At 45.9% G+C, this 117,962-nt stretch overlaps 1 protein-coding gene and 1 long non-coding RNA gene across 6 annotated transcripts; one reads left to right on the forward strand and one right to left on the reverse strand.

The window, feature by feature from the left end:
- The first annotated feature begins 14,475 nt into the window (after window positions 1–14,475).
- Window positions 14,476–90,043, forward strand: ANAPC1 (anaphase promoting complex subunit 1). Of its 3 annotated transcripts, XM_045010641.1 has the most exons (49): window positions 14,476–14,604; window positions 16,330–16,566; window positions 19,970–20,131; window positions 20,323–20,374; window positions 21,475–21,578; window positions 22,773–22,855; window positions 27,413–27,486; window positions 30,643–30,791; window positions 31,775–31,807; window positions 31,904–31,995; window positions 34,968–35,177; window positions 37,944–38,039; window positions 38,551–38,641; window positions 38,746–38,811; window positions 39,773–39,910; window positions 41,855–41,995; window positions 42,353–42,413; window positions 43,025–43,212; window positions 44,126–44,200; window positions 48,140–48,405; window positions 49,733–49,824; window positions 50,325–50,473; window positions 51,680–51,758; window positions 51,870–51,906; window positions 51,997–52,067; window positions 52,206–52,384; window positions 56,372–56,598; window positions 59,233–59,351; window positions 62,177–62,448; window positions 65,452–65,686; window positions 69,184–69,275; window positions 70,353–70,487; window positions 70,668–70,750; window positions 71,281–71,359; window positions 72,021–72,095; window positions 74,516–74,592; window positions 74,712–74,802; window positions 74,900–74,953; window positions 75,480–75,673; window positions 77,654–77,740; window positions 78,289–78,406; window positions 80,088–80,165; window positions 80,685–80,752; window positions 83,863–84,001; window positions 84,823–84,909; window positions 85,562–85,657; window positions 85,996–86,194; window positions 87,123–87,257; window positions 89,656–90,043. In XM_045010641.1, exons 2-49 carry the CDS (start codon window positions 16,354–16,356, stop codon window positions 89,769–89,771), a joined length of 5,757 nt encoding a protein of 1,918 aa, XP_044866576.1. In that variant the 5' UTR covers window positions 14,476–14,604; window positions 16,330–16,353; the 3' UTR covers window positions 89,772–90,043. The 3 variants fall into 3 exon arrangements, with proteins under 3 accessions (XP_044866576.1, XP_044866574.1, XP_044866575.1); XM_045010639.1 differs by having other exon boundaries at window positions 31,775–31,995; XM_045010640.1 differs by having other exon boundaries at window positions 30,646–30,791; window positions 31,775–31,995.
- LOC123366838 lies at window positions 36,504–48,399 on the reverse strand. Of its 3 annotated transcripts, none has more exons than XR_006578201.1 (5): window positions 48,191–48,399; window positions 44,047–44,177; window positions 41,814–42,020; window positions 37,987–38,067; window positions 36,504–36,620 (listed from the first exon to the last, which is right to left on the reverse strand). It is a non-coding gene; the product is annotated as an uncharacterized LOC123366838 (long non-coding RNA). The 3 variants fall into 3 exon arrangements; XR_006578203.1 differs by having other exon boundaries at window positions 41,810–42,020; XR_006578202.1 differs by having other exon boundaries at window positions 44,047–44,223.
- Window positions 90,044–117,962: the final 27,919 nt, after the last annotated feature.

Here is a 117,962-nt window from a genome sequence, read left to right on the forward strand (position 1 = left end):
CGGGGCTGTGCGGGGCAGGGGCTCCGGGTGTGGGGCTGAGTGGGGCAGGGGCTCCGAGCATGGGGCTGTGTCGGATGGGGGCGCGGGGCTGTGCGGGGCAGGGGCTCCGGGTGTGAGGCTGAGTGGGGCAGGGGCTCCGGGCGCGGGGCTGTGCGGGATGGGGGCGTGGGGCTGTGCGGGGCAGGGGCTCCGGGTGTGGGGCTGAGTGGGGCAGGGGCTCCGAGCATGGGGCTGTGCGGGATGGGGGCGCGGGGCTGAGCGGGGCAGGGGCTCCGGGTGTGGGGCTGAGTGGGGCAGGGGCTCCGAGCATGGGGCTGTGCGGGATGGGGGCGCGGGGCTGAGCGGGGCAGGGGCTTCTGGGTTTCCTGGTGCCCAGCCGCTGCCAGGTGGAAGCGGTACCTACAGGGCAGCTCGGGGGCACCTGGTGCCCAGAAGCTGGGACAGCCATGGGATGTAGGGGAGAGCAGAGCCCTCCCGGGACTATGGCATCATCCAGCCCCAGCAACGCTTCGGGGATGATAAATACCGTGGAGCTAGGGAATAGACTTTATTCCCAGCTCTCGGCTGTGCCCACTTGAGCGAGGGGCAGATAGCTTTCCCCACAGGAAGGGAGTGTGACAGTAAATATGTCTGTGCCCAGCCATGCCATCCAGCGCCAGTGTGCGCTGCTGGCCTATCCCATTCCCGGTCGCCAGCGGTGTAAACATGGCAAGCCACCCTAGCAATGTGTGTCCTTGAACTGTGGCCTCCAGAACTGGACACAGAATTCCAGTAGCGGTTGCACTAGTTCCAAATTAAGAGGTATAATAACCTCTCTGCTCCTACTTGAGATTCCCCTGTCCATGCAGCCAACCATCGCATTAGCTCCTTTGGCCACGGCATTTCATGGGGAGCTCATGCTCAGCTGATTACCCTCCCCAGCACCTAAAATCTTTTTCAGAGTCCCTGCTTTCCAGGATAGAGTCCCCCAACCTGTAAGTGTGGCACATTTACTTTTAGCCATATTAAAACACATATTGTCTGCTTGCATCCCGTTTGCCAAGTGATCGGTGTCAGTGACCTGTCTTCTTCATTATTTACCCACTCCTCCAATGTTTGTGTCATCTGCACAGTGTTATCAATGATGATTTTATATTAATATAAATGTTAAATCCATTCCTGTGGGATCCCTCTAGAAACATACCTGCTCAATGATGATTCCCCATTTACAATTACATTTTGAGACCTATCAGTTAGCCAGTTTTTAATCTTTTTTAATGTGTGCCATGGCAATTTTATATCATCCTAGTTCTTTATAAAAATGTCATGCGGTACCAAATCAAATGCCTTATAGAAAATTATTACATCAACAGTATTCTCTTCACTAAACTGGTAATCTCATAAAAAAACCACCAAGTTAGTTTGACAGGACCTATTTTCCTTAGACCCATGTGATTGGCATTAAATATATTACCATCTTTTAATTTTTTATTAATTCAGTCCCATATCAGCCATTCCATTATCTTGCCCATGATTAATGTCAGACTGATGGGCCTATAATGACCTGTGTCATCCGTTTATCCTTTTCACATATTGGCACAACATTAGCTTTCTTCCAGTCATTTGGAACTTCTCTGATAGAAGTACAGAATATCAGGGTTGGAAGGGACCTCAGGAGGTCATCTAGTCCAACCCCCTGCTCAAAGCAGGCCTAATCTCCAGATTTTTGCCCCAGATCCCTAAGTGTCCCCCTCAAGGATTGAGCTTATAACCCTGGGTTTAGCAGGTCAATGCTCAAACCCCTGAGCTATGAAAATCAACATTAATGGGTTAGTGAGCTCCTCAGCCAACTCCTTCAAAACTCTTGGATTCATAGTTTCCCAGTGGTTTACCAATATTTTGAAGAAGAATCAAGTCACCGAAAGAGAGGTTATTAATTATATTGAAACAATCAAGGATCAGGGCTCTTTTGAGCTAGGCAGGTAAGAGTCACACAGTAAGGCATGTCTACACGACAGGGAAAGTCGATCTAAGCTACGCAATGTGAGTTATGTGAATAGTGTAACTCAAGTCGATGTAGCTTAGAGCTACTTACTGCGAGATCCATACTACGCGATGTCGACAGGAGACGCTCTCCCGTCGACTCCCCTTGTGCTTCTCGAGCCGGTGGCGTACAGGAGTTGACGGGAGAGTGATCTGCAGTTGATTTAGCAGGTCTAGTGAAGGCCTGCTAAATTGACCGCCGATGCATCGATCGCTGCACATCGAACCCCTGGTAAGTGTAGACAAGCCCTAAAAAGCCAGTCCTATTGTCTTGTATAACTGACCATTTATAAAGGTGCCTGTAACAACAGCAAATTACCTAATCCACTACCAAGGCAAGAACGACATGTAATCAAGTCTGAACTGTTTTCCAAGTAGAAAGTTTAAAAAATAACCAAGAGAAAATTCAAAAGTTCAACAAAAAAGTGAACAAATCAATTTCAGACGCCTTTGATTTTGGGACTGCTTGTTCAGTGTAGCTTCTCATCCATTAGTGGCAGAGATCCAATTTCAATCTCTCTCGCTTGTAGTCCAATTCAACCTCTAGCATCTTGAAATAATCAACAGCTAAGAAAGGGCACGTGTCCCCCCACAGCCCAGAGTAAAGAAAATGAGAAAAATGTAACACAGCTGTTGCAAGACAGCTGATAATCTTTTATCTGCTCCACAGGACCAGCTTCCCTCCCTGCCCCCCCCGCAGCACTCCAGCTTCCCGGAGATTTTGGGGGTGTTTCTCCCACTGTATCTCAAGCCACTGAATAACCAAGACAGAGAGCCCCGCTCCCTCCAGTCATCTTAGGGCTGCTATTGGAAGCTACAGTCAGAGCCTGTGGTCTTCAGTTAGGCTTTACTGCAGGGTTGCAGCTTCGGCTAACTTCACTTCCTGCTGCTGCTGCTGCTGCTGCTTTATGAGTTCTGATTTGTATGAGGAGAGAGGCAGGGCCAATTTCTGCCAAAGGGAAGAAAATTAACTGGGCGCCTAAAGGTGGTCTCGATAACTATTGGTTTTAAGTTGGCGAATTTGGGTCATTTACTCACGATAGGTTGAATTTTAATCTCAGCCACACTGGTGTAACTGTGGCCCTCTGAAGTTTGTCACTGACTGCACTGGAGTCGCTCTGGATTTACCTGGATGTAAATGGAGAGCAGAATCCGCCACTGTGACCTTTACTGTCTATACGGTGAATCTGAGGGGCCCAGCTGCACTTTTCAGTCTTGCAGCTCCCATAGTCACTGTTGCTGTCCTGGGCATTTCCTGTGCATGTTTGGAATATCTGTGCTAACCAGCCATCGGCCATTGCCACAGGAAACATGAAAAGATCTCTCACTTCACCAGCCAAAGGAGGCAGAGCTGTAAAATTACGGCCTCTCTCCCACATCCCAAACAACTGCCCATATGTAACATTACACATAAATATGCTCATGCACATGCTGATTTTATCCTCATCTTTTGCGCTGCTGTCATGATTTTCTCATCTCAGCATTATTTATTTATGAGGTGCATACGTGAGCATGGCAATCTAGAAACGAAAGACACGCTCAGTATAGATGGGGCTGATCCCGTCCCTTCCAGTGAAGGATGCCTGACGCTTCCCATTGTAGGGCCCTATTTCAGTTGCTTAGAAGTTTGCCAAACATTAACTGCCTGGGCTCAAATTTTCCATTCTGGGTGTCTGCTTCAGGCTAATTAAAATAAAACAACCCATAAATTCCAGGCAAAATGGGTTAGGTGTTTCCAGGAGGGAATTCAGGGAAAAATACATTATGTTACCCATGTTCAAAAACTCTGGTGCCCCCCCCAAGCTTTGGGGCAGGGTCTGGACATGTTGCGAAGGGCTAGCCTTTGTATCGAGGATGCTTCTTTTGCTGTCCCCAGAAACTCTGACCAAATTTGCCCAGATTATAAACCTCCAAGGAAAAAAATCAGTTTGCACATACTTGGGAGAGACTTACCAGAGCGTCACAGCTTAATTCCATCAACACTGAGCATGCTCCATGCGGGACTTTACCTGGGTTTGCAGCTCTAGGCTGCTCCAGGACAGGGTGGGGCATACGCGGAACTGACAGCAGGGAGCCTGTTTCTCCTGTACTCTCAGTGACCACTCCCGCCCCCCCCCACACCCCCCGGGACTCAAGCAAAGTGGAGGAGGAAGCCATCTGGCCGGAATGCAGAGAAGGAAAGAACAAGACCTGGGAATAGGGTGGGGTTGAGGGGGGGGGTCATGGAACCTGGAGGATGGGGGAAGACTGGGACCAGTTGGACAAAGAGACTGGGAGCCAGGGGTGGGGGATGGGCAGAGGAGGCTGGGACTGATTGGGCAAGGACTGGGAGCCATACAGGCAAATGGGGAGGATTCAGAGCCAGGGTTTGGGGGGGAGAGACTGAGCCTGGATGAGGGGTCAGGTGCAGGGGGGCTAGGACTGGCTGGGAAGGAAGGTTGGGGGGGAGCATTGAGAGTAGACAAGGAGCCGGGGGAGGAAGACGGGGACTCGGAGGTGGGGGGATGGGGAACATGGGTGTGCAGTGAGAGGAGGCCATGGGAGGGAAAGCAGTGAAAGATCAGATGGGGAATTGTGAGGTGGGAACTGGGGCTGACTGGGACTGGGATGAGAAGCCCAAGGAATAGACTGGGACTGGCTAGCTGAGGAGGATGAGACTGAGACATGGAGCCGGGGTGGGGAAAAGTCAGGACGCGGATGGGGCAGAAGATTCCACGGTCCGCTTCAGAGTCTGGAATGGAAGGAACCCTGAACAGCAAGTGCCATAAACAACTGAACACGTGACAGATGTTAGTTACATTCCTTAATGCACTACGGAAAGGGAACCCAAGATCCCTGAGTCTCACCCCTCCTCTGCTGTCAGCAAATATTTGTGATACCCACTGGCAAAGTGTGTGTCTCATCCCCCTCCAGTGCTGGCTCGTAGAGAGGATGACAAGCTACTGTTGCTATTAGTTATTCTGTTAGCTCAAGTGGCAGAGGCTAAAGGTTCCAGCCCTCCTGCTGCCCTAGGTGGGTCTCAGTATGATGACACATCATGGAATTTCTATTTTTTTCAGTTTGCTTTTTTAAATTCTAGGAAATTACACACAAAAAGCTAAGTTAAAAGAACGTTATTAAGGTTGCAAATTCAGGCACCCAAGAGTTAGGAAATGCCACAATAAGATTGCCCGTGCAACCTCAGTTTTGCCCCCTTGTCTGTATGTTATGAGATGATCATGGACTATTTTTGCCACAATACTCCTGCTTCATTTGGTGCACAGGATGCTCCTTCTTTGGGGATGAATCAGGCCTTTGTAGTGAAGACAGAGTCTATAGGACCTCTCTCTACCTTATTTGTTGCAGAAGTTGGAAGATGTATAGTGAATGGGACAGGGGACTGCAGGAAAAGAAAGGGTGGTCTTGTGTTTACGTAATTTGAATGCTACCCTGGAAATTTGGATTCTATCCCTGCATCTGTCATACAGTTCCTATGCGATGTTGGGCAGGTCACCTAAACCAGACTTTTCACAGGTGATCACTAATTCCTCGTTTTCTGGGCACCTGACAAGTGCCCCATGCCTCATGCTGCTGAGGAAGGTGAAAAACCCTCAGGGTCTCTGTCAGTCTGACTTGGGGGAAAATTCCTTCCCAACCTCAAATATGGTGATCAGTTAGACCCTGAGCATGTGGGCAAGACCCACCAGCCAGACACCCGGGAAAGAATTCACCATAGAAACTCTGAGTGTCTATGTAGTGTCTATGTAGTGTCATCTAGTGTCTCATTCCTGGCCATTGGGGATACTTGCTACTACCTGTCACAGATGGGCCACATGCCATTGTAGGCAATCTGATCATATGATGGCCTCCATAAACTTATTAATTTAGGGGTTTTGTCCCCACTGCTCCCCTTGGAAGGCTGTTCCACAACTTCATTCCTCTGCTGGTTAGAAACCTTCATCTAATTTCAAACCTAAACTTGTTGATGGCCAGTTTATATCCATGTGTTCTTGTGCCAATGTTAGCTGCTAATTTACATAATTCCTCTCTATCCCTGGTGTTTGTCTCTCTGATGTATTTAGAGAGAGCAATCATCTCTCCCTCAGCCTTCGTTTGGTTAGGCTGAACAAGCCAAGTTCCTTGAATCATCTGTAAGGTAGGTTTTCCATTGCTCTGATCATCCCAGTAGCTCTTCTCTACATCTGTTCCAATTTGAATTCATCTTTCTCAAACATGGGAGACCAGAACTGTACACAATATTCCACCTGTGCCCCCTTGTATGATGGTGGTAACACTTTCCTGTCCCTACTGGAAATATCTCGCCTGATGCACCCGAGGATTGCATTAACCGTTTTTTCATGGCCGCATCACATTAGCAGCTCATAGTCTTGTGTGGTCAGCCAATATAGGCTTCCACCTGACACATCCCCAGCTTATAGCAAAACTCCTTCATGTTAGTCCCTAAGTGCATGACCTTGGACTTTGCACTATTAAATTTCATCCCATTTCTACTACTTCAGTTTCAAGGTCAGCCAGATCTTCTTGTCCTCCTCCGTACTGGCCATACCTCCCACCTTTGCGCCATCTACAAATTTTATTCGCACACTCCCACTTTTTGTGCCAAGGTCAACAGGACTAAGGTTCCTCGGGGTCAGATTTTAAAAGGTCTTGAGCAGCCTTAGGGTGCAGAGAGGCCCATTGTGAGATTTTCAAAAGCACCTAGGCATCTCATTCCCATTGAAATCCACCAGAGCTGGGTGCCTGGGCGTTTTGGAAATCCCACTAGATGCTTATTGTTGTTAAGTGCTGAAGGCTGGAATGTTGCTGTCATGGTAACGCAGTCCAGGGGCTGCTTTGAGTTTTTCCAGCTGCTCCGCGCTTGTGTCCCTGAGACGCCAATGTTGTTAACACAAGCATAGAATGCAGCTTGCTAATTCAACAGACCTCAATATTATTCATAAAGAACAACCACTGGCACGGTTGAGTGACAAAGGCACTCGGCCAGGTTTATTGCCCTCAAGACAGTCCTAGCACCCCATAGGAGTTACAGGCCCAGTGGCAAGGAGAGGCTCAGCCAGAAATGGAAATTTCTGCTGTCCCCTCAGGCATACAAAGGGTTAAAGTGAGGAACCCCAATAATTATAGACTGAGACAAACAACTTACACATGTGTTTCAGGACACCTGCTTGTTACCTCCCTTTGTATTATGCTCGAGGTGTCCTGGGCAAAACATCCTCTTATCTGGTGTTAGCTCAGAATGTCCCTGGGCTAATCTTCTGGAGTTCTCACATATACCCAGTGTCTGCTGATGCTTAGAAGTGCCTGTGTTTTAGGCACGTTAGCAATACTTTTGCCTAGGTCACATATTGGACAGTGAACTTATAAACATCTGCTTTAATCCATGGACTGATTTTGGTTCACAGCCTCTGGTTCAGGCCTCAGATCTTGCACCAGGCCCTGTGCTCCAGGCTCTCTCTCGTACACTTCTCTGATCTTTAGGCACCTAAATATTTTACTAATCTGCCCCTAAGGGCCTAAATCATTTTTGAAAATGGGACTTAGACTCCTAAGTGACTTGGATACTTTTATCAGAGGGGTAGCCGTGTTAGTCTGGTTCTGTAGAAGCAGCAAAGAATCCTGTGGCACCTTATAGACTAACAGACGTTTTGCAGCAGGAGCTTTCGTGGGTGAATACCCACTTCTTCGGATGCAAGTGGTGGAAATTTCCTGGGGCAGGTATATATAAGCAAGCAAGAAGCAAGCTAGAGATAACGAGGTTAGATCAATCAGGGTGGATGAGGCCCTGTTCTAGCAGTTGAGGTGTGAAAACCAAGGGAGGAGAAACTGGTTCTGTAATTGGCATGCCATTCACAGTCTTTGTTTAGTCCTGAGCTGATGGTGTCAAATTTGCAGATGAACTGGAGCTCAGCAGTTTCTCTTTGAAGTCTGGTCCTAAAGTTTTTTTGCTGTAGGATGGCCACCTTAAGATCTGCTATTGTGTGGCCAGGGAGGTTGAAGTGTTCTCCTACAGGTTTTTGTATATTGCCATTCCTAATGTCTGATTTGTGTCCATTTATCCTTTTCCTTAGAGACTGTCCAGTTTGGCCGATGTACATAGCAGAGGGGCATTGCTGGCATATGATGGCATATATTACATTGGTGGAAGTGCAGGTGAATGAACCGGTGATGTTGTGGCTGATCTGGTTTGGTCCTGTGATGGTGTTGCTGGTGTAGATATGTGGGCAGAGTTGGCATCGAGGTTTGTTGCATGGATTGGTTCCTGAGCTAGAGTTACTATGGTGCGGTGTGCAGTTGCTGGTGAGAATATGCTTCAGGTTGGCAGGTTGTCTGTGGGCGAGAACTGGTCTGCCACCCAAGGCCTGTGAAAGTGTGGGATCATTGTCCAGGATGGGTTGTAGATCCCTGATGATGCGTTGTAGGGGTTTTAGCTGGGGACTGTATGTGATGGCCAGTGGAGTCCTGTTGGTTTCTTTCTTGGGTTTGTCTTCCAGTAGGAGGCTTCTGGGTACACGTCTGGCTCTGTTGATCTGTTTCCTTATTTCCTCGTGTGGGTACTGTAGTCTTGAGAATGCTTGGTGGAGATTTTCTAGGTGTTGGTCTCTGTCTGCGGGGTTAGAGCAGATACGGTTGTACCTCAGTGCTTGGCTGTAGACAATGGATCTTGTGGTGTGTCCGGGATGGAAGCTGGAGGCATGAAGGTAGGCATAGCGGTCGGTAGGTTTTCAGTATAGGGTGGTGTTGATGTGACCATCACTTATTTGCACTGTGGTGTCTAGGAAGTGGACCTCCCGTGTAGATTGGTCCAGGCTGAGGTTGATGGAGGGGTGGAAGCTGTTGAAATCGTGGTGGAATTTTTCCAGAGTCTCCTTCCCATGGGTCCAGATGATGAAGATGTCATTGATGTAGCGTAGGTAGAGAAGGGGCGTGAGTGGACGGGAGCTGAGGAAGCGTTGTTCCAGGTCGGCCATAAAAATATTGGCATATTGTGGGGCCATACGGGTGCCCATAGCGGTGCCACTGATCTGGAGATATATATTGTCAGTAAATTTGAAATAGTTGTGTGTGAGGATAAAGCCACAGAGCTCAGCAACCAGGTGTGCTGTGGCATCATCAGGGATACTGTTCCTGACAGCTTGTATTCCATCAGTATGTGGGATGTTTGTGTAGAGAGCCTCTACATCCATGGTGGCCAGGATGGTGTTTTCTGGAAGGTCACCAATGCATTGTAGTTTCCTCAGGAAATCAGTGGTGTCACGGATACTTGGATACTTTTGAAACTTTTACCCTTAGTGCATAATCAGTTCCCCTGTATAAGCCATGGGACTGCTCTCGTGTGTAAGTGTTTGCCGGGTCAGGGTCACAGGCCCAAATCCTGCTCGCTTTATGTCCTGTGACAGACCCCCGAAGATAGTAACATTTGTAAATGACATAGATGGAAAAAATATCACTGCATCATTAAATGTGGACTTCTAGTTAGATGCAGGTGTGTGCACGCATAGGTCTGGAAGTTCAGACGTTAAAAATTGGTTTAGAAGCAACCCTTGGGCTTTGTCTCACTGCTGAAATGCACATGTGTTTCATAGTGCAGCTGGCATAGTGCTCACAAGAATCACTGCAAGGGATGTAGTAAGAACATCGCAGACAATTCTTTCCTGCCGTACCAAAACGTAATGCAGTGTAGTTAGTTCCAGCTCAGTTTCCCTCCTCCCTTTGCACAGGTGCTGAGATGATGGATTTTAAGGGTTGCTACTTTGGGGGAGACAGAGGAAAAAGACTATATTTGGGGAAGGGATGGTGCTACATGCAGGTGTTTGTGACATTTAATTGCACGTCCTCATTGTATCATTCTCAAAGAGCTCGCTGGAACAATGACTAGTTTCATCAGAACAGCGGCTGATGTGAGCTGCCTGACATCTAGTGCTGGGAGTTGGAGATGCAATCGGGTTGTCACTATTCCGAGCATTATTCTTCAGAAAGGTCACGGGAGACCTCTGTGCTCAGCCAGAAGAACTTTCAGTAAGCCATACAACCCCCACTGCCCCCACCAAAAACAAGAGACTAGCCATCATAGTTTGCTGCATTCTCAACTGGTGTAAATTGAGGTAGCTCAGACATCAATGGAATTTTGCTAATTTACAGCACCTGAGACTCTCGCCATGTATTGTGCTTCCTCTACGGAATATCATTAAAATGTTTTGAAAACGCCACCTTTCTTCCCTGCCCAGCAGAGGAGTCTGATGGGTGCACGCATTGTTTGGGAAGTCTCCTGCAGCCCTGTGACATCTTGCCCCAGTGGTACTCCGAGGAGATGGGAGTGGGGAAAAGTCCCACGAAGCCAGATAGTGGTGTGGAGGTTTGAAGGGCTTCAAGTCTAGTCAGATTAAAAACAACAAAAAAAAAGTGGTAAGAGTAGTTTTGGTCCTAGACCTGCCTCTGAATTCCCCTGCCAATTTGCAAGCACGTTTTCCTGTTTGGAAAATGTTTTTCCGCTCTCCATTGCAGGGGGAAAGACCCACACAATTGGGAGAACCTGACTGTGGCCCTGATCCAGCCCTGAGCTTCTCATGGGTAGAATTCTGCATATGGTTGGAGCCATGCTCAATTAATGGAGCTCTGTGCTGCCACTGGGCTTCCCCTCACAAAGCTTGTTGTAGAAGTGTGGAAATATACTCAGGTGACTTAGTCCCATAGGGTCTGTCTACACTGCAATGTAAGCCCAGGGTTAGTAGGACTCCAGCTAGCAAACCTTGAGTTTGTTAACCTAAGACTTGAGCGTCTACACTCATTTGTAACCCCAGGTTAGGCATTGTTGAACCCTGGGTCCCAACCTGGGGCTTCTGCATCTGCACTGCATTATGCAGGCCCGGGGGCAACCACCCATCTCCCAGAGTTCCTAGCGCCCCCGCAAAATGTGGCTGCTTTAGCCCTTTGTTCATGGGGCAGTGTGGGAAAACTGGACTGTCCACCACACTTGACTGTCCAGAGGACAAAGAAGGTCGGCCCGTGGGATTATGGGATATGTTGGCAGACACCCAGAGCAGAGGCCAGCGAGGCTGCGTCCACACTGCAAAGCAATAGGGCTGGAATCAGGGTCCTGGCCTGACTCAGGCTTAGACCCTCCACCCTTGTGGGTCCTGGAACACTGGGTCCATGTGCTTAGTGTGTAGATGGAAGGGGGGTTAGGCCTGATCCTGTGTTCAAACCCTGGGCTTACATAAGAGTTCAGTAATGCTGTTTGCAGTTCTGGTGCTTAGCTGACTGCACAGGGGAGACAATGAAATTGACTACACACAAAGTGCTGTCAAATGCTAAAAGTAAACCAATGGGAAAAATAAAGAAAATCCATTTATCTAACCATAGTAATTTAGGGGTCAGTTTTAACAATGAGAGGTAAAAAAATGTAGAAAGAAGTATGATTTGTAAGTTAACTATGTCCTTTCAAATCCCACTGTTGTATGCAGTGTTGTTGTAGCCATGTGAAGATCTCTGTGTAAGCTCGAAAGCTTGTCTCTCTTGTTAGCAGAAGTTGGTCCAAATAAAGCTATTACTTCACCCACCTTGTCTCTCTCTTTGAAATCCCAGCAGACATTTCAGAGCTCCAGCTGGCAGTGCCTCTTTGAGGTGCAGTAACCACGTATAGCTGAGTCCAGCTGGGCTCAGCACCTTAAAAAGGGATCAGGTTACACTCAGGACAAGGAAAGGCATGAGTTTATTGTGTGGAAAGTACAGGAGACACAAGAACGGCCTTGTTTATATTGTATTTTTGGTTGGCTATTGCTTATTTGAGTTTAATTATAAAGCTGCCTGCCAGGAATATGGATGAAAACGTTGCTGGCTTGGTTGAAAGAAAACTGGAAAACCTAGACAAGGATCTTTGCTTAACCGGGATTTCTTATAAATTTTCTCTTCGGATGCTCCGCCTCCGCTTCTGCTGCTAGGGAACAGCATTTGAGACACTCCTTGTAGTGGATATTTCTTGGCATATGAACGTATTGGCTGCACATTGTATGATTGTTGTCATGCAGGGCGCTATTACACGGTGAAGCCAACAAACAGTTCAGAATGCACAAACATGACTCTGTGGATCAGTCACTTGATGAAAACAACTTGTCCTGTTGAATGAAATCCTAAAAGGCATGGCAGAGGAGTAGTTCAATAGGGCTGTGGATGAGGGATCGTGACACTCAGGAGACTTTCAGTGATTTGAACATTAGAGAGGAACTGAGACTGGGGACACTAACTTAGCAGACTGGAATTGAGACTGTAGGAAACAGAGGAGAAATCTTCACTATATGAAACCTTGAAGGAAATGAAAATGCATTTATCTAAAGGAGAGCTCTGAAACAACCTCTGGTCCCATCAAAGACCAGACACTGCACTAGACAGACCCCTGTTATGATATGGTCTGACCATTTTTATCTGCTTAAAAAACAAAGCTCAAAGCAAGAAGCTTCAAAGATGCATGAAGGGCAGAGAGAGTTGATGCCCTGCGGCAATGAACTGAAACAAAGGGATGCAGAAATGCCAAAGCAAAAGGAATAAAGCCCTGGCCACAGGACCACATTTCACCGGAGGCCTCCAGAGTTCAGAGAACAGCACCTCAGCAGTGCTCCCAGGGCAGTGGCAATGGAAAGGCAGAGAACAGCAACTAAACAGTAAGAACAGGAGCTCTGTAGAAGGCAGGGAAGGAAACAAATGGAGAAGGATTCTCAAAGCAGGTGAAACATTGAGCAAGGGCTAGTGAGGTATAGCTCCTATGGGGAGTTCCTTTAGCTGATAGCGGTCAGGAAGGAGTTGATTTGAAGGATCCACGGGCAGCAGACACAGTCCTGGGTGGCACACAGTGACCAGTGGGGCATAACTCTTATCCCGACCTGCTGCTGCTGTCCTTGTGGCAGTGGTTTGGACTCCTCTTTGAGAAGTGCTAATGCACGTGAGGGGAAAAAGCCTCTCTGTGGTTCTTCAGAGCCTCCTGCTTTCAATTAAAAAAGAAGTGAGTGTCTCAGTATTACTGACCGCAAGGGTTAAAAAATCATGAGATTTAAAAACAACAACAACAAAACTTTGCATTCCTTTTATTTGCCTCCTGCTGTCAACCAGGAGGGCAAGAAACTTCTGTATTTATTTTCAATTGACAGATGAGTTTCTCTGTAATCACAGAACTCCAGGGGCTGGGGCTTTAAGAAAACCACAAAACATGATGAGACTCCCAATAAAATGGAGACTTGGCAGCACTGGCGCTAGCTATTGTGGCTCCAGAAAAAACCTGGAAAATGTGACTCAAGTGTAACAGATGCGTATTTGGAGAGCGCCTGAGAGGACAGCTCTTGGTGTGAACTGCCCTGTACATTGTAATGAGTGCTAAATCAAATGGCAGTGAGGATACTCTAAATGTCAGCATAATGAGTTATTTCACTGCCCATCAAAACATATTAAGAAGGAGAGGCAGAGTCCCATGGAGATGGACACTTACTGTGAGTATCTGCTCATTTTGGGTAACCCTTTCACAACACCTAGTGGGTTAGAGCGTGTGTGTGATGGATTTCACTTTTCTGAGGATGGGGATCAGCTTTAAAAAACTGGGGAAACACTGGTTTAAAGACCAACAAGTGAAAGCTAGGGAAATCTTACTAAAGGAGTGCAAGCCCCATCTGTGAGAATCCTGCCAACACAGTCTGGGGGCATGACTCTGGTGCACTGTGCCAAATTTTCTCTGCTCCAGAATCCTGTTCCGTAGTAAAGTAGATATGGCCAATGGGGTTGGTGGTGGTGGTGGTGATGGTGATGGTGCTCCTTCTGCTTTGGAACATCTCCAGATACTGCTTCAGCAACTCCCACATAATCCCCGCATAGCTGCTGGTGGAGGTGCAGGCCCAGATTCCTTTGTGTCCTGGAGATCTCCACCTCCCATCCAGGTCTCTCATCCTTTACAGCATGCGTCACTTCTCCTAGCCCTATATCCCATCGGGGCAGGCAAGCTCCAGCCCCCGCCAGCTCCCTGCTGCCATGGTGACACCACCAGAATTCTAACCCCTGGCGTCTGCCAGGTCCCTGCTGCCATGGTGACAGCAGAATCCCCGTTCCCATGGTGACACCACCAGAATTCTAACCCCTGGCGTCTGCCAGGTCCCTGCTGCCATGGTGACAGCAGAATCCCCGCTCCCATGGTGACACCAAAGGATTCCACCCTCCCTTCCCCAAACTTCCCGCTGCCATGGTGACACCACCAGAATTCTACCCCCCTCTCCCCGCGCCAGCTCCCTGCTGCCATGGTGACAGCAGCATTCCCGCTGCCATGGTGACACCAAAGGATTCTACCCCCCGCCCTCCGGCCAGTTCCTAGCTGCCATGATGACAGCAGCATCCCCGCTGCCATGGTAACAGCACCAGCTCAGTTCTACCCCCGCCCCCCCGCGCCGCGAGACAGGCCGCCGGTCCGCCCGAGCGCCGCGGGGGGTGATGGGAGTTCCAAAATGGCCGCGCCCGTGTGAGGAGTTGCTGGGAGTCGCGCTGCCGGAGACACCCGGGGAAGAGCCACAGGAGCCGGACTCGCCGCCGACCGCCCTTTCCCGTGTCACGCAGGTTCGTGCCCCCCGCCCCCCCCGCCCGGACCTCGCAGCCGGACGGGACAGACACACACCGACCCCCCGCCCCGACGGTTGACTCATATTTAGCTCTCCGGTGCGTCTGCCCATCCCCCCACCTAGAGAGCACATCCCGCCCACCCCCTACACAGAGACTGCGCCTCTCCGGGGCCCTGCTCCCCCCCCCTCAGAGAGATAGAGAGACCAGCCCCCCCAGCCCCCTGCACAGCATCCATCCCCCAGCTCCCCTCCCCCATCCCTCCCACACTCACGCGGTGCAGCCCCTCCAGGGCCTGCTTCTCCCCATACACACACACACACACACACCCCTCAGAAGTCAGGCCTTGACAGTGAGAAGGGAAGTAAAGGGATACAAGGAGAACTCTACGGCCAGCAGTGTTACGGACAATACACAAGGTTTTTAAAAATATATTAGCGACAAGAAGAATTTTGACGCTGGTATTGGTCTATTATTGAATGAAAATGGTAGAGTTATCCATAGTAATGTGAAAAAGACAGACGGGGGGGGAAAAACAGATTATATTTTTCACTCTTTTTATTCCACTAGTATCTCAGAACGATGTTACACAGAAGCTACTAAAGTTAGGCATTTTGTAATCTGCAGGTCCAGGTAACTTGCGTCCAATAATTTAAAAAGAGATGGCCGAGGAACTTGCTGAACCATTAATGCTGATTTTTCAATAAGTCTTGCAGCACTAGGGAATTTCCAGAGTGTTGAAAGAGACCTAATGCTGTGCCAGTTTTTAAAAAGTGTAAACTGATTGAGCCACGTAATTATAGTCCTGTCAGCTTTACATCCATCCTGTGCAAGATAACGGAGCAGCTGATACGGGACTCAATTAATATAGAATTAAAGGAGGGTAATTAATGCAAATCAACGGGGGATTTGGAAAGCAGATTCTGTCAACATCCAATCTTGACTTTAAAATGGTCATTGATGGAGAATCTTAATATTTAGGGCTTGTCTTCACTTAAAATGCTGCAGGACTTCAGTGAAGACACTACCTATGCCTACCCCTCTGCATAGGTACTCCACTTCCCCAAGAGGTGGTAGCTTTCTCCCGTTGACCGAACGTTGTCTACACCAGGGGGTTGGTCAGTTCACTGTTCTTCAGGGGTGTGGATTTGTCACATCCTCAGCCATATAGTTCTACTGACCTAATTTCCTAGTGTAGACCAGTCCTTAGAAAAGTAGCAAGCACTAGAATTAAAATCAGCTGAAATAATTGTAATTGTTTTCCTTCTCTTGTCCTCACCTCTTAATATTAGTACACTGAGTTTTTTCATTACAAAGGATAATAATAATAGGAGATATACTGATCTCCTAGAACTGGAAGGGACCTTGAAAGGTCATCGAGTCCAGCCCCCTGCCTTCACTAGCAGGACCAATTTTTTCCCCAGATCCCTAAGTGGCCTCCTCAAAGATTGAACTCACAACCCTGGGTTTAGCAGGCCAATGCTCAAACCACTGAGCTATCCCTCCCCCCTGCAAGTTAAAATAGAAATAACTGAAACATAACCTATTAGAATTACACACTACCAGCAATAAAAGATTTTGAACCATTATTGTTATTTATTTGTTTTTAATGAAAATTAAGTTTCATATAGAAAAGTTTGATTGCAATATGAAATAAGGTAAGTTGCATGCTTTACAGCTTAGATATGACCATTGAGACAGACCAGTGTTCTGTTTTTGTTTCAGAAATAATGTTGATATTTGGAACCCATGTCGAACAACTATGAAGAGAGGGTAACGATGATAGCAGCAGGGGATTTGCAGGAGTTTGTTCCTTTTGGCCGTGACCACTGCAAGCACCACCCTAATGCCCTAAACCTTCAACTTCGGCAGCTGCAGCCAGCCTCTGAATTATGGTCTTCTGATGGAGCAGCTGGCTTGGTGGGATCCCTTCAGGAGGTTACAATCCATGAAAAACAGAAGGTAAAATTGTGTGTCCTGATTCAGTGTTTATTTTAGTCATTAAACCAGACACTTGAATATTTGAAAAAGAGCTGCAGTGAAATGTCTTCAGTAAACTATGTGCACAACATGTCCTGAAATAAGACAATGCTAGACTTATGCAATCCTCTGCAAGAGAAACATGGAATAGTGGCTTGTATTCTTCAGGCAGTTTATGAATTAAAAAGAAAGCGAGAGAGAGCACACTTTAATGCACTATTTCCCATTCTGTGGGTATAAAAAGGTATTGACGTTTTGACTTGCTATTATATGCCCTACATCAGCAAAATGCTTAAATGCCTGGCTAACTATAAGCATGTGTGTAGTCCCATTGCAGTATTGCCAGCCTCGAGATCAAGAATTGTGAGTCAGACCCCAAAAATCATGGATTGGCCAAAAAAAAAAAAAAATTAAAAAAACCCTTAGTGCCACATCTGCCCATCCCCTACCCAGAAATTAATTCTGCTCCTCAACCTCCAAATCAATTCTGTCCCGCAGTCTCCACCTCGGTTCAGTCCCTCCTTCAGCCCTCCAGGTTCACGTTTACTCCTCCTGAGGCTCCTCACCCAGGCCTGGTGAGGGGTCCCTGTTCAGCCTTCCAGTTTGGGGAGGAGCATCTTTAGGGGCTCTTCACCCCACCCTACCCCTAGGCCGGGTGTTGCAGGGAGGAGCAGAGGATCCTTCCTTGTTTGTCACAAGAGGCAGAGCTTTATGGGCTTTTTCTGCTCCCTCATGCCCTCCTGTGTAAATGGCTTCAGGTTGCTGGGGAGGGGGGGGGGGGGGAGAGCTCTTCAATCAGCAGCTCTGGTGATTGTGCCCCAGGGTGTGGGGAAGGGCAGCCAGTCAGAGGGGTGCCCCCCCCCTTACCCCTGCGGGCTCTAAATCGCTAATTCACATGAGGACTGGAGCATCTCATATCATTGCCAGACTGGTTCCAGCCCCAGCTCAAATCCTGTCACAGCAAAAAAAAACCAAAAAAAACCAAAAAAAACCCCAACCCACCATGAGTTGGCTAAACTGCCATTGACTTCTGTGAGCTAGCTTCCACAAACGAACTGTTGCAATAACTACACCTGCACTGTGAGTGGAAGCATTAAAGGGAAATCTGTACACACAAAGTGTACCACTTTCGCTGTGCTAGTATAGGCCATCTCCTTGCTAAATATATGTTGAGATGGATTCACTTTTTCAAATCAGATTTTTTGCAGTTTAAAGAAAGCAAAGCTTTTGCCAGTGAAAAGCTGGCCAGATATTGCCTGGGTGCTGAAGAGAAGCATTGTAATTATTTTTTTTTAAACTCTTGGAGGTCTGTAATGAACCAGCCAAGACGATTTCCAGAACAGATCCCAAAAGTACAGGAGAATGTGTAATGTCTATTCTGAATAATAGAGATGTACATGCACGTGTCTGTATACATCAGGGTAACAGTATACCCCAGTACATTGACTACTTAGGTATAAGGTTGAAAGGGCTCTCAGTACTCTTTAACCTCAGAAACATAGTGGCATAACTGCGTGTTGTTTTTCTTGTTGGAAACACTGTGAGGTTGTAAAACAGTAACAGGCACAGAGCAATTGTGGGGCTGGAACTCTCGTCATCAGTCTCTGCAGATAAGTCAAAGAGCAAATGAGCATGGAGTGAAGGCTACCCTCTCATTCATAGGTTGCTTTCACCAGGACTGGATTGAGATGAGTTGGGAAGGGAAGTCTGCGCTACAGTTGTTCATGCTGCATGTACTTGGGGAATAAACAGAAAGTTGTAGCTTGTGGGGCTATCAGTCCGACACCTTTTAGATTGTGGGGGAACAAGCTTTCGTAAAATTTAAGGCCAGCAGAAATGTTTCCTTTGTTTTTTTTTGTTTTTTTCAAATGTCAGTGGAAAAACAGTAGTTTTTAAATAAACAAACATCCCCTGTATTGTTTGCAAGCCCAACTCTACACAAATGAGAAGAACCTGAACACAAAACTGATTTTTGTCCAAGCTGAGAAATGCAAAACTAAACAGTATAAATAGTGGAAAAACAAATCGACTGAATCATCCAAGATATTATAGTAGTGTTAGGTAAAGAAATTAAGTAGCAATTTTAAAGTTATCACTTTGAATATCTAGGCCTAGACTTTTTATCTAACAACTGTGCATGTGTGTATGGGTCCATGACCTGTGTGCATACCTTCCTGAAAACTTGAAGCTTGGCTTATTTTTAAAATAAGTGAATCTAGGAACTGGGAGAGGCCCTCTAACCTAGCTCCAAGTGTTTGCTTTTTTCCTCTACTCGCTTAAACTCCAATTTTTTTGACTACCATAAGAAAAGATTTTCGGGAGCCAGTAGAATGCAGAATTGGTTTCAGCTTCCTTATGCAGTAGAACTCCTATTTTATGAACTAATTGGGAATTAAGTATCAGAGGGGTAGCCGTGTTAGTCTGGATCTGTAAAAAGCGACAAAGAGTCCTGTGGCACCTTATAGACTAACAGACGTATTGGAGCATAAGTTTTTGTGGGTGAATACCCACTTCGTCAGACGCACGCGGGTATTCACCCACAAAAGCTTATGCTCCAATACGTCTGTTAGTCTATAAGGTGCCACAGGACTCTTTGTCGCTTAATTGGGAATTGAGTTCCTAAAATTGAACATCTTGAAATTACAGTAGGTGCGGTGCATAAGTTGCAGTATGGAGCACTGCATTTCTTTCTTCTTGTCCTTCAAACCACTGCAAAGGAATTTCCAGTGCATTGAAGGCACCAGGATGTGAAGGGATGCCAACTTATTCTTCATCAACATCACTTTCATTATGTGATTTCTCCCTTACTCCCATACACACACAAATCAGGAAAAATTGTTTGTGTGACAGGTTTGTGATGTGATTGATGTTCTGCTGTGATCAGGATTCAGGCAAATGCACTGAGGACTACAGACTTCCCTCCTGCTCACTTTAAAAAAAAAAAAAAAAAAAGGCCATATAAAGACAGCCCAAGCACACCATGAACAAAGCAGGAAAATCGAGTGGGTTTCCTGACGCAAGGCAGCAGAAAGTTCCTGATGTGTCTTCCTGGTTGGATTTTCTGTTGGTACGGAGCAAGGATAGTAGACACAGCACTTCCTGATAAGCAGAAGGTTGTCTGTGTTCTCCGTCTGGCACACTATATATGATCTTGTATCCGATTGTGAGTTCAGATTTTTCTGTGTGTGGAATATTTTTTTTAAAATAGGGAAAACTAGAAGTTGAAACAAAAATCCAGTCTCCTCTGCAATGTCGCCCCAGATCTCGATTTGATTAATTTATAAAACATAAAGTTATGCCACCCTTTCAGATCAGACTAGCTGTGAGTCTATCAGCCTACCATTGAGAGGAAGTTGTGACTTTTTTTAATCCTCTTGGTTTTCAGGAAAGTTGGCTTTTAAGGAGAGGTGTCAGTGATGTTGGGGAAGAAGTGGAATATGATGAAGAACTGTATGTGGCTGGCAATATGGTCATTTGGAGCAAAGGAAGTAAAAGCCAAGCATCTGCTGTTTATAAGGCTTTCACTGTTGACAGCCCTGTTCTGCAGGTATGAACTCGGAAATTATAGCCGTTGAATGGCTGCATATTAGCTAATCAATACTAGTTAATTGAAACGTGGCTTAAAACCTCTCTTGGAGCAGAGGGACATTCCGTTACAAAATACTATTAAAAAAGAGAATTTGGTATTAATACCAGCTTGTCTTTCATAAGTTACTGCATATTATTTTTGTTTTTTAGGCTTTATGGTGTGATTTCACTGTACCACAGGAAAAATCTGAGAAAGTCGACAGTAAGTTTCATTCATATTTTACTTTACTGCCAAACTACTATTTTATCTGAGTTTAATTTTCTTGATTTGGGAAGTGGTGTAGTAATTGAGATGGGATATATGGGCCAAAGGTGTTAACATAACCCAGTCACTGTCCAGCACTTAACAGTGGTAAACAAGGTCTGAGGTTTGATATGGAGACTTCAGGCTGCTTGACACCATGGCAAACACACCTTTAACATTCTTTTATTAAAGATACAGAAAAGAGGGAAAATCAGTTAAAGCATTTGAAATGTAAAGCATTAAGTAAGGCTTTCATTGTACCAAAGTCCCTTGTTCCCTTTGGCTGTAGACAGGTTTTAGAAGGAAAAGCCCCCTTGTCTGACAGTCTCTTAGACGGTATCAGAGATGGTTATAACTATCATCCCAATTAGCATTTGGGATTCAGCTGGAGCTGGTAGAGGTGACAATGTCATCTGGGTCCCTCTCTTGCTGGCTCGTTCTGGTCAGGTGACCAGTCAGGATCAGGATGATGAAGGCCTGGGGTTCCAGAAAATCGTAGGGGGTGACAGCTATGATGGTGTACCTCATTCCAGTAGCCTCTATCTGTTCTTTCTGTCCTTCTTTTCATTTTTGTTTTTTGTTTTTTTTTCATACTTCCTCACAAAATTTCTTTCACTTAAGGACCCAAAAGAGAGTGATGGTGAACAAAATAATGAGGATGGACTATTCCACCCAATTAAGCCTGATATCTGATATACCAATTTTGACTCATTAACGTCTGGCTCCACATCTCCTGTTTTTAAAAAGCATTAGTTCAGCACAGTCCTTGAATCGTATTAACTTGGCCTTTCTGTTTAGACTAATTCAGTTATTCTGTCTCTCTTCTTACTTTTTCCCATCAACATTTATTGTTATAGGTTATTGTAATGTCTTATGAACTGTTACATACTTTTTACAGTTACACTCTCAATTTGGGTAAATTTGTAGGCCCAGTTGTCACAACAGAAACTAACCAACCATTTTAGATTGCACAGCTAATAACAAAAGTCCCTACTTTGTGTACAGAGAAACTTCATGGCAGGACTAAAAATTATTTTTGTGTTCTTACCCAATTTCAGATAGTGATGAAGTAGTAGAAAAATGTATCTGCATATTGCAGAGCTCTTGCATAAATGTTCATAGCATAGAAGGAAAGGATTACATTGCTTCCTTACCTTTTCAGGTAAGTATTTTTTTTTTAAACGCTCTCATTTATTTTAATGTGCATGTTGTTGTTGTTGTTGTTGTTCCTCATTTGTCTTTTGATGTGAATGGTGCTTGAAATGTAGCTATAATCTAGTAATCCTTGGTGTGAATTTTTAATAATTGTACTAACAAGTGAGGGTGTGACAAAGCGGAAGTGGGTATGGCTTAGTGCAGGGATTGGCAACCTTTGGCATGCGGCTCGCCAGGGTAAGCACCCTGGTGGGCTGGACCGGTTTGGTTACCTGCCACGTCCACAGGTTCGGCCGATCACGGCTCCTACTGGCCGTGGTTCACCGCTCCAGGCCAATGGGGGCTGCGGGAAGTGGCACGGGCCGAGGGATGTGCTGGCCGCCACTTCCCACCGCCCCCATTGTCCTGGAGCAGTGAACCGTGGCCAGTGGGAGCTGCGATCTGCTAAACCTGCAGACGCAGCAGGTAAACAAACCGGCCTGGCCCGCCAGACTCGGAAGACTTGGTTCTATTCCATGTTCTAACCTGAAAAATAAAGAAGAGCCAGAGATTCTGAAGCCCACTATGAACATTGTTATTGCCAGTTTATTTTAAATGGAAGGTACTCGGATACTACAATTCATAGATTCTAGGACTGGAAAGGACCTCGAGAGGTCATTGAGTCCAGTCCCCTGCCCTCATGGCAGGACCAAATACTGTCTAGACCATTCCTGATAGACATTTATCTAACCTACTCTTAAATATCTCCAGAGATGGAGATTCCACAACCTCCCTTGGCCATTTTTTTCCAGTGTTTGATCACCCTGACAGTTAGGAACTTTTTCCTAACCTAAAAGATGGGTCACAGTACAAAATCTTTAGATAGATAGATGCCAAAACTTTCATATAGGTCAGAAAACATGGCTTCTTTTTGCATAGTTCTCTTGAGAAGCTGTCAGTCTAACACTAATCAAATGACCTATTCTCTTGTTCTTGGTATGTTTTCACATTTGTATATAGGTTGTGTTCAGAAATAGGATATGGTAAAGCACAGATACATTGTCATCCTATTTTGAGAAGGTGTTTTGTGTTACATATATAACATTGCATTCTGCCCTAAACAATGGTTAAATGTTTTGGTTTTACCATAGCTGGATGCTCAAGTGCAGGAGCATTTTAAATTTGAGCCATTCAGTTTTTAAAATATTTCTCTCTCTTGTAGGTAGCAAATGTCTGGCCAACAAAATATGGCTTGTTGTTTGAACGCAGCAGCACTTCACATGAAGTCCCTCTGAGTCCACCCAGGTATGTAGTGAGGGTGGTTACTGAGTGTCTTTGTTGTGTTGTGGAAGAAGTTGTCTAATCTAAAGCAGTGAGATGAAATTTTAACTGTCCTTTTAGTACAAGTGTCGCTCTCTACCAAAGTGGTGATGAAATGCATCAGGACATTGGGACGTGTTGTTATGTTCCCATTCCATGCACAAATAAGATTTAGAGTGTAAGTGTGGAAAGAGTAAAGACATTCTCGGCTACAGTGCCCACACTGGTCTGAACACTGCCATCAAGCTCCTGTGCACATGTCAAACCCGGTATTAGACTTTCAGCTTCTGGAGGCAATGTCCCTCCTGCATGATTCTCTTACACCAGCTGGAGATTGCTTTGCTCTTGGTCCCAGGTGCAAGACCCTCCTTGGTGACATGTCAGTGTGGCTCCATTATGAAATTAAAGCCTGCATTATAATGCACACACCCACAAGGGAAGAGTTGAGGTGTATTTGGCAATGGGAAGGTGTCTGGCCTGTGTGTGGAGAGAGAGCAGCCAGTGGGAGCGTAGGGTTATGGTGGTTTTGTTGAGGTAAGGTTGAGCACTTCTTGCCTCTTTATATTTAAATCTCCACTTTAATTGTTCATTAAAAATGTTAGTGTATAAAGTAGGTGTTTGTAAATGGATTATTTCATCCACCTTGTGTCTGCAAGGAAAACTCCCACAGATAACTTGCGGCATGGCTTAGTCTGGTGGCTAGGGCTGCACTGCTGCGTACCTGGCTACATGTTAAGGCTTGGGGGACGGGGGAATAAAAATGTTTATAAAGCTGTTTTGTACAACGCTAATCACTGTAGCATTGTTTTTAGCAAATGCAGGTGAAGGTGTTAGGGCTGTCTTGGGTTACATCTACATTTACAGCGATGTGCAGGGTGCAGACAATGGACACACAGCTGGCATGGGTATAAATAGCATGTAGACGGTAGGGCACTGCTTAGACGAGTAGAGTACAGACATGCCAGAGCCCCAGGGTATATGCCCTCCATGGCTCTCTGCACACCCAAGCAGTGCCTCCCATGTCTACACAGCGACTTTTAGCAGTCTAGTGTCCTGCTGCCTCCCCCAGCAGGAGCCTTACACTGTACTGCCAGGTTTAGCTGCACATCTCAGGGAGTGTGGATGCAGCTGGCCCTTCACTGCAGCGTGTAGCTACGTGTACCCTACATGCCATGGGACGTGTCAGCACAGTCTTACATTTATCTATCTTGGATACATACATGTAAACTGGACACATCTGCCTGGCAACTCTCCATTCCAAGTTGTGCACCATTTCTGGGCTCTCACCACTACTTAACCCTCTGCACCCGATTTATTAGGACACTTGGCAGTACAGGAGGTGGGGTTTAAGCATCTAAAAGGGGTCAGGGCTTTTGGGGAACTGGTCAGAAGGGCTTGGAAGCTGGGTGGAATATCAAGAATTTGAAGGGAGAGGCTTGTAGAGACTGGGGTTGATCCTGAGGGCTGACAAAGGTCAGAGCCTCTTTTCGCATAGCTTCAGGGGGAGGCAGGGTAATATTCTACCAGACTTTATTACTACGGGGTTCTGGGATCTTTTGCCCTGGGGCTGGAGTCACAGTAATGGTGGTGGGTTGGGAAATTCAGTCAGGGATAGACGAAGAAAGAGCGACTGGCTCCTTCCCTAACTCCAAGACACTGAGGATCAGCTTGAGAACCCCTTCTCTGACCTCAGTGTGTGCTTTCCTTCATCAACACAGCCAGGGATGGATTAGGGTTCTGCCCCCAATCAATAGGTGTAAAGCAGGGTGGATAATTATCAGAGATTAAAAAAATGGATTTTAAAATTTTAATTAAATACATTTTTTATTTTAAAAATAAGCCTATTTAAAACTAAGTTTTAAATTGACACACTGTGTTCAGGCCTAGGCTTACTACAGTCTATTAAAGTCATTTACATTCAATTAAAAATCCATATTCAAGTACTGTAGTGCATGTTTGCTGCTTAAGTTTAAAAGAAAGTCAAACCTCTGAACTGGTGGAAGTCACTGCCTAAGCACCTAGAACCAGAGTTTGTTGAAGTGCTAAACCGCTTTTGGCAGTAGTTGCCTCTGCAGGTGCAGAGAAAATATTTTCTTCATTTCACTTTGTTCAACTAGTTCATTCAAAGTTGAGAAACCAATTAGGAGCTTAAAAAAACCCCAAGGAAGCTTGTTTTCCTTTTCCCATCTCTGAATACAAATGAGAGAGTGAGATCGTCCGGTTCTAAAATCTTGAAAAACATGGTGACCAGAACAATCAGTTCAATTCACTAACTACAGGTAATACTACTTTGTTTGAAGAACCAGTTAGTTTTAAATGCAAAATGTGTTTGGATGGTAAGAAAACAAGTTGGTATCTAGCACTTTTAGGGTAGGTTTATTTAACAAAAATAATTGTAAAATGCAATTTTTGTGACATTTTAATTGAATTCCGATTTCCATCCAAATGCAGCTTGGTTCAAATCATGAATAAAAAAATTAATTGTCTTGTAAAGAAGCGTGATGGGGAGGCATTCATCTCAAGTGCCTTCTAATGGCTAGGCGTGGTACTACGATCTTTCCCACTCCTATATGTCCCTTGTAGATTGCTGATTTCGCTAGGCAGGTCTTCAGTGGCTCAGCCCTCTGGCCAAGTCACACAGTCAAATGGATGAACCCCTTCTGGGGTAACACAGGTCCAACAAGGACTCTTGGCGTGCCCTTGTTAGAGTCTTCAGCCTTGTCTCTGGGCCCTTTAAATCCTTCACTTAGGCTTTCCGACAGGGCCTTGTCCTCTTCTCAGGGCTCAGGCCGCTTTCCCAGTGGCTGGTGGGGTAACCTGGGCCTGCCCATTGCTCCAGGTCCAAACCCAGGGACCCAATAAACACCATACACATACTGCTGCCTTTAATTAGTTCCTGCTGTTCCCTGGGCCTTCTCCCATGTAGCCCTCTTCTCTTCCCCTTTACCTCAGGGCAGAACTTCTCAGATCCTCTTCCTCCTCACTGCCACCTGGTTCTCTCTCCAGCTTCTGTGACCAGCAAGGAGCACCCTTCCTCGCTCCTCTAGTCCCAGCCAGGAACTGACCTGTTCAGGCCCAGCAGCTCCTTTTATCTGATCCTTTTATTGAATTGTACCTACCTTCGCTGCTCCTTTTGTGGGGTGGAGTGGGGTGAGGTGTGGTAGTACCATGGGTCCTCCAGCAGGGGGCCTTGCAGGGCCATGTGCACCCTGTCACAATAAGAAACATGTTCACCATTTCCCAACATAGTAAAAAAAGTAAAAATTAAGACTCTGAATAAATGTATGTTAAACTGTATAATTGCTTAAATAAATGTGTATCATCCTGCTTAGCAAAAAATACCAAACGTCCTGTAAAGGCTATAATTATAGTTGCCAATCAACATATTTTAGTGATTACCAATTAATGAGAATTAACCTTTTCTTTAGGAAAAATAAGTTCAAATGCAAAGCAGGATTTAAATAAATTATTTAAATCAGGGTTTCCTGCACGCCAGTTTAAATCATGATTGACACTGATGATTTAAGTTGGTACATGCTGGCATAAAGCCAGGATGTGGCGTTGGTTGGATTTAGGGAGTGGCTTGCATAGCTGCCTTGGAACTATGTGCATCCATCCCAGGGTATGTGGTTCTTATTTTTAACCATGCTGAGATACCACAGTGAGAAGTGTGCTCTAAATAGCTAGGGAGTGACCCATTATTTAGCAGTCTGCATTTCGAAAGTTTTACATTAAGAACTTCCACTTTTTTCAGACTTGTGAAAATCATGTGTTCTCCATAAGGACTACATGTCTAATCCAGTTTGAACATACAAAACTGAGCTGCTTTTTGGTTACTGGCTGTCAAAGTCCATGAGAACAGAAAAGTGGTTTCTCTAATCCTATTGATGTTTTTCAGAAAACTTCTCCAGTGGCATGTGCTAAGTGTAAGAGGAGTCTTTCAGGTGAAAAAGCTCAAAAATAGAGATTAGAACGTCACTTTTGAGCATGCACACCAGCACTTGGAGCCTAGTCCTACCTTACACTGTGGAGTAACAAGGCAATCATACACACAATGTTTCAGCTTTCCAACGAGATCTCAAACTGACATTCAAGTTAGTGGTGGTCAGTCGAGATCTCTTGGCTCTTCAATCTTTGTGTGCTGCCACGTTTTTATCTGGTAACTCCATGTCTGTTTACATTTCCCTTACAATTTCAGTTGGATTCCTCATTTCCTATTCTGAACTGTTAAGCATTGCTCTGTGCTGTTAAATAGCTGTATCCTTTCAGTCGTGGGTGAAGTGTTCCAAGTTTATATAGTAATATCAGTGTAAGTTTTCTCAGCTGGTCTGAGATAAAGTGTACTAGAGAAACAAAGCTTGGGGTTTTTTATTGATGTGTTAGATGAGCCACACAAACTATTCTTAATGGAACATATATGTCACTTGTTTATTTTTGAGGAGTTGACTGTTAAAATTGCAGTGGGTGTTTGTGATCCATCTGTTAGATTTTACAGCTTGTTAATGCTTGATTTTTAAATATATTTTTCCATTTCCTTTCCAGAGAACCTTTGCCCACTATGTTTAGTATGCTACATCCTTTAGATGAGATTACACCTCTTGTCTGTAAGTCTGGAGGTAGGTTGTTTTCTTAATAAAAAAAAAAAAAAGAAAATCCATAAATAGAAATGAGTCATTCAGCAGCAATATTACTGAATACAGCATTGAAAGTTTACCTTCCCTGTTTTATAGTCTGTATAGTACAATCTAATGAATTATCAAATATCTCTTTTAAGAATTTAGAAATGGATTATTTTAGCTGCTTATCTGTTGTTAGGATTTCATGTATGCAGTATTGTTGTAGCCATGTTAATTAAATTAATTTATATTAAGTTAATTAAATTAGGATTTCATGTCACTTAGGACCTGTCAATATGAATACTTAGTTCGTGGAAGCTGTGGTGTAAATCTACAATGCACTCGTCTGCCAGGTGCTAACTGTCCGCATGGACCCTGCTGCTGTGCAGTAAAAGATTCCCTGTGTGCATTGGTGTAGATTTACAACCTGGCTTGCTGCACAGTGTGCATATGTGTAGATCAGCGGCTCTCACCCTTTCTAGATTACTGTCCCCCTTTCCAGAGTCTGATCTGTCTTGCGTATCCTCAAGTTTCACCTCACTTAAAAACTACTTGCTTACAAAATCAGACATGAAAATACAAAAAATTATTACTGAAAATTGCTGACTTCCTCATTTTTAGCATATAATTATAAAATCAATTGGAATATAAATATTGTACTTACATTTCAGTGGATAGTATCTAGAGCAGTATAAACAAGTCAGAGTCTGTATGAAATTTCAGTTTTTACTGACTTTGCTAGTGCTTTTTGTGTAGCCTGTTGTAAAATTATCTACATAAGTTGATGTACCCCCAGGGGTATATGTACCTCTGGTTGAGAACCACTGGTGTAGACAAACCCCGTAATTGGTATTGTAGCTTTAGGATATTTAAGGTATTTAAAAAGACCTCTTTGAATGGCTGGCCACCGAGGAGGGAATCTACAAAGGAAAGAGAGAGTGGCTATCTTGCTTGGTTACATTTGAAACCTTGCTGTCATTGAGCTGTGGTGATTGACCTGCATGTTACTGGGTCTGGAGTCATGATATTCACATTGCAGCTGACTCCCCACACTAACTACATCCTTCTTGAAATTGTAGCAGAGTTGTAGCTATAGTTAAGATTGAGTGTTGCTTGCTGTTCAAAGGTTGATTATTCTAAGTGCTCTAAAATCCACATGCTTACTTGGATTGCCTTGAAATAGGCAAGTCCTCTTGGGGGTGTGGAGTGGGGTTAGTGGTCTAAATTTGGGGTGATTTGAGCACCCATGGGGCCATCTTAATGATGGAGTTCCCTGGGCACAGTGTAAATTGGGGCCTCTACCATATTACAGTAGGAAATAAATAGGAAGTCTTGCCTTAAAAAAACACAACATAGTGGTAATAGAAAAAGTTTTACATGTATTCAGCTGCTTTAAAAACATCACTGTCTGGATTTGTGGGCTGCAAAGTCATGAATGACACCTGAAAATTCAGTTTCCTGAAGCACATGGGGTTCAATGTGTCAAAGACTGTGGATAATCTTATCTTTAAACACATCACTGCTGGGGTTCCCTGTCTGCAGGGGGCTCTGGGCAGGTGCCCAGTTTGTCCATGCCTTAGACGTCGCTGAGCAGCCATGCACTGTGAGCTTGGGCCTTCCCTGGGCAGCTTTCCAGGAATGTGCGTTGTTCATGCTTTGCCTGCGTTCTACAGAGGCTCCTTTTGGAAGTTTTGCCCTCTGATCAAAATTTCTGGTTTAAATGTGATATTTTAAAGTGCTCTAAAATCCACAGTCAGGCTTTGATTATACACTAGCGGTATTATTAGCGGGAAGATGGAAGACTCTAGTAAGTGGTTAGGATGATGTGTTCATCCTGAACATGGAACTGAGGGTGATCAAAAGCAAGCAAATCATAGGGCTGCTTGGTCAGGGGATGCCTCATATGAGCTGCTCTTAATGTTTCCAGAGTTTTTTTGATGCAGAGCTAGAGAATATAGGGCGTTGTAGCAGTGAGGAGAAATGTGTGTGTGTGTGTGTTGGAGTGGAGAAGAAGGGGAATTGGGGGATGGAAGAGTGAATGAGTAAAAGGAGAGGAGTGTGGGGTTGCAGCAAGAGAGGGGGCATGGATTGTTGGTAGGGAGGGGAAAAGGGTTGGGGAGGTCAGGCCAGGAGGGTGGGGGATATGGGAGGTTGGTGGTAGGGAGAATGGGGAGAAATGTGGGGCAGGGAGTGCCTGTCATCCCAACATTCAACTCCCATTTGAAGTTGCAGCCCCAGCCTATTCCCTCTTCTCTATTCCAGACTGGACAGTGAGGGAGTAGGAGGAGATACCTCCCATTCACTTGGTAACAGCTAGGGGGCAGAGCGAGCTGTGCCCCCCACCAAGGGAGGGGGGCAGGGAAGGGATGAGCTAGTAGCGAAACCCCAACACTGGGGAGGGCCAGGAACCCCGTGCAGGTATAGTGATGTGCTTTTCAGCTGTAGAGCTCAAAGCAGTCTACAAAGGAAGTCAGCATCATTATCGCTGTTCTACAGAAGGGGAAACTGAGGAAGAGAGAGGGGACACGTCCAAGGTCACCCAGCAAACCATTGACATAGCTGGGAATAGATGGATAGATTCCAAGGCCAGAAGGGACCATTGTCGTCATCATCTGGTCTGACCTCCTGTATAACACAGGCCAGAGAACTGCCCCAGAGCAATTGCTAGAGCAGAGCTTTTAGAAAAACATCCAATCTTGATTTTAAAATTCAGAGTTGGAGAATGCACCACTGCCCACGGTAAAGCTGTTCCAATGGCTAATTGTTACATTTTCAAAGTGATGCCTTATTTCCAATCTAAATTTGTCTAGCTTCAACTTCCAGCCTTTGGATTGTGTTAGATTGTGTTCCCGGCTGGATAGAACCCAGGTCTCCTGAGTCCCAGGCCAGTGCCTTAGCCATTAGGTAATGCTGCCTCTTATTTACACTACTTTGAAATGGCTTGGATACAACAAACCGTGACCTTTTCCCTTGGGTCTGAATGCTTAGCTATATACTCTTAACTGCCAAACACTCCCAGAGAGGGAATCTATACGGGAAGAACCAAAGTTGCAACAGAAATGGGACATGAAATGGTAGCGTTGTGTAATTAATAACACTATTACAGAAACTGTCCTTCTGATTTAGATGGGGTTAACCTGAGCGCTACTTCTCTAGCAGGTGTGTTTGGCTCGGCTAGAGTACAGTACGTTGCTGATTACACACTGCGCATTGTGTTCCTCAATGAGGAGCCTTCCATTGTGATGACCTATGACACCGTTCAGAGTTTGCATGCAGTCTGGGCCCTTCGTAGAGTAAAACCAGAGGTAAGAAATAATTGCTGACTTAAAGATGGAAGGTGTATGTGTGTGCGCGTGTGTGTCTGAGATAGAGAAAACGCATAATATTTACAATCCAGTCCATATAATGGATAGATCAAAACAATGGAACTTCCGAGGAGCAGTCCCTCTTTCAAGTCTCTCTCCATTCCAGATTTAAGGATGCCGGGTTTCCCAAACACTCGTTGATGTTTAAATGCCTTAAGCAATGGTGGCTGTTTCTGGGGGTGAGTGGGGTGTCTGGGTGGGCATAGATATATCTGCCACATAAATGATGGGTGAGAAACGACGTTTGTCGTCATGCCCCTTTGGCTGTAGTCCTGGCAATCTGCTGACTAAAGATCTGCCAAATCTCAAAGCAACAAACAACTGGCTGCCATTAAGAGCCAGGTGGAAAACTTGTGGGAAAGAGACAAACAACAGATGAAGGGAGTCAGGGAGTGCTGACCCCCACCCTTCCTTCCTTTAACCCCACCTGCTTCTCTCCAGGCCACGGGCAGGAGTTCCAGGGGGTTACCCCATGGCCCTTCTGCTGCTTCCAGTGTGGGTCTAGTGGCCCTGTTGCACTTTTCCTGCCTTCTTTTCTTCACTTTTTTGAAAAGCCAACATAGGGAGAATCTACCTAGCCCTGCTGCTTGCTGTCTGCCTCCCCCTGCTCCGTGCAGGAGTCCTAGGGGAAAAGCAGATGCTCTCCCCACCATTCTGTGGGGCTACTGCATGAGAGCTACCTCACTTAGGGCTTGATTGAAATGACTGTGTCCCTGGAGAACAATAGTATCTTCAGAATCTGCTGCAGCGTTACTAACTAGACCCCAGGGTTGAGAAGTCTAGCAGCAAATGAGTCTGAGTGTGTGACATCTAACTTGAGTTGTGCTGGGGAAGTAAACAGCTGGTCAGTGACCCCAGGGCACTCGGGCTGCTGTGACCCACTCATGTTCCTTATGACGTACGGCTTCTTTTGTCTCTTCCAGGAGCAGAACACAGTCCTAAAGTTCTCTGAGCAGGTGGGGACGCCGCAACACGTGGCCACCAGCAGCTCTTTGACCGCCCACCTCAGGAGTCTCTCCAAAGGAGACTCACCCATGGCTTCCCCTTTCCAGAACTATTCCTCTCTTCACAGCCAGAGTAGGTCGGTGTCGTCGCCCAGCGTGCACTCCCGCTCGCCTTCCATATCCAACATGGCAGCTCTTAGGTGGGTGCTAAATGGATTGTGTGTTACCTAGTCGCATAAAAGATGAGCACATCTGATGCAGGGTTAGCAATAGACTCTATACAACATCTAAAACGGTACCGATCTATCTAACTTGCTTGGTCTCCGTTATCATAGTGTCCTAGTGCCTCTCAGTCTTCAGTGTATTTTTTCTCACAGTGTCCTTGTGAGTTAGGGCAGTGCTGGGGGACTGGGGCAGAGAGAGACCAAGTGACTTGTCCCAGGTCAGAAAGATAATCTGTGGTGTAGCTGGGAACAGAGTGCAGGTCTCCTGAGTCCCAGTGCCACTGAGCTATCCACCCTCTCACCTGTGCTGCCTCGGCGTCTGTATTGACATTCATATGCAGGGCAGTACTAAGGCAGGGGAGACAGTCTTCTCCACTCCTGAACACTCCTTTTTCTGTTGATTTTTACAGCTGATCATTGCAGTGGTGCCTGATTAACTCAGTGAGAAAGCTGGCTACATCACTGGGCTGTAGACAGAGCAGAGTGGCAGCCTGGCAGCTCTTCCAGTCAAAGTTTAGATGTCCGCTGCTTTTGCCTTGTTTTCTGACGATTGTCAAGAATTATAAAATAAGACTTGACATGTTTTTATCTTTACCACTGGGATAAAATTGTCCCAAATTGTCAACCATTGCACATAAAGGTTCTGGCTTCAAGGGATAATTAAATAACTGAGTTTACTTTATGGAACAAGCTGAAAGGATGTTAAGTGTAAATTGACAATACTGAGCCATGTAAGAAACATAAATGTATCTATTTTGGGTAGTTTCTGGCATCAGTAGCATTGTCCCTTGCCTTCTGCATTATGCTGCGTAGGCCTCTGGTATTTGTGATGTCACATGCTAGAATATCTCCAGTTAACAGGGAGGGTTTCACAAAGGATAAAAACAAATTTCAAAATTAGGGTAGTTAGAATTTTATTCTCTGGGTATCAAGTATCAGAGGGGTAGCCGTGTTAGTCTGGATCTGTAAAAAGCAGCAAAGAGTCCTGTGGCACCTTATAGACTAACAGACGTATTGGAGCATGAGCTTTCGTGGGTGAATACCCGCTTTGTCAGACGCATGCACATATTCACCCACGAAAGCTCATGCTCCAATACATCTGTTATTCTATAAGGTACCACAGGACTCTTTGTCGCTATTCTCTGGGTAGTGTCTCCCTCAGCCAGATTACTGGTGGTATTTGCATATAAATACGGTATTTTGCTATTCTCACCTTTAAAAGGACCAGAGAGCAGCCCACCCTATTTAAAAAAACAAGCAAAAAAAAACTCTTGATGTTGAACTGCTGGCCAGCCCTCAAGCTCAGTCTATGCTCTTTGAGTCAGGCGGGGTTCTTTCCATTATGTGCATCATCCCCAGTAATAAGTGTTTGCAGACCAAATTTGGTCCTTCCTTACAACCCCCTTGCCTTCAAGGGGCTACACAGGTGTAACTGATCAGCGCTGAGTAAACAACTCTGGCAGGGACGGCTCTAGGAATTGTGCCGCCCCAAGCAGGGCAGCACGCTGCGGGGAGCGCTCTGGCGGTCGCTGGTCCCGCAGCTCCGGTGGACCTCCCGCAGGCATGCCTGCAGATGCTCCACCGAAGCCGCGGGACCAGCGGACCCTCCGCAGGCACGCCTGCGGGAGCTCCACCGGAGCCGCCTGCCGCCCTCCCGCGGCACACTGCCCCAAGCACGCGCTTGGCGTGCTGGGGTCTGGAGCCTGCCCTGAACTCTGGGGTGCAAATTGGAATCAAATGTAACTCACTCTTAGTTGTGTTGGCTCTATAGGATTTTCAGGAGTAAAAAGCACCAAAGCCATATTTTTTGTCCCTAAGTCAGCAGACCTGACACATGTAGATAGCTGAATATGAAGGTGCCATTTAAACATAGTTGCTTTTTTTAGAGTAGAACTGCACTGTAAAAGTGTAGACCCCCTCTACAATTGCAACCTTCTCCTATGCTGCAAATACCTGTGAGCACAAAGCTTCCACGCTGCCCTCCACTTTGAGATCCAGCTGTTGCTGTTCAGCTTGGCACCTTTGCTGAAGTTAGTCCAAGGGTGTGGAATTTGCTTCCCCAATATCATTGGTCCATTTCTCTCTCTCTCTCTTTCTTTCTTTTTTTTTTTTTTTTGGTAACTGTCTCAACTTTTTTCATATGTTTTTTTTATCTTGCCCGTCAGTGGTTCCCATCTCTAACTTCCCTGCAGTCTCTTTTTTTAACCCTCTTCATGTGGTTGATTTCCTTCCGTTCCCCTTAATCAGTTGTATTCATATTGAGTTTATGCTGACTTCTTAAAACTAGTTGTATTGTGTTTAAATATCTCGCACAGGGCCCTGTTGGCCTTGGTAGGGATAGTGAGGTATTTTAGAAACATAGAATGATGCACCATAGGTCATTCTGTCCTCTCCATGCTCACCAGTGGCCTTCAGCAGACATTCTGTGGCATCTTTCTAGAGTGAAAGCTCAACATCCTCTGTGCACTTTACTATCTTGTTACCCGCTTTCCTATGTCTCCCTCGGGAAGCCCGAGAGAGCTTTATTTCCTTCAAGAATCAGCCACTTGCACTTTAGATAAGTCCTGTGCATGGAGGAAGGGCTCTCCACTTGCAGCACAGCTCAAGGCAGAGCTTTTAGCATAAACACAGAACTGCCCTTAAAATCAATAATATTTATACTGGGCAGGCTGGGGATAGGTTTCACAAACCAGATTGCACGTTACGGAGTGTTTTCTATTTTTCCCCTCCTTTTGAAGCCTCTTCCAGAAGTATTTAGCAAACTACTTGGAGGGTTGGTGTGTTCCTGTGAGCAAATGGGCAGGTATTGAATTAGCAACTGTGAGAAAATTCAGTGCTAGCATGTGAGCTCCCTGGCTCCTTTTGTGGAGAAGGATTCTGCTGCACACACCTGAGCTTGTCTGACTTTACGATCTGTTTTCAGTAATGGCCCTTGTCTTTCTTTGCAGCCGTTCTCACTCTCCTGCCTTAGGGGTGCAGTCTTTCTCAGGAGTGCAGAGATTCAACTTCTCCAGTAACACCCAGTCACCACGGAGGCACAGTGTGAGCCATTCTCCAAACAGTGCTTCCAGCGACTCCTTCCTTGCTCCAGAAACGGAGCCAATCGTTCCAGAGCTGTGCATAGACCATCTGTGGACAGAGACCATCATGACCATGAGGTTTGGAAGCTTATGTTTGGGTTTAACTAGACCTGCGGTTCCACTGACACAGACTAAAGTGAAATTGTTGCCTCTTAAAGCAGGTGTCTGTACTACTGAGTACACCGTAATGCTTCATAACGAAGGATTGGTTAGTATTGTTGGGTAACATTTACAAAAGTGCCTAAGTCCATTTGTCAAAAACTACTTAGGAGACTAAGACTCAGTGAAAGTCAGGCTCCTAAAGTATGTCTACACTGCAGTAAAAAACCCAGGACTTGCCTGTGTCAGCTGACTCCGCCTGAGTCCCGTCAGCTGAAGGAGCTGTTTAATTGCGGTATAGACATTTGGGCTCGGGCAATGTCTACGCCAAAGCTAAACAGCCCCTTAGCCCGAGCCCTGCACACCAGAGTCAGCTGACGCCGGCCAGCCGCAGGTGTGTAACTGCAAGTATAGACATACCCCAAGTGTCCAGCTCACTTTTGAAAATGGGACGTGGGCACTTTTAAATGTTAACCTCTGTGTCCTGTAGCCTCCTAAACTGGATTGTTATCACACTGGATCTCATGAGCTAAGCGGGGTTGTGTCTGATTGCTACTTTATTGTGAGACCTCCAAGTGTCAGTGTGTTGCAGAAGTGCTGTGGGTGGTTCAGTAGGTATCACTCTTCCCAGGAGGTCAGTGTTTGAACCCAATGCATTGGCATGGGATATGGGGCACTCTGGTTTTGAAGATGCTGTCTTTTTGATGAGCTATCAAACTGTATCTTCACCATCTGAAGACATTAAAGATCCTGTGCCTCTTTTAAACAAATTATCATATTAGCCACAATGTCTTAGCAAAACTCCTATTTGGGTAATTACATTTCTTCCTTTTGCAAGGGGATGAAATATTCTTCACTTCTCTCCCAAGCAGTTGTGTGCTGTTAAATAGCCGCTGCATTCCATCCCAATGATGAGTAAATTCCTCTGTGCATGGGAATGGCACAGTAGATCTTGAGTATGTGGTAATGGCAGTGGAATGTCAATTTCTACAGATACTGTCCGCTAGGATTCTTACTCTTGAGTCTCGCTCCATCCGATGTGTTAGATGGACTGTCTCAAGCTTAGTTTTTTGGTCCTTAAGGGTAATGGTAGTTGTATAATGCAAATGCTCCTGGATGGGTCGTCAGCCAAAGGGCTGTAAAAGCATGAGCCTCTGCTGTTTTTCAGCTCAGAGTCAGATCTGTTAGCTCAAAAGCTGTAGCTGGATTATTGATCATTATCTGATCCAGCCACTAGACTGGGGACAGAGAACCAAGCTGTGTAAATGTGAGTTACACTTCCGGCTGGGAAGCTCATCCCAAGTGCCCAGGATGTGCTGCAGCTGAAATCTCTCTAGGCGGCACCACTGGTAACAGGACACCTGGCTGGGTTATCAGCAGTAGAACAGGAGCTCTGGATCTGAAGGCATGACTGTCTCCTGCCTGGGAAAATAGAGACCTGGTTTCAAATCCCTACTGCTCGCAACCCATCCAAAAGAGTTATGTTACAATTGAGTCGAGTGCGAGCTAGCCCTTCCTATTGGCAGGAATGCCTCAATTGTAAACTGACGTCATTTTGTTAGTACCTGGCCATAATTGTAAGTCTCTTGGCACCTTCTTATTATTTTGCTGTCTCTGGTGTTTCCAGCACCTCTCAGTATCATCTGTGGATTTAATTAGCATGCTCTTTTTCTCCTAGATCATTAGTGAAGATGCTAAATAAAGAAAGTAGCTAAAATCACAGGAGTATCACGAGCGGCGTACAGTGCTGCTGCCGTTGTACTTGGCAGAATACCGAATGAGCTGCCCAAAGTGGAGATACTACTAATGTTGGTATCATTGCAGCCAATGCCAAGCCATGAGCTGAAGCTTTCTGCCTTTCTGTGTGAGGCGATCATGTGGTTCTAGAGAGCTGGAGCACAGCTAGTGCAAGAGAGGCAGTGCAGAGACAATTCCTGCTTGAGCAAAATCAGTGTATGAATCTTATTTCCTTTGCCATCAGCACCAGTTAGGGGGGATTATGTTCATTGACAGTTTTTGGTGGTGAACATGTGCCCAGCTGGTGGCTGGGAGCTTGTTCCAGCCCTTATGAGAAGTGATCAGTGCTGGTATCACCGGGGACTCAGCTGGGCATTTGCAAGGATACCATGGCAGCAGCGCTCACATTATAATAGGTGCAAACTGTACCCAAAAGCAAGCCTGACCAGGCAACTCCCCTCCCTTCTAAATCAGCACTGTCACTCATTATGATTGTATACTAAAGTCCTTTAGCCAGCTTTACTCCAAACGCCAATGCTACTGTTGAGATCACTATACAAATTCGAATGCTATTAAGGGGTTGAAATTGGTGCTGTTCACTTCAAAGAGGGCTTCATGCAGATACTGCAGGCTTTTGGTGGGGGGCAGCTGCCTTTGAGCAAATATGACCCAAAGGTAGAAACCAAAGTAGAGCAGTAACATTTGGAATCAAACAGAAAAGTAAGGATAAAATAAATCTGACACTAGGGTTGTCTGGTAAAGCCTGTGCCCTGAGTGCCCAAAACTAGGGAGCATGCAGGTTGGGATCTGGGAATCCTAATTTCTAGAATAGTGACACACATTGGGGTGGGCAAACTCTGGCCGTCCAGTCCACTGTTTGGCTGATGTCCAGCCATGTCTTACAGCTTGCTGTGCTTAATATTCTCTTCAGTAACACTCTTCCACTGACCCTAGAACAGTGAGCCAAAGCACTATGCTGATCACTGCCTCTTGTTTCAATATTGACAGAGAGAAGAATTCCCAAGCCTCAAAAGTGTTTATTACAACTGACCTTTGTGGACAAAAGTTCTTGTGCTTTTTAGTGGAATCCCAGCTCCAGTTGCGGTAAGCATGTGTGGGTTTTTCTGGGTACCTGTGAATTGTTGAATAAATGTTAGAGCTATAAAAATAACTAGCTAGATATGGGATAGTGAAATCTGTTACATTAATGTGATGCATGTCTCGCTCTGTCACATGAATGTGTGCAACTATAGCATACACAAGTTTGGGCATTTAAATAAAACTAAGATTAAAAAAAAATTCATTGTCCTTCCAGTGGCATGCTTGCTTTTCCCACCCTAGACCCTTAGTAGTAGTCTGGGTAATTTAACAAAGATTATTACTTTGAATGATGTTAATTAGCAGCGGAAAAAGCCAGCATTCCTCATATTAGAGATTCTGTAGAAACAGTGTTATCTTGTGTTTAAAAAGGAGGGGAGGATACCACTGAGAAAATTGATTCCCATACATCACTGTTTTAATATCCTCTCCCTCTTTCATAACACCACATAGGAGAGAGTTTCTGGTATATAACCTTTTTGGTTGAATCTTTTTCTTTCCCCTCCCAAATATTTAGCTGTGTAAAGTTTCAAGAGAGTAACGATAAGTCACAGCTGATCTTTGGTTCTGTTACCAATATACAGGCAAAGGACGCAGCCCCTGTGGAGGTAAGCGTGTGTGTTTAAATATAGAACCTCGGTGTACTTTCAGTGTCTAAATGTAGTGCTTACTCTAATACAAGATGTTTTAACGCACTGTTTGGTATTTATAGAGCATTGACACGTTGCTGGTTCTGGAAGGCAATGGGAACTTGGTGCTGTACTCCGGAGTGGTTCGGGTACGTACCATCATGTAATCAAGTTAAAATTCTTAGTACCCCAAGGGAAAGACGGTTGAAATTTCCTGTGTCACAACGGGGCTATTGTAACTTCTGTTACCAGTGTCATGTCAAGTGTATTTGATATGTAGTAAGCTGCTACAGCAGTTAGTGCTTTAGGCCATTTTAGGAGACTTCTGACGTCAACTTCCTGGGGAGGTGAGCAGGTCCTCGGATCAAATCTAATCAAAAGCAGGAGTTGCTGTCTGATTTGCCTTGTGCAGTGCTGGAAATGTTGCTCTTGGGTCATTGACACCTCAGAACAATTCGAAAAGCATTAGGTCTGGAGATAATGTTGCTTGATGCGAGGTTTTCATGTCCAGCTTTTGAGTTATTAAGAACAAAGAGAATCCTATAAATATGAGAAGTGAGCAGAAGTTCTCCAAAGCTAAAAGCTTTCAGTCTCTCATGAGGTGTCAATGGGTTTTAAATGTCAAAACTTGTTACTTTGCATAAGACTATTGTTATGTTGTACTTTATTTTTTACACTTTTATAGTTAAAATAGGGTTAGCTATTTTTAAATTGTGTAGAAAGAAACAATATGCTTTTTGCTTTATGTTTGGAAACTGTGTAAGACAGATTTTTCTAGACATTTTTATACCGTTTAAAAGTAGTTTTTTTTAAAATTGAAACTGTCATAACTTTAAGTTGACTTAAATGTGCAGCAGTGATGCAAGCATGTGGAAATGTATAGCAGTAGTACTGGAAAATACTGTAATGTGTCAAAGCTTGGGGGAGAAAGGAGTTAAAATGGGACAACTTTGGATTTGTCTATCGATGTTTGAATTTCACCATATACCCAATTTTCTTAACCTTTTTCTTTGAAGTATTAATAATTGCTGCCGCGGCTGCCATTGACTTGCACATGTGTGCGTTAGGGGAGTTCGCATGTTAAAACTAACCATTTCTTTTTATAAAAAGGTAGGGAAGGTTTTTATTCCTGGATTGCCAGCACCGTCGCTAACAATGTCGAACCAAATGCCTCGGCCGAGCACTCCTCTGGATAGCCTGAATACTCCTTCCAAGCCTTTGAATAAGCACCTAGGGCCCTTAGAGGAGGTGAGAGAAGTGAACTGTTTCACTGAAAAAGTTTGTTATGTACTTGCAAAAGCCATGATGTCGTTGAGCGCCTGAAACTGTTTTCTGTTGGACTAGGCATTATACATTATACATTTCTGGGTATAGCTCATTCCCTGCATCTCCCTGCCCCCTCCAGTGAAACAAACCGTACCCGTAACTGCAGTTCTGCTGGCATAACTGCGTCTGCACTAGGGCTTCTGCCATCCTAGCTCTGTCGGTCAGGGATCAGATCTCTCCACACCCCTGACCGACAGAGCTATGCTGGCAGAACTCTGGAGTATGGACGGGGCCATGGGTTGGGTATGAGGGCGTGCTGTGAGTGCTGCTGGGGAGTGAATGGGGATGTTGTGAGAACAGTGAGATTGAGCCTGCGATTGTGCTTCTCCCACTCAGTCTCCTGAGCTCATACTCCACTTACTCCCCCAGCCCCTCGCCACAATCTATAGCAGCAACCCACCAAAGCCCCCTGTCGAACCACCTGCCCCCTGAGAGCATGGGGAGGAAATGGGTTTTATGCTCGTGGGGAAGAGAGGAGAGCTGCTGGGTGATCCCCTCGTGGAGTGTCAGAGAAGATCTCTGTTCTGACGAGCCTGTGACGGCTCATCACAGAGGGACTTCTTGCTGCTCAGCTTCTCCCATCCATCTCCTGCAGCTCAAACCCCACTTCCTTCCTTTGCTCTTGACACCTAACTTGGCTAGCCCTCGCTTCTCAATGTGCTCACCTCACTCATGTGGTTCCTTACTCCTCTGCCACATTCAGCTTGTAACTGTTGATGTGTGTCCGTGTAAATCAGTCAAAATGGAGATGCGTATTGTGTGGTAGTTGTGTAGGAGACTAGGGATGTGGCATGACTCTCTTGTCACTGTGCTGTCAAGAATGTTTAAGTAGCTGACAATGTCATTTAAAACTCATGTCTCTCTCAATACCTAGTGTAACGCTGCCTGCAGTGATTCAAGAGCATGAGTACCCACTCTTAGGAAGCAGGGCACAACCCCCAAACTGGCTGTGAGTTCTATTCTTAGATTTCATCAATCAGTTCACAAGCATAGACTCCTCAGGCACTATAATAGCCTTAATTTGGAGTCACACATGGTCCCCTTGGGTACTTTGATCTGGCTTGTCACCCAGGCGAGCCTACCTGTGTGTGAGATGGTCCCTTATGCCAAGGGTCACAGCATTCAGGTTACTCCCAATCCCAAAGGACCAGTCACCAACCCCAGGTCAATTGCACTGTAGATCTCACACTGAAGTCAATGCTTATAGCAAATCCTATAGTAAACTATATAAAGATTTATTAAATAGGAAAAGGACTTTAGAGCGTTATTTACAGGGTAAAGATAGATACACAAATGAATTAAAATCCTAAGCTTCAAAAGGTAATAGAAGCCTCTATAGTCCACAACACATATATTTTGCTCTCTTTAACATCCCACAGTAGTCCATCTAGTGTCACTGGATCTTTCCTGTTGGGAAGTGTATAACACCTTCTTTTGAAGATCAGCCCTTCACACTAATTAATGTCTCTCTTCTGCCTGGTCATTTACACAGTCAGAGAGGCTCACTTAAATATTACCTTACAATATGGGATACAGATGTTATAAGTGAGGTTAATGCTGGCAGCAACTCACAAGCATTCAATAAAATCTGAACACTGCACACACTCTTATAATTCTAATGTCTGTTTTTAACAATTCTAACACACAAGTGAGCCAGATGGATTCCAGCTGTGTGTTTGTCTGTATACAAGAGACTTTGGCATGAGCTGGCGCTTTGTTCTGCCACCGTCACACCTAGTCATTAGTGTCTTACTGGAAATCCTAAAATGGAAGGATGAGGATTGGTTTCAGAATATGCAGAGCTCAGACTTGTTAACTTACCTACCCACAATTTCAGCTTTTAATTATTGTTTTGTTCCTTTGCAGGGAGTGCTGTTGTCTCCAGTTCCAGAGTTGAGGGATTCTTCCAAACTTCATGACTCCTCTTACATTGATGATTGTACTTTCCAACAACTTGGAACTTTCATTCACGCTGTGCGAGACCCTGTTCACAACAGAGTAACTCTGGTAGGTGTTTTCCTGTGGATTGTTTCTGAAACAGGGTGAGCAAAGTATAATGAGCCCTGGTTTCTCCCGTGTAATAAGCTTTTCAAAGAGCTTCTGTCTCACAGACAAATGTTGTACTTCCACGTGCTCACCCTATAGAATGTCCTTTTTAGGAAAACTACCTCTTATCACTTACAGGAATTCGAGTACCTATAAGTCCAACAGCTCTCCCATGACTTTGAAAGTCTCAAGCTTAGTAAAAAAATCTGTTATGGATAAGTTTAATGTATAAAGCTTCCTGTATAGATGGACTGTAATCTTGGTTTTATCTGAAGATGCCCCTCGTGATTTGACTTCAATTTTTTTTTCCCCCCACAGGAACTCAGCAATAGCTCGATGGTTAGGATTACCATTCCTGAAATCGCCACCTCAGAGCTAGGTAAGGAACAGAATCCAATCCATAAAACACAACTGCACACTTCATTATACAGCTGTGAAGTGTAGTGTTTGGGCCATGATGATGCAGAACCTAATGCTGTAAGTTCATGTGATTAGCTACAGGCTTGCTGACATATATCTAGCTATGCTCTTGTACGTTCACTGATTCATAGCCAGTAGTATTCTCTGGTAACTTGGGAACAAAGTGTCCTAAAATAAGTGTGTACACTGTTATTTAAGGAGTACGAGCATGAGAGATTTGATCTGTTAACACAGTTTTAGGAGTGAGCAAAAAAGGAACACATTGCAAAAAATTTTTTAGAAATACATTTCCAGTGTCCTAAAACTGAACAGTGGCTGATTGCTTTGGAAGCAAGTTTCTCTTTGGCTTGAGATATGCATGGGAATTTCCAGGCCAATAGATGGGTGGGGCTGAACTGTGGGGTTTTTTTGTGTTGGGTTTTTTTTTTTTTTTTGACACTTATCAGAGGGCCAAAAGTAGGGCTTGAAATGGGTTTTACAACAGTAATTGTGGAGTCATTGGCATGGCTCCATTATACAAGCGTGGATGTGAGAAAATAGTATAAACATTTTCTTTTCCCCCCAAAACAGTGAAAAGATGTTTACAAGGAATTAAGTCTATCCTGCCCAAAGAGATCGCGGTACAAATGCTTGTCAAGTGGTATAATGCTTACAATGCTCCCGGAGGGCCAAGTTATCACTCTGAGTGGAGTTTATTTGTAACCTGCCTCATGAACATGATGGGTTACAATACTGACAGATTGGCATGGACACGTAATGTAAGTAAACTCACAACTTTGTCGTTTGTTTTCTAGGCTTATATTATTATTAGTTAATTGTTTGCATAATCAATAATTTCACAAAGTTCAAGATGATTATCCAAATACATTCAGTTCAGCAGCAGGCATGCCTTAACCTGTTTTAAACAAGGCATCTCTGAATTAAAAAATGAACTTTTCCAATTGTATCTTTTTTTAAAAACAGATACACATTCTTACTGTATTTAGTGTGTCTGACTTTTATTATGTGCCCATCATGCTAATAAACAATTGTCTATGAGGATCATACGCTCCCTTTCACCACTGATATTGCTGCTTTCAAAGTGTGATCATTCTCAGCTGTGAATAGTTAATATTCATGCTGTTTTGATAGAACACACAGGTGACAGTTCATAGTGCCGTTCTCCAAGTGGATGCATATACCTTTCAGAACAGGATTTGCAGTGCAGATACTTGTAATACTTTGGAGCATTCATTTAGCTTTCTGTGTCAGTGGACCTTCCTGCCAGAACATTCGTTTGCTAGCATGTTTGCAGAAAAGCAAACTCCAGGGGCATGCACCACTGAAATGAAGTCCATTGAAATGCATTTGCAGAATTAGCCCAGCACTAATATCAGCATTTCTCTTCTCTCTCTCACTCTCCTCCCCCCCCCCCCCCCCCCGCCGCCAAACACTAAATATTAGCAAGTTAGAAAAATTCACAAACCAAATGCACTTGTGGTAATTGGCTTCCCTTCTTTGTTGTATGTGATTTTATGGGAAAGTAAAGGGTGTAATTTTTAATGCTATGCCAAGAAACAGTACTTAACTTTGGTGAAGACATTACATTTTACCTTTAGTTCTTGTTGGTGATTCATGTATGTAATTTCAGGGGTTTTACAATAGTTAATTTTGCCTTTTTATTTCTTGCAGCTTGATTTTGAAGGATCCCTTTCTCCTGTCATTGCTCCCAAGAAAGCTAGACCTTCGGAGACAGGATCAGACGAAGTAAGAGATGGAGTCAGCATTTACTAAAAATAAAAGCAGGTTACCAATTGAATAAAAGATCAGACCTTTACAATGCAGGCAGATCAGAGGAAGCAAACTCTGACTGGCTACTTTAAAGGGGGTTTCCATGGGATTGTAAGTTTTTGGAGGAAGCCGTGCCATTAGCTGTCTGTGCAGTGTCTAACACAGCGTGTCCCTCACTAGGGTGAATTATCTCAGACGTACCAACATATAAGTAGTAGTTCATATTTGATTCATACTTCATTCCATTAGCGTGCCCAAATATTGCTCCCAAGAACATGTGAAATCTTCCCAGGATGCTCTGTTCCTTTACTAATAGTCTATCCCATCCCTGTCTGCTCAGTACATTTTAACAAGCCAGCAGTATAAAATTCCCCAGCTCGTTAATTGCACGTATTATTATGGATTTTAGTAAAGAGTTCAGGCTGAAGCAGTTAGTTTCTGCAGAAACAGAAGCAAAAGTTCTTTACAGCGTAACGCCTCAGCTGCTTTATTATTATTTAATCGTCACCCAAAGGTTCCAGCACAGAAGGAAAACAGGTAGGTAGCAGTTTTAGACCGAGCTGGATGAGCAAGTGTCTCAGAGGGGTGATTAAGAAAAAACAGAAAGCGTACAGGGAGTGGAAGATGGGAGGGATCAGCAAAGAAACCTACCTTATTGAGGTCAGAGGGTGTAGGGATGCAGTGAGAAAAGCCAAAAGCCGGGTAGAGATGGACCTTGCGAAGGGAATTAAAACCAATAGTAAAAGTTTTTTTAGCCATATAAATAGGAAGAAAACCAAGAAAGAAGTGGGACCGCTTAAAACTGTAAACAGAGTGGAGATCAAGGATAAGCTAGGCATGGCACAATATCTAAACGAATATTTTGCCTCAGTCTTTAATAAGGATAATGAAGGGCTTAGGAATAGTGGCAGAGTGACTGATGGGAATGAAGGTGCGGGGTTGGAAATTACAGTATCCGAGGTAGAAGCCAAACTTGAACAGCTTAACGGTAGTAAATCAGGCGGCCCAGACAATCTTCATCCTAGAATATTAAAGGAATTGGCGAGTGAAATTGCAACCCCATTAGCGATAATTTTTAATGAATCTCTGAACTCGGGGGTTGTACCGTTTGACTGGAGATTAGCTAATATAGTTCCTATTTTCAAGAAGGGGAAAAAAAGTGACCCGGGTAACTACAGGCCTGTTAGTTTAACATCTGTAGTATGCAAAGTCATGGAAAAAATATTAAAGGAGAGAGTAGTTACGGACCTTGAGGTCAATGGCAATTGGGACAAATTACAACATGGTTTTACGAAAGGTAGATCGTGCCAAACCAACCTGATCTCCTTCTTTGAGAAAGTAACAGATTTTTTAGACAAGGGAAATGCGGTGGATCTAATATATCTTGATTTCAGTAAGGCGTTTGATACGGTACCGCATGAAGAATTACTGGTTAAATTGGAAAAGATGGGGATCGAAATGAAAATCCAGAGGTGGATAAGGAACTGGTTAAAGGGGAGACTGCAGCGGGTCGTATTGAAAGGTGATCTGTCGGGTTGGAGGGAGGTTACCAGTGGAGTTCCTCAAGGTTCGGTTTTGGGTCCGATCTTATTCAATCTATTTATCACTGACCTCGGAACCAAAAGTAGGAGTGGGCTGATAAAGTTTGCAGATGACACGAAGTTGGGAGGTATTGCCAATTCGGAGAAGGATCGGGATATCCTCCAGGGAGATTTGGATGACCTTGTAAACTGGAGTATTAGTAATAGGATGAAATTCAATAGTGAGAAGTGTAAGGTTATGCATTTAGGGATGACTAACAGGAATTTTAGTTATAAGCTGGGGATGCACCAGTTGGAAGTAACGGAGGAGGAGAAGGACCTCGGAGTCCTGGTTGATTGCAGGATGACTATGAGTCGGCAATGTGATGTGGCCGTTAAAAAAGCTAATGCGGTCTTGGGATGCATTAGGCGAGGTATTTCTAGTAGAGATAAGGAGGTGCTAGTCCCGTTATACAAGGTGTTGGTGAGACCTCATTTGGAGTACTGTGTGCAGTTTTGGTCTCCCATGTTTAAGAAGGATGAATTCAAACTGGAACGGGTACAAAGAAGGGCCACTAGAATGATCCGAGGAATGGAAAGCCTGTCGTATGAAAAGAGACTTGAGGAGCTCGGTTTGTTTTCCTTAACCAAAAGAAGGTTGAGAGGAGATATGATTGCTCTCTTTAAATATATCAGAGGGATAAATACCAGGGAGGGAGAGGAATTATTTCAGCTCAGTACTAATGTGGACACGAGAACAAATGGATATAAATTGGCAGTCGGGAAGTTTAGGCTTGAAATTAGACGAAGGTTTCTAACCATCAGGGGAGTGAAATTCTGGAACAGCCTACCGAGGGAAACAGTGGGGGCGAAGGACCTCTCTGGCTTTAAGATTAAGCTCGATAAGTCTATGGAGGGAATGGTTTGATAGGATAACGCGATTTAGTCAATAGGTCAATAACGTGCCGCCACTGGTAATTAGTACCGAGGGTCAATGTTGGGATATTGAAAGTCTTTTTCCCGAGTGTCTGGCTGGAGAGTCTTGCCCGCATGCTCGGGGTTCAGCTGATCGCCATATTTGGGGTCGGGAAGGAATTTTCCTCCAGGATAGATTGGCAGTGGCCCTGGAGGTTTTTCGCCTTCCTCCGCAGCATGGGGCAGGGGTCGCTTGCTGGAGGATTATCTGCTACTTGAAGTCTTTAAATCAGGATTTGGGGACTTCAACAGCTGAGTCAAAGGAGAGAATTATTTCAGGAGTGGGTGGGTCAGCTTTTGTGGCCTGCATTTTGTGGGAGGTCAGACTAGATGATCATAATGGTCCCTTCTGATCTTAAGTTCTATGATTCTATGAAAACATGCCAAGGAGCGTACAAACTAAGGCTTTAATCCTGTAACATGTTCTGTGCAGTTGGACAAAGTACTAATTATTTCAGTGAGGGTCCCCATGGGTACAGTGTTCTGCCTGCATAGCACAAACTGCAGGGCCAGGGACCTAAATGAGTGACCTTTGACACCATGGGTGATGTAATAAAGCAGCTGAGGTATGCGAAGTATGATGTCATGTCAGTAAGAGATGCAGTTAGCAAAGGCTTGTGCAGCATGTGGTGGAGCGAAGACGCTGCATTTTATTTTTTATTCTATTTTATTGGCAGAAGGCATAATTTGCAAGTTTCTCGTATGTGCTACAGGAGAAGTGGACCTTCAAGAGGGGTTTAAAATAGAAGGGAGTAGTTTTGTGGACCAGCTGAGGAAGCATGGTCCATATATAGGGACAGTGCAGAAGAAAGTGGGACAAATGAGACATCGAGGCTGGCACTGTTGGTGGGCAGAATGGTGGATTGGGGGTCGGGGGGCAATCTGGTTACTCTAGATCTGATCATTAAAATAACAAAATGTTGGGAAGAGGAAGAAGCCAAACTATGAGATCTGGGTTTTTCCGATTATTGTCTTTGGACAGACTTTTCAGCATGGATAGTGGTGCCTTGCACGCTGTTATACATTTTGTAGCTTTACATCATGATGTACTATATGGAGCAGAGAATGTAGGAGTTAATGGATTTTTGATAGTAGAGCCTGAGAACTGTTAGCACCATTTGTAATTAATAGCAGAAATGTCTGAGGGCTGGGTGGTCCCTAGGTCCCAGCTTACTGGGAGAATTGCCAGCCTCTTCAACAATTAGAAATTACATGTGTGTCTCTCTGCCAAGTAGCTTGGAGTGTTAATGATGTTCATTCATGTTTGCTATAGATCATGTCACTTTGAACATTTTGTTGTAAATTTTACATGAGTTCTCCCGCACCAATATCCAATGAAAGACATCACAGTTCAGGACTCTCTTGGAGAGGGAGGATATGTTTAGGGACCTATACATCATTCTCTCTTTGTTTGCCTAAGGACTGGGAGTATCTGCTCAATTCGGACTACCACAGAAACCTTGAGTCTCACCCTCAGTCCAGAGCCTTGCGGTTGGATCCACTGGAAACTTCATTTCCAAAAGATGACTTTTCACCCAGCCTCAGCTTGGATTCCTCAACTCTTCTCTTCACCCACATTCCAGCTATTTTCTTTGTGCTTCATCTGATCTATGAGGAGCTTAAATTGAACAGCCTGATGGGAGAAGGCATTCGTTCGCTTGTTGTATTGCTTGTTCAGCTGGCAAGGTACCTCCAGTAATAAGTCACAGAAATTAACTCAATCTGTCATATACTGCGCAGTGTCTCTTTATGACACGCATACATTATTTTTGAGAGTGAATTTGGGAATAAGCTTTAAAGTGGAGCATAGATTGTTAAATTCCAAGGCCAGAAGGGACTATCGTGACCATCTAGCCTGACCTCCTGTCTAACACGGGCCAGAGAACTGCTCCCGAGCAATTCCTAGAGCAGAGCTTTTAGAAAAACATCCAATCTTGATGTAAAACTTGTCAGTGATGCAGAGTCTACCACGACCCTTGATAAATTGTGCCAATGGTTAAACACTTTCACTGTTAAAATTTTTTGCCTTACTTCCAGTGTGTGTTTGTCTAGCTTGAACTTCCAGCCATTGGAGTGTGTTATATCTTTGTCTGCTCAGTAGAAGAGCCCATTATTAATAATTCCCCTTGTAGGTACTTATGGACTGTGATCAAGTCACCCCTAAACCGTCTCTTTATTATGCAAACTTTACAAATGTCAGCAAGCAGAGAAAGTGTGTCGGTGTCCAAGAACTTCCTAGGTCAAAAAATGTTGAGCTGTAGTGAATGCCCCTTACACCGCTCTAACTCCCATTTTACAGACGGGGGGGAACTGAGGAAGAGTTCTTAATGACTTGTCCAAAGCCACAGAAGGGAGGTCCATGTCACAACCAGGATGGAACTCAGAGGTTCTTGGATTCCAGTTCTGTGTTTAGACCATTCTTCTCTCTAGGTTAATGGTTCTCAAAAGTGTTTGGTCTGCAACCCAAAAAATAATCCGAGCTCATCCCACAACCCACCAAATCCCACAGGGGGAAAACTGTCTGTATTTTACGTCTTGTACAGAGAGCCAAGCCCAGTGTGTTTGGCCTTACCAACTAATTGCCAGTAATATTTAGCATAAGCTGCCGGGACAGAGGCGTTAGACCACTGAGATTAGTATTAGTGGTGAAGGTTGTGGGGAAAAGCAGCCCATGGCCACCGAATCTCATTCAGAAAAGCCTAAAATCACAAGTTAGTGTGGGGGGAGGGGGGAAGGGGAGATGTGTGTCAGGGGAATGGTTAGCTAGGAAAGGAAAGACAGCGCATTGCTCCTCATGCCCAGCCTACTCATCCCAGACATGTTAAATAAGCAGCAAAGAATCCTGTGGCACCTTATAGACTAACAGACGTTTTGCAGCATGAGCTTTCGTGGGTGAATACCCACTTCTTCGGATGTTAAATAAGAATACACTCAATAGTTGAAGTTCATAAATCAGAGGCACAAGCAATGTTTTTCATCTTCTAGCTGCCTTTTCTCATCTCTTTCACTTCAGGGACTTAAAATTGGAAGCGTATATAGATTATTACTACAGAGAGTATCCTGCACTTGTAAAGACCTCCAGGCAGACATGCATAATCGATCAAGGTGAGTTTCAGGGTGATTACTCAGGATTCACATGAAATGACTCGATGAACGAAGTGACTCTGTACACTGTACAATTACTTCTGGTAACTGTTCTTACCACAACTGAAAGTGACATTACTTATCTAATGCAAAAACAGAGCATTTCAGTTTTTCTGTGCTTGTCAAGTGCATTGCTGTTGTATTTTGTTCTGATTTGTTAGCGGGACTGGAGATAGATATGATGTAAATATCAATCCAAATATTCTGATTTTTTTTTTACCTTGTTGAAAGGCTTATTGTCGTCTCATACTTGAAATGTTAAGGTTCTTTAGTGGACTTCCATCTGTCTGGAGGTTATAGAAATGGAATTGTTTGGGGAAATGTTGAACATACTACACCTGCTTACTTAAAAAATAATGGCAATATACTGTAGGGTTTGGTCTGTACTTTAGGGACAGTGGAGCAATCTCGGTGTCTTTGTTTACCATGTGCTCAGTACAATGACTGTTAATCTGATTAAGCCCAAACAGGTTTCATGCACCATCCCTCGTTTTTTTCTGCTGAGCCTCCCAGTATCTTTCAGTGGCTGAGTTCCTGTTTGAAGGGAGAAGGAGCCCAGCCTTATCCTTACTTACCAGGAGTCTGTGAAAGGAGCAAACTAGTAGTGCTGGTATGTATTGTAGGAAGAAAGCGCATGTAGTGCCTACAGATTTTATACTGGCATATCAACAGTAAAGTGCTGATGCTGCAAATGCTTACCTCCAAGTGCTTAGTTGTATGCATGTGTGAATAGTTCCACTGACTAATGGGACTACTCAGGTGTGGAAAGCTAAGCACGTGCATAAATGTTTTGAGGACTGGGCCCCAAATACATAACCAAGAATACAACTTGAGCTGGTTATGGAGGACAAGTGCAGGGAACAGGGACTCTGCTCAGGCAATCTGCCTGTGGTTAATTGGAAAGAAGCCATGGTCTCACCAACCCCTGGTAGCTTGTCAGAGTTGACTTCTCTCCTTGGCTTCAGTGTGGAGAAGCTGAGGCAGCAGCACCCTGGGAGCCCCTCAAGTGCTGCTGCGCTGGTGCAAAGAGCTCCCTGCCTGCAAGCATCCTTGTGTCTAGTAATCCTTGTGTACATAAGCCCTACTCTCTGCCTGCCTGCCCCTCACATCCCTGTTCGTATCCCAGTGTCTCTGCAGAGCCCAGCTCCGTGTTCCCTTCTGCCTAGCCTGACTCCCTGCCACACCAGGAGCATGTGCAGAACCTCATGGATGAGTCAGGCACACAGCTGCTCAGAAACTTTCGATGAAAAACAGAAATTCAAATATTCTTTTTGGATGAAATTTTTCCTCCTGTGAGTGAGCTAGACTGGCAGTGTCTGAAAGAGGAAGTGGCTGCTAGGTTAGGGAAGTTCCACTGGCTAACCGTGGTGAAACTCAGTGAGGTTCGTGCGAACCGAGAAATAGCTTTGTTCCTTTAGAGCATTTACAAAGTGGCCTGCGACTGACATGCTGTCAGGGGTGTATGTTTGTATGAGAGAGAAGTTTGGTGTTTGTGGAAAATGTGATTTAGCTAGAGGAACCCAATGAAATGTGGGAAACGCAAAATAAGTATTTCTTTTGAAAAAATTGTATGGAAAATTTAGTTTGTCTTTTTAAGAAATATTATGCCAAATTTGGAGACTAAAACCAGTCTTTAAAATGTAAAACAAAAGTTTGGTCCTCTAAGTGCAAATTTCAATATACTCTCAACTGATGTCTTCATAATGAGCTGAGAATCTGTTTAAGTTATCATTAACAATATATTTCTTTCTGCTGGCTTAAATGGATAGCTGTTAGCAATTTATATAGTAACGTAACATTTCTTCCTCATATGCAGAGTGTTGCACTGTACATACTTGGTGATGAGAGTGCCGTTTCAAATGAAGCATCACATTATTTGTTTAGGATAACTTCAGGTAAGTGAACTGTAATAGGCATTCTGGTGGTATGAGAATATTCTTGTAGACACTAGTTCACATTGTTCCTGAATTCACCTGGTGAAAAGATATCTTATTTTTCCATTTTAGGGCAACGAAAACAGCAAACAGAACAAGATGATAATCGGTACATTTACTGTTGATACGTTATGAATTTGCACTCTGATACTGCTATGTTTCTGATTCACTTGGGGTCTGCTTTCCCATTGTTTTGTAGATATAGTTTCAGACACGGCACATCTGTTTCCAACCTAGCTGAAAAGCTGGTTATCTGGATGACTAGTGTAGGTAAGGAAAGCTTTTACTATTTTGCACATTTACGATAACCTTACGTAATGGTCTTACGTTTGCGCAGTCACTTTGGCTGGGCTTAGAAATATTCATGTTTTTAAAACCCTGGTAAGGTTTTTTCTCTCTAATTTTAAGGTTTCACCTTAAGAGATTTGGAGTCTCTCCCCTTTGGGGTTGCGCTTCCTATCAGAGATGCTGTATATCACTGCCGAGAGCAGCCTGCCTCTGATTGGCCGGAAGCTGTCTGTCTCTTGATTGGGCGTCAAGATCTTTCCAAACAGGCATGTGAAGGGAACCTGGCAAAGGGTAAATCTGTGAGTATCAACATAAAAGGGGGGTTTCAGAAAGGCAGATGTCAGTATCCTATTGAGTGCTCGGCTGGGAGTGCTTAAATGCTTCAAAAGTTGGACTAGTATCTCTTGACTTCATAGCTGGCCAAAACAGCTCATTATGTGTAGGAGATATGGTATGTAGGACTCCAGACCGGTGAGCCAGAGCAGCATATGGTTTACAAACATTCAAGGTTTTTAACAGAAAAAACACTGTCTGGTGCCAGAAGAGTAAATGTGTTTAAATATGCAGACTAAATTGAATTGTTAGAGTGTAAAACAGATGGGTTTTAATCTTTTAAGTACAAATTTCAACATGATGTCCTCTATAACTATCTGCATTCCAAAAAAGATACGACTTTCAGAGATGAGTGAGAAGTTTGAGTTCTGCCCTCAGCATGTGGCAGCAAACAGTTACACCAGAGCAAAGGAAAGCAGGTATTTCCTAGTATGACACTCGTTTGGCTTGACGTGAGTGTGTCCTTCCTGTCCATTGTGGGAAATGTGACGACTTTCAAAAGCACACTGTTTTGTTTTTCTTTCTACATATTTTTCTTCTTTCCCCCTTAAGGATGTTTCTATTCTGTGAGTCCCAGAGGATTTTTGTGTAATTCCTTTTTTTAAAAAAACCCACACTCATCTGATAGCTGGAATCACCAGCGCCTCGCATGTTGACAGTCCCTTTGTGCATTCTTCAAGGCCTTTGTACCAAGCCAAAACACTACTTGATAGGTTGAGAGTTTGTGGCCTCCATGAAACTGCTTAATGGCAGTATGCACTGTTCCAAGAGGCCAGGAAGAAAGAGCGCCTGCTCTCTGCACATCCTGGCAAAGATCCTTCCTCACTAAGTATTTAGTGCTGTCTTGGGTTTTTAGAATGTTATTAAGCAGCGTTGGGTTTTACCCAGGTGTCTCATAACAGCATATCAAAAAAAAATCTATATTACAATATTTTCTTCTGAATGAAAATAAGCAAAGTAACAAACCTAAATCACCTTAGCCACCATTCATTAAAGATTCATTTGAGCTCTTACCAGTGACCTTTTCACCCCAAGTGAGATTTTGTAACTGTGCCCCAAGTGCTATGAAAACGGACTTATCTGAGGCATTGTTACAAATGTTACCTTAAAAGGATAAAGTATTCTACAAAAGCCAAATTGTTTCCCCTCTTTCAGAGGGGCAGGGTGGAGTTTCCTGTTTCTAAGCAGGCACTGGCTAGATGGGTGGTGCTGGGAGGTATTAACATTTTTTGATCAAAATAAATTGTTTTTCATTCATCAACTGCATTTTTACTCATATTGTCATATGCTGGGAATTGAGAGAGATCCTGCGATGGATAAAGTTCCTTTCTGATATTTAATGTATCATACAAAATTTTAGTCAACTTGGGTAGGAAGAAGCACCGCATTAGAGGCTCTCTTGTTTTGTTTGCCCCTAGATTATATCATACTGCATTAGTTATCTTTTCAGTTACCTCTTTATTTATTAAACCAGACTCTATACAGCAGAAGCTAGAGGAGAAAGGGAAGTATGTTTTCCAAATCATTTCTTCAGGCTGTGTCAGAATTTCTAGTCTGCAAAGAGCCTCTGCAGAACGTTTTTTTACAATTTAAGTTAATTTAGAGCTCATGAAAGTGAGAGGTTGGTTTGAACCACGCATGGTGTAGGCAAGTGCTGGGCAAGCTGAACTACAGTGCTCTGTCAGCACATTCCCATCCTGTGCTACATGGGCCAAGCAATTCCTGTGCTTGGGTTTTGTTTTGGAATTGAGCCTGCCCATTCTGCTAAACTGTGGTGTGCTTTGGTGATGTGATCACCTAGAGACTAACAGGAGACAGCTAGACTCAAACAAGAATTTGATAAAGTTTTCAAGAAAACGATTGACCTTGAATGTCTGGAATGTCCGTATTTCTGAGGCATATGGTGGTACTGGTGGGTGAGCTCTGAAGGCACTTTGATACCACGGTGAGGAGAAACCTAGATGAGGAGCTTGGAAAAACCTAACCAGCTACCTAGATGCTAATGAATAATGAACAATGGAATTAAATACCATGGGAGTGAACATTTAAAATATGGGTACCTAAAGTTCGGCTCCTGAATAAATGGCCTGATTTTCAGAAGTGCTGTGCTCCTGCTCCCGATGAAGGCCCTGCTTCAGGAAAACATCCCTTTACAGGGTAGATCTTAAGCATGTTCTTGAATAGGAATACACTTAAGCATAGTACACCGCTACCTCTATTTATTTATTTATTTTTGTTTTATTTACCCCGATATAACGCGGGTTCGCATACAATGCGGTAAAGCTCTGACACGCTGCTCTGAGCAGCGTGTTAAGGGTGCCAGGCTGGGGCTCAGGGGTTCGATAAGGGGCAGAGGATCTCGGGCACAGTCAGGGGCTCCCCCCACCTCAGGAGGAGGTAGGAGCTGTGGGGGGCACTTTTGGGGGGCCCGCAGTCCCAGAGTGGCCCGGGGGATTAGCGGGGGCCAGGAGCTGCCTGCCCCACTTCCCTCACCCTGGTCCCAGCTGTGTCGCTCGGGGGAGGGTGCTTGGGGGAGGGGATCCTCCCTGCACTCACTGGCAGTGGCAAAAGTGGAGCAGCCCGGCCCCAGCCCACTCTGCCAGCTCCTAGCCGCAGTGCTGTCCTTCCCGCCGCAGGTGAGTTCAGGACCCCCAGTGACACATTTGTGGCTGGGGCAAGGAAAGCGGAGCAGGCTGGGGCTGCGTCGCTCCACTTTCTGCTGCCGGTGAGTGCGGAGGGCATCCTTTCCCCAACCTCCCTGCACTCACCGGCGGCGGGAACTGGAGCATCCCGGCCCCAGCCAACTCTACTCCGCCAGCTTCCAGCCGTGGCGCTCCACTTCCCGCCACAGGTGAGTGTGGGGGGCGTCCTTTCCCCAGCCTCCCCGCGCTCACCGGCGGCAGGAAGCGGAGTGCCGCAGCTGGAAGGTGGCAGAGTGGAGCAGGCTGGGGCCGCATTGCTCCGCTTTCCGCCGCTGCCGGTGAGTGCCTGTCGGGGGGTGTGCATAGGGGTCGGAGCAGTCAGGGGACAGGGAGCAGGGGGGCTGGATAGAGGGTGGGGTCCTTGGGGGCGGTTAAGGACGGTGGTCTCTGGAGGGAACAAGGAACAGGGGGGCCAAAACAAGTTTGATATAACGCGGTCTCACCTATAACACGGTGAGATTTTTTTTTTGGTCTCCTGAGGACCGCGTTATATCGGGGTAGTGGTGTATAGGTATACTTGGTCCTGCCTCAGCATGGGGTGGGGTGGACTAGATGACCTCTTGAGGTCCCTCCCAGCCCTACAATTCTGTGATTCCATGGGCCCAAAGTCAGTGTGTGCACAGCACTTCTGAAAGACTTTCCCCTTGTTGAGGAACCTAACTATAGATTTGGGCACCTAACTTTGTTTTGTTTGTTTTGTTTGTTAAATTGGTCCAGGTCTCTGTTTTCTATTTCTGAACTTGGGGAATAAACAACTTGCAGGACAATTACATGTGCTTCGTTAATAGCTCTGTGTGTGGAAATTGGTTGGGGATGGATTGAGGGAAAGATCTAAAGGATCTACCACATCTGCAGTAAGAACTCATTTGGGAAGACAGATCGCAGTGCTTCAGCAGTCAGCTACTCTCACTTTTCTCCCCGCCATACTCCCTTACTTGTCAGTTTGCTCTAGGAATTAGTCATTAAACTTCCTTTGCTTTAGCTTGGAAGCCAAAGAAACCATTTTCTCTTATCTTTGAGATTTGTTTATCCTGCCGGTGTGGATGACTGTAGTTGATTCCCAGTTGAGAAGTCCCAGGTATCTTTGTGAACTCTATTCTCAGAGCACCCTCGCTGCGAGTGACAGCAACACCTCAAACATTCATGTTACAGTGCTAGTGTCTTCTTGGCTTAATAAAGCTAGATGTTCGAAATCTGCTTTTTTAGAAATTATTCCCTCCCTCTTTCTGTGTTTCCCCCCCTCTCAATTAGTCTGTTGCCCAGGTGCTATCATCTGATGTGCCTTCAGGAGCTGAGGCAGAAGAAGACGACGATGGTATGAATGATATGAACCAGGAAGTGATGTCACTAATATGGAGTGAGGATTTGAGAGTGCAGGAAGTGCGCAGACTCCTTCAAAGTGCCCATCCTGTGCGTGTCAGTGTAGTACAGATGCCGGAAGTCAGTGACCATGAATACATAGAAGAAAAAGAAAACCGGTAAATGCTCCATGTTTCTAGCAGCTGTTCATTAACATCTCATTTAGGTGGGAATTTTTGTAAACCTCTACATTTGAAATGCCTCCAGGGAGTGTTTCTGTAATAAAATGTATCTTGTAAAATATAAATGGGAATTTTCATGTTGGGCTTCTGAACTCTATGGTGCATTTGAAAAAAAAAATCATTGTAGATTGGAAGAAATATTCCTTGAAATTACATTTTCCTCCATTTTACTTCTCTGAATAGACATGGTATCCTACAAGGGCATTTTGGGACAGATTCTAGAATGCTGCGGCTTCTGTTGTGAGAATGAAGCACTTCTACGGAGCAAGAAGGGCTGGACGGGAGAGAGTGCGTGCCCTATTAGCATGGTGACTCTGTGATCGGGTAGTACAGTAGTACACACCATGCAAATGCTTTTAGTGGCTGAGATTTAAATGAGTGTAATCACATACAACAGTATATCTTACTGTCTGTAATAACTAACCAGCAGCAAATCCAGTACAACGGCAGAGGTCCCTTTGTGTGAATAGTTCACACAAGAAGTTTTGGATTTCAGAATCAAGGACTCTGAGCTTTAATGTGCATAAGCACTGCAGAAAGTCCATCTGGCATGCTCCAGAGACTCAAGCACAGAGTGTAGGAAAGGTTGTGGGAGTACATCACGTTGAAATTGGAGAGTTCCATTCTCAAAGCAGTTTATAGCATCCTGTCCGTGTCAGGAAGTAAATGTTGAAAGTGCCCATGCTGGAAAGACCTGTTAAGAAACATGGTCAATCAGGCTCAGAGGTTAAATAGAGACTATTTGTCAGGTAGCCTTGAGCTTCTCCGACATGGCATGTACGGACCTGACACACTGCAAGGCACCCTTTATAAGTATGTGGATGGTATGGCAGTGTCTTAGGAGCTCAGGACTGTCTGAAGCATGAACTGGCAAGAGAGACCACACCAAATTCTCTTCTCTGAGTGCTTTCTGCAGAGAGGGCAGGCATCTGATCTTTGGCCTGTGGATCTTCCTGCTCTGTTCCCATGGAGGGGAAGCTTGTGCCCCTTATGGATCAGGCAGGCGATTCACCTCTCAAAGCCCGCAGAGGATGATAGATTTGGCATGGATCTAGGGCTCTACATAGGCACCATACTTCTTGCACACAGTCAGTCTGCTTGCCCACTATTTGCCTTGCTGCCATTGGCTGACTTTTTCCCCTCCCTCAAACCCAGGCCAATATGAGCCTTAAAGTGCCTCAGAGTGGGAGCACCACATGGTAATGGTGCTTGAAGCAGCAGTAACATCCGCAGATAGGAGCAGGTTTACAGGGGGAGCAGCTGCTCCTCGGCTCCATCCCTCCGAAGCCATCCCCTATGAAACTGGAGAGCTGCCTTTCCAGAGAATCATCTGGGGGACCCTGGGGAATGGGGAGCAGAAGCAGAACTTCCTACCTGCTGCATCCCTCCCGTCAGGATCCACTTGCTCTCAGAAGTAATGTGGGGTGGGGGGAATATTGTCCTGTAGGGTATAGCGTATGGACCTAGATTTGGTTCAGATGTGTACTGTGGATTTAATTGGATCTTAGGCTGCTGCTGGTTCACCAATTAATCCTCTTCTGCATATCGTGAACTCCAAAAAGCCATGGAGCTCTGATTTGCTGAGTCAGCTAGTGTCTGAAATGTGGCAAATTGAATCTTTCCTCTGACCCATGCTGTGGGATTGCTACATGGTTGTCAAACCTTCCAACAGGTTTTTCACCTCAGTTTTCATAGTTGTCTGTCTACTGATCTTATTTTTGGAGAGTAATTTATTTGCTGCTCAGAGGACATTTATCTTCAGAACATCAACAACTGCTAAAATTCAGCAAAAATAGGAAGTTAAAGGAACATAGTGAAATATTGTCTGACTTAAAAAGCTGAGTGATCTAATGAGCCTCGAGCGTTGTCTTCTGAGTAAATCAGAACTTTGCTTCTGTAGAAGAGAAATATGGTCAGCAGTCTTTGAATGTTATGATTCATGTTGCATAAGAGCTGGAACGTGGTGCTATTGCTAGTCATAGCAGGATGGTACGTGACAATCTTTCGTTTGCCTCCTTCTATAGTGTTACTTTATCTGCGTTTTCTGCAATGGCTGATGATTTGTAGATAGCATAGAATTTTCCTTATAAAGCTGTGTGCTCGTTAATGTACGTTAGGTACGTCCCAACGTGATTTCAACTGAAGTATTTATTAGATGGGAAGTTCTTTGGGAACAAGGACAGTCTCTGTTCTCTTTCTGTGCAGTGCCTGGGCCATGGTGGGGACTGCTAGGCACTATGGTAATACTTAAATAATAAGTAATTATTAATTATTAAATAAGAAAAAGAATAATTAAAGCTAATTCTTTAAGGACTCTCTGGGGACATCCCAACCCTTGAACAGCCACTTAGCAAGGCAATATCCTTTTGTAGGTTTCTTAAGTTTGCCACCTTCTTCTGGTGAGGTTTGCGTTTATAATATTGGCTTGGCAAAAGAGCTCTTTACTCTCATTCTGAGAGGGGATTGTCCCATCATACCATTTCTGACTGGGATCTGCCTATATCCTATGTTGGGAACATGGTTGTGGTAAGCATTTATTTTTTTGTTTTCTGTCTTTGATTTCCATTACAGGTTATTACAGTTGTGTCAACGGACTATGGCGCTCCCCTTAGGCCGAGGAATGTTTACTCTCTTCTCATATCATCCAGTGCCAACAGAACCGTTGCCTATTCCTAAACTGAATCTAACTGGTATGTTGTTAAGCATTTTCCCCATGGTTTGATTTCCTTGAGTTAAAAATGATAAAAGCCAAAATAACCTAGACTTGCTAGCTACATAATGCCTTCAGCCTGCGGGACACGTGCTTCGGTAGTGCCCTTGCAGTCAGTGGGACTCTGCACACTGTGTGCAGTGAAGTATGGGCTTAAGTCTCTGCACAGTTGGGACTTGATGTCTTTAAAAGCTACTGGTACTTAACCGAAATTGGAGCTCGCAGGGAAAATCGTTTTTAGTCCTTTACTCTCACTTCGGTGTTCCCAATTGTCTTCATTATGTGCAGTGTCCACTTTAAGCAGGGCTGGTGTGTGTACTAAACCAGGGTTAATGTACAGGATGAACGTGTAGAACACAAATTCAAATTTATGATGAGTAGTGGTTGCTATGACTGCTCCAGGAAGCATTTTATGTGCCTTGTACGGTATGTTTCTAATAGACTTCGGCAATTACTGAACAATATTCTGTGCTGTGGGGGGAATTCCTGAGCCTACTATACTTCCTCTGTACGCTCTTGAGTTCTCCTCACCAGACTTTTAACACACTGGTGTTTCCAGACAGGCCAGGCAGTTTCAGTTAGTGGTGTTCTTGATTAAGTGGCAGACACGAAACTATCATTAGAAAAACAAAATAAAGTTACAATTAAAAATATAGATTATGAGCAAAATAGTTACTTGTAAAGATTCTTGAAATGGATCATAAGTAACAATTCTACATACAGTAGTTCTCACCAGTTACAAATAGATTGAAATGCTAGATAAGATGGTAATTTACCAACTACAAAGTAAAAGGTGTCACCGTGCACTGGATATATATTTCACTTTGCATTGTAACATTTATTCAAACCAGAAGCACAAACCAGCCCTTGCGGGGTTAATTTTGTTTGGCTTTGTCTTTTTCATCTTTGCCAGATGATGCAGTGTCTCAGCTTTCCCAGGGTCCAATATGAAGTCGGTAGAACTGCTCATGGTAGTAATCCCTATGCTTAGCAATGTTGGCAGGATTGGACCTTAAAGCAGATTGTGTTTTGTTAACTGCAGCTATGCATTATTGTTAATAAAGCAAAAGATATATAGTGTTCCAAAATCCCCAGCTGATCAATAAAATAAGGGAACTGCCGCCAGATGGAGAATTATTCTACCTTCTAATCCAAGAATCCTAAAACCAATTCATTGAGTTTGGAGACCTCTGAATATGGTTTGTGCTTTAATGTTTGGAGGGTGAGATCCTGGCCCCTGTGAAGTCAATGGGAGTTTTGCCACTGGCAGCAGAAGGGTCAAAATTTCATCCTGATGCTACATATCATTAATTTAAATATCCTACAACAGTGACCAAATACAGTCTCTTCCCACTAAGGTCGTTTATCCTGCAAATGACTGCAGGTGGGTGCAGGGGTCTGCCCATGCAGTCACCGATTGGAAAGGAGCCTAACTGTGGTAAAACTTTCAGAAGTGTCTCAGTAACTTGGGAGCTGAAGTCCTATTGATTCTCTCCCTACCCCTCTCCCCGCCCCCATGGTATTTAGGTTCCTACATCACCTAGGCACTCTTTAACCTTTGACCTATTGGGGAAACAAAACTCTAAACTTTTGGTTTAATATCTAATTGAATTTGAGGAATTTTTGCACCTTCTAATCAGCATTATGGAAAAAAGACAGGGAAGAGCGAACGTTAAGTATCTATCTGCAAATAATCAGATATTTTTAACTCTGCATTATCATTAATGATGCAGGCATTGTACCTGCAGAATTTTGTGACTGATCTTTTTAAAAAATTGTTCTAACTGAGGTTTAGTTCTTCTAGCTCTTTATACATTAGATCCAGCCACTGACAATATTCACTCATTCCCACTGAATGTTCAGATTTCTTTTCCAGATTGAAATATTGGGCTTATAACAACTTTTAGTTGTGTTGTGATCACATTTTTTGCAAGTCTCAGAGGTAACAGCTGTCTTTAGTTTTCTTGCCTCTATATCATGAAGGACCTTTTAATTTAATTGAAATAAAATAACAGTGAGATCTGTGTGTACATGCACACTTACCAAAAGGATACTATGCTTTTTTGGAAGTTTGGTACAGTAAATACTTTTACAGAAGCAGATTTTATTGTTTTGAGTAGGAAAGGTAGTGTTCCCAGGCTGACTAGTTTCTTCTAGATGAAGCCTAGGTTTTTTAGTTGATCACTTATTCTCTGGCTACAATTATGTTTTTATGATTCCTAAATGACTGACAGTTGTGATATTTTCTGTCAAGGATGAAACTGTCACAATACTTAGCTTTTATAGCACTTTTCATCCTTAGATCTCAAAGTGCTTTGCAAAGGAAGGTAAATATCATTAATCCCCCTATTACTGATGGGGAACGGAAGCATAGAGATGCCATTATGCATTGACAGGCATATTGCGAGAACTAGGAGAGAACAAGAAGTGAAATGACTTGCCCAGTGTCACAGAGCAGGGCAGTGTCAAAGCCAGGATTAGATCTTAGGCACTCTGACTCCCAGTTCATTGCTCTGTCTGCTCTACCATGCTGCTGTCACCTAACAAATCTGTTGACATGCAATAGCCTTGTCTTCACAATGAGCATTTTTTACTGTGTTGCTATCACAGTTTTTCAGGTACAGTAACTCTTAAATGTGAGGTGCTCAATTTGAGAGCAATTTCTGATATAAATTAATTGGTGACACATCGCTTAGCATCAATTTTTTTTCTCTGGCAGCGGATGAAGACTGCTAAACAAAGCCATTTTAAATGTGAGCTAACTTTCGTCATTGTACATTTTTTTAATGATTCTCTTCTGGGCAGGCCGTGCTCCGCCTAGAAACACTACTGTGGACCTTAATAGTGGGAACATTGATGTCCCTCCAAATATGGCATGCTGGGCCAGTTTTCACAATGGAGTGGCTGCTGGACTGAAGATAGCACCTGCTTCCCAGATAGACTCAGCTTGGATTGTCTATAACAAACCCAAAAATGCAGAACTAGCCAATGAATATGCAGGCTTCCTCATGGCACTGGGTCTGAACGGACACCTCACAAAGCTTGCCACACTCAACATACATGACTACTTGACCAAGGTGAGACCTGCATTCAAAAGCAAGAGGGGGAAGTGACTTTCTTGGTTTGTTTGTTTTCTTTTAAAATATTTGAGTTTCTTAGTGTGAGGGAATGGCCAGTGCTTTCGTCACTCATCCTGCTAATTGCTGGCACAGTTGTTGGGCTGTCTCAGACCTTCACCACTGTTCAGAACTGTTATCCCTTTATCTCCTGTGATAAATGCACATCATTTTAATAATGAATTATCTGGAGCACTGGGTTGTCTCCACAGGCTTCCTTTGTATGAGGAAACTCTTGTCAGCCATATACTTTAAGAGCTTGCTTTTCCCCAGCCTAGTTCCAACAGTTTTGTCCTGAAATACAAATGACAAAAGCTGCCTCTGTTCTCTGTATAGGAACAAATAGGTCCAATTTCAGTTCACTGTATGGGATATACATATTTCTTTGTGCACTTGGAACATCCTGGCTGTACTGTCTAGCCATGGAAAGGGGCCTAGCTTTTTCTCTTTGGCTTAGGTGACAGTGAGACAGCTGTAGGAACAGTGAAACAACAATGTTTGGTATCTACTTTAATCTTCTTTCAAGGTGGGCATAGTACAGAGAGAGCTGTTTAGTCATAATGATTGGCTTAATGACTAGTGGAAGCCTATGCTGCCTCATGGGGTACAGTTATGGGCAGCATTAAATGCTGTTGATTGATGGATTCTTCTGCATTGCCTAGACCAGGGGTCGGCAGCCTTTCAGAAGTGCTGTGCCGAGTCTTCATTTATTCACTCTTATTTAAGGTTTCGCGTGCCAGTCATACATTTTAACGTTTTTAGAAGGTCTCTTTCTATAAGTCTATAATATATAACTAAACTATTGTTGTATGTAAAGTAGATAAGGTTTTAAAAATGTTTAAGAAGTTTCATTTAAAATTAAATTAAAATGCAGAGCCCCCCCGGACCAGTGGCCAGGACCCGGGCAGTGTGAGTGCCACTGAAAATCAGCTCACATGCCGCCTTTGGCACGTGTGCCATAGGTTGCCTACCCCTGGCCTAGATGATCAGATGGGTACGACATGGGATTGTCTTGAACTGGTTCTGGCCATTCCTAAAGGAGTAGATCCCGTTGCTGATCTTTGCTTTTGCATTGTTAGGTACAGAATAACGTTCCTCTTGGATTTAAGACCACAAAAATTAGGAAAAGCAGCGAGGAGTCTTTGTAGCACCTTAGAGACTAACAAATGTATGTGTTAGTCTCTAAGGTGCCACAAGGACTCCTTGTTGTTTTTGCTGATACAGACTAACATGGCTACCCCTCTGAAACCCATAAAATTAGTGCCTGTTAAGATTATTTTTATTATTTTTATTTCAGAAAGCCTTCAGAATGACACATTGTGGTTTTATGCTTCGCTTTTATGCAACTCACCAAGAGCATGTCTGATGGCTAAGTGCCCAATGTTTTCTTGAGTAACTATTAAAAGGTATCAAGTATCAGAGGGGTAGCCGTGTTAGTCTGGATCTGTAAAAGCAGCAAAGAATCCTGTGGCACCTTATAGACTAACAGATGTTTTGGAGCATGAGCTTTCGTGGGTGAATACCCACTTTGTCGGATCCAAGAAATGCATTAAAAGGTAGAGAATCAAATGTACTCCTTAAATCCAGCCTTAGATTAAAAAACTAATAAAAATGTGATTAGACTAACCTAGATCAAAATAATAATGATGATAATAAATGGAAGGGTTGGTTCTTTGTCAGAAACCTTTAGAGCAGTGGTTTTCATTTGTGAACACTTTAATAATTTTGAGTGGAGGTACGGACCCCTTTGGAAATCTTAGACATAGCCTGCAGACCCCAGGTCGAAAACCACTGCTTTAGAGTAATATGTTTTCCAGCGTAGGGCTGCTCTGATTTGTATTATAAATATCCAGTCAGCTAACCTGGGAACCTAGGATTTTTATTTTAAAAACAATGCCGTGATAGAAGTTGGAGCCAAAAATCTCACTCTAACAATGTTTAATATTTGATTTACGAAAGAATGTTACTTTGACATATTGAAGGAGATTTCAATCTGTAATGTGATTGTAAACTCAGAAAAGAAGTTTACTCATTTAGCTGTCAGTGAGAGGCAACCCAGAAGAGTGAGTACAGTGAAACCCCGCTATAGCGTGATAATTGGGGTCCAAAAAATTCAATCGCGATAAATGCGGGGTCACGTTATAGCGGGGTTACAAAAATTTACTGTTTCAAGCAGGTCATTTTCTCTTGGGCAGAAAACGACTTGCATTTGTGAACTGCCCATAACGGTAACTGGGTGTAGCAATAATTAGTGACAGCACAAGCTAATCAACCTATTAAATGAGCCAGAACCAGCCTGATAATAGCTGGGTTTGGACTTTGAAAACCAGAGTTTTGGGACCTGGCAGACTGGGGCTGGAGTGGCTCTCGAGAGATCTGTGCATAGTCGCTCAGCCGACTCCCCTCCACCCAGAGAGCTGATTGCAGCGTTTGACACTGAGGAGTTGCTGATACTCAGAGCAGAGTTCGTGCCACTGTTGCTGTAGCATCCCTCCCAGCAGTCAGCCTGCTCCAGCAGCGGGGGCTCTCAGCCATGCAGTGAGAGAGGAAAACACTTGGGGAGAGCAGGGGAGACATGCAAAGGGCAGAGGAAGAGCGAGGAGCAGCTGGGGAGGAGAACGGCTCTTCTCACCAAAAGGGGAAGCGGTGGCAGTGGGGAAGGCACATTTCTTTTTTTTTTTTTTTTTTCCCCTCCGGCCGCTTTTTTTCTTTTTTTGCTTGGGGCAGATGGAGCCACCTTATGATTGTGTTATATCCGAATTCGCATTATCGCGGGGTGCGTTATAGCGCGGTTTCACTGTATAACCACAGCTCATCAAAGCTACATAGAAATTATCTTCTCCTTGCACCTTCATATATTACTGCAAGTGTGTGACCTTAAGACTTTGATTTCAGCTGAGATAAATGCACTTATGTTTAAGGTTCTCAATGCTCTTTGATCACTGTCTTTGTTCCCCATTTCAGGGCCATGAGATGACAAGTATTGGGCTGCTGCTTGGTGTTTCTGCTGCCAAGCTAGGCACCATGGATATGGCTATTACTCGGCTCCTTAGCATCCACATACCTGCTCTCTTACCACCAACTTCAACGGAGCTGGATGTCCCTCATAACGTACAGGTGGCGGCTGTGATAGGAATAGGCCTGGTATATCAAGGAACAGCTCACAGGCACACGGCAGAGGTTCTGCTGGCTGAAATAGGTAAACCACTACAATTGGAGGTTGTGTGGGGCCTGTGTATGTTTACATGATATTTGCATGACTTGAAAAATTTACCTGTGACACCCAACTAGTTCACATGAAAAATACCTATGCACCCATGCTCCGCTCCCAAGCCATGGCCCTTGCAGTTTAAAGAAACAAAACAGCTGTAAGCTGTCTGTTCTGTACTGTATTCAATTGTAACATTGTCATTGTCTCTTTCAAAGTAACTTACTATTGGGGCGATTGAATAGCAGAAAAAATTATTTATTAAATATATTTGGTGAATTCCACCATTATTAATCTATTAGTAGTAGTAGATGGTGAAACACATTATAAAATGTCTCATTCAAGCTTAAAGATGATCTTTCAAGTACAAATCCATTTGGAGTTAAACACAGAAACGTGTGGTGCATGTCTCCTTGCTTGCCAGTTTGTGCAGTAATCATTTAATCTTATGTTTTGAAAAAAAAATTTAGTTCCCACAAGAGCTGTTTGTGCTGGCTCATTGGAGGCCCTCTGGTTAGTGATCATGTAGCAATTGCTTTTTCTGGTGTTTCTTATAGCCCCCAATGCATCATTTGAGGCCTTTTATGGCAGCAGACTTTGTGGGAAGCTCACTCTTTTTTTAATGGTAAATTATTAGATTTCTGTGTTGAATGTCACTTTCTTTCCGTTTCTGTGCATAAGTGGTTCTGCTTTTTGTTTTACAGGTAAGCTTTAAACAATGTTACATGTGTATATATAGTTTAAAAGAGACAACACAGGTTTATTTCAAATCTAGAAATGGGTACTTTTAAGAACAACACTTTCATCTTCAAACTATGACCTGGTCTACACTACGCGTTTAAACCGAATTTAGGAGCGTTAAACCGATTTAACCTTGCACCCGTCCACACAACGAAGCCCTTTATATCGATATAAAGGGCTCTTTAAACCGATTTCTGTACTCCTCCCCGATGAGGGGAGTAGCACTGAAATCGGTATTGCCATGTCGGATTAGGGTTAGTGTGGCTGCAAATCGAGGGTATTGGCCTCCGGGCGGTATCCCACAGTGCACCATTGTGACTGCTCTGGAAAGCAATCTGAACTCGCATGCACTGGCCAGGTAGACAGGAAAAGCCCTGCGAACTTTTGAATTTCATTTCCTGTTTGCCCAGCATGAAGCTCTGATCAGCACGGGTGGCGATGCAGTCCCAAATCCAAAAAAAGCTCCAGCATGGACCGTACGGGAGATACTGGATCTGATCGCTGTATGGGGAGACAAATCTATTCTATCTGAGCTCCGTTACAGAAGACGAAATGACAAAGCATTTGAAAAAATCTCCAGGCTATGATAGAGTCCACAGCAGGGACTCAGCACAGTGCTGCGTGACAAGCGTAACGGAAAGCCAAAGAATCAAATGGACGCTCAGGGAGGGAGGGAGGGGGAACTGAGGACTCCAGCTTTCCCACAGTCCCCGCAGTCTCCGAAAAGCATTTGCGTTCTTGGCTGGGCTCCAAGTGCCTGAAGGGTCAAAAACATTTTCCCGGGTGTTTCAGGATGTATGTTGTCAATTTACACCCTTCCCCCTCCCCCCCGAAAGAAAAGGGAAAAAAATCGTTTCTCGCCTTTTTTCAATGTCACCCTATGTCTACTGCATGCTGCTGGTAGACGGGGTGCTGCAGCGCTGAACACCAGCATCTCCTTCCTGGTGGCAGATGGTGCAATATGACTGATATCCGTCTTCATCGTCAGCCCGTGAGTGCTCCTGGCTGGCCTCGGTGAGGTCGGCCGGGGGCGCCTGGGTAAAAATGGGAATGACTCCCGGTCATTCCCGGCAGATGGTACAGAACGGCTGGTAACCGTCCTCATCGTAGCAACTGGAGGCTGAGCTCCATCAGCCCCCCCCCCCCTTTCATGTCTAAAGAAAAGATTCTGTACTGCCTGGACTATCATAGCAGCGGGAGGCTGCGCTCCTCTCCCCCCCCTCCCCCCTTTTAATGTCCTGCCTGGACTATCATAGCAGCTGGAGGCTTCCTCCCGCTCATTTTATCTCACTAAAAAGTCAGTGTTTCTTATTCCTGCATTCTTTATTACTTCATCACACAAATGGGGGGACACTGCCACGGTCGCCCAGGAAGGTTGGGGGAGGAGGGAAGCAACGGGTGGGGTTGTTGCAGGGGCACCCCCTAGAATGGCATGCAGCTCATCATTTCTGCAGGATCCCTGGGGCTCTGACACAGAGTGGCTGTGCTCTCTGGTTCTCTAGTACACTTGCCCCATATTCTAGGCAGGACTGACTCTATTTTTAGACAAAACATAAAGAAAGGAATGACCTGGGGAGTCAGTCCCATTTTTGTCCATGCGCCCCCAGCCGACCTCAGCGAGGCCAGCCAGGAGCACCCATGACAGCAGCAGACGGTACAAAATGACTGATAACCGTCATCTCATCGCCAATTTAAAATGGCAGACGGTGCAATAGGGATGGTAACCGTCTCTGCTACCTTGCAAAGGCAAATGAATGCTGCTGTGTAGCACTGCAGTACTGCGTCTGTCAGCAGCATCCAGTACACATACGGTGACAGTGACAAGGCAAAACGGGCTCCATGGTTGCCATGCTATGGCATCTGCCAGGGCAATCCAGGGAAAAAGGGCGCGAAATGATTGTCTGCCGTTGATTTCATGGAGGAAGGATTGAGTGATGACATTTACCCAGAATCACCCGCGACACTGTTTTTGCATTGGGATCTCAACCCAGAATTCCAATGGGCAGGGGAGACTGCGGGAACTATGGGATAGCTACGGGATAGCTACCCACAGTGCAACGCTCCGGAAATCGACACTAGCCTCAGTACATGGACGCACACCGCCGAATTAATGTGCTTAGTGTGGCCGCGTGCACTCGACTGTATACAATCTGTTTTACAAAACCAGTTTATGTAAAATCGGAATAATCCTGTAGTGTAGACATACTCTCTATCTCTGGCTATTTAATACCCTCAGTATCCATCAGTTGATTCAAACACATTTTCTGTTGTGAAGGGGTGTTATTTTATGCAGAATGTGCTACTACGATATATATAAAATATTGGCTTATTAGAGTTGTGAGCCACCTTGGGGTGTGAGGTGTCTTAACACTTCACAAACCGGAGTAGAGAAATATGCACAATCTTTTCTGAGAGCACATCTTTGAAATGTGCTTCCCACGTGTGGTTAGGTCCAGACCTTGCCAATGTGTGCTTCTGTACTGTACTTTGCATATAAACTCAGATCTCCTCCATGTTATTTAACATATGTGCTGCATTTGGAGAGTCCTTTCAGCTGGCTGTAGACAATCCAAGAGGTTAAGAAGTTATTGCCTCTAATTCCATTGATAGAATTTTCCTGATATTCTTGAGTAAAATATACAGGTCTGAATTTTGCTATCGCTTTACTAGAAATGTTATATCCCAGAATGGTTAGTTTGGTTAGAATTGCAGAAGGTTAATTTGGTGCTGTTTCCTTTTTTACAAAGGACGTCCCCCAGGTCCTGAAATGGAATACTGCACTGACAGAGAATCCTATTCTCTAGCAGCTGGTCTAGCATTAGGCATGGTCTGCTTGGGGGTAAGTTCAGTCTTCCTCCTGTTGTAAAACTGCAGGTAGTAGAAATAAAATGGTAAAACTGATTTAATCGCCAAGCTATGAAGCAAAGGTAAAAGAAATAGAATAACGTTATCAGTGTAATTGATGAAAGAGTCTGACACCATTCAAATTCACTGGGTAATTGTTGGGCCAATACCTCACAAATATTTGATCAAATAAAAAAGAAAATGAAATGAGGCTTGGCTGTGCTCCCGCCCCCTTAGTGTTCACTTTATGCAGATATTTTAGGCAATGGGTTTATCGTCAGAATGTTGAGAGTCTTGCCCCCATGCTCAGGGTTTAGCTGATTGCCATATTTGAGGTCGGGAAGGAATTTTCCTCCAGGGCAGATTGGCAGAGGCCCTGGGTTTTTTTTGCCTTCCTCTGCAGTGTGGGGCACTAGTCACTTGGTGGAAGATTCTCTGCACTTTGAAGTTTTTAAACCATGATTTGAGGACTTCAATGGCTCAGACATAGGTTTGATACAGGAGTGGGTGGGTGAGATTCTGTGGCCTGTGTTGTGCAGGAGATCAGACTAGATGATCATAATGGTCCCTTCTGACCTTAAAGTCTATGATTCTAATTAATTGAAAATAAATATTAGAGAATATTCCTCAACAGCAAACATTGAACTTGTAAATGTGTTTGAATTGAAATCCTAATTCTATTGTACTCCTCTACGCAAGACCCACACGACCTTTGTGTCCAATAATAACTAACCACACAGTTCACATTTTGGATCTCTCAAACTACTGTGTCTGCAGCTAAGAATTGTTAGTAGAAATCTGAGACAATTTGCAAACAAACTAAATTTGTCTATATGCAGTGGTGATACAGATTGTCAGGGCCCACAATTAGATGAATAGTTAACATTGTCTGTTTATCTGTTTGTTAATATTTGAGGCAAGGACGAATCATTTTTTGTGTGAAGCTAGACTGCTGTATTCGTGAATTTTTTCACCCTTCTCTTCCAATTGCTTCAGAATTAATTCATTTTTTTTCATTAGTAGTCATGTATGAAGGGACTGATTCATCTTTCGTTTGTTCCTCTTTTCTCAGCATGGCAGTAACTTGATAGGCATGTCTGACCTCAATGTCCCTGAGCAGCTTTATCAGTACATGGTTGGAGGTCACAAGCGTTTCCAAGCAGGAATGCACCGAGAGAAACACAAGTCTCCGAGTTATCAGATAAAGGTAGTTGTTACATTAGAGAACTTCTGCTAATTTAAGCAGAAATAGCGGTAGCATGGGGGATCTCTTATACATTACCGTGGGTTTGCATTCAAATGCACAAAGTGAATTCTGAATTTTTATAACTAGTAAAACAGAACTTTGTCGTGAACAGGACTGAAAGTACATGTTATATCTTGACAGGAAGGAGATACCATAAATGTGGATGTTACTTGTCCAGGGGCAACTCTGGCATTAGCTATGATCTACTTAAAGACTAATAACAGGTATTGACTTTGGCATGGCTTTAATGTTTGTTATAACTTGTAATCAGCTTTTAAACTTCTGCATAATTTTAACTTTACCTTGGGTCTTCTTCATTTTATTTCAAATAAACCTACCATCTGTGATCATCTCATCCATGCCCTTATGTTCTTCAGGGCTAATTATTTTAGAAGAAGAATCCATTTCCCCATCTTCTCTGATACCAATTTTTTTTTATAACACTTTGCACTTCTGTGGCCTCTTCACTCAGCAATCTCAGAGCATATAAACACTAACACGTATCTCTCAGCACCCTTTTGCAAGTAGCATCCCCATTTTATGTTAACATGCTGGCCGTGTTGCCTTCGACTGGTTGGGGGAGTTGAAAGTAGATCTCTTGTGCCTTAACTACTAGACATGCTTCTCCTGTCAACTAATGATAGCATTAATGAAGTAGTTAATTATTGACTCAATATGTGGCTCAGTAAGTTCTGTACGTTGCTGAAGTATATTACGTAACACAAACTTAACTTACCTTATTGTGCTTAAATAGGTCCATTGCTGACTGGCTTCGAGCTCCGGACACAATGTATTTGCTGGACTTTGTAAAACCAGAATTTCTTTTGTTGAGGGTAGGATTATATTTTGTTTCATTTTGACATTTATTGTAATGGTATTGAAATGCACTTTGAAAATCTATATGCGACCCTGTACTGAGAAACATCTCGGTCTCGAATATCTTGGGTGATGATAATCTGTTATGGATAGGCCAGTCTTACACCCCGAAACAAATCTGACTACTTCCAGACAATCATTTTGTTTGCAACTTCCACATCATGTGACTTTTGTTTTTAGTAAGGGAATTTATTCAAGTGTTATATTTTCTGTATAGCTTTAAATAAAATGGAAACTGTTAAGCAAACTTCTGTACTTTTCCCAGATTAATTCAGTTGATTTTAAAAACCAGTATATGATTTGTAAGACATTGGCATCTACTTCATATTTGCAATGCAATTTCAGCTAAATTTACATGTGAAAGATATGCTAACTGGTATATTGAAATAGTATATACCACTGTCCCTGTGTATCCAAATGGAATTTGAATTTTCTCAGCCTGCTCAAGAAAAGAGCTTATCTGCTGATTAAAAGAAGAGGAGGTAAGAGGCCTCTATGCAACACTGTGATTTTTCTGTCCTGTCACCCCGATGTATTTAGTGGGTTAAAAAGACCATTGCTGATGCTATTTACTAATACTATGCTTATTTTTTCCTCTATCCCATTTTGACTTTTTAGACGCTTGCTCGATGCCTGATTTTGTGGGATGACATTTTGCCCAATTCAAAGTGGGTTGATAGTAACGTACCACAAGTAAGTCCCTATGCTAAATGTGTTTGCCACTCTAATTAACATCTCCCTGGAAAACAAAAGTTAGAGTTTTGATGTCTATTTGTTTCCCTCTTCACAAAATCTTATATGTCCAGTAAGCAGTAATGTTTTCTTGAGGTGTAAGAGTTCTTGTTTTTGGTACAGAAGAACCTCAGTTATGAACACCATAGTGTGTACATCTGAACATTGACTTAATACAGCTTTCAAACTTTACTATGCTGAAGAAAAATGCCGATTTCCTTTTATTTTTAAGTAGTTTATGTTTAATACTGCACTGTATATTTGCCTTTTTATGGTCTCTGCTGCTGCCTGATTGTGTACTTCCGGTTCCAAATGAGGTGTGTGGTTAATTGGTCAGTTCGTAACTCTGGTGTTTGTAAACTCTGAGGTTCTACTGTATACAGCTAAAACTGAAATATGTGTGTGTGTGTGTATATGCTAAACCCAGGGTTGTGAGTTCAATCCTTGAGGGGGGCCACTTAGGGATCTGGGGCAAAAATTGGTCCTGCTAGTGAGGGCAGGGGGCTGGACTCGATGACCTTTCAAGGTCCCTTCCGGTTCTAGGACATTGGTATATCTCCAATTATTACCTTTTTATGGATATAGATACACTTTTATACACATCTTAATGTGTAGAATATCATCAGATAAAACTTCATTAAAGTGAAGTTCATGTCGAGAGTGCATATTTATGACTTAAGGGTACTTCAAAAAACCTGGACACTTGACAGTATGAAAAACAAGAGCCAGACTTCCCCCTTACATGTCCAGCCTCCCTTCTTTGAACGTGTGGTATTTAAAAATATGAGAGGTGCAGGGGATTGGGGGAGAAGCTAGAAGCGGAGCAGGGCTAACAGCCATGTTCTTGGAACGATTTATACTGATGTTCACACTCAACATTGGCATCACCTTAAAGTTTTTTTTCTTTTGGAATTTCCATAGTTTTTAAAAATAGTCGGAATGTGGGAGTAGACAAAGCAGGAAGCTCGTGCTGACCACAGATGAACCCATGAATGCTTGGTTGGGGAGTATTTTGTGGTGGATCCTGACAAGCCTAATAAAGTTTTACAGAGGGACCCCAACAAGCCTTTTAAGGTCTCCAAGAGGCATGGAATGTTTCATGCTCCACTGCTCCCTGACACTCCTTTTCCACTGTCCTTACAGTCTACTGGCAACCTTCATCCCTTCTCTTCTGCCCCATTCTGCTGTGCTCCCATACCTCTTTCCACAGCTTCTTCCCCCAGTTCCCTTCTACCCTACACACACACCTCCTGTGAACCTCACCTGAAGCGAACGACTGAGACCTAGGTTACTTGGGGCACCCCTCAACTAATGAATTAAATAATCTTAATTATCTCTGTCTTCATGATCTCGAGCTACCATTTGGCCAAAAAGTGTGAATGAGACATGTTTAAAGTGTGATCGTCACAAGATACAAACCTTTGACAGACTACTTGTGGTATTAACTTAACCCCTTCCCCCTCCCCCCCCCCCCAAAATTGCCTTTTTCCATTGACAAGTCTCCCAAGCTCTGCCTGCTGCAAGAAAGGGCTTTGCCCAAATGGCACAAGCAAGCCCCAAGCTGGGGAGCGATCAATAATAATACTTTGTGTCCATTCAACCAGTCAGCAGTGGTTTTGACAGCTTTAATCAGAGGCTAAAATCATTAGCTATTCATCAGTAATTTGTAATTACCCAGTAGCTCAGAATGTACAGAATTACTGTAAAGGATTTTAAAAAATAAATCTGACTGGCCAATAAAAATGTGGTAAGATTAGATTGTAATTACTATGTATGGATAAGCCTAGTATGATGTGATCCCAATCTTAACGTAGTGTTAGTAATGCAAACAAGCATTTACCAAAAAAAACCAACCTCAAACCCAACAACTTTACCTCAGTGTCCCTTTTAGATAAAAAAAAGGCAGATAAAGGGATGCTCAGTTTAAAATCCTGCTTTGACTAAACACATTTCCTTACCGTGTGTTTGTAAAAAGAGGTACCAAACCTTTCTTGAGACCAGGGATCAAACATAGCCCTTACCACAATAACTTGAAACCATCTTGATCAAACAGATAAAAGGCTCTGAATCGGTCAGGTACTCCGCTTCCTAATGGATTAGATTGTTTACGTGATAATAGCATGCTTTTGACACACTAGCGATTTGCAGGATTCACTGTCATTCCAAACTGAACTAGAAGATTAGGATGTTTCACTAAAAAATATTGGCCTTTCTGGGTCAAAGTTGAAGCACTATAATGTAGTAGTAGTAGAGGAAAAGCTTAGTGCATAATCCTATAAAACAAACTTCATATCTTGTATCACTTGTGAAATCCTAGAAACCTGGGAAGGTTCAAGAATGAACAGATATGTCAAGATATTTATCTGCCATGCTTTTTATAGATTATAAGAGAGAACAGTATATCCCTTCATGCAACAGAATTGCCTTCATCAGAAGATCTGAATTTGGAGACACTGGCGTAAGTAATGTGATGACAAAGTGCTGACAGAATCACTGGGAGACATTGTACAAAAATAGATTTTAGATCTGAGGAATGTCACTGAACAATCAGCTGTTTCCCGTTTGTTGTTTTTTTAGGCAAGCTCACGTCTACATCATTGCTGGTGCCTGCTTGTCACTGGGTTTTCGATTTGCTGGTTCAGAAAACCTAGCTGCATTTAACTGCTTGGTAAGAGTCTGGGTGGTTTTCTAAGATTTGTTGAAGATAACAACTGTGTCCTCTATATCTGTATTTAGCATGTATTTCTCTTTGTTCTTCTTTACAGTTTAAATTTGCAAAAGATTTCATGAAATGTTTGTCAGCACCTACAGCTTCAATAGTAAGTTCTTTTAGATTCTCTCAACAAAAAGGAACCCCTGGTCTGTAATGCACTTTGATTAAACTCAGTGGAGCTTCAATGCAAACAAAATGTCACTTTTAGTTCCCATATTACTGACTATATCTACCGACCTGTCAGTTCAATAACCCAGAATCATTAATGATGCTAGTGACCCTTTGTATTTTTCCCTACAACAGTATTGTCTGATTTTTCTAACACTGGGAAATAGACCAAATAGTCATGAAGAAAATGGTCCCTTCTTTGTGGGCTGGGTAGAAGAATGTAAACTAATGGGGAGTGTCAGGTGGGAAGCTGATGTACCTCCATATGCTGATGTGTTGGTGGCCACTAAAGTGTGAGTTTTCTAGTATGTTAGTAAGGTTGTAAGAATGAGGTTCCTAATGAGGCCTCTTTGATAAGAATCTGCAATTTTCTTTTGTGAGTTGTACATTATGTCTGATGAGAAGCACAAGGAAGAGTGTAGAAGTGTAATAATGCCTCTTCTCTCCCCGCCATATACTTCAAGACAGGTCACTATAACCTTGAAACTTGTTTGAGTGTCGTGCTGCTGTCTCTTGCAATGGTGATGGCAGGCTCTGGAAACCTGAAGGTCCTCCAGCTCTGTCGTTTCATGCATAAGAAGACAGGTGGAGAAATGAACTATGGGTTCCATCTGGCTCATCACATGGCTCTTGGACTTCTCTTTTTGGGAGGAGGAAGGTAACCTGTTATTTCCAAAGCTGCCTTTTTTTCCTGTTTTATATTACAAATTATCTCGTGGTTCTCAAGGATCTCTAGAAGAATGCTGACTGTTTAGAGAAGAGCAGCACAGCTTCTGGTGGATTTTCTCTTACTGCTTTCTATACTTTGTTATCCGAGTTACTTAGATCTCTTCTTTTCGATAACACATGCTCACTAGAACTCCAGAAGTGTACGTCCCTCAGGAATCTGACAGCCCTTATAAGTGAAAAGCTGATGACACAAACAATAGAAATGATTGCGGGTGCTAATGGTTTGATTCCTGATTAAGGGAAAACTAAAAAGTAAGGGTTTTTTTGTAGATAGAAACTGTAAATTACAAACCTACCTGTGACGCAGCTTTGAGTGACTAACACAACAGAAGTGTTTGGTTTAAAAACGAGGCTTTAAAGTGTTGGTGTGCACACGTCTTGCAGAATGCCTGGCGAGGTCTGCCAGGGCTACAGTGCTACTTTATAGCCCACCACGTGGCTACCTCCAGCCGGTGGAATCTTGCCTTCCACTTCCCTTTGCTGAAAGCTGCCCCGTCCCTTCTCTGCAGTCTCCCTTTCTGTCCTGTGAAGTGTAGTATTGTGGATGAACAGGAAATGCTGCCTTCAGTGGTCCCTGTCCTGTTCCTTTTCTTGTTTATTTCTTCAGTGTCTCAAGTTCATTTTTATCTCTAGTTTTCCTTTTTTTAGCTTCCTCTTTTCCCTCATCTTTCTGTTCCCATCCACCAAACTGATTGTCTTACCTGGGATCCAGTTTTCACTCCTTAACTCTCTTCCCTGCTTGAGCCACACAAAGCTTCTCCTCCTCTGCCTCTGTTGGTTCCTCAAGCTTGGTTTGCCACCACTGCAGCTGCCAGGGCTCTGGGGTAAGGCTGAGTGGGACTAAAGCATAGGCTTGTCTATTGCATGGTCTTCTCACTTGCCCATGCTCAGTGAGCTCCCAGGTGCAGGTTCCTGTCCGCCAAGGAAGAGTCTCCCTTTATTGCTTGGTGCTGCCACCAGACAGCATGAAAGGCCCAATCGGCCAGTAATGCTAAGCGGGCAAGTGTCCGAATGCAACAGTGAACTCCCTTTGAGCTGTGATCTAGACAGTGACACTGCCTCCGGCCTAGGCTTTTTGACGGTATGAACACCTTCTTCGTTTTACAGCAATCAAATGGCCACAGTCGCTGCTCGTTTTGTATCAACGTATAGTGGATAATTGGTGTTTCACTTGTACATAGATTAAATCTGCCCCAGAAGAAATCTAGTGTGCAGATGGCATGGTCAGACTCTCGCACTGCAGCTAGTCTCATCAGGAATTCTGTCACATTTTAACCTGCTGTAACTTGTGTAAATGCAAATGTTATTGCCAGCCATATACACATCTGTCTAGACTTTTTTGGAATCTTGATAAACTAATTACTTCAATAATATTCTACGACAGTGAAGTTCTCAGGAAGTTTGCTGCATGAATATTTCTTTTTGCCCATTTTAAATGTGTTCCTAGTTTTACATGGGACAAGGTGAATAGTAGCACCAAAGTGACTTTGACCTTGTCCAGGTCTTAAAGAAAAAAATCCACTTCACCAGTGGCAAGTTGGAAGCTCTCTCTAGGCTCTCAATTTGAGCAGGACTTAAATTTTCATTTTAAAAATATTTCTCTTTAACGGTTGCATAGATAACATTCCTAATATGAACAGATGCAGTGGTGTCTTTTAGCTTCTACATTGAGCAAAATCCGTCTGCTTTTTTTGAGTGGAGTTAAAATATATGAATATATATGTCATTTTATATCCATATATAGCATTTGGCCTACTATGCTAACATTTATATTTATAGAAGTTCACTACATATGTGCACTGTGCTACCACAGTTCCCATTTTCTGGCTCATGGGAACACACTGGAAATGGATGCGAGAGTTGTGTTGTTTGCCAGTGCTGAAAGATAATAGGTGATGTTTCTCTGCAGATACTCCCTGAGCACGTCAGATTCTTCAATTGCTGCTCTTCTTTGTGCTCTGTATCCTCATTTCCCCATTCACAGTTCTGACAACAGGTATGGGCTAGTTATTGTATATATGTTCTTAACATAAAATAGGTTCTACTTCCCCAAAAAATGATCCAGGGGTGAGGCTCTGAAAGCTTTTTGGCTACAGTGAGATTAGAGCTGAAACAACTGACACAAGCTTTCAAATATTTGAGAGAAATGGAGCAATAAGTAAAGGACAGGATGACAGTGGATGATCAGATCAGTGAAGAGATGCTGTTACGACTCTGCCTGTATTTCTTTAACAAACTGCATCCTGGGCAATACAACTTGGCTATAACAGCTTGCTCTATAATGAAAGCTCACCTAAGAAATCTCTCTATGGAATTTTAAAAAAATGTATTTAAAAGTGAATAAATGTTGTCTTATTAGGGAAACCGTCTGTCTTTATAAAATCAGTAAATGTATATATGTACGTACTGCTGCAAGTTTTACTGTAGTCTACAAGAGCTTCTGTATGTCCCTTACCCTTTGCGTAGCTTGCCAGCACACACAGGTGTTCGGAGACCGCTCTTTAGCAACACCATTGTGCTGAATTCATTATTTCCCATAAACAGGTATCACCTGCAGGCCCTACGGCACCTGTATGTGCTGGCAGCAGAACCAAGGCTCCTGGTGCCTGTTGATGTGGACACAAACACTCCTTGTTACACGCTACTAGAGGTTACCTATAAGGTAATTTATCCGGGAGGAGGAGGGGGGCATGGGGCTGTGAAGCTTGAAGTTAATTTAAAACTTCGTGTACAGGGTGTATACATATCTCAGTGTTGTGGCCTGCAATCCTGGTTTTGTTTTCAGTGCTCTAGTGGAGTCAAACCAGATTGTCTAGGCACTCCTCCCAACCCATATCTTTTGTTTCTAGTGCTTTGAGTGGCACCTTGAAGGTAGAACCAGGAACAAGTGAAATGCACAGCGAAGTCCTACAGAATTGACTGATCTGGGGTAACAGTTATCTGTATAAATACAGTGGAGATTTTCAAAGGCACAAAGTCAGTGGAAGTTGGTTTAAAAATCTCCCCAATGCTTTTAAAATGGGATACTCAGCATTCCCCTGGCTATACTCATTAGGCACTTCTTGAGCTGAGTGCCCATCCTCCACAATGGATTGTTGTAGAAAGATACATTCAGGATCAAACAACTTCAGCTGATGTATGATGTGGCATGGTTAGGGCTCTCACAAATTCATGGCCGTGAAAAACACGTTACAGACCGTGAAACTGGTCTTTCCCCATGAAATTTGGTCTTTTGTGTGCTTTTACCATATACTGTACAGATTTCCTGGGGGAGATCAGTGTTTCCCAAACAGAGGGTCCTGATCCAAAAAGGGGAGACAGGGGAGTTGCAAGGTTATGTTAGGAGGGTTGCAGTGGTGCCACCCTTACTTACATGCTGCTGCTGACAGGGGTGCTGCCTTCAGAGCTGGGCTGTTGGAGAGTGGCCAGCAACCGCCACTCTCTGGCCACCCAGATCTGCAGGCAGCAGCGCAGAAAAACCATACCAGGCCATCCTGACTTCTGTGATACTGCTGGCGGCAGCGCTGCCTTTAGAGCTGGGCTCTCGGCCAGCAGCCACCACTCTCCAGCAGCTCAGCTCTGAAGGCAGCACCGCCACCACCAGCAGCCGCACAGAAGTAAGGGTGGCCGTACCATGACACCCCTACAATAACCATGCGACTCCCCCCAACCCTCTTTTGGGTCAGGACCCTACAGCAACAACACTGTGCAATTTCAGATTTAAACATCTGAAATCATGAAATTTACAATTTTAAAAATCCTTTGACCATGAAATTGACCAAAATGGACATGAATTTGGTAGGGCCCTAGGCATGGAATAGCCTGTGGGATAAGGACAGGCCTTGCCAGCCTTTAGGAGAAGAGAACAGCAGAGACCTTAGTGATCTGACCAGACATGCGAAAGCGCCTCCTGTTGTTGCTGTGGAAGATCGCCGTACAGGCCATGTAGCGCATTTTAAAAGGTGGGTGTTCAGGTTGAAAAATGTCCCCTTCTCATGACAACGGTGCTATGCATGTTGACTCAGCCGTGCTGCCATCCTCTGTTTCCCCGTATACATTTTGTGACAGACCTGAAGCAGCGCTTGGTGGAGCTTGAAAGCTTGTCTTTCACCACAGAAGTTGGTCCAATAAAAGATGTTCCCTCCCCTACCTCGTCTCTCTCACTTTGTGACATAAATGGTAATATTAAGCCACCGTTTCACCAGGAAAACGGATATAGAAAATACAAGATACTTGCAGTGCAGCCAGGCTGAACAGAGGTGCAACCGAGAGACTGGCGTGCTTTCTGTCACTGTGCACTGAAGCTGTTTTTACTAACGCCTGAATGATGTTGGTGTTTACAGGGCACGCAATGGTATGAAGAAACCACAGAGGAACTGATGGCGCCAACCCTCCTCCCGGAGCTTCACTTACTTAAGCAGGTAAATCAGGGCTCCCGTTGAGTAATGTGCATTTTGGCCCAGATCCTGTGGTGCAGTGAAGATTCACTCAGTGAGCAGAAAGGAGGGTGGCCACTGGGGACCTGGTTAGTGCTCTGATTCCTTGCCCTGGCTCCAGTGCATGTTAGAGCAGCCTGGGATTAGCTCTAGCCCATGCCCACTGACAATGGCCCCCAGAGACCATTTGCTACCTGTGGGATAGCCATAGTGCAGTCCACTTAGTTATGTCCCCTCCTACCCCTGATCCTGCCTCTGGTCCCTGTCACCTCTACACCCACCGGGGATTCCCCCATGCCAGGGGCATCCTCTGCAGGGAACACAGCCAGTTTCTGTCCTCTTGGAGTCTCCAGTGACACACAGCAGATGGTGCTGAGGGGGAGTATCTGCCCTTCTAAGGGGGTCGAAATTGATTTTTGTAGCTCCCTTTTGTCTTGCAATCCCTGTTACTGCCATGTAAGTGATATGCTCCTCACTAATCAATTAAAACCTTTATATTGGCAGATCAGAGTGAAAGGCCCACGATACTGGGAACTGCTAATAGATTTAAGCAAGGGGACACACCAGCTGAAGTAAGTATTCATGATGCTACTTACCTAGATTGACAATGTTTGTTAATGTCCCTTAACATTTGAGTAAACTTGTGAAATTTTCTACCTCCTATAGTTAGAAGTAACCCCTAAAATGTACAGTAGCTGAAAGAAAGGAAAGAAATTCTTCAGTTTCAGTTTGTCCACTTTTGTGCATTTGACAGCCCCTTTGTGTGCAGGCAGTTTCACTCTTCCTCTGGAGAGTCAGTTTTTACTTGTTTTGTGGGTTTTTCATATTTTTTTTTTAAAAAGAGAAGGGAAAATGAGCAGGGGACCTCAGCTAGAAACTACTTTTAATATGGGGAGGTTTTGGGTTTTGTGTGTAATTGATGAGATTTCTCATTGCCTCTGTCCTTGAAAACTGCACGCTGCTGATAGAGTGGCTCGCTAACTCTTATAATGTGCCAGAGATGATATTTTTCTGAAATGTGCACAGTACTAATTAATGCAGATTACAATTGTCCAGTGGATGTATTGAAATGTTAAAGGACAGTAATCATATCTGAATATCAGAGGGGTAGCTGTGCTAGTCTGTATCCACAAAAACAATGAGGAGTCCGGTGGCACCGATATATTTGGGCATAAACTTTTGTGGGTAAAAACCCCACTTCTTCAGATGCATGGAGTGAAAATTACAGATGCAGGCATAAATATACTGGCACATGAAGAGAAGGGAGTTACCTTACAAGTGGAGAACCAGTGTTAACAAGGTCAATTCAATCAGGGTGGATGTGGTCCACTACCAATAGTCCATGAGGAGGTGTCAATAACAAGAGAGGGAAAATTGCTTTTGTAGTGAGCCAGCCACTCCCAGTCCTTATTCAAGCCCAAATTAATGGTATTAAATTTGCAAATGAATTGTAGCTCTGCAGTTTCTCTTTGAAGTCTGTTTTTGAAGTTTTTTTGTTGAAGGATGGCTACTTTTAAACCTGTTGTTGAGTGTCCAGGGAGATTGAAGTGTTCTCCTACTAGCCTTTGTATGTTACCTTTCCTGATGTCTACCTTGTGTTGCATTTATTCTTTTACATAGAGACTGTCCAGTTTGGCCAATGTACATGGCAGAGGGGCATTGCTGGCACGCGATGGCATAGATCACATTAGTAGATGTGCAGGTGAATGAGCCCTTGATGATGTGGCTGGTGCGGCTGGGTCCTCTGTTGGTGTCGCTAGAGTAGATATGGGGACAGAGTAAGCAACATAGGTTGTTACGGGGTTTGGTTCCAGGGTTAGTGTTTTTGTGGTGTGATGTGTAGTTGCTGGTGAGTATTTGCTTCAGGTTGGGGGGCTGTCTGTAAGCGAGGACTGGCCTGCCTCCCGTGGGTTGATGATGTGGGATCATTTTCCAGGATAGGTTGTAGGATAGGTTAGGCTAGGTTGATGATGAGGGATCATTTTCCTGGGACTGGCCTGCTTCCCAAGGTCTGTGAGAGTGAGGGATCATTTTCCAGGATAGGTTGATGATGTACTGGAGAGGTTTTAGCTGGGGGCTGTACGTGATGGCCAGTGCTGTTCTGTTATTTTCCTTCTTGGGCCTGTCCTACAGTAGGTGACTTCTGGACTACTACAGGACAGGCCCAACAAGGAAAATAACAGAACAGCACTGGCCATCACGTACAGCCCCCAGCTAAAACCTCTCCAGCGCATCATCAACCTATCCTGGAAAACGATCCCTCACCCCCTGGACTCCTCATTATATCTGAATATAGGATTCACAGGTAAAATTATTCCTAGCATTATAGATAGCAGCCTGGAATTGTAAAGTCTGGAAATGACATATGCAAGCTAGAGTGGCGGGAAAAGAGCCACTTGAATGCTTCACTAGTAATTTTGCTATTTCATTTAATGTAAATGACACAGTCAAGATTAGGCTGGATACAGCAACACACCCTGTGTGGAGCTACACATAAAATCACCCACAGATTGGTTAGAATGCAAAGGCCCATGTGTAAAAAGGGGGAATCTCACCGTTAGCATATTCAGCCAGTGTGCTGTGCAATCTCCACTGGCTGCCTTTTGGGTTTTGGGGTGGGGGTGAAGGTTATGGTTTTGACCTGTAACTCCCCTAGTGGCTTTGGAGCTGTCTACCTGAGGGTCCCTCTTTCCCATGCCATAATGCCACAGGTAACGTGGGGCTGCCAACGGGACGTGCCCTCTGGGAGCTCCCAGCTTTGGAATTAGCAATCCCCTTGGGTCCACAGTGGCCCCAAGCTGCTGGCATTCAGGGCATGCTGCAGAGCGGCCCTCCTCCACGCCCTCGCTATTTTAAAATGGGGGAGGATTGTGAGGCTGGTGACTTGGTGGCGCTGGAGGGGACAGTGGTTTTAGCTTTATTTGCCTGGCTCCCTGGTTGTGGGTTACTGCAGCATGATGGTGTGATGTGGTGTTTTTGACAGGGTATTTTACAGTTATGGGTAAAGGATCCCAGAGCATATGGATAAGGCGCCCTTTTATATAAAACTAAATAAGGTAAATGACTTTTCTGAACAAACTCAATTGCTTTGCAGTAGCGAAGCTCTGAGCTGTTTTCACGTATGTGGTGCTCACCCTAACTTGTAGGGTTGCTCCTGAACAGCAGGTTGTTGGCTTTGCCATCTCTTGCTGTAAGAGGAAAGAGCCCGTTCTCTAGGGAAAATGGAGCAAAGCACTGACACCTGGCACTACTCTTTGTTGAGTGAGGCACAGTGTGAATGGAACCCTCTGGTGCCATTTTTAGGGGGTGATGCTTGGGGGCTGAACCACCCATTAAGGGTAGAGATGGCTGTGTTGACTTCTTCAGAGGGAATTCATAATATTGTATAGATCAGTAATGCTGGAAAACCTCACTCCTCCTTGCTCTCCCACTGCTGCGCCCCTCCACCGCCAGATTGCCTTCCTGTGGTTGGATGTCAGAGAAATGGAGATCTCCCCAGGCCTGTGGATATACAGGAGCTAAATAACAAGGAAGCAAATCCCTGGATGGGGACATGAGCCCAGACAAGTGACTAGGTTGCTAGTTATTCGTATATCTGTTTGCCATGTCATGAGTCAGTACCACAGCTGGATGGAAAGAGATTTAAATAAGTTCAAAACTGTAAATGTTGTTGTTTTTTCAGGTCGATCCTTTCTAAAGATGGCATCCTGTATGTCAAACTGAGAGCTGGGCAGCTCTCGTACAAAGAGGACCCAATGGGCTGGCGCAGTTTGTTAGCACAGGCGGTCACTCACAGGAACTCTGAAACTCGGGCGTTCAAGGTAGCGTCATCTAACTGTTCTGCTAGCGAGCACAAAGCAGTAAGGTGACCGCTATGGTTACCGGCAGCTCTGCTCGCAAAGTTCTCACCTGAACGGTGCTGGAGCTTTGAGAGAACTGTAATAGGGCAGAGTGGTTGAGATATTGGGCCTGCCGCCTTCCTAGGTTCAAATATGGGCTAGCCGGGAAGTGATGAAAAGCTGTTGCTATCTGACAGCTACTTGGCCTGTGGGAAATGAATTAGTAGGTTCAGTCCAATTCCCTCTGGCCAGGAGCCCATCACAAAACTGCCGTCGTCAGAGCCCAGAGCGTGAACTGGCACGTCAGTGGGGAATTCCACCTCTAGAAGTGGCCTTTAAAGAGCAGGGATGGATGGAGCGAGCCACGTCAGGATGCAGCTGAGAAATGTGTACAGCCACTGCCTGTGCTGCTTTCACTCAGAATTTCAAGTGGCACAGTGCTGCCAATCTAGTACTTTGCAGGAGTGCTGAAATCGCTCTTACAAATGGCATGAATTCATGGCTGTAGGAAAATTAGCCCAGCAGCTGCCACAGAGCACTGGGCCAGGCTGAGCACCCACACCACCAGCCCTGCCTCTTTGCTTTCTAAATCAATACATGGCATCACTTTCTGCAGTGGTCAGATGAAAAGGTTACGAGACTTTGATTTTGCCCATTAAATCAATCATGTCAATTACAATGACCTGCACTGAACTCTGGAGAATCACAGTAGGGAAGGAGGGGAGGGTATAAATTATTGTTTGACCTATGCAATGAAAGCAAAAGATTCCTAATCTAAAGTGTGCATTTTTACCTCTTTTTAGCCAGAAACTATTTCTGCTTTCACTTCTGATCCGGCACTACTTTCATTTGCTGACTATTTCTGCAAACCAGCTGTGAACATGGGTCAGGTACACATTGCCTATATGTGGGATATTGCTCAGAAGAATGGTTTCTTTTCTTGTTTTCATAAATAAAATGCAGAAAATGAATGTTAAGTTGCAGGCAGCAGAGCTAAATCAGTAATGCAAGAAAAATAATTCTGAAAAGCCTTGCTCCTTGGAGGTATTTGCTATATAGAACAAAATGGCATTTCATAAAAAAGAATGCACAAAAATAGAAACAGAAAATAGAACTATGGTACCTGCACTTAAAAAGCTTTTCAGTATAACCTTCTGCCACTAGTTAATCTCACAATTATACACCCTGAATTCCCTATGGTTTGTACAAGGTATAGCTAATGAATACTGAGCTAAAGCAGGTTACTGCTATTCTTTAGGGCAGCCACTGAAGTTGTCTTGTGAATGAAGACTATATCTTCTCTTTGTGCAGAATGAAATCAGAGACTAGCCTTCGAAAATACTACGGGAGGGAGAAAAATGTTACTACATTTTGCATTCTTTTAATGAATAAATACACAGGGACACAAATCTTTACATAAATGAATTACAGCGGATAATGTGGGGGATTAACCATAACAGAAGCCAACGTGAGCAATGTAAGAGAACTTGTAATAAATTATATGTACAGTGTGCACTCTGTAAAAGGCCTGTCTTTTATCAGAAACAGGAAATATTGGATCTCTTCTCATCTATTCTTTATGAGTGTGTTACTCGAGAGAATCCGGAGATGCTGCCTGCATACATAGCAATAGATCAGGTAGAGTGAACAGGGTTCATTTTTTGTTTTTAATCCTTAATAGCACTAACTCTGCAGAAGGGTATCATGTTGGTCTTACTCCTTTCATACGTATCATGGATACCAGAAATGGAAAATAGAAATCTGTCAGTAAACCTGTGGTGACAGAGCAAAGATTTCAAGATAACAATTGAAAAATAACCTAACGAGGTGATAAAGATCAGGAGAGGGTAATCTAGTTTTTTTCGATTGATGCACCGAGGGAGGGAAGTTCAGTTATTTTGCAGTTATGAAGGGGACATTTCTTTTCTAGTACTGATCGAGTTCACAGTATATCTTTGTGTTTTCTCTCCTGTCAGGCCGTGAGGATATTAGAGAGAAAAGAAATGTCTGAGACCTTTGAACTATGGCAGATAAAGCTGGTATTAGAATTTTTTAGCTCCAGAAGCCACCAGGAGAGGGTGAGGAGAAATCCTAACAGAGGGCTCTTCATGAACTCTGAATTTCTGCCTGTGATGAAGTGCACTATTGATAATACTTTGGACCAGTGGCTACAAGGTAAAGAGAGCAGCATGAGTCTAGTGCCACATTTTGAGAGTCTGTGACTTTGCACTGGGAGAGACCTGGCACCCTGCTGTACAGCTTCTGGGTATCAGGCTGCTTTGGTATCTTGCCCATCAGCTGGTTTTTTAACTTCGTTAGTGGAGGGGTGTGTATGTGGGAGTGGGGGGGAATAAAGAACAGATTTCTCATGTTTGAATCCTGATTATCTGCCGATTGGCCAGTTTGTAAGAGTGAATGCTGCCTCCTTCAGGTAATCAAAAGAAGGAATTCTAGCTGATTTCTTTATTTTATTTTATTTTTTTTAAATCTTAAATATTTGCACAAAACCAGGTAGTCTTAAAAGCTGAGCTGGTGCTCTGAGCTGCTGCCACCACTGGAATTTTAAAATAGTCTCCAAAATATGGTTACCTGAGGCATGGGAGGCCCTGTGTAGTGTGTATTGTGTAGAACAGCAATATGTGTCTGCACTTCTGTGTGTGTGTGTGTTTCATTTTGTGTAATTACCTGGTGTTCCAAGTTTGCACCTTCTGAGAGCATCGTGTTCCAACTGGAACGCTTTAACATAGCATTTGTATGATACCTTGAGGGCTCAGTTTGACTGCTTCCTTGTGTGGAAAGTTTGAGTTAACGTAGGAGATGACTCAGACTTCCCTAGTGTTCCGAGGGGCAGAGCTGTCCTGTGAGCCCAGCAGAGCGAAGTGGGGGTTAGCTTTGAAGAATGGCATAGTGGTAGTCCTTGAATGAAGAGCTGCCACAAGCTAAAGCCCTGGCCTTGGTACTCAGTGCTGGGGGCGGGGAGATCCCACCAACAAACCTATGTGGCAGGGAGCAATGTCCCACTCCAGTGCCCCTCTGTGTTCTGTTCTCTCAACAAATGAGAAAATGGTCCCTGAATTTCAGCAGACTCCCTTGTATGTTACAGCCGGAGGGGACGTCTCTCTGCACTCCTACCTAAGTGGGCAGCCTACGGAAGAATCTCAGTTAAGTATGCTGGCCTGCTTCCTCGTTTACCACTCAGTCCCCACCCCAGGGCAGCTCTCAGCAGGCGGCTTAGCAGGTAAGGTTATATCTGGGCTGGGTTGGATTGGGCCTACTGTTACTATAAGTTTGATGACCTTTCATGTTTACCTCATGTGTTAAGTTGTTGCTTTAATGTAGATATTTTTTTTTACAGCTGTGCAAGTATTTTCTTTTCTTGTGACTTTTTTCTTGGACCTTTATGTGGTGAGCAGGGCCCTTAGCTGTAGGGCGTGATGGGGGATGAAAGAGATCAGCCTTAGCCACGGCTCTTCAGTAGACACCCTGGCTTTTCTCCAGGTTGATTTGGATAAGGATATGAGGCCTTGTTCCCTTAGCACTCAGCCAGAGACCTTCAGTGCACCAAAGGGCAGCAGGACCTTGCACCTGGGGGGAGTGACGTTTCCAAAGGCAGTGGACAAGATCAGACAGACTGCAGTCCTCTGCTCCCCTTTGTTACTCTAGCTTTGTCCTGAACATCAGTGCTCATCTTTCCTTTGAGCACCTAGATGGTTCTGGAGAGAGGACCTGCTCTCGTGCCTGTTTTCCTAGTGGCAACCTATTAGGTCAGGCAGGTAGGGAAACTTCATTCCGTGGCCTCTATTGAATACCCCACCATGACAGGCTGATGCTGAGAGCAGTCCCGTCCTCACGAGCCTGATCTGGGTGTTGCTTCCTGCTGACCCAGTTCTGGGAAGGCCTCCACACTTTGATGGGCGGGAGCTCCGTGGCGCTTTAGGGACCCAAGAAGGATGGGACCACCTCTGTTGGCAGAGGAGTAAGGGAATTTATTGCTGAAAGCTTATTAGCTAAAGGCACAGCTCCTCCTTCTGAAGGCCTGGCCATTCCACCAGAGCAGACTGCACCATGGACACAAGAGGGGAAAGTTCCTCTCCCTTGAATATTTTCAGGGTAGGTGCCTGGGCAGCTCTTCAGACCCTTCTTACCCTCACAGGTCACATGGGCAGGCCTCTGGAGACACCACCTTTCTCTGTCTGGGGTAGGTCTGTGCATTGGGAGCTCCCCGTGTCCTGACAGATGGTGGGGACCCGAGAGAGGGCCGTCTGCTTAGCACTAATCCATTCTCCTGATAGCCTGACGTCCCACGTCACTTCCTGACTTCGCTTTTCAGCGTCTGCTTTCCTAGATGCTCTGTTCTAAACCCAGCTGTTCAGAATTCAGGCCTTCCCCTCCACCTCGTGAGATTTTAAAAAACAATCAGTGTTGGCTCTTCTGCTTTCTGGGTTTTGAGCCTCTCGGGTCACGTTTTTCAGCTTTTCTCCCCAGCCACAGGGTCCAGAACCTGACTACTTTTAAAGGAAAGCTGAGACTCCCCTGTAACAACAGCATTCGGGGAGCTGGGGCTGTAAGAAAAACACCACTTACCAGGAAAGAGTGTCTCACAAGAGCTGGAAATCTGTAGGTGTTTGCAGGGTGCCCTTCTTCTAGCCTTCCTGTTCTCCGTTGGGGCGTTCTGTTTTTTGGGTTTTTCTTCAGAGTTGTTGCTCGGACTCTTGGGGGTTGCCTCCCTTGGCTCACTTTTCTAGGAAAAGCTTTTATAACGGCTTGTTCAGTGAACATCATTCAGGCTACTTTGCACATACACATCACTTCATTTCTTCTTTCTCCACACAGAGTTGCCAGGTCGGGCCTGGCGTTTGAGTACAAACATTGTGAGAAGCATACAGAATTTCTAGGCTGTCAGGAGTTACCAAGCGTGTGCTCCTTACTCCAGTGGTGATGGCAAAATAGAAAATAAAACCCCAACCCCAACCCCTCCCCCGGGGGAGGTAGCCGGGCTGTTGGGTGGGCGGCGCGGTACAAATAAGGCTCAGCCAACCTTTTCAGTGTGGGAAGGCATTTGGAAAAGCTGGAGAGAGAGTTGTTTTTTTAAAAGACACTCAAAAGAATAGAGACAGGAGAGTGAGAGTAACAAAGCTTGAAGTGCAAGGTCAGGCCTAAAGGAGCATTGGGTGGGGACACCATCAATTGAAAGAAAAATCCCATTCCCACATCCCCCTGAATTTTGTACCTACAAAAACCACCTCAGCTGAGTAGGATGTGTTAGTTCGTTTCCTTTGTGTGTCATCAGTTTGGCTGTTTCCCTGCCTAGGCGATTGGATACCCAGTTTTCTGTCTGATTTCTGTGTTGCTGGTGGAGTCTTTAGTCTCCTTCACCGACACACACACGGATTCCTTTCTGAGTCCTTTCCTGAGTGCTAATGCAAACTTAAACTAAAAATCACCAACGTTTACTGTTCGTAGACTATCCATTTTGGGGAGGGGTGTTTGGACATTGGTGGTGTATCCGTCTACTCAAAGACACGCATCCCTACTGCACTGAGCAGCAGTGATATTATACTTCCAACACTGGTAACTGTTTCAGTATGCAAGTGTTCTCCAGATACAGAATCATTCTCCCGCTTTTGTCTCACTAGGGAGCATGAGCTTTTCGGAACTGCTTGTGAAATTCAGGCAGCTGAAAATGCCAGTTCGTGCGTTGCTGCGACTTGCACCTCTACTACTTGGAAATCCACAGTCAATGGTGCTGTGACTGTGCCGAGATGGAGACCCAGAACACAAATCTTACACAGTGACCAAAAGCCAGTGCCAATAGTGTTGTTTTAAGTTATCTGAAAGACACGCAGATGAAGGGAACTTAACATTGTAACTTCACAGGCAATGTCCCAAGTATCTCTTCCACTTGCCCGTAGATGTTTTGACTGTGACAGGGAGCTTTGTATGTATTGTTGTTACAGTGAAGGGTACCTGCATACAACAAATTCATCATTTACTTTTCTAAATAAAGTTTGTTTACAAAAAAGCCTTGTGGTGAGTCATGAAAATAACCCATCTGGAAGCAATTGGTCACCTCATGTCCTTACCACCCAGTACCCCGAGCCTTTGGCACTTTTAAAATGGTCTTTAATGAGATAGCAAAGGGCTTTTTACAGGAAGGGCATACAGGAGCAATAGGCCTCAACCTCAGCTTTCCCTCTTGGACAGCTGGATGGAAACTATAAAGATGAGTCTTACGCCATCACATTCATATATACTGCCTGTTGCTTTCCTTTCTTCGGCCATGTTCAAAAAATCGAATCTTATTTGTAAAACACATTTTTTTAAAAAATGGGACCATTTTGAGCCCAGCAGAACAAAGACAACTTTGAATTTCCTTTTTAAAATGGGATTATCTTAATTTCTTTTTTCACCCGGTGCTGAGCAGAACCAGCTTGCTGGGCAATGCTGCCTCTCAGATGAGGCTGAATCTGTGTACTTGGCTATGCTATTTGGACAGTCTGCAATTCCTGCACCCCCACCTCTGACACACACAGGTGCTGGCCCAGGAGATGGTTTGCACATGGTGGAATTTCAAATGAGGACAAGGTGCAGGCAGAAAGATGTTGGCGCTGTGGTAAGAGCAATGGCCTAGAACCTTTGAGACCAGAGAGCTGGTCAGTGGATTTGCTGCAGGCTGGTTATGCAAGATTGGGTAAGTCCCCTAAACTAGAGCATTGGAGGCCAACAGTAGTGGCAGCCTCACATCTCCGCACTTCAGTTCTCCCAGAAGGGGGCTCGCTACATGGAGCCTGGAATGTTGGAGGGGTGGGGGAGCACAAACTGGAGCGCTGTCGGCTGGTGACCAACAACTGAGCAGAGGGGTTATGGGGCAGCCCTGGATTTTGGGGGGGATGGCAGCTTCCAAGGGACCATGTCAAAAACGGGCTAGGAAGTGGGAGGACAAGGCTGGGGGGTCACCTTTCTGAAGGCTGTATCGAGAACCCCTCGTCACTGCCAGAAAAGAGGATGGCCTGGTCGGGGGGACAAGCACTAGCCAGAGACCAGGCTTCAGAGTGGAGAAAAGTTTCTGGGGGGAAAAAAAAAACTTTCTATTTTTACTTTTATAAACAAACCTGTTTAAAATGAAATCTGAATTTAATCCAACATATGCTAAATCCTGAACATTCTTTCTCAAAATATTTAAATAAAAATCCATGATTATCAAAAACTTTGAGTTAGACTGTTTTTCTGTGTATAAAGAAAGAATTGGGAAAAACGTCTAATTTTGTAAATATGGCACATGAGGTCATGTGCTATATTATGGGCTTGTTTTGTTCACTAAAAATCCATTTTATATGTTGTTTGAATTCCATTTGCCATCCTAGTGCAGCGTGACACACTTCATGAGCAAAAAGTTACTTATCTAGTAAATAAGTAGTATTTCATTCACCATTTTAACATACTAAAATATACAATTAATATGAAAATATTAAGCCATATAATTACTTAAGTGTATATAGTTATAGTATATCTCTGTAGGTAGCAAAAAGACATAAAGGCTCTTATGTTGTAAGTCAATATGTTTTTATGGTTCTATCAACCAATGACAATGCACCTTTCTTTAGAAAAGAACTGCTGTGCAAATGGAACAGTTGACTAAATTAATGATTTAAGTGGAGGCTTTCCACTTGGTGACTTAAATCATGATTGAAATCAATCCACCAGCCAGGATTTGTTCCTGGCTGTTCCACGCACTCCGTGTGACCTTGGACAAGTCAGTTCATGTCTCTGGGCCTCCGGTCCCCCTCAGCGAGGTGCCGGCTAGGGTGACCAGACGTCCCGATATTTAACCCTTTGTCCCACGTCCTGATCAATGTACCATTGGGATGCCATTTGTCCCGATATTTGGATAAGGAGGGAGGTGCTGACCCCGTGGGTGCTCTGGGGCTGGAGCACCCACGGGGAAAAATTGCAGCCAAGCTCCCTGCTCCTCTCCTCCTCCCTCCCCCCTGCAGCGCGCTGCGTCCCCACTCCTCTCCCTCTCCAGCGCTTCCTGCCGCCTAACGGCGGTTTGGCAGTGCTTAGCGCTTTCCAGGAGGGAGGAGCGGGTACGCGGCGCGCTCAGGGGAGGAGTCGGGGAAGGGGGTGGGGTGAGGGCAGTGCAGGGGCGGAAAGAGGCAGGGGGTGGGCGAGCATCCACCCGGCAGAGGGGAAGTTGGCGCCGTAGGGGTGAGTGGTGGGCAGGTGAGGAGGCGAGCGGTGGGTGGGGGACTGAGGAGGGACGCCGCAAGCCAGCGGCAGGCTGGGGGATGAGGAAGGGCGCTGTGGGGGGTGGGAGGGAGAGGAGCGGGGGTGGGCTGTGGGCGGGGCTGATGGCACCCCAATGTGTCCCAATATTTTAGTGTGGTGATTTGGTCCCCTAGTGCCGGCAGCCCTGTGGGCGGAGGTCAGGTGGTGTTTGGGTGGTGCGTGACACGCAGCAGCTTCACTGGGTTTGGATGTCGGTGGTGTCCTCACACCGCCACCTCGAGCATGATGGGGGGAGCCCCCCACTCCCTGCGGGGGTGGGGGGTTGAAGTCCTGTGTTCCCCCGGGCAGCAGGAGCAGCCCGTCGAAGGGGTCTTCTCCACGCTGGCCTCAGAGAAGTCAGGATGGGAGCAGCCCAAGGGAGGGGCCACAGAACGAGCATTCACATGGGCCCGGGGCCCCCCCCTTCCGCCAGGCTGGTACTGGGGAGCTGGCGGCTGTCCCGGCCCGTACCCGTTGGTCAGGCGTGGCTGCTTTCCCCTCGCCCAGGCTCAGGGCCAACTGCTCCCACCCCTGCCCAGGGCATAAACCCGTCCAAGCGGGTGTTCACATCTACAGCCCCCACCGCCCCCCGTTCGGAGGAGCTCATTTATTAACATAGGCCCAAATAGAGCATAAGCCAACCTCCACCCTAGCCCCTGAACCTGAGACCGACTCTGTCACCCAGCTCTCTGTTCCCGCCAAAATCCGCTGCTGGCCTTTCTGCCCAGGCCCTTGGCAGCAGGCTTCTCGTGGCTGAGGGCTCTGCCTCAGAGCCGGCTCTCCAGCTAGACTTGTCCAGTCAGGGCTCTGTGGCGATCTCTGACCTCAGCCTTTCCCTGGGGTAGCACGTAGGTCCTGGCGGGCTGGGCTTCCTTCCGGCCACTGCTTGGGAGAGCCCTTTGCTGAGGCTTTCCGGGCTCTCCCCTCAGGGATCTCCTGGCTCTAAGAGCACCGGCTCTGCTGAGCTCTCCCGAGCGCCTCTCCTCAGGAGTGCCTTGCCTACCAGAGCTCCGGGAACCTTTCCATTAGGTCCAGGGGGCTCCTTCGCTAATTAACCATGAAGCAGCTCCCTGGGGTGGTCAGTTGTCCCCAGATGCACCTGCAGAAGGCAATCGGGGCAGTCTGGACCCTGACTCCCTGTCGAGGGCCTGTCGCCCCCTGAGCAGCCCCTGCACTGGACAGCTGTCCTGCTCGCTGGTCTGGCATAGGGACTCCACCAGCATGACGTGGGGTTAGTTGGGTGCCTGCAGGTGGAGGGAGTTCGTCTGGCACCTTTTACTGGAGTATCTCTGCTTGCTGCGTGAACAGTGGCGTTTCCCTCACGGGTAGAGCAAACACGATGCCTGCAATGAGACGCTGTCAGTGCTTTGGGGAGAGCTGAAGAAACGCTTCATTATCTCAGCAGCGACGAAGAAAGGCAAGTGACTGTCCAACAGCTTCCGAATTTTAGCCTGTTTCTTTTCCACACACTGTAATAGGCTGGAGGCAGGTGTTTTGCTGTGGCAGCAGCTGCTGACAAGTGTAAAACAAAGATTTGGGTGGGGGGAAGAGGTAAAATGAGGAAAAAAATAAAGTGTGTGGGGGGGATGGAACATTTCACAGAAACTTTCCAAAGCAGACAATTTGTTTTAGTGAAAAATGTCAATGTTGTGAAGAAGGCTGTGTTGACAACAAAGATTTAGTTTTTTGTAGCTGTAGTTCTGTTAAATGAGGGATGTGGGTCAGGCTCCTATGGGCAACCTTACTGACCTGCTATCAGGCTCCCTGCCCTGTCAGGTTTCAGGCCAGTCCGAATGTTTGGGAACATTTCACAGAGGTCCAACGGTTGGTTGTAAACGAATGTAGCTGTAACTAAGCTGTCAGGATAGAAACTCCTTCTCATGGAAAAGCAGCAAAGCGTCCTGTGGCACCTTATAGACTAACAGACGTATTGGAGCATAAGCTTTCGTGGGTGAATACCCACTTCTCATGGAGCCACTGTGACCCGCTGCCTAGCTGCAGGATTTGAATACAGGCCTTTTAGAGCTGCACTTTGGCTCCCTTCCCTGGGAGCTAACACACTTGGCTGGTCAGCTGTACAAAGCCTGGATCGATAGCAGTAGAATTTGGGGAATTGGGATTTCTGGGTTCTATTCCCATCTGACTGTATGGGGTGGGGCTAGAGCAGGACTCCTGGGTTCTGTTCTTGGCTCAGGGCGGGGAGTGTTGTCTAATGGCAGGAGCCCTGGTTACAGACAGGATAGCCAAGCACATAAGGACACAGCAGCAGGCATGGGCAGGACGGTGGGTGCATCAGAGAGTCAGGCATTCCTGGCGCAGGCCCAGGAGGCAGATTAGCTGTTCTAACAACATGGCAGCTACATGGAAGTATGCAGAGCCAATGGCTAGCTCACCTACTTTTGGAAGCAGCCAACAGCGCCCAGCTATACCAGACACCCTTCGTTCCTGCCCGTGTGTGACACCAGCAATCAGATGTATGACAAGTGACGTAGCTGGAACACCTACGTTTTGTTGCATTGCATTGTCACTGACTGTAGCGGGGTCACCATTCCCCAGGCATCCCCTGGGGCCAGAGGTGTTTCTGCAGCCCCCTCCCTCTGCCCCCTCTCTTCAGGACCCCTTAAGAGCTCCCTATAGTCTAGCACGAGCCAATCCTGGAACTGGGCCAGTAGCCCAAGTAATTCAGGTAGCCCTCAGAGTCATAAGCGTCCATGCTGGCTCAGACCAACGGTTCACCTAGCCCAGTGTCCTGTCTTCCAATAGTGGCCAATGCCAGGTGCCCCAGAGGGAAGGAACAGAATCGGGCAGTTATCGAGTGATCCATCCCATCGTCCAGTCCCAGCTTCTGGAAGTTAGAGGTTTAGGGACACTCAGAGCATCAAAGTTCATACCCATCTCTAGTGCTCCTGCCCTCTACGGAGCATTTAGGCTGCCTAGCCTTCCAGCTCAGGCATCCTTCCTGTCAGCATGCTCCCTGTTCTGAGGAGGCAGGCGGCATATATACCACCTTCCTTCTGAGCGCTTCTCCCGATTGGCCAGCATTGAGGCAAGTCCCGCCTCACCTCCCTACAGCCTCCTGAGCCTTTACCGTGACAATATCCTGGGGCCATCCCGTCCTGTCCCTCTGCTGACTCCCTGGGACCAGTTTCAGCTGCTTTCTGCACCTGTGCTCGCACCAATACCTCCCAGAACGGGGTCTTTTGGCCCATCTTCGGTTTAAAGGGCCAGTGCGTCCCACTGCATTAACGGTGTGTTTTTAGCTGTAAAACCTGCTCTAAAAGGTGTTTCCTAATGGTGTCAATTAAGCCACATCGTCCCACAATTTCCCCCAGCCCCATAGGGTGGCAGCGCTGCTTGAAGCCTGGCTGTTCAGATCCCCAGTACAGGCCAGTATCCCACGAGCTACGAGGATGACTGCTGCTGGTTCCGTTGCCCAGCTCCTAGAGGGGACCTTAGCGTGCGCTTTGCCATTGGGTTACACACTGTTTACGAGGCAGCAGTAGAATATTGGCGCTCGGGGTCCCTGGGTTCTATGCCTGGCTCTAGGCAGGGAGTGTCGTTTTAGTGGCAAGAGCGGTGGTTAGTGACAGGTGGTAAAATTGTCCAAAGCACCTACGTGATTTAAGGCCCAGCTCCTGCAGCGTGTTTGGGTGCCTCGCTCCCAGAGAAAGGCAAGACCCCTTTGGACATGTCACCCCTGCCCTTTCAAGCGCATAGACGTGAAAGGCAGCTCAGCGGCTGACGCCTGGGTCTGCTGTACTAGCCACCTGGCTTCTGTTCCCAGCTGTGCCTGGCACAGCCACACTCCAGTAAGTGAAGTGCTGGCTGATGCCCGGCTGCCCTCTGGAGCTGTGCCATGAGGCATTGGTCAGCGATCAGGATTAGGAAGAGCACAAGGATATAAATAGCGGCTGGTAGAGGTGCGTCTTGGCTCCCAGCCCTTCCCCTCTGGCAACGTTTCTCCACCAACTGGTGAGTCCAGCCCCCAGGCGGGCATGGAAGGCAATCCCGGGGGTTCGGAAGTGTTGGAAAGTTCATTGCCCTCTAAAGCGAAGGACGTGTCTCTCTGCACGGCTCCCTGCGCACCCTGACCCTTCGAGAGCAGGTACCCTGTCAGCCCTCCACGGGCACAGCCCCATGACAGGGCCGTGGTGGTGTTCGTTTTAACTCTGACAGGAAATGTAAAGGAGTGTAGCCAGTGGGGCTGTGGGTAGTCAGGCCTAGTGCCTGAAACAAGAGCTTGGCCTATTGGTTAGAGCTGGGTCTGGGGGTGGGGGTGGAGGGTGAAGTCCAGGATCGAGCCAACGGTCCATACCAGAGAGGCAGAAGCTGAATGCCAGGGTCACAGGGTCAGCCAGAGGCAGAGTAGAGGTAGCTGGTAGGAGGTAGGAAGCCAGAAGCTGGAGAGACCCAGGGTATGGGACAGGAGCAGGTTCAGAGGCAAGGCCAGAGCAGGCTGGGAACTGGGCTGGAGCAGGCCAAGCCCCGCTGTGGGCAGGATACGGGTTGAACAGGCAATGATCTGCTCCAGGTGCCAGGCCTATAAGCAGGGCCACTAAACCCACAGGCCTCACGGCTACTCGGGCAGCTCCCAGGCAGTGCAGCTGGGCTCCTTGGGTGCCTAGCAGCAGGGCTGATCAGGGTGCGGGCCGGCAGCTGCTCCTGGTGGGACAGAAACGTGCCTGGCTGGGATGAAGGGGCTGGGCAGGGTGAGCAGCCTGGGTGTGGGGCAGCTGAGCTCTTCCCTGCAGCTCACTCAAAATAGAAACCAGATGTTCTCGCCCTGAGAGACCTGAGGTGACAGCGGCACGGGGGGGACAGGATCAGACACTCCTCCGGTTCATGCTGACGCTACAGCGCAATGTGAAGAGCGACCCCTGAGGCTTCGCTCTCCGCTTTGAAAGCGACACATCTGTGATGCTGTGGGGCTCACCCAGACAAGGGAGGGGTCCTGTTGCCGCCTGCCCTGTGATGCGGGGGGCTTCATGCCGTTTTGCTGTGGCTCAGAGCCTGGAAAGCAGGAGCCAGCCCACAAGCACACAGATCTCACCCTGGATTCCACCAGCCTCGTTACTCCTGGCAGGGTGACCCCCGAGGTCTTAACTACCGAACACTTTGACGAACCAGAGGGGGGAAGTGACCGCTGAAGGAGTGAAACCTGCCCCAATTATCAGCTCACTTGGATGATTCATGGAGGCTGAGCGATAAATTCCCTCCTCTGAGTCCGGGGTTTTCTTTTCAGTTTCAGCTTGTTCCAGTGTTTTCCCATTAACTTGATTGGCCCATCTCTGGTCTTGTCCTGGGCTGTGCGATGTCAGGTGCTGGGGGCTAGTCCGGCTGGCTGGGGAGGCGGCCCCCTGAGCCACTGTCTGCCCACATAGCTCATAGCAACCATCGAGGTCACAGCTCTACTAGCTTTCCAAAGACCTTACTGGGCATATTTTATACACACAACCATTGTCTAGAATAAGATAGTAAATGGCTTATTTGGGGTTCAGACCCCTTGTTCTCCCCTTGGGTGTCTGGGGAGAACCAGCTTGTCCCAGCGTCCCAGCAGGGGAGAAGCTCTGGCCAGAGGTGGTTCTAAGCATAACCAGGCTAAGTGGTGTGGGGCGGGGCCCCAATTTTAGTGTCTCCGTATGGGTTTTGGGCTGGTGGAAATAACACCATTATTATTTGTTGCGGGTGGGTGAGGGGTAAGGGGGCCCCCAAATATTCCTGCTTAGGGATGCCATGGGCTAGCTCTGGCTCTGTCCCCTTGTGCTGTGCTGATTCCCAGCTCCCATTCCAGCCTTGCTGCAGGGGACACACCCTAGGAAGTGCAGCCCTCTGGCCATGCCAGCAGCTCCTGTGCTAGGAAGGGGAGCAGCCAGGCTGCTGTTTCTCTCTCTCACACACACACTCACACACACACACACCCCTTTGTGGCAGGAGGAAGCCGATGTGTGGTTCAGGGGCTATTGCTTGAAGTCAGAAATGAGAGAGGCTTCCTGTTTCCTTTTTGAGATTTCACAGAATTTGAAAGCAGCCGCTACTTCGATCAGGGCCAATGATCTGGGCAGAGAACGAGGGGAGTTTCAGTTCTGACGTCTCTGGCGCCCGTTACAAATACCAGCCTGGCGTTCTCCTCCCCACGTGGAGCGAGTTCCCCGGCGGGTGTGTCATGCCACTTGGGACGGCCAGCTCTGCTCCGGGAGGTTTAGCATTGCGACGGAATCAGGCCCTCCGAGGCTGCTACTCCCTGCCTGCACCCTCTCAGGCTCTGGTAAGGTGTGATTTACTAGTGCTGACAAGCCTCCACGTAGGAGCTTTCAGAAACTACAGGCTGGTTGCTTTAACAGCTGGCGGCAGCTTTCTACTGCGATGGTATTTCCCAGTCCGTTGTCTCCCTGGCAGGGTCATGTGTTGCTTTGGAGTCTGGGATCCAGGCCCAAATAGATTATGTATGCTGTGTAAAATCTGCTCATTGCAGCTGTGCGTCATGTGTGAGAACTTTACAGATGTTTGCTCAGAGAAGCTGCCCGGCTGGCCTGAGTCACTTCTTTAAAAAATCATACACATCGTAATCTGGTTACTTTCATACCCCTCTGATGGTGACTTTCTTCCTTGTTCCCTGGGGGGGGTGCATGTATGGGGGAGGGGGGGTGCATCATTTAGATTTCTTTCCAGTATATATGGGGTTTCTTCAGTGGAACCCCTCCCCTAGCGCATTTTGGATCAGGGATGGCGCTCAGAGCCTCCCTTTTTAAAACTAGCCCCCGCCCCGGGAAGATTTTGTCTGTGTGTGTGGACTAGCTGGAAGGTCCAGGCAATGCATTCTCTGTGCGCAGGGATCCGGGCAGAGCTCCAGTGTGGAGTCGTGGGGCAGTTCCCCTTGTGCTGCTGGGATGCTCTGCGTGCGCATGGCTTAGACATCAATAAACCCCCAGGCCACGGGCGAGTGGAGGGCCAACATGGTATGTCCAGCTGTCAGCCAGAGGTGTAGGCCTCAGGCAGACCAGGTCAGTGCACCCTGATCCCTGTCTTTCCTAGGGAGCTGATGTTGGCCCAGCATTGTCCAGCAGTGTACAGCTCCGAGCACCCCCCTTGCAGCGGATGCAGACAGCTCTGGGGAAGGGAGAGGGAGGAAGAAGAGGTTTCAGTGCACACTGAGGTGGAACGTGGGGCAGGCGGGGGCAGCTCAGGGCCCTGCTCTCTCTTTCCCTTTTGCCTTGGAAGTCTGTCAGGTGCCTCCTCTTGGAGCTGGGCTTGTGCTCCCTGCCTCGCCTTGCGGGGGGTTCCGCTCAGCCCCAGGGGCGTTCCCACCTTTCCTTATCCCTCAGCGTTCCCCTCCCCTTGTCTCTGGTTACTCCATCAGCCCGGTGGCCACGGCGATGGCACCTCAAGGAGCAGCCGCACGGCTCCCAGGTCCCTCGAGCTGTGACTGCCCAGCGCCTCGCCCCATTCTCACCCCACCTCTGTGTATGTGGCTGCCTCTCTCCTCGCATTACCCTGCCCTTCCATCCCGGGCTGCTGGCCTGGGGTCGCTCCCCTGAGCTCCCCGCAAGACTCCATGCGCCCCACCGCTCCTGCCAGCTCCACACACAGCCGATGGGATTCTCCCTGCAGGGGGCTGGCTGCATGGAGCTCACGGTGGGGTCGGGGCTTCGTGTTCAGAGCAGCTTCCAGCTGCCACAGAGAAATGAGGAACTGAGCCCTGACGTCTCTTGCAGAGCAGCAGATAATCCAGTGAGTCACAGGGAGCGTGTGTGCGTGTGTGTGGGGGGGTTTCTTCCACATGGCTGAGCAATGTCTGCAGGAAGGTCCTCGCTTTTGCTGCATCAGCTTTCCACGGGCACCGATTCCACCGCAGCTGGGGAGCTGAGAGGGGAGGTTAAAGGCAGCCTTTGTTGGCTGATGGCACTGAGTAGCCCACGTCTGGTTTGGTGACACTGAATTTATTGTTGGGGGGGTGTCGTCATGGCGACTGTGCATGGCTTGGTCCCATCTTTTCCATACAGCCTCCTTGTTCTACTTGATTGGTCAGGTCTGAGGCATACTCTGAGGAGACCGGTTTGGGTCCCTCTGGAAGATACTCAGGGGGACATCTGGTTTGAAAGTCCTGCTTCGGGAGGCACTGAGCAGCTCATGAGCTGTGGGGTGGGGGCCGTGGGTTTTGGAAGGAACGCAGGCAGCAGTGGAGCAGTGGTTTTGAGTGTCAGTGGCACCTAAGAGGGGGGCTTAGACCCCTTGTGGATGAGGCCCTAAGTGATTTGTCCAAGGTGACATGGGAAGTCGGTGGCGGAGCAGGGAACTGAAACCTGGCTCTCCTGAGTCCTAGACTGGGGCCCTAGCCGTGGGACTACACTTCCTCTCTTTGTTAGTAGCTTTCACAGACCTTTTGCAAGCCTCCCCTCAGGTTTTCTCCCCACTTTTTACATTAGAAATTCTCGCCATGTCTGGCCCCAAAGGTTCTGTGGAGAGCTGGAGAACTAGCAAAGTTATGACATCACCAGCCCATTTTCCTGAGACAACGAATGACTTTTATTCACGTTGGTTAAAATGTTGCTTTTGTTCATAGTTGGTCGACACCTTTTTGGTGCCACGCCTGGGAGGGACGCTCTTCGCGAAGGACTCAGTAACCCCCCTTCACTGAGAGTTGGAAAAGCTGCTAACCCGCCTTCAGAGACATGACTGAGCTCTCCACAGCAAAAAATAGCCCCTGCTCTCTTCCCCCAAAACCACAGCCTCTTGTACAACAGAATTCTGGCCTGCCTTCTGTCCTAAGCAAGCAGAAAAGGGCAGAAAGCCAATTTCTTTATTCCTGGCAGGTTCCCCCAAAGCCCCAAGACAGACTTCCAAAGATGACATACTAAAATCCCAATAATCTCTCATGTTCTTCCCCTTCCAATCACAGGAACTGCCAGACTGGATCAAACCCGAGGTTCATCTGGTCCAAACTCCTGTCTCTGACAGTAGCCAGTAGCTGATGTTTCAGAGAAAGGTGGAAGAATCCTGCAGCAGCAGATGTGGGATAATCTGCCCTCTACATTACGTCTCATCCTGTTCTCTAATAGTTAGAAAATGGCTTTAACCCTACAGCTGCAGGTTTTATCTCCCTCCCAATACTCTTTTTTTAATCATTATCTAGTCTAACTCTGGATATTATCATTTTCCACAGAAATGTCCATTCTCTTTTTGCATCTTGCTCAATTCTTGGCCTCAACAACATCCTGTGGCAGTGGGTTCCGCAGATTAATTATGCGTTTTGTGAAAAAAGTATTCCCTTTTATTGGTGTTGAATTTATCCACCTCTCAGCTGCCTTGCCCATCCCCTTCTTCTTGTGCTATGAGACAGGGAGGTCAGAGCTGCCCACCTTTCTCCAGCCCGGTCAGCATTTTATAGCCTTTTATCATGTCCCCTCTTCTTTGTCTCCTTTCTAAGGTAACAGTCAAGAGTTTTAGTGAAAAGTTGGCTGGAATGTGATCACAGCTGATTAATTCCGAAGAACAAATTGGCATCGAAATTCTTGAACTGCTTCATGACATTACTGTATTGTCACCGTGACTCACATTGCCTGAGCCCAGTCAAACAGCAACCGCCCCAAGGGCAAACCACAGCTTTTGTTTTGCTTGCTTACTCTTTTATAATCTTCCTCCTTACTGATTCATAAAATTAGTCAAGTGCCGGGGCTTCTCGTGCAAGTCAGCAATAAAATACTTGAGCTGAGCATGTGGAGGAAGGTAACAGTGTGGCCACCTGCTCCCCAAGGAATTCTGCTCCAGGTGTTTGAGGCCAGCCGCTGATTGGTTGACTGCTGAGCTTGTGTTGTTTTTCAATCTGAAGTGGTAACTTTTAACTCTCCCGTTTCCAGTAAGCCAGATTGCTACCCAGCTTCATTCAGCACAGGAAGTGGTTACCCTGACACCTTACAGTTGTCACAAGAGCAGCGTATTAAAAGATAGGCAAAGATTTATTTGCATTTGAATAGAGGGCTTCTGGGTTCCTTTGTTCTCGCTGCCCTTCAGCACTGGGAGCTGTGACAAAAACGGCCCTGTGATTGTGGCCCAGGTCTCCCCTGCTTTCTGAAATGCATTTCAATCCGTCCCCCAGCCGCTCTGTCCCCTCCAGTTCTCTTTTCTGCTGGTAGTCGGGCTCGGGCATCCCTGGGCCATCTCTTCTGCAACAGCGACATCTGCTGGGGCAGACAAAACACTGAGAGTCCCCGAGGCAGGTGGGAGAGCTGGGAACAGGGGCGGTTCTGAACCCAGCTCTGAGCAATACGCAGTGCCTGAATAATCCACCCTTCGGAGTGGGGCAAGAGGCACCTTTCTTTTGCCAGACCGACGCTCCGGGCTGCTCCTTGGCGTTCACAGGACCGGGGAGCAGGTGCTACAACGTGGCCTGGCTTGGCCTGGCAGAGGGCTGATGTCTACTTGCCCTGGGCTCTGCGGTTTGGAACCTCCCCTGGGCTCAGAGCTTCTCTCCCGGGGCTGTCGCCTGAGCTGATCTTCCATGAAGGGCGAGACGGGACTCCTAGGCCAGTGTCATAGCGCTTCCTCCTGACACCTGTTTCATACCAGCCTGGGCCCAATGACTTGGGGAGGAGGAACTCTAAGGTTTTTCCTTAAAGCTGCATTGCAACATCTGCCACCTCAGCCCCGAGTTAGGCGCCTCGGCCGTGCCGGGGAAGAGTGAGGTGCCTAAAGAAGGGATCCTGGGCCAGAGCCAGCCAGGGGTGCAGCGCCGAGGAAAGGGGCAGGACTTAGGGCCCAAATTCACAAATGGACTTAGGCACCTGTCTGGCAGGCTGGAGGGAGGCATCTCACTCCACCCGGGATCCTCAGCTGTGAACCTTCTCCTGGAGTCGGGTGTCTAAGCCAGTTCAGTCACTCCAGCAACCTACCCTCTTGTGCCCAAAGCCAAGACCTTTCTGGTGACAAACCCGAGAGAGCGAGAGAGCTCCCACCCAGGCGCGCTGACAGCTGGGTGGCCAGGGCACCCACCCGCACGGGTGCTCAAGCAGCTGCTCGAACCTGGTGTGGCGCTGTGGGGTTCACCCAGGCTAGTAGGGTACAAATGGAAAAATGGTTTAAGCAAATTAAAGTGCAAATGCGCATCTGAAAGTCTAAAACTTAATCTAGCAAGATACAGGCTTGGTTCAAGATGGTTTCTCTCAACCCCCAGGCTCCTTTCTAGCCTTTCCTGCCTGGCCTGCCCTGGACCCATCACAGAGATCAAATTGCTTGGTTCCTTTCTCTCCTAAGGGGAAGGGTCAAGATGGAGTCTCTCTCTGTTCCTTATGTTCCCAAAGTCTTTGTCTTACAAGGCAGGAAGGCCTCCTACGGATTCAGTTTCCTATGTCTCTCTGGGGTGCAGGAGCCATGTTAATTCTCTCTCTGTCTCAGGATAACCCCTGCCGGTTTAGCTCGATGGCTTTGTTTACTGGTAATATGTAAATCAAGGTAAACCCAGTTTCCTTTCTTTAGTACAGGCCTGTTTATCAGCTTTACCTAGGCTAGGCTCTCTGGTCCCAAACATGGTCTAGTAGCATCATACAGAGGGAATTCATAACTTCACATATACCGTTAACACACTGTGATGGAATACACCCCTGTATTCACACCCTGCACACCCTGTAATAATCTTTGTACAAGGTATGTCGTGTAAGGTATCATTTGAAAACCCATAATTTGCTGGTCAGTATTGTCCTGGTAAAATGTGTGTGGCAACATGGTGCTATTGACACATGTTCCAAACCCCACAGCCCTGCTCCGGCAGATGTCAGATCTGTCCTCCACAAAGGAAGGAATATGTGGCTGCCTTAATTTGCATTTAAGTAGGAAACAGAGTAATCAAGAAGGGAAGGAAAACAAAAGAAGCTCAAATAGGTGAAAAAACCCAGCAGGGAACATCCTTCCCCATAGACTCTTTGTCTCCTGGGTCTCAGCTGGGACTGTTTTTCAAGAGGGTGACTGAAACTATCAAAAGGAGGGACAAATACCCCAAGGCACCCCTCTGTCTCCCTCTCCCTGGCCACCTCATTCTCTATTCCTGAGAAGGCAAAAGGAAACAGCCATTGGCCTCAGGGCGAGTGGGCCTGACCTCAGAGTTTGGTAGTAATCTGCTGGACCATGCGGTGAGAAAGTTTTGCTTTGCAACTATGATAGTTTAAGTAGATACTGGACATTTTTATTTTAACCATTTCTGACTTTTATGCCTTATTACTTGTACTCATTTAAAATCTATCTCACTGTAGTTAATAAACTTGTTTTACTGTTTTGTCTAATCCAGTATGTTTAAGTTGAAGTGTCTGGGTAACTCCATTTAAGATAATAAAATGACATATTATTCCCTTAAAGGAATAACAGACTTAATCTATCGGTATTGTCTAGAAGAGGGCTGGGCAGTCCAGGACATACATTGCTGGGGGAAGATCCGGGATTCGGGGGGGTGTTGAGTCACCCAGACTAACCAAGGCTGGTGGGAGCCAGGGTGTAGCTGGCAGGATGCACTGACACACAGACACTCAGTGCCTGACTTGCATGCTGATGGCTGTTTGTGAGTTGCCCTGGTGGAAGCTACCACAGCAAGGCATTGTAAGGCAGCCAAGGTTGCAGGGCAGATGTGATGCAGCCTCCTGCCTCCCCCCTCCCCCTCCAGTCTGGATTGTGCCCCAGTATGTCAGACACCTGCATTTGACAATGATATTAATAACCAGCCTGTTGTTGGCTTCCGTATGATACCTCACAAGACGTCTGATGTGCAAATCTTATTGCAGTAGTGTGCAGGGTGTGAGTGCAGGGGGACCTGGGGTCACACTTGAGTCTCCCATATCCCAGATGAAAGCCCCAATGCACTCATCCCTTCCCCCTCTGACCTGACAGGTACCAGGCCCTAGGTGTGCTCTGAACACGTCTACGGGATCAGGCTTGGCAGGTGAGATGGGCAGGGAAAAACCTCGTTTGAGAATCCTGCTATGGCAGGGGTTCTCAAACTGGGGGGTCGTGATCTGTCAGCCCCCACCCCAAACCCTGCTTTGCCTCCAGCATTTATAATGGTGTTAAATATATTAAAAGGTGTTTTGAATGTATCACGGGGGGTCACACTCAGAGGCTTGCTGGGTGAAAGGGGTCAGCAGGACAAAAGTCGGAGAACCCCTGCGCTCTGGGCTGCTGGGCCCTTGCCTGGAGCCGGGCTCCAAGCAGCTCGCAATGGTGGGGCAGGGTTACTGCTTAGGGAGTTTGGCACATGCCAACCAGCAGAAACTTAGGGGCCTAAGTGGTGCACATAGGCAGCTAAAGAGGCAATTAGGTACCAAAATCCCTTTGTGAATATGGCCCTTAGACACTGGAGTAGCTAAGGGTGAACTTCACTTTCTAATAGAGGCTTTCTACTGAGTATCTGACTCTTCTCTCTGGTTTTTTCCCTCAAAGCCATCAACTATTCGTTATTTTCCCGTGCAATCTCTTCTTTGCTGTTCTCCGCATAGCATTATTATTAATGATTTGTACTATGGCAGAGCCTAGGAGCCCTGGTCACAGATCAGTTCCCCATTGTGCCAAGCCCTGAGCGGAAACAGAACGGAGACTGTCCCAGCCTAGCCTATGTCAAGCTGTAGGCATCATGGCAAAGGAGAGTTTTGAGGAGGGACTGGAAGGTGGTACCAAGGTGATGTTGTGGACCTTTATTTTGTGAGTTCAATGCTTGAGGGGGCCATTTAGGGATCTGGGGCAAAAATCTGTCTGGGGATTGGTCCTGCTTTGAGCAGGGGATTGGACTAGATGACCTCCTGAGGTCCCTTCAAGCCCTGATATTCTATTCTATGATTTATGGGGAGCTCCCCCCGAGCATGAGGGGCAGTGTGGGAGAAAGCACAAAGATGCTTGTTTGAAAATGTAACGAGCAGGCCATGGAGGCCGACACCAGCATGTAAACTGTTGTAGTTCAGTTTAAGTCCGTGGAGTTCTGACAATTTTCAGCAGTTACGGATCAAGCCCTTAAAGAGGTGCATAACCTTGACGTAGTTTTAACTCTTTCGGTTGTTCATTCCCTTTTTGCATGTCATTCAGCTTGGGCAATGCAAATTACTGCTGCTCAGAAAATTTTCATCAACACACTTTTCCATCGGAAAATTTTCTGAACAAAAAACATTGATTTTCTTGTTTCAAAATAATTCTTTGTTTTGAAATTATATTAGAGAGAGGAGACAAACCAAACATTTCAAATGGATCAAAACTAAACATTTTGATTAACCTGAACTGTTTTTTTTAAATTTCATTTTGTGGGGAAAAAAATGAAATTGAGACTTTTGGTTCAGATTTAGGACAATTCTTTTTCAAACTCCCCAATTTTTGGGGGGTGCAGAAAGTCTGTCTTCTGACCAGCTGCACTGAAAATAGAGTCATCAGGTCCCCTGACTAGCACAATGCTTTCATGGTCAGGCTCCAGATGCAGCGCCGGAGTCTTGAAAGTCAGTTTTCATTGAAATCTTTTTTTTATAAAAAGCCATAAAACCCATCTCTGGTTTGATCTTCTCGCACAGCTGTTACACGCGGTACCTTTTGGGATTAGACTACCTGGCTGTTTCCACTGAAATAGTTCTTGGATGCTGCCAACAGGAGTTGTGTAAGAGTCTCTCTCTCTTGATCATAGAATCACAGATGTGTTGGGCTGGAAGGGACCTCAAGCCATCATCTAATCCATTCCCCCACACTGAGGCAGGCCCAAGTAGACCTAGGCCAGGGGTCGGCAGCCTTTCAGAAGTGCTGTGCCGAGTCTTCATTTATTAACATAAGAACATAAGAAAGGCCGTACCGGGTCAGACCAAAGGTCCATCTAGCCCAGTATCTGTCTACCAACAGTGGCCAATGCCAGGTGCCCCTGAGGGAGTGAACCTAACAGGCAATGATCAAGTGATCTCTCTCCTGCCATCCATCTCCATCCTCTGACGAACAGAGGCTAGGGACACCATTCTTACCCATCCTGGCTAATAGCCATTTATGGACTTAGCCACCATGAATTTATCCAGTCCCCTTTTAAACATTGTTATAGTCCTAGCCTTCACAACCTCCTCAGGTAAGGAGTTCCACAAGTTGACTGTGCGCTGCGTGAAGAAGAACTTCCTTTTATTTGTTTTAAACCTGCTGCCTATTAATTTCATTTGGTGACCCCTAGTTCTTGTATTATGGGAATAAGTAAATAACTTTTCCTTATCCACTTTCTCAACATCACTCATGATTTTATATACCTCTATCATGTCCCCCCTTAGTCTTCTCTTTTCCAAACTGAAGAGTCCTAGCCTCTTTAATCTTTCCTCATATGGGACCCTCTCTAAACCCCTAATCATTTTAGTTGCTCTTTTCTGAACCTTTTCTAGTGCTAGAATATCTTTTTTGAGGTGAGGAGACCACATCTGTACACAGTATTTGAGATGTGGGCGTACCATGGATTTATATAAGGGCAATAATATATTCTCAGTCTTATTCTCTATCCCCTTTTTAATGATTCCTAACATCCTATTTGCTTTTTTGACCGCCTCTGCACACTGCGTGGACATCTTCAGAGAACTATCCACGATAACTCCAAGATCTTTTTCCTGACTCGTTGTAGCTAAATTAGCCCCCATCATGTTGTATGTATAGTTGGGGTTATTTTTTCCAATGTGCATTACTTTACATTTATCCACATTAAATTTCATTTGCCATTTTGTTGCCCAATCACTTAGTTTTGTGAGATCTTTTTGAAGTTCTTCACAATCTGCTTTGGTCTTAACTATCTTGAGTAGTTTAGTATCATCTGCAAACTTTGCCACCTCACTGTTTACCCCTTTCTCCAGATCATTTATGAATAAATTGAATAGGATTGGTCCTAGGACTGACCCTTGGGGAACACCACTAGTTACCCCTCTCCATTCTGAGAATTTACCATTAATTCCTACCCTTTGTTCCCTGTTCTTTAACCAGTTCTCAATCCATGAAAGGACCTTCCCTTTTATCCCATGACAGCTTAATTTACGTAAGCGCCTTTGGTGAGGGACCTTGTCAAAGGCTTTCTGGAAATCTAAGTACACTATGTCCACCGGATCCCCCTTGTCCACATGTTTGTTGACCCCTTCAAAGAACTCTAATAGATTAGTAAGACACGATTTCCCTTTACAGAAACCATGTTGACTATTGCTCAAGAGTTTATATTTTTCTATGTGTCTGACAATTTTATTCTTTACTATTGTTTCAACTAATTTGCCCGGTACCGACGTTAGACTTACCGGTCTGTAATTGCCGGGATCACCCCTAGAGCCCTTTTTAAATATTGGCGTTACATTAGCTAACTTCCAGTCATTGGGTACCGAAGCCGATTTAAAGGACAGGTTACAAACCGTAGTTATTCACTCTCATTTAAGGTTTTGCGTGCCAGTAATACATGTTAACGTTTTTAGAAGGTCTCTTTCTGTAAGTCTATAATATATAACTAAACTATTGTTGTATGCAAAGTAAATAAGGTTTTTAAAATGTTTAAGAAGCTTCATTTAAAATTAAATTAAAATGCAGAGTCCCCCGGACCAGTGGCCAGGACCCGGGCAGCGTGGGTGCCACTGAAAAATCAGCATGTGTGCCATAGGTTGCCTACCCCTGTCCTAGACCATCCCTGACAGGGGTTTCTTCTGTGTTTGTGGGGACTATCTGAAACTTGTATTCATTGTTATTCTTGTTAATCATGTTTCTGGTAGTGCCTAAGGACCAGCCCGTTGTGCCCAGACACCAGTCAGACACAGAGCGGGGAGGGGGAGGGTAGCAGCAGCTGCCATGTTAGTGCCACCATTCTTTTATTTTTGAAAGGAGGGTTTACTTGAGAGGATCATCTAAATGGAAAGAGACGGGAAGGAGGCAGAGGGTAAGAGGGACAATGTGGAGTGAAGTTGATGTGAAAAGACTGGGTGGGGGGAGGGGAAGGTTGGCGCAAACTGGCAGTCAGGGTAGAGAAACACCAGCCAAAACTGTAGAAAGTTCTTGGCATGCCCAGAGGTTCCCTGCATTGGCGGCATCTGCTCGTACCCATAGTAAAGCAGCCATGATAGGTTTAACTGTGTTACCCAGAGTATTTGGGGATGGAGCCCTGCTCTGCCCCTCCTCCTTTCCTGTTTGGTTAGCGGGTGTTTCTCCCCCACTCCGCTGGGATGCATTTAAATAAAGCAGCAGGTTCCCAGCCTGCAGGCCTGGGAGTAGACTTATTTTTGTTGCACTGAGCGGTCCCTTTTGAAAACTGCCAACAAGGAAAAAAGATAAGCATGGCAACTTACGGGAAAATTGAGGAGTTTAGTGAAGCCAATGAGGCTTGGCAGCAGTACTCTGAAAGACTGGGCCGCAATTCCCTTACAAATGAAATTATAGACAAGGACAAACAGCAGTTTTCCTCAGTGTCTGTGGCAGTGAATCCTACTCCCTCTTCTGGGGTTTGCAACAACCTCAGAAACTAGGGAAGGAAAGTTTAAAAGATCTGCAGGAGATCTGAAGAGGGCACTACACATGGAACCCAAACATTACTGGAGAATGGTTTGAGGTTCGTAGCAGGATGAGGAGGCAAGGTGAAACTGTGTGTGTGTGTGTGTGTGTGTGTGTGTGTGTGTGTGTGTGCTTAAAACACTAGCAGAGTATTGCCAATGTCCTAGGATGTGCTGTGGGACAGATTGGCTTGTGGTATTAATAAGGAGATACTTCAAGACCACTGCTGTCAGAGGGCAATTGTGCCTGACCCGAAGCTGTCAAATTAGCAGCAGCAATGGAAGCAGCTGTGAAAAACTTACAAGATTTGCGCTTAGAATGCAGGGACAGCCAAACTGATTCATGAGGCACAATGCAAAGCCAGTTGCAGGGAAGTCCAGCTCCTGAGGGGTGTTTCCCCTGTGGAGGACTCATTTTGCATCCATTTGTTAATTTAGAACAGCCCCGTGTCATAAATGCCTCAGGATTGGACACTTAATCACCTTTGCATTTTCTGGCTATCAGATTGCCCAGGGGTGCAGCCCCCAAAAGACCAGCATGGAAGAAAGCAAGCCGAGGGCTTTTTACCTCGAGGGGGAGGAAGATGCAGAGGAGGAGGAGCACACGGTGTACTGTCTAGAAGGGAAGACAGTGGGACCTTACCAAGTAACAGGAGGGTCCGTACAAATGTAAATAAATGCAGGGGCTTCAGCTCTTGTGATCAATGAATATATAAATCAGTTGTGCAAAGTGGACCTGAGCACACGGGGGAAAGCCGGGGTAGCCCTGGGCACCTACACCAGAGAGCCTGTCCAGGTGGTAGGTTTTGTGCTGGTCTCTGTACAATATAAAAGCCAGAAGGAAAAAGTTGTATGCAGTGGTGTTGTCTTGGTGAGACAAGCTTTGGCGCTTACAGCTCTGTGTCACTCAAAAGCTTGTCTCTCTCACCATCAGAAGTTAGTCCAATAAAAGAAATGACCTCACCCTCCTTGTCTCTGAGATGAAACAGTTGCCAGTCCTAGTGATCTGGGGACAAACGGTTCGGCAGACATTGGTTGCAAGAACTAAAACTGAAAGGGGAGGAAATTTTCAAATTAGACCCTAGAAAACATCAGCACCCCTGGCAGCTCTGCCTGTGGTCCCAGAGCCACTTCTAAAGCTGGGTTAGGGATCTCGGCGGGTGTAAGAGCCAGGGTTTATATCCAGGATGGGAGCAACTCAAAATACCTTAAAGCAGGACCAGTTCCGTAGAGAAGATTGAGACCAAATTAGCCAGGCTGGAGAAAGAGGGTAGCATGTCCCCAGTGCAGTTTTCTGAATGGGCTAAACTTGCACCAGACAAGACCATCCACCTCCATGGGCATGAGAAAGGCCTAGTGAATCAAGTCTCTAACTCTGGCAATTACCCCATGCCACGGATGGAGGATTTGCCAGTGGGCATAAAAATCTAGTAAGCTGGACACGTCATGGGTGTACCAGCAACTGAAGGAGAACTGTAAGAGATTTACCACTAGAAAGACTCCCAAGGGCTTATCCCGGTATAATTGCTTGACATATGGGAGATCGTCAACACCTGGAATTTTCCAGCGCTCCATGGAAAATGTGTGGAAAGGTATCCTGTGTGTGGTTATGAAGCTCGATGGCATCTTTATCCCAGGCAGAAGTGGGGCGGGACACCTGTCTACACTGGAAAAGGTACTTTGAAGATAGTGGAGGCTGCAGGACTTCGCTTCAAACAAAGTAAATGTTTTTCTGTGACACCAGAAGTGATGTTCCCAGTTCTCCTGGATAGACCAGGAGGGGATTCACCCCAAGGCAGACAAGGTCACAGCAACTGTCTCTTCCCCCTTACTCTGGTCTGGCCGGCTCTCAGAACAGCACTGAGCTCTGAGCACACTTAGGGATGGTATAATCATCATCACAGGTTTCTCCCAAATGTTTTGGCCCCTTCATAGCCCCCTGAAAAAGGGAGATCCCCTGATCTTTGGGCAAGAGAGACCTTTCCAGGAGTCTAAAAAGCTACTCGTGTCATAGAATCATAGAATCTCAGGGTTGGAAGGGACCTCAGGAGGTATCTAGTCCAACCCCCTGCTCAAAGCAGGACCAATCCCCAACTAAATCATCCCAGCCAGGGCTTTGTCAAGCCTGACCTTAAAAACCTCTAAGGAAGGAGATTCCGCCACCTCTCTAGGTAACCCATTCCAGTGCTTCACCACCCTCCTAGTGAAAAAGTTTTTCCTAATATCCAACCTAAACATCCCCCACTGCAATTTGAGACCATTGCTCCTTGTTCTGTCAAGTCTGTCAAGTCCTCTGAGCTCCTCCTCGTTCATTTTGAGCTGGACGAAGAGTTAATCCTATTGTGTGATGTGTCATCATCTGGAGTGGGGCAGTTCTGGCCCATAACATAGGGGATGTTGGCGAACAGCTAGTTGGATGTCTCCAGACCACTGACTAAAGTTGAACAAGGTTAGAGAAAGAAAGGCTAATGGTTATTTTTGGAATGAAAACGTCCATCGGTACCTGCATGGGAAGCCTCTGACCATTCTGCCAGATCACAGACCCCTTGTGGGACTCTCTAACGAGAGCAAGGGTGTGCTGAGCATGGCAGCTGCCTGGCGACAACACTGGGCTGTGCCCTTAGCCGCTTCTGAGTATAGGATAGTCTTTAAGGCAGGGATCAGCATGCCAGTGCAAAGCCGTCAACTGCTTGCCAGTACCAGAACTGCCTGGTTGGACGGTGCTTCCAGGAGAGATCCCATTACTTGCGGAACACCTCGACTGGGCACCAGTAAAGGCTTCCCGGGGAAGAAAATGGACCAGCCAGGCTCCTATCCCGTCCTGGGTGCAGAGCATGTACTGCCTGGCTGGCCAAACCAGAGTCAGGGGAAAGAGTTCCACCCGTTTGGGTCCAAGAGTCATGAGCCGAGCATGGAGAAGGGATGTGTATTGCGGGGCATGAAAGCATGAGGGCAAGTTAAAGTCCAGAGTCATGCACCTAATTTTCCCCACATGAACTCCTGGGCTCAGTGCTAGGTATGGGTCTCAAATCCAGGCTCCTGGGGGTTGCCAAACAGGTACCTCATCTGCTGCACCACCCCAGTACAGGCTCCAAGGAGGGAACCGCAGCTAATGCCCCCCACCAGAGGCTCACCCGCTGACTCAGAAGGGTCAGGTGACTAGCAGCAGACTGCTGATTGGACACCACCAGGTATAAAGCTTCCAGTTCCAGGTCCACCCACTTTGTCTGAGCACCTAGTTGGTGGGAGCTGTTGCTGCTCAGGCCCCAGAGACCAAGTCCCTGCCTCCTTGCCTGGTTCCTATTCCTTGTCCCTGGTTCCTTGTGCTTCACCTTGCTCGCTGGTCCTGCTACCACACCTCCTCCCTGCTCCTGTTCCCATGTCCGGTGGTTGCTCCCTCCCACTGCCCCCCACCCCCACTGTGGATTCCTTCTTTGACCCTTGACATGACTTCTGACTCTGGCTTCAGCCTTGCTGTGGCTTCTGACCGTGACCCCAGCTCCACCCCTGTCTGGCCCCTCGGCCGGACAGCCGCATTGTGGGCCCTGACAGCATGGTGGCCAAACGTGGATGAGGAGCTGGAAAAAGGAACAAAGGGATGTCACCAGTGTCAAGTACACCAGGAGACCCTGGGCCTGGCGCCTCATCACGCCTGGGAATGGCCAGCAGACCCATGGGTCCACATACACACAGACTCTGCAGGCCCATGCCTGGAGAAAACGTTTCTAATCGTGGCAGGTGCAATTCAAAGTGGTTAGATGTGCCTGCACTGACCTTCGTGACCTCTGCTGTTCCTGTGAAGGGTGCAGCTGTGCCTTTGCCTCATGCAGGCTACCAACAAGGGACACATCATGGACAAGGGACCGCGTTTTACAACCCTGGAGTTTGAAGACTTTCTGCACGTGAATGGGAGTAAACCTATTCAAACTTCCACATGCCATCCAGCTTCCAGCAGCCTGGAAGAGAGCTGGGAGGACTTTGAAAGAGGAAATGAAGAAAGTGATGAATGGGAGCTTGGAAATGAAGCTGGCTTGGTTGCTTTTGAAATAAAGGACCACTCCTCAGCCTGCAGCACGCGTGAGCCTGGCCCCGCCGGTGACGGAAAGGAAAGTTAAGAACTCATTCAGACTTAATCCATCCCGGCAGGGACGAGGAAGTGTTAAGGGAGCCAGCTTTTCAAAAACGAAACCAGGACCATCGTGCCAGAGAGCTGGGCCCAAAAGTTTCAGTACCCGCCAGCCAAGGTGGATTCTGGGTACTGTCTTGGAGCAAATGGGACCATTGCCTTTTGAAGTCCCTTTAAGTGACGGTCAAGTCGTAAGACACCATCAGGGTTGTGTCTGCTTGCAGAGTGACGTGCAAGCCCCAGAGCCTTTGCCCTTGAGTGATCTCCCTCTAGAGGAGTTGAGAATGGAGTTCTGCCAGGAGTGCCCGAGTCAGGGACCTCTCCAGAATTACTGGGCCTGGAGAGTGGGGGAATTGGGTCTCTGTCACCAGAGGTGGCCCCGGCTGCTGTGGAGAGGTGCTACCCCTACCCTGTGAGAGAGAGAAGAGCCCTTGGTGATTGTAAAGACTACATCCAGGCTGTGAAGTAAGAGGGGAGGGAGGTAGCTAACTGGTCATCAAATGGTTAACTGCGTTACCCAGAGTATTACGGGATTGAGCCATCCGGCTAAATCAAGCAGTACATTCCCAGCCTGCAGTCCGGCAAGTAGACTTATTTTGGGTTTCGCTGAGCGGCCCCTTTACAAAACCCCTGGCTGGAGTCCACTTATGTTTTGCCTCTGTTACCTCTTAGAGCCTGAGAGGCTGATGTCAGGGGTCTCTCCTGTCTGCCTTATGGAGCACGGACTGAGCTGTGTTGAATTTTTGGATAGAGCTGGAGGGAGCAGGGAAATCCAGGGAGCTAATTCCAGATGGCAGGAGGCTAGCGGCAGGGCTGTTGCACTGTCTGATGGGACTGCAGAGGTTGCTCCTGGATGAGCAGAGAGTGCAGCAGAGAGAGAGAGAGTAATAGAGGCTGGAGCAAGACCATAGAGATTTGTGGAAACAAAGGGTGGAGTTTTCCAACATGTGGAGCATTGGCCTCCTCTCTGTTCTGATTCCAGTAACTGCCTGGGAGATTTACCATTGTTTCAGTGGGAGCGGGGTTGGACCAATGCTGAGCCCTTCTGAAAAATCCCACTAAAGAGGGTAATTTTGAATTGGGTGCCATGGTAACTTGGGGGGCCACTCAAGCTGGGATGCGGGTGATGTGGCTTAATTTCTTCGCATGCATGAGAAGATGTGAAATAGCTGCAGCCTTCAGGCAGCCAGAGCCACCGGCTGGGAACTGGTGGTTTCTTCATGACTGGAGTCTTTAAATCAAGGCTGGATGTCTTTCTAAAAGACCCCCTCTAGTTCAGTCAGCCGTTATTGGGCTCCCAGTGGGAATCTCTGGACTGAGTGAAATTCTCTGGCCTGAGTTATTCAGGAGGTCGGGCCAGAGGAGCGGCATGGTCACATCTGGCTCTATTTAATGCAAATACAAAGGCAACTAGGACCATTCTCGAGATGGTATAAAAGCTTGTTCATGGAGCACGCACTGTTAGAACTTCTGTAAGAGGGAATCAAGTATCAGAGGGGTAGGCGTGTTAGTCTGGATCTGTAAAAAGCGACAAAGAGTCCTGTGGCACCTTATAGACTAACAGAAGTATTGGAGCATGAGCTTTCGTGAGTGAATACCCACTTCATCAGACACATGTAAGAGGGAATATGCATTAGACAAAGCTCTTGTGGCTTGGAACTGAGTGAAAAGTCTTGGACTAGAAACATTTCTCTGCCATCCATTTGCCTAAGTTTTTGCCATGTTGTCGTCTTGTGCTGAGATATCTCACACATACCACAGTGCAATTCAGGGCACAGAGAATATAGAATTGAGTTGATTTTTTTTCGGTCTGGTAGGAGAACAAATCTTTCAGAACAGAATACCTGTGTCTGTGGTGAGCACCTGACCATTAACATGTTTTTTAAGGAGAATGAAAATGAGCTCTATAGAAAGGTTGGCTAACACTTTCCATTAGAAAAATTCTTCCGACCGTTTTCTGAAGAGAACCGCTATGGTTTGCAGCAAGACTTTGGAGTTAGGCAGGGGAATATTCCAGGTTGTCTGTAACAGGCCCCATGAAAATCCACCCTGATTTGGCTGAGCAATGAATTCTTGAAAATCACCATTTCCTTCTTATATTTGCTCAAAACAGCTTGTTCCTAGCATGCTGCCAAACCCCCTGAGTGTTCCACCAGTACCGCATGTGCTCCACCCCAGAGTCTTGCTTCGGTGCGCCACACACCAGAGCTGCTTCAGACAGGAGGAACAGCTCCTTCCCTTACTGGTCTACCATGCTGAAATATGCTTTGGCCGAGGGAGTGGTGCACTGAGCAGGGAATCAGGAGGCCATGTATTCTAGACTCACTTATTCTACTGATGCATGTTAATAATTGGGAGTTCTTTGTAACCCGTTGTACTGAGCGCAGTCTTGTACCCCTCTCACGGTGCGTCTTCGCTGCAGAGTTAACTTGTGTGACTGGCACCCAGGCTGCTCTAGGATCACTTTGTAATCAATTGTGGGACTTGGTGCTTGCCTGCGGGCACAGGAACTACCAGCACTGGAGTGGCTTGGCCTGCGTCCTCGCTGCAAAGAGGGCCAGTTCCAGCCCCCGTGAAAGCCTCACCCAGGTTTTAGCCTATAGCCCCAGGTAACCCAGGTTGGGTAGATGGTTTTGGGTGTGGAGGGGAGGTTAAGGGCAGCATCTCAGTAAGAGCTTGTGTTAACTCTGCTGTCAAGACTGACCCAGCACAGGCTGGTATTAGAACCTTGCTCTGTCATATGGCAGCCCCACGCTGCCACTGAGAAGGCGCCTGCCCCCTCTAAGTGCTCCGCTGTGCTGTCGGTAAAATGGGACCGCACCTGCGGATGTAACCCACTGCCAGCGATTGGGCAGGCTCCCTTAGCTCAAATCCCATAGGTGGGACCCCCAGCTCAGATGTCACTGGGACTAATGGGAACATCACATGGACCCAAACACAATGTGAGTTTTCTTTTGAAAAAAGTCTAGGAAAAGCACTCTGTGTTGGGACAGGTATTTCTGTGGCGCTCTCCCCATTTCTGAGTGCTTCGCCGGCATGGATGAATTTATCTCCACAACGCTGCTGGGAGGCAGCGACAGAGTCCAAAGCAAAAACCTGGCCCCATTCAAGTCAGGATAAAACTCCCATTGTATCAATGAGGCAGGATTTCACTCAGGTCCTCAGGGTGGCATCCAGCTGTTTTAACTGCAAGGGCAGCTGCCCTTTTCCTCTACTCTCTTGCCTTATTCACTACACATCATCCAGCTTCTGGACTGAACAAAGCAGGGAGGCCTTTCACGTCAAGGTGAGGCGCTCATTTTGAAAGAGCGGCCGATGCGGCCCCTCTCCTTACGGACAATGCAGAGCTCCAGAGACCTGCACCGCAAACGCTCTCTGATGGATCAGGTGACGGGACCCACTTCAGACCCAGGCCCGGCAGGAGTGTGCTTGGTTTTCCTCACTCCAGCTCAGAGTGTGTTTGTGGGAGTTTTTTGACAGCCCCTTGGACTCTCGGACTCTCCTCATTGGAGGAGGAGAGGTCATTCTCCTTCTCTGGAACCTGCCCATGAGACATGACCCCTGGATGACTGAGGTCAGCCATTGAAAAAGGACTCTGGACACTGCTGGTCTTCAATGAAATCTTTTGGGGACTCCTCTACTACCCAGGTTAGAGCTGTGTCTTCAGCTTGTATCAAACCGTCAACTCCAGCACCGTCTGGGGGATGGCTGGTGAGTCCGGTCCTAGGGACACTGTCCCAGTGCCCACATCTCTGCTAGCTTATGAGGCAGCTAAGGTCTTGCTCTGCTTCTCCGTTCCAGACTCTCATCTGCTTCAGGAATCAATTGCTTGGGTCCAGAGTCTACCAGCAGCTCCTCCTTTCCACCTAGGCCCAGGCTGTCTGGAGTGGCTCAGGATTGTGAGTCCCAGCCTCAGGACAGAGACCCCAGACTGGTGGTATGTTCTATAATTAGATTTCCCCAGCCCGGTAACAAGTGTGAACTCCTAACGCACTATAACACCCTTACCATGAGTCACAGATGGTCCCCCTGCACAGGTGCTGGAGCTAGGAGTGCCGCGGAGGCTGCC

This window comes from Mauremys mutica, chromosome 3 (genome assembly GCF_020497125.1).
Source record: "Mauremys mutica isolate MM-2020 ecotype Southern chromosome 3, ASM2049712v1, whole genome shotgun sequence".
Lineage (NCBI taxonomy): Eukaryota > Metazoa > Chordata > Testudines > Geoemydidae > Mauremys > Mauremys mutica.

Excerpts from the sequence above, each read along its gene's own strand:
- ANAPC1 (XM_045010639.1), top strand. The coding sequence starts at position 16,354 with ATGTCGAACAACTATGAAGAGAGGGTAACGATGATAGCAGCAGGGGAT. Across the intron at positions 38,040-38,550 it reads GAATCCCAGCTCCAGTTGCG|CTGTGTAAAGTTTCAAGAGA; the intron begins GTAAGCATGTGT and ends CCAAATATTTAG. Across the intron at positions 71,360-72,020 it reads CAGAATTTCTTTTGTTGAGG|ACGCTTGCTCGATGCCTGAT; the intron begins GTAGGATTATAT and ends TTGACTTTTTAG.